The 144,179-nt window shown below is 41.8% G+C and overlaps 1 protein-coding gene across 1 annotated transcript; it reads left to right on the top strand.

The window, feature by feature from the left end:
• The first annotated feature begins 49,951 nt into the window (after positions 1–49,951).
• On the top strand, positions 49,952–130,432 carry SLC1A3 (solute carrier family 1 member 3). The gene is given in 10 exon segments (NM_174600.2): positions 49,952–50,001; positions 51,603–51,874; positions 74,805–74,942; positions 115,127–115,331; positions 118,483–118,525; positions 121,536–121,828; positions 124,385–124,618; positions 125,219–125,413; positions 126,318–126,452; positions 128,101–130,432. Coding segments are annotated over 9 exon segments (1,629 nt in total). The 5' UTR covers positions 49,952–50,001; positions 51,603–51,693; the 3' UTR covers positions 128,306–130,432.
• Positions 130,433–144,179: the final 13,747 nt, after the last annotated feature.

Raw genomic sequence — 144,179 nt, 5'->3', positions numbered from 1 at the left:
TGCAGCCCGTAATTTGCATACACTTAACCTGTAATTTCCTGTGTTATCTGCTGATGGACAATCTCATGGCTTTGCCAACCTCCCCGGTTAGGGCACATACCTGGGCACAGCTGGCTGGTAGACCAAATGGCAAGCAGAGGCAGCCACTTGTCAAAGAGAAAAAGGAGTTAGCTCAAGTGTGGATGCTCTTCTTTTCAACATGCATGCTATTTTTGAAAAGGAGGGGTTAATTATATTGTGTATGGAAACAGTGGAAAAAACAGGTATGACTTATCATTAGTCCTCTTTCAGACTTGACCATATGTTCAAGTAAAAACTGCTCACTGCATGTGCATGTTTCACGTGACTGGGTAGAAGCTCAAAGCACAAGGTAGAGGGCTACTGTTAGTTTTCTTTGCTGCTAAAAAGTTTTCCTCATTCATAAAATGGGAATAATAATAGATCTACTTAGGAAGTCACTGTAAGGAGTTAAAGAGTTAACATGTATAACTCAGTCAAAGGAACTGTTTTATCAGAATTAGGCATTATTATTATAACTATTACTGCTTTCTAGAAAAAACAACACTGTGATTCCTCATTGTTGAGATTTTTAGAAGCCAAAGTATTTCCAGACCCTTTGCTGTCATGTTCTATGACAAATAGTGTTTTATTCGCCAATTCCTTTATGGCTGTACCTCTGCAGATATTACTTCCATTGCTGCAACTGCAGCAGTTAGCTTTCATGGGCAGGCTTGTTACAATTTCTTGGCTCATGTGATAAATTAAACTTTTTAAAAAAAGTAAACGTAAGCCTATTCCACATAAACTGTTAATAAGCCATAGTTTCTCCACTTCAGATTCAAATAGCTAGTGTTATGAACGTACATTCAGAAATTTCCATCTCTCCCCCATTTTATTTAATCATGTTAGTCTGAGTCCATAGCTTTATTTCCCTTGAGCTCTTTCTGATTATCTAAATTATTAGTTTTGAATCACCTGTCATTAGGAAAGAATTTGGGCTTCCCTGGTGGCTCAGTGGTAAAGAATCTGCTTGCCAGTGCAAGAGACAGGGGTTCAATCTCTGTTCAGGGAAGATCCCACGTGCCTCAAAGTAACTAAGCCCATGTACCACAACTATTGAGCATGTGCTCTAGAGCCCAAGAACCACAACTCCTGAAACCTGTGCACCCTTGAGCCCATGCTCAGCAACAAAAGAAGCCACAGCAATGAGAAGCCCATTCACCGCTACTGGAGAAAAGCCCGCACAGCAACAGGGACCCAGCACAGCCAACACAGAAATAAATAAATATTTTTTAAGGAAGAATGAATTTGGACTCAAATAGTCCTATGCTTTATTAACTGTGTGGACTTGGGCAATTTCAACCTAAGTCTCACTTTTAATCTGTCGAATGAATAATAAGAAATACTTTGCATCACAAAATATGGGATGGTGAAATGACATCAAAACTGGTATATCTCTCAATATCTTATTATAGTAATAAAATATAATTATAAATATATTTATTAAAACAACATATAGTACATATTTCATTAATTATGTATTATGATAATAAAAATTATTATAGAAAACTATTCACCAAGATGACATTAGACATTTATTATTATAATAATTAATAAAATATTATTATGAAAAACTGTTCCACCAGGATAAGAATGATCAGTATGATAGTCCAATAGAGACCTCCTTCCAGTAGTTTGACTCTTTAACAGCTACAAATTGACCTATTAACCAACTTTAAAACCCTAGCAGTAAGAACTGAGATTAATACTTTAAGACAGTCAACACAAATCTGGGTGTCTTCTTAAGCTCAGATCATTTTTTTCTGATACGTTGTTTTTCTGTACCTTCCTCTCATTGTATTCATCAGCTCTTTTCATGTGTCTAAATCAATCTGTCCACACATTGTGTGGAAGCTTGCAAGTTTTGGTCAGAAAACAAATTTTCAATACAGCATCAAAAATAAGCATCGAGTATAGCATCACGGATATGTGGGTAATTCAGGAAGTAGTTGATAGGATGATCTTTCTGACAGCAGTTAACATTTATAGATAGAATATCTTCTAAATGCAGATGTTTAATATTAATGAAAGCCAAAATAAGATAAAATAATGAAAGCCAGTACTGCAGAGCTCTTACCATGTAGCAGGCAGTCTTCTCAGTGCTTCACATGCATAAACCCCCCGTAATCCTAGAACAATCCTACAGTTGATACTACTATTACCCCATTTTACAGATGAAGAAATTGAGTCCCAGAAAGACTAAGTTCTCGTCCCAGTGGGAGAGTCAGGTTACAAAACCAGAGAGTATGGTACCTCAGTCCACATTTTTTTGTCTGTTTTTTACAGTTTTTTTTAAGTATAATTGCTTTACATTGCTGTGTTAGTTTCTGCTGTGCAATGAAGTGAATCAGCTATAGGTATAGGTATATCCCCTCCCTCTCGCACCTCCCACACACTCAGCCCCATCTCACACCTCCAGGTCATCACAGAGAAACACACTTGCAGCTCCCTGTGCTATACAGCTGTTTCCCACTAGCTATCTATTTTACACACGATAGTGTCAATCCTAATCTCCCAAATCATCCCACTCTGCCCTCCCCCCTCCCCTGTCCACATGTCCATTTTCTATTTCTGCCCTGCAAATAGGTTCATGTGTACCATTTTCCTATATTCCACATATAGGAGTTAATATAAATATTTGTTTTTCTCTTTCTGACTTCCTTCACTCTGTATGACAGACTGACGTCTCTACATCCATGTCTCTACAAACGACCCACACCTGTCAGGATGGGCACCACCAAAAAATCTACAAACAATAAATGCTGTAAAGGATGTGGAGAAAAGGGAATCCTCTTGTACTGTTGGTAGGAATGTAAATTGATGCAGCCACTATGGAGAACAATGTGGAGGTTCCTTTAAAAACTAAAAATAGAACAATCATATGACCCAGCAATCCCACTCTGGGGCATTTACCCTGAGAAGACCATATGTAAAGTCACACAAGCACCCCCATGTTCACAGCAACACTATTTACAATAGCCAGGACATGGAAACAATCTAAATGCCCATCAGCAGATGAGCGGATAGAGAAAATGTGGTACGTATATACAACGGAATACATATATACTACTCAGCCATAAAAAGAAACAAAATTGGGTCATTAGTACAGTTGGCATTTTGAACCTGTAGCTGTGCTGCCTCTCTGCCACTTTGCCAAGTGCCATCCACAGCAGGCACCCACATCACCCTTGGGGGAAGGGACTGGGATGGAAATCCGCTGTGGTAGAGAGCATGCACAGGAAATATACCCAGTGAGGACACATCCCAACATGTTGCAAATGCTGCACGCCTGTTGCTCTTCCTTTCAAAAAGGCCGCCCATTCCAGCTCTGCACACAGAACGGGCTTTCCGCTCACGGGGCCATAATACTCACTGTGATGCTCTGTTTGCCCAGTGACCCTCTGGTCCTGGAGCCCCGCGAAGGTACCCTAGAACATGATCCCACATTTTTCCTCTCTGCGCCCACTTTCTCCCTCTTCTGCGTTGTTGTCATGGCACCCTATAGCCCTATACACTTCTCTCTCCCTTTCTGGGTGGGCTTGAGGAGGTAGGGAGGATGCGTGGTGGGGCAGGTCTCACTAGATCCTGTGCATCTTGTTTGAACAGAGTGCCCAACACTCAGCGCACTTCTCACTCCTGCCCAGGCCAGATGCAACCCAGCTGTCCTTTCCCTAGAGCCCGGGCAACCCCTGCCTGGTTTGTGTTTCCCTTGCCCTACTTTTTTGAAAGGCCTTTCATCACAGCTTTTTGCTTTGGAACACAACAAGGGCTTCCCTTGTGGCTCAGCTGGTAAAGAATCTGCCTGCAATGCGGGAGACCTGGGTTCCATCCCTGGGTTAGGAAGATCCCCTGGAGAAGGGAAAGGCTACCCACTCCAGTATTCTGGCCTGGATATTTCCATGGACTATATTGGGGGTCACAAAGAGTCAGATATGACTGAGCAACTTTCATTTCACTCACAACAAGGAAGGGTGTAGGTGGGCAGTGATGGCTTCTTCTTGTCCCGTCTCCCTGCTGCTAGGCGGCCGGCCCTTCCTGAGCAGCCACCCATCCCCAGCCCAGCTCCCCGCAAGCGCCCCCTTCCCTGCTGCCTCTTGGACCAGTCGGAGTGCGATGTGATCAGCTGGCCTGACCCCGCCCTCCTCCCCTTTGCTCCCTTTCCCTTTCCTCCCAGTGCTTTCGCCATCACGACCACAGCATCGGGCCCGGTTCCAGCAACAAGCTGCTTCACGATGCCCTCTGCCAGAGAACCACAGCCGCCTGCGGAATGCCAGAACCTTCCAGAAAAAGCCTACCGGAGAACTCCGCTCTTAAAAATCCCAGCTCAGGTCCTCTTTCTTCCAGAACCGTGGTCATGCTCTGGCATGTGCCAAATGCCTCCACACTCAGTACTTCATCTATATTCCTTCAGGGAGAAATCCCTTCACACCTTTAGGGTAGGTTGAGACTCAGAAAGGTTAATAAATGGAGGAAGGGAGAAAGGGCCACACTCCAGCTCTATGAGCATTGTCTCCAGATGAGCATTCCTGGAGCTATTGACTGATGCTCAGGGCTACCAGGCAACTCATCCTAGACCCTGGAGCTGAAACAGCCCCCTCCAGCCCCCAATGCAGAATTCTTTTCTCTAGACCTCCCAGGAGTTAAATCCCTCGGTCCTCAGGTCTCCTACAGCACATGACAGACATCACTCCCATCTCCCACAGCCCCAGATACTTCATAGCTGCCCATCCCCATCAGTGTCTGCGAGGGTAAGGCCAATGTTTTGTTCATCCATTTTTTAAAAAAACAAAACAAAACATTTTGTTTGTTTTGGACTGTGCTGGGTCATTGTTCCTGCTCACAGGCTTTCTCTAGTTTCTATGAGTGGAGGCCAGTCTCTAGTTGTGGTTTGAAGACTTCTCATTACAGTGAATTCTCTTGTTGGGGAGCACAGGCTCTAGGCACCAGGGCTTCAGTATCTTTGGCACACAGGCTTAGTTACACCAAAGCACCTGGGATCTTCCCAAATTAGGGATCAAAACTGTGTTCCCTGCATTGGCAAGCTGATTCTTATCCACTGGACCACCAGGGAAGCCCCTTGTACATTTTTTTATCCTCAGCATCATCTCATTCATCTTGAAAATTCTCAACATTTGCTTTATGGAGATATTTTAAGACAGACAAGGGTCTCACAGATAGAGAGATTTTGTTAATGCCTGGTGGCCTGCCGTCTATGGGGTCACACAGAGTCGGACACAACTGAATTGACTTAGCAGCAGCAGCAGGATCAGGAAGTTGGGGAAGTTCAGTTCAGTCACTCAGTCACGTCCAACTCTTTGCCAAAAGATGGACTGCAGCATGCCAGGCTTCCCTATCCATCACTAACTTCCAGAGCTTACTCAAACTCATGTCCATTGAGTTGGTAATCCTCTGTCATCCCCTTCTCCTCCCACCTTCAATCTTTCCCAGCATCAGGGTCTTTTCCAATGAGGCAGTTCTTCACACCAGCTGGCCAAAGTACTGGAGCTTCAGCTTCAGCATCAGTCCTTCCAACGAACACTCAGGACTGATCTCCTTTAGGATGGACTGGTTGGATCTCCTTGCAGTCCAAGGGACTCAAGAGTTTTCTCCAACACCACAGTTCAAAAGTATCAATTCTTTGGCGCTCAACTTTCTTTATAGTCCAACTCTCACATTCATACATGACTACTGGAAAAACCATAGCTTTGACTAAATGGACATTTGTTGGTAAAGTAATGTCTCTGCTTTTTAATATGCTGTCTAGGTTGGTCATAGCTTTTCTTCCAAGGAGCAAGTGTCTTTTAATTTTATGGTTGCAGTTACCATCTGCAGTGATTTGGAGCCTGAGAAAATAAAGTTTATCACTGTTTCCATTGTTTCCCCTTCTATTTGCTATGAAGTGATGGGACCGGATGCCATGATCTTAGTTTTCTGAATGTTGAGTTTTAAGCCTGCTTTTCACTCTCCTCTTTCACTTTCATCAACAGGCTCCTCAGTTCCTCTTTGCTTTCTGCCATTCGGGTGGTGTCATCTGCATATCTGAAGTTATTGATATTTCTCCCGGCAATCTTGATTCCAGCTTGTGCTTCATCCAGCCCAGCATTTCACATGATGTATTCTGCACAGAAGTTAAATAAGCAGGATGACAATATACAGCCTTGACATACGGTCTGTACAAAATACAGCCTTTCCCAATTTGGATCCAGTCTGTTGTTCCATGTCCAGTTCTAACTGCTGCTTCTTGACCTGCACACAGATTTCTCAGAAGGCAGGTAAGGTGTTCTGGTACTCCAATTTCTTGAAGAATTTTCCACAGTTTCTTGTGATCCACACAGACAAAGGCTTTGACGTAGTCAGTAAAGCAGATGTTTTTCTGGAACTTTCTTGCTTATTTGATGATCCAGCAGATGTTGGCAATCTGATCTCTTGTTCCTCTGCCTTTTTTAAATGCAGTTTGAACATCTGGAAGTTCTCATTTCATGTACCACTGAAGCCTGGCTTGGAGAATTTTGAGCAATACTTTGCTAGCACAACTGTGGGGGTAGTTTGAACACTCTGGCATTGCCCTTCTTTGAGATTGGAATGAAAACTGACCTTTTCCAGTCCCATGGCCACTGCTGAGTTTTCCAAATTTGCTGGCATATTGAGTGCAGCACTTTCACAGCATCATCTCTCAAGATTTGAAATAGCTCAACTAGAATTCTATCACCTCCACTAACTTTGTTCATAGTTTTGCTTCCTAAGGCCCACTTGACTTCTCACTCCAGGATGTCTGGCTCTAGGTGAGTGATCACACCATCATGGTTATCTTGGTCGTGAAGATCTTTCTTGTATAGTTCTTCTGTGTATTCTTGCCACCTTTTCTTAATATCTTCTGCTCCTGTTAGGTCCATACCACTTCTGTCCTTTATTGTGTCCATCTTTGCATGAAATGTTCCCTTGGTATCTCTAATTTTCTTGAAGAGATCTCTATTCTTTCCCATTCTATTGTTTTCCTCTATTTCTTTGCATTGATCACTGAGGAAGGCTTTCTTATCTCTCCTTGCTTTTCTTTGGAACTCTGTATTCTGATTGGTTTATCTTTCCTTTTCTCCTTTCCTTTTGCTTCTCTTCTTTTCTCAGCTATTTGTAAGGCCTCCTCATACAATAGAAGAATGGATGTCTTTGAACAGTGGTGTTGGAGAAGACTCTTGAGAGTCCCTTGGACTGCAAGGAGATCAGACCAGTCAATCCTAAAGGAAATCAGTCCTGAATATTCATTGGAAGGACTGATGCTGAAACTGAAGTTCCAATACTCTGGCCACTTGATGCAAAGAACTGACTCAGTGGAAAAGACCTTGATGCTGGGAATGATTGAAGGCGGGAAGAGAAGGGGATGACAGAGGATGAGATGTTTGGATGGTATCACCGACTTGATGGACATGAGTTTGAGCAAGATCCAGGAACTGGTGATGGATAGGGAGACCTGGTGTGCTGCAGTCTATGGGGTGGCAGAGTCGGAAACACCTGAGTAACCAAACTGAACTGAACTGAACTGAAGGGGAAGCCCAAAGAAATTGAGCAACTTGCCCAGACTCATATACTCAGTCATCCAGCTGGAACTAGAACTTGGATCTTCCCAATTCAGTGAGTCCAAACCCTTTGAAAATTGGGGGGGGGGGGGGTGTGCGGGTAGGGGAAGGAAGGAAGAAAGGAAAGAAAGAAGAAAAGGATACAGAAATCTTCTAAAATGTCCTCCTTTCTCCTTCAGCCCACACTCCCCTGGAAGCCAGTGCAATACTGCTGTCTGCCGTCCTTTCTCATAGGCCTTGTAGAGGTGGTCATAGCAGGTTTGGAAGCCTCTAGGCAGAGCTGGATGAGGAAAATGCTCCTCCACGGGTGCTCTCTTCCTATCCCCAACCATTCCTTCCCCCAACCATTCCTTCCCCTTCCAGGAATTCACCTCTATGTGAAAGGTGGACAAATTTTTACCTTCAAGTACCTTTCATCACAAAGAGCAAAAATTTTACCCAACACAAATGTCCAAAATAGGGAAACAGTTAAGTAAATTATGATATACCTACATAATGGCAGCATATGCACTCACTTACAAACCATACTTTGATAATACAATGAATTCATGCATAACATGGAAAATACTCATATTAACTCACAGCTAATGAGTGTTTGGGGCGTCCCAGTTGGCTCAGTGGTAAAGAATTCACTTGCCAATGCATGGGACACAGGTTCAATCCCTGGGTCAGGAAGATCCCCTGGAGAAGGAAATAGCAACCCACTTCAAGAGAGAGGGGACATATATATACTTACGGCTGATTCACATTGTTGTATGGTAGAAACCAACACAATATTATAAAGCAATTATACTCCAATTAAAAATAAATTTGAAAAAACTTCTTTAAAAAATAAATACCATCTAAGGTAGCTGTCCATGGTCAGTGGCAGTATGCATAGCTTTCACTTCCTAAGTATGTTAAATATTTTTCAAGCATTCCACAGTGAAGAACTATTTCTCTTATTCTTTGGTTTATTTAAAGGCACAATAAAAGCTCTTGTAAAAAGTATTGCTCCCAAGGAAATGGCAGCTACATCACCAGAGTTTGCAAAGGAAGAAAAAAGAGGAGACTTCAGAAAAGGTTCATGGAAAAGTGAGAGAGACTGAGCCATCCTGCTGCCTACACCCCATTCCCATCTCTTCCAAGCCTCCTCCAAGCTCTAGTTCAGGTCCTGCTTTCACTCAGAACTGTCCCAACTCTGGACCTGGAGGAGGGAAACAGGAGCTACTTGCCTCATAGTAATAACTAACAAACTCCTACCTTGGCCATCGTCTAAAGAATTTCCCTCCAAAGGGAAGTCTCCTGAAGTCCCCTGCTCTGAGCTGTATCTCCCATTGGAAAGTAAAAACCCACCTCAGACTTCTTAACTCAGTGAAGTCACCCAGCCCCTGTGCTCAGCATTTCACATGATGAGGCTTCTCTGGTGGCTCAGATGGTAAAGAATCTGCCTGCAATACAGGAGACCCAGGTTTGATCCCTGGGTTGGGAAGATCCCCTGGAGAAAGAAATTTCAACCCACTCCAGTATGCTTGCCTGGAGAATCCCATGGACGGAGGAGCCTGGCGGGCTACAGTCCATGGGGTTGCAAAGAGTCAGACACAACTGAGCGACTAAGCGTGCATGCACAAGGAATATTACAAAGGAGGCCAAGGAGGCTAGAGGTGCACCCAAGAGTCCTATGCCCACTTCCTTCTCTGGGTCAGCCCCACCCAGTTTTCCCAGAATGCCCTGGACTTTGAGGAATGGCAACAAAGGGGACTATTTGAAATGTACGTCACTCAGCTTCCCCTAGTGTGACTTGGGCTGCCACACTGTTCTTTCCGGGGCACCAGGACTATGCTGCTTGCTTATTTTTAGAACACGCTCTTCTGATGTCCGCATCCTGCAGGAACATGCGTGTACACACACTCGCAGACACCAGCAAGTGCACCGGCAGAGTCACAACCACAAATGCCAGCGTGCATCCCCAGGGCAGGGAGCCCCAGAGATAATCATAAAAGCCTGTCCAAGGAGGGAAGCAGGCAGATAGGCAAGCATCCGAGAGTCTGCTTTCTTCTCCATCTCCTTTGATGTATCTTCTTCCTCAACCTGACCCCTGTTGACTAAAAAAAGATGCACGATGTGAAAGTTTCAATTAAGGTTTACTGGGGGCAAAATGAGGACTGCAGCCAGGGAGACAACTAGGTCTAATAAACAACCCCAAAGAGGTAGTGGGGAAGGACAGCATGCATGTGATTTTGATAAAGGAGGAGTACGTGCAATCCAGCATATTTATTTTTTAGAAAGTTTCTGCTGGTTTCATGAAGCTTCTGCAAGTCACAAGAAACAGTTGTCACAATGAAAGATTTTAGTGCTTTTGTAGACATGAGGAAATACAAGAATTGGGCTCATAATATCAGCTCCTGAGAATATCTAACAAACTGAAGACCTGTACTGCCAGTTTTCCAAGATCACAGAGCGCCTCATTTCTGCTCTTCACCTTGAACTCCTCCAGTGGGTGTTGAAGGTCAGCAGCTGCAGCAGCACATGATTTAATCCTTGTAGAGGTAGATGGCAAGCACTCACGGCAAGTGCCAATTTGTAGCTGACAACCATAAAGGCTGGAGTGTCCTGGGACTCAGTCCCTGAACTTGTCTCTTCTCCATATATTCATATCATGGAAGATCTCATCCAAACAAATCAATAAGCTGACAGTTCCAGCCAGGACTCTCTTGTTAACTCTTATAACAACAATGTTTACAGATCACCTAACCATGGGTAGCAAAACAATGACTAGAAGTAACACAGAGACTTTAAAATCTACTTTCAGGATATTTTTACTTTATCTTGGGAAGCAGGGTTCTCTCCATCAAGTCTTTAAACGAAAAAAAAGGAAGGGAAGGAAAAGAAATTCTGCCTTAGGGACTTTCCTGGTGGTCCAATAGCTAAGACTCAGCGCTCCCAATGCAGAGAGCCTGGGATTCAATCCCTGGTCAGGGAACTAGATCCCACATGCTGCAGCTAAAGACCCCACAAGTCTCAACAAAGACCCAGATTGGCCAAATAAATTTATTTTAAAAAAATTTTTTAAAAGAAAGTCTGCCTTAAAGTGTTTTACAAAGAAGTTTAAGAAAGTTCAAATGAGCAGAGTAGAAGATGAGTTTCATGTCATGGATGACCATACTAACAATAAAATTAAACAATTTATTTTTTGTAAACACTTTCAGATTTATTCTTTCATTTGATATTCATAACAACTCTATATGGCAAGCAGATGAAATAATTTCATCCATGTTTATCTTTGAAGAAACTGAAAGTGATGTTCAGAAGATCATAGTCAAAGCATGGCTTAGCCAGAAATGCAGCTTCAGTCTCTCAGATCCAAGCCTCGGACAGGTCAGTTGTACCTCCTTGCATGCCATCCCCCTCCTAGAGCCTGTCACTGCTTATCAGTCCCTGGGAATCATAGCAACAAACAGAAAGAAGAGGAGTAGACCTGGATTTTCTTTGTTCTTCACCTGATGTGCAGTGGCAGTCTTCTATACCTACTACTGAAACCCTAAGAAAGTTTGTTAATTTGGATTAGATTCCAGTCCTGGTGTCTGAGTGATTCCTTGGACTCAGCAAAGGGACCAAGTTTCCAGAGTCCTGAAGACCAGGGGTAACACCCCAAAATATGGATTCATTTTCCACTCTACCTTCATTGGTGGAGCAGCTGCCAAGAACAAAAGCTAAAATCTGGCAAACAAATGCCATAATGTCTCATGAACTGATTGCTTCTCTGAGGTATCCACCTGTGTGTTTGGGGAGAAACTTTGAGAACAAGTTGAGGAGCAACTGTCCTTCTGTGAGACTAGAGAGATTCCATGCAAGAATCTGGTTGTCATGAAGGATGCAACAGCTCAGGCAGAAGAATTGGCTGCTGAAATTACCAGGAAGCTGGAGAAACAGAAGAAAGGAAAGAAAAGAAAGCAGAGGAAGGAAAAGGAAAAGCTGTCTTTGATCCGGCATCTTCAGAAAACAGCAGTAGTACCCGGAGGAGTGTGAGGAAACAAGCAAAAGACCTAAAAAAGAGGAAAAGCAAAAGCCCCGGGATCCTCAGGAGAATAGAATGGAAGACCTATCTATCTCTTTCTCCAAATCCAAGAAATAGAAATCTTTTTCCAAGAGGAGCTGGTTAGTACTGATCTTGAAGAGACAGCTGGCTGTGAAAGTCTTCCCAAGAGGAAGAAATCTTTCCCCAAAGAGGAACCAGTTAGTGACCCCGAAGAGTCAGAAAATAAGCAGGTCCCCAAGAAAAAGAGGAAATTATCTTCCAAGATGGAGCCACTCAGCGGGGGGCCTGAAGAGGATGCTGCCAGCAAGAGCAGTGGCTCCAAGAAAAAGAAAAAGCTCCAAAAGCTATCCCAGGAAAATTAGAATGGACATTTCCCTAGTGGGGCATAACTTGCAGAGGTCTTTCCCAACCCATCCCTTATGGCCCAATAAAAATAAAAACAAATTCAAGAGAAAAAAAAAAGGAAGAATAGATTCAGTTACACATCTCGGGGGGTGGGGTAGTGGAGAATGGCTTAAAAGAATATAAGTTTTATTTTCTCTCACATCAAAGATGCTGAAAGTACGTGTTCCAGGGCTGTACAGAGTCATCAGAGACGCAGGATCTTACCCCTCTGCTCTGTCATCTTTGGCACTGGCTTCCATCCCCAGGTTCCCTCATAGTCCAAGCTGGCAACTGGCGCTCCAGTCATCAAGTGTACATTCCAGCCTAACATCAGAAGAAAGCAGGGAAAACTATAGTGTCATTCTCTTCTTCCTTTTAAAATGCTTATCAAAAAGTGCCATAGAAGCCTTCTTTTCAGATTTCTTCAAAGAAAATTTTATCACATAGCCAAATCAAGCCACAAGAGAGGCTGGAAACAAATCTATATTCTAAGTGGCTAATCCCTACCTAAACATTATGTTCCTATTAAAAAGAAGGGGAGAATAGATACTGAGAGGTAACCTGCATTGTCACCTAATTGCATTCAACTGAGGACTAAGAAAAAGTTGCCTCCTATTTTAAAAGGCCCTAATCCAACACTCAGGATTTCCCTGGTGGCTCAGTGGTAAAGAATCTGCCTGCCAAGGCAGGAGATGCAGGAGACATGGGTTCAATCCCAGGGTCAGGAAGATTCCCTGAAGAAAGAAATGGCAACCCACTCCAGTATTCTTGCCTGGGAAATCCCATGGACAGAGGAGCCTGGCGGGCTACAGTCCAGGTCACAAAAGAGTCAGACACGACTTGGCGACTAAACAACAGCAGCAACATATATATATATATATAAATTATTTAATATAATAATATATATTGATAATATAGCTCTAATGTAGTCATTCCACCACTGCCAAAGACAGATTAAGTAGTACCAGATCAGTGCTCAGGCCTCAAATAACCAAAGAAAGAAGACAATATATATGAAACAATTGTTTTTAGATGATGGACAACCAGCAAGAGAGAACTGTAACTCCAAAGAAAAGAGAAATAAATGAAATAACCCCTATGATGACCACAATTCTCCGAAGGTATTTGTTAGACTCCAGACACAGTAGGTACAACACAGTGGTTTCGATGAATACAAGAGACGTTGTTGTTGTTCAGTCACTAAGTCATGTCTGACTCTTTTGCAACCCCATGACCCGTAGCCCACCAGGTTCCTCTGTTCATGGAATTTCCCAGGCAAGAATACTAGAGTGGGTTGCCATTTCTTTCTCCAGGGCATCTTCCTGACCAATGGATTGAACCCTCGTCTCCTGCTTGGCAGGCAGATTCTTTACCACTGTGCTGCCTCAGAAGCCCACAAGAGACATTACTTGAAGTGAGCTGAAGTGGCTGAGATTTGCAAGGCAGAGAGAAGGACGCTATGCATGCAGACATGTAGCTTTAGGAATCTCCTTGAGTCTTTGACTGGATACAAGTCTGTGCCTATATAGGGTAATACAAAAGGAGACCAATCAAGGGAAAACAGAAACTTGACCAAATATTCTGGATAATTTTTTTCCTACCCCATAGCATTAAGGCCAAACTAAACCTAGAGTAAAAACTACTTCAGATTTACTTTAATAAAGCTTAAAAACAAGCCTCAAAATGATGAAGACACTCTGCCAGTAAATTAATTACATGACAGAACAAATCTATTCACTCTTCCATTAAAGGAAAATGAAAAGATACAACCAGGAAATGAACTACCATTTTTTTAAGTTTAAAGGGTTAAAAAAAAAAAGTCCACCTAGAATTCTATAATTAAAAAAAAAAACAACTTCAAAAATGAAGTTTAAATAAAGACGTTTTCAAACAAACAGAACCTGAGAAAACTCATTGCCGTTGTTAAAGTGCTTCAGGTTAAAGGATGATAACTTCAGATGGAAATTTAAACTTCTGGAGATAAATGTAGAAGACATTTATTTCTCATTTTTTAAGTCCTTAAATAATAGTTAACTTTTAAAACAAACCCCAAGAAAGTACTGTGAGGTTTGTACCATATGGAAAAGTAAAATCTATCATAATAATAGAACAAAGAAAGGGAGGAGGGAAAGGAAGTATAATGCTATAAAGTTTTAAAATTTATGGGAAATGGCATAAAATCAACTTTTTACCTAACTCTCTTACCCTTACATTTCCTATTCCATCAAATCCCAATGAACCCAGTCTTTTCCTCAACATGACTTTCAGTCCCTACTCTTCGAAGTATCCTCCCCTTGCCTTCCAACTCAGCAGGACCCTAGGGCCACAACATAGAATTGTAGATACTTTAGAGCTAAGAGTTGGACGTTATCCACTGCAAAGCCCTTACTTTATAGATAAAGAAAGAATCCAGACCTCCAGCTCCTTTCCCTTCAGATGTCCTTACCATGATCCTTCGCTTCCATGACCAATGCTCCACTTGCCTTGTTAATTCCTGTGCTGTGCATTTTTCCATTTAATTTCTCCAACTTCATCTTTTTATGTTCATTGCTACAGTTAATTTCTTAAGAAATTATTAATCATATCAAAAGCTTCTATTGCCATTTTCTGCATCTCAGCCAGGTTTTCAATATTGCTTCAACTCTTTTTTTCCATATCTTTTTAGTTCCTAGTAGAATTTATAATTTCAGTTTTAGAAACTTTTTTTTTTTTGGATGTGCCATTCATCCTGTGAGAGATTAGTTTCCTGACCGGAGATCAAACCCGGACCCTTGGCAGTGAATGATAGGAGTCCTAACACCTGGAACACCAGGGAATTCCCCTCAGATGCTTACCTTTTAGTTTTTCTATGTCTGTGTTTGTCTTCTTTCTTAACAGTGGACATCGTAAAATTTTGATTTTCCAACATTTAAACCACCCATACACCTTCCTATGGGGAATTTCCCATTGTGGGAGGCAGGTTTTTAAAAATAGCCTCCAAGATTCCTAGCCTTGGTGTACATGCACCTTCTCCCAGTTATTCAGACACTACTGCTGTGACCTCTCGTTACTCAAACACAAATTTCAGATATAATCAAGTTCCCAGATCAGTTGGTCTTAAAATAGGGAGATTAGCCAGACGAGTGTGACCTAATCACCCTTTAAAGCTGGGTCTGGTGATGGGGACAGAGAAAGTCAGAGAGATAGGAAGCACAAGAGAGGGATTCAATGAGGGTGAAATGCTCCATTCTTGCTTTGAGGCTGGAGGGGGCCACTCGACAAGGAAGGTAGGCAGTCTCTCACCTCTGAGAGTGGCCCCTGGGCAGCCAGCAAGGAAACCACATCACCCAGCCAGCATCATAACCACAAGGAACAGGACTTTCTACAACCACATGAGTTTGGAAGAGGACCCCAAGCTCTAGCTGAGAGTGCAGTCTGACCGACCCCTTGATGTGAGTTTTGTAAGACATGGAGCAGAGATCTAAAGACTTCTGACCTACAGAACAATAAGCTAATATGTGAGTGTTGTTTTAAGCCCTTGATGCTGCTGCTGCCACTAAGTTGCTTCAGTTGTGTCCGACTCTATCCGACCCCAAAGACGGCAGCCCACCAGGCTCCTCTGTCCCTGGGATTCTCCAGGCAAAAATACTGGAGTGGGTTGCCATTTCCTTCTCCTTTAAGCCCCCAAGTCTGGTAATTTGTTATGCAGCAGAAAGAAACTACTACACCCATATTTTACCTTTGGGTAAAAGCTGAAACCAGTCCGTTGCAGGATGAAGGCATATGGTTTAGGTTTTCCTCTGTTAAGAACAAGACAGCAAGGAAATCCCTAGCCGTCCATTGGTTAAAATTCAGTGCTTTCACTCCCGAGGGCCTGGATTTGATCCCTGATTGAAGAACTAAGGTCCCACAAGCCACGCTGTGTAGTAAAGAAAAAAAAAAACTCAAAAAAATAATTTCCTTCCAGAAACAAACAAACCAACAGGCCTAAAATGAAGTCACTTACGCTAAGCCTCATGTCACCGAAAATGAAAGTGAAGTCGCTCAGTCGTGTCCGACTTTTTGCGACCCCATGGACAGTAGCCTGCACCAGGCTCCTCCATACATGGGATTTTCTAGGCAAGAGTACTGGAGTGGGTTGGCATTTCCTTCTCCAGGGAATCTTCCCGACCTAGGGATCGAACCCAGGTCTCCCGCATTGTAAGCAGATGCTTTACCATCTGAGCCACCACCGAACTAAGACTTAATTATAGTCTTGACTTTCTCAGAAATGAAATCTTTCCCAGAAATGATCAATCAAAATCACCTAATCGGGACTTCCCTGGTGGTCCAGTGGGTAAGACTCTGTGCTCCCCATGCAGCGGACCCAGGTTCGATCCCTGGTCCCTCATGCCTCAGCTAAGACCTGGTGCAACTGAAAGAAAAGAAGAATCACCTGATCAGCTCTAGTTAGGCAATCTGCCTTATAGAGCCCTGACATTTCCTAAAGGACTTCCCTGGTGGCTCAGTGGTAAAGAATCCTTCTGCAATACAGGAGACACAGGAAACACAGATTCAATCCCTGGGTCGGGAAGATCCCCTGAAGGAGGGCATGGCAACTCATTCCAGTATTCTTGCCTGGAGAATTCCATGGACAGCAGAGCCTTGCAAGTTACAATCCATAGGGTTGTAAAGAGTCAGAAATGACTGAATGCACTGACACATGGCATTTCCTAAAGGAAACCAACCTGCTGTTTCGCTTCATACAGCTTCCTTCTTCCTGCTCCCTTCTGCCTATAAAGACAGATCCCTGAAGCTCCTTTCTATCTGCTAGATTGCAGGATGTCTGTTTCAAATCAATTTTTGCTCAAATAAACTCTTAAAATTTTTAACTTGCCTTAGTTTGTCTTTTAACAGTTTTGGTATCAGAAGAGAGAATCAAAGAAGACTCCCCCCACCCACCCATCAGGAGAAGCCCCTCAGGAGCAAAGAGTAACCAGACAGGTATGCTTGGAGCCGCTTGACCTGCCAACTTTCTTAGAGCCCTTGGAGGTGGTGGGTAAGTCCCTCTAGCATTCTAGTTCCTCTGTTTTTGAATTATGAGTTTTCAGATTTTATGTAAGCATTTCTTTTTCCTGGCTGAACCCAAAAAGTGACAAGCATTCAATTTAGAATCCAGTCTGGGTTGGACTAGGTCTTTCTTAGTAATTGGACTGGGTTTAGGTTCATACTGGGAGAAGGCAATGGCACCCCACTCCAGTACTCTTGCCTGGAAAATCCCATGGACGGAGGAGCCTGGTAGGCTGCAGTCCATGGGGTCACTAGGAGTCGGACACGACTGAGTGACTTCACTTTCACTTTTCACTTTCATGCATTGGAGGAAGAAATGGCAACCCACTCCAGTGTTCTTGCCTGGAGAATCCCAGGGACGGGGGAGCCTCGTGGGCTTCGGTCTATGGGGTCGCACAGAGTCGAACACGACTGAAGCGACTTAGCAGCAGTAGCAGCTTCATACTGAGGTGCCACCTAGAAACTGGACAGATGAGGCCGTTTGGGTGAATAAAATTTTGTTTTAAGGCTGAACAAGTAGGTTACGCTTACCAAAGATAACTTGAATTATAATGGCCGAAGTAGAGAACTTTTTTTTCCCCCAAACGTATTTATTTTTAATTGAAGGAAGATTGTTTCACAATATTGTGTTGGCATCTGCCATACACCAACAAGAGTCAGCCACAGGTATACATGTGTCCCCTTCTTCTTTAACCTCCTTCCAACCTCCCACCCCCTTCTACCCCTCTAGGTTGTTACAGAGCCCCAGTTTGAGTTTCCTGAGTCATACAAGGAACAGTGGAGACTCAGACATAAAGAACAGACTTATGAAGATGCAGGGGGGTGGGGTGCGGAGAGGGTGGGAAGAATGGAGAGAGTAACAAGGAAGCATATATACTACCATGTGCAAAATAGGTAACCAATGGGAATTTGCTATATGAAGTAGATAAATTTTAATCTAGATAAGCTTATCCATTCATGAGGTGTCCTTAGAGAGAAAGGGGTCTCAGCCAAGCATTGACCACAAAAGGTAGAAGGAAAATTATTTTTCCTCCTCTACAGTTTCTGGTGACCAGGACTACACCCCTAGGACAGCCTACTTGCTCCAGAACCTGCAGACGGGATCCTGGGGAAATTGGCAGAAGCCTGCAAAGGAGGAGAATTCTTACCCAAGTCAACTTGCCTAAATCTCTATCTGTCATGCCAGGTGAAGAGAGAAGGTAAAATTTCATGTTGTCCTTTCTTTTTAGATTGGCAGACAAAAAAAAACACATGTAAGAATTAGATCTTTAAATTGTGATCTGTGAATTTGCTTTCAGGTACCTGTTGGTTGTCCATCCTTAGCCAGCAATATCTGTTGACTTCTTATTTGTCTCATTTTGTGTCCCAAGTGCTTGACTTGAAAATTGTAGGTTAGGAGCCTCAAAAATATGGCTGGATAGAAATATGGGTTTCAATTCACTTGCAGCTGAGATTCTGTGAACTCAGTCAATCCTAAAGGAAATCAACCCTGGATATTCATTGGAAGGACTGATGCTGAGGCTGAAAGTCCAACACTTTGGCCACCTGATGCAAAGAGCCACCCAGACCACGATGCTGGGAAAGACTGAGGGCAAGAGGAGAAGAGGACAACAAAGGATGAGACGGTTGGATGACATCACCGACTCTATGGACATGAGTTTGAGCAAGCTCCGGGAGATGGTGAAGGACAGGTACGCCTGGCATGCTGCAGTCCATGGGGCTGCATGAATCTAGATCCAGCTCTAAATCTGTAACACGGAAATCTAAATCCAGAAAACAGACATCTTTTGTTTTTCGTCATTGTTGAAGATCTTCTACCAAATAAAAAGAAGCAAATTGAAGATCACTAGCTCCTGGGCAGGGCTTCCCTTGTAGCTCAACTGGTAAAGAATCTGCCTGCAATGAGGGAGACCCCAGTTTGATTCCTGGGTCGGGAAGATCCTCTGGAGAAAGGATAGGCTACCCACTCTAGTATTCTTGGGCTTCCCCAGTGGCTCAGCCGGTAAAGAATCCACCTGCAATGTGGGAGACCTGGGTTTGATCCCTGGGTTGGGAAGATCCCCTTGAGGAGGTCATAGCAAACCACTCCAGTATTCTTGCCTGGAGAATCCCCATGGACAGAGGAGCCTGGAGAGCTGCAGTCCATGGGGTTGCAAAGAATCAGACATGCCTGAGCAACTAAGCATAGCACAACAGAGCTACCAGGCAACCTCCGTGTCAGCCAGGTTTCAACCCAGTTCTTTAAGGAATTAAAATCAACAGCACTTATCTTACAAACTGCAGTCTTATACAAGAACAGAAGTGTGACTCTATGAACAATTCAAAGCCCATCTATCTATTTTTATCAGTTTCCTAACCTCCTCTGTTCACCTCAAAAGACTTGCAGATACTGTAAAAAGTCTGGACTTAGGAAACAGAAGTCCTTCCTGGTGGAAATTCTTTCTCTGTGCCTTTTGATAAGTATTCCACTGGTTTTCTCCAGGAACCAGGGAAATTCTTTTCAGTAAAAAAGGAAAGGCTATTTTGCAAAGTAGACCAATAAAAAACTAAAAATTTCTTTCATAAAAATTAGTAAAAAGCTTTAACCACCTGAACAGGTAATCTTAACTTATTCCATCTGCAAAAAACACAATTTGGATCTACCTGTTCTTTTTTAAACTAGTGATTTTTGTACTATCATGCCCATCTTATGATTAAAATTTCAAAACAAAAGCTATAAGATCTCTGTTTGGGTCTGTATATTTATGTATGTCTATGTGTTTATTTATAGATGTCTGATATTTTTCTACCATGGTAAGGTATTACCAAAATTAATTTGTATAAAGCTCTATTTTATAGGCTTAAAGACAAATAAGCATTTATGTTAATCAAATATACTCTTAAAAATGTAGAAACTAATTAAAATGTTTTTCAAGTTCATGTGATCTAGGATAATCTTCAGTAACTAAAAGCTAGTTTAAGTTTGTTGGTTTAATTAAAACAGGCATGTCAGACTTCCCTGGTGGTCCAGTGGTTAAGACTCTGCCTGCCAATGCAGGGGACATGGGTTTGACTTCTGGTCCCGGAAGATTCCAAGTGCCATGGAGCAACTAAGCCCATGTGCCACAACTACTGAGCCCACTTGGCTAGAGTCCATGCTTCTCAACAAAAGAAGCCACCATAATGAGAAGCCCACACACTGCGACAAAGAGTAGCCCCCGCTCACCATAACTAGAGAAACTCTGCATGCGGCAGCGAAGATCCAGGGCAGCCGAAAATAAATACACAAAACCAGCATGTCTTTAGAGTTATGAGCATTAAATACAATACCTTTATTCTACTTTGGAGAAGGCAACGGCACCCCACTCCAGTGGGAATCCCATGGACAGGGGAGCCTGGAGGGCTGCAGTCCATGGGGTCCCTAAGAGTCGGACACGACTGAGCAACTTCACTTTCACTTTTTACTTTCATGCATTGGAGAAGGAAATGGCAACCCACTCCAGTGTTCTTGCCTGGAGAATCCCAGGGACGGGGGAGCCTGGTGGGTTGCCGTCTATGGGGTCGCACAGAGTCGGACACGACTGAAGCGACTTAGCAGCAGCAGCAGCATTCTACTTAATCAAATGCAAATTCATGCGCCCCATGCACAGGACTTCCCTGGTGGCTCTGATGGGAAAGCATCTGCCTACAATGCGGGAAACCCGGGTTTAATCCCTGGGTTGGGAAGATCTCCTGGAGAAGGCAATGGCACCCCACTCCAGTACTCTTGCCTGGGAAATCCCATGGAAGAAGGAGCCTGGCAGGCTACAGTCTATGGGATCCCAAAGAGTCGGACACGACTGAGCGACTTCACTTTCACTTTTCACATGCACAGTAAGGCCAAACAAACCAGAATGTCAGAGTTTGGAGCAGAAAAAGGTATATTTCAGGGCTAAGCAAGAGGAGTGGGTGGCTAATGTTCAAAAACCCTGAACTCCTCCATGATTTGGATGAGGAGTTTTTAAACATGAAAAATTTGCAGTGAGGACTGCAGGGTGACTTTCTTCTGATCAGTTGATGGTGCTCAGGAATCTTATGCTCATCCTGAATTTACCATCCTCCACCTGGTGGAAGACCTTAGTTCCTGAGGAAGAACTCACAGATACGGTTATATATATCCCTTGAGAAAGAGCCAGGACCTTGCCCTACCACTGTAGTAATTTTTTTTTTTTTTTTTTTGGCCATGCCACTCAGTTTATGGGATCTTAGTTCCCCAACCAGGGATTGAACCCAGGTCCTGAGCAGTGAAAGCAGAGTCTTAACCACTGAACCCCCAAGGAATTTCCTGCAGTATTATTTCTTGACTGGTCCTCCTTGGTTCCTGCATTTCCTTATTCCCCTGATTAACTACTGTTGAATCTCTCCTTTAATATTCAGGAAAGTCTAGGAGGCTGAAGCCTTTTTGCTACAAATGAGAACTGGGGACCTAAAAAATATTTATACCTGGGAGAGCCCCACGGGTTCCTGCTCCCTTTCATAACTCTACTTGGAAAATAGTTTCCAAAATCTTCTGGTAACTTGAAACCTTAGAGTGAGATAAAGTAAATGATGGACGTTCATTGACTATCTAGATCATTTCCAAATAAAATACTGAAGCATTAGCTACCCAGGTGGTGCTCGTGAACCCACCTGCCAATGCAGGAGACAAAAGAGACAAGGGTTCCATCCCTGAGTCTGGATGATCCCCTGGAAGAGGGCATGGCAATCCACTCCAGTATTCTTGCCTGGAGAATCCCATGGACAGAGGAACCTGGTGGGCTACTGTCCATAGGGTCACAGTCAGACACGATTGACACAACTTAGCATACACACACACACACACACACAAACACACATGTCACCAAACTGAGATAATTATAGTCTAAGCTCTTCCAAAAATGGAATATCAAACCAGTCAACCAGAAATCACCCGATCCACCACCAGTTGGGGAATTTGGCTCAGAGACTCCTATAATCCTCTAAAGGAAAGTAACTTTGCAATAACCAACCTATTTTTTGCTTCATAGATTAATAACTTCTTCCAATTCCCTTTTGTCTGTAGAATTCTTTTGTACAGCTAATTGGCACTCCTTTCTATCTGTTAGATTGGGTGTTGACTGATTGAACCAACTTTTGCTCAAATAAATTCATAAATTTTAAAATACGATTCATTTTATTTTTAACATATCTCAGATCCATTTTGCCATATTCAGGAGCCAGTGGCCCAAAAAATAGTAATTGTGATGTTCTTATGCTTCCAGTGGTATTAGTGGCAGCTGCTAAAAATCAAGTTTCTCATGTAGAAGTGATGGCTACATAGGTGGATAGCTAGTACTAAACAATTGTTGTTCAGTTGCTAAATCATGTCCAACTCTTTGTGACCCCATGAACTGCAGCACACTAGGCTTCCCTGTCCTCCAGTAGCTCCCAGAGTTTGCTCAAATTCGTGTCCATTGACTCGGTGATGCTATCTAACCATGTCATCCTCTGCCACCCTCTTCTCCTTTTGCCTTCAGTCTTCCCCAGCAACAGGGTCTTTTCCAATGAATCAGCTCTTCACATCAGGTAGCCAAACTATTGGAGCTTCAGCTTCAGCATCAATCCTTCTAATGAATATTCAGGGTTGATTTCCTTTAAGATTGACTGGTTTGATCTCCTTGCTGTCCAAGGAACTCTCAGGAATCTTCTCCAACACCACAGTTCAAAAGCATCAATTCTCTGGCACTCAGCCTTCTTTATGGTCCAACTCTCACATCTGTACATGATTACAGTAAGGGCCAATATTTCCAGTTCTTAACCTGGATCCTCTATGGCCCTGAAACATTGATTTTTCTCTTCATTCACTTGTTCAACAAACTTTCATTGACTACCCAATATGTGACTTTTCCCCTAAAATATCATGGTTCAAAAAAAGACAGATTGGGCCCCTGTCCTCACAGATATGATGACCTAAAACATGTCCACTAATTCAACAGTCCTCTCATCAAGCCCTTAGCACAGGCTGGCCTTACTGATTCACTTCTAATTGATTGAATGCAGTGGAAGTGTCACTGTGTGACTCTGCCCTTAGCAGAAATATTGCACAATTTCTCCTTGCTTTTCTCTAGGATGCGTGTTCTTGAAAACCAGTCACTATGCTGTGAAAAACTGAGGCCATGTGGAGAGGTCAAAGCCACATGGAGATGTTCTGGTCAACAGTCTCAGCCGAAGTCTCAGTTGACAGACGTGAGTTTTAGAGTGATTCCGACTCCAGACCTTGTCTGACTATAACTGAATGAGAGATCTTGAGTGATAATCACCTAGCTGAGCCCAGCCAACCTTTGGAACCATGAACAATGATACATAAGTTCTCACTTTATGCCACAATGTTCGAGATGGTTTATTATGCAGCTATACCTGAGTTTACAGTCACCTGCTCTAGTGTCTACAGCAGACATCAAACAATTACCCCCAAAAAACTAAATTCAGTTACAAAGATGGCACCAAGCTTTCTCCTTTCTTGGCTCACAAAACACTACCCCATCCTAGCTCTTTTTCTCCTCTTCCCTGCTTCCCTTTCCTTGCTAATAGCATTATCCTCCTGACAAAAACCAAGGCTGAAAAATTTGAGTCACTCTTGACCTATTTTCCTCATCAGATCAGATCAGATCAGTCGCTCAGTCATGTCCGACTCTTTGCGACCCCATGAACCGCAGCACTCCAGGCCTCCCTGTCCATCACCAACTCCCGGAGTTCACTCAGACTCATGTCCATCGAGTCAGTGATGCCATCCAGCCATCTCATCCTCTGTCGTCCCCTTCTCCTCCTGCCCCCAATCCCTCCCAGCATCACAGTCTTTTCCAATGAGTCAACTCTTCGCATGAGGTGGCCAAAGTACGGAGTTTCAGCTTTAGCATCAGTCCTTCCAAAGAACACCCAGGACTGATTTCCTTTAGGATGGACTGGTTGGATCTCCTTGCAGTCCAAGGGACTCTCAAGAGTCTTCTCCAACACCACAGTTCAAAAGCATCAGTTCTTCGGTGCTCAGCCTTCTTCACAGTCCAACTCTCACATCCATACATGACCACTGGAAAAACCATAGCCTTGACTAGATGAACCTTTGTTGGCAAAGTAATGTTTCTGCTTTTTAATATGCTATCTAGGTTGGTCATAACTTTCCTTCCAAGGAGTAAGCGTCTTTTAATTTCATGGCTGCAGTCACCATCTGTAGTGATTTTGGAGCCCAGAAAAATAAAGTCTGACACTGTTTCCACTGTTTCCCCATCTATTTCCCATGAAATGATGGGACTGGATGCCATGATCTTCATTTTCTGAATGTTGAGCTTTAAGCCAACTTTTTCACTCTCCACTTTCACCATCAAGAGGCTTTTGAGTTCCTCTTCACTTTCTGCCATAAGGGTGGTGTCATCTGCATATCTGAGGTTATTGATATTTCTCCTGGCAGTCTTGATTCCAGCTTGTGCTTCTTCCAGTCCAGCATTTCTCATGATGTACTCTGCATAGAAGTTAAATAAACAGGGTGACAATATACAGCCTTGACGAACTTCTTTTCCTATTTGGAACCAGTCTGTTGTTCCATGTCCAGTTCTAACTGTTGCTTCCTGACCTGCATACAAATTTCTCAAGAGGCAGATCAGGTGGTCTGGTATTCCCATCTCTTTCAGAATTTTGCACAGTTTATTGTGATTCACAGAGTCAAAGGCTTTGGCATAGTCAATAAAGCAGAAATAGATGTTTTTCTGGAACTCTCTTGCTTTTTTGATGATCCAGTAGATGTTGGCAATTTGATCTCTGGTTCCTCTGCCTTTTCTAAAACCAGCTTGAACATCAGGAAGTTCACGGTTCACATATTGCTGAAGCCTGGCATGGAGAATTTTAAGCATTACTTTACTAGCGTGTGAGATGAGTGCAATTGTGTGGTAGTTTGAGCATTCTTTGGCATTGCCTTTCTTTGGGATTGGAATGAAAACTGACCTTTTCCAGTCCTGTGGCCACTGCTGAGTTTTGCAAATTTGCTGGCATATTGAGTGCAGCACTTTCACAGCATCATCTTTCAGGATTTGGAATAGCTCAACTGGAATTCTATCACCTCCACTAGCTTTGTTCATAGTGATGCTTTCTAAGGCCCACTTGACTTCACATTCCAGGATGTCTGGCTCTAGGTCAGTGATCACACCATCGTGATTATCTGGGTCATGAAGATCTTTTTTGTACAGTTCTTCTGTGTATTCTTGCCATCTCTTCTTAATATCTTCTGCTTCTGTTAGGTCCATACCATTTCTGTCCTTTATCAAGCCCCTCTTTGCATGAAATGTTCCTTTGGTATCTCTGATTTTCTTAAAGAGATCTCTAGTCTTTCCCATTCTGTTGTTTTCCTCTATCTCTTTGCATATACTCAAATCAGTTATCATATAGTTTTGATTCTATTCCAGAAGGTGCCTCCCCAACCTGACTCCATCTGACAAATCCCGCTGTTACCTTGGCCCAGTTCAGGCCCTCAGAATCTCATCACTGATTTATTGAAATGATTACCCAATGGACCATTCATATCCTTGCCTATTCAACACTGTCAGGTATGTGTTCTCAAACCACATCCTCTATTTTCCCCCTCTCCCGCTAGAAACAAACAAAAAAAAAAACCTGTACTATCTCTTCATTCACTGTCTGAAATGTACCAGCCAATTGTCTCAGACCCTTCATGGTCTTCTGCTAACATTTGGTCTGGCTTTTCTTCCCACATAGTGCTACTATTACATGCTATGCTCCCAATAATCTGAACTTCTCAGTATGCTGATCATGCCCCCTCATTGATGCCCTCAAGCTCTCCCTCCCTCCACTGAAAATGTTTTTTCTTACCCCATCTATCCTGTAATCTCCTGAGGCTCACACAACACAATTGTCATTGATCCTATGGCTAGGTAAGAGTGATAGCTATGGCAGAGATGGTTCACGGCCAACCATTTCATACAGCGGAAGCCATGAGTTTTTGCTGAGCACATGGGCAGCCAGACACTACAATTAACCACTCTTTTAATGCAGCTTGACGCAATCATATGACTAAGTTCTGGCACATGGCATTAATCGAAACAGAATGTGCCACTTCCAGTTTATTCCCTTAAAAAGAAATAAGCATGCCTTCCCCTAGCCTTTTCCCTTTCTTGCTGGCAAGGATGGGACAAGGGCTGGAGCCACCATCTTGGCCTTAGACATGAAACTATATTTTGAAAATGGCAGAGATATTTTTATAATCCTAGACCTCTCAGCTTCAAATAGAGAAAATCCATTTCTATTATTCTGTACTACTGAATTTCGGAGTCTCCTTGTCATTGTAACTTAGTCCATATCCTACCTACTATGATAGCTAATCTTTATATTGAGAGTTTATCAAGTAGCAGACACTGTGCATCGCATCATTTAACCCTCACAATGATATCGTGGGAAAATAATGTTAGAGATGAGGAAACTGAAGCTCAGAAGGGGTTTGCAACATGCCTGGAGCCACACAGCTAGTAAATAATGGAGTTAGAACTCAAACCTAGGACAGTTGCTTTCAGAAACTATACCTTTAATCACTGCTTATCCCTTTGCTCTGATCCACAGCCTTAAAGGCATAGACAGACCTCCCTGAGGTTTGCCAAGAGTCCCCATAAACACTTAGAAATATGTTTCTCATGTCATAGGTACTCAATAAATGTTTGTTGAATAAATATCAATTGGTTTTAGGAAAGCAGGCTTTTTGGAAGTTCCTAACTGCAATCAGATGCAGCCCTGCATCCCTGTTTTATATAGAAAACTCTCCCAGTTGCTTAATACCAGACAATTTTCTCTCTGAAGAATAACATAGAGTACTGCACTTTGGATCCATGCATGTCCTTATGCATCTTACCTGCAATCAGCAGAGAGCCTATATAAGTGGAGCAGGCAGTTGGGGAAAGCACACAGCCAGTTGTACTCATCTGTATTTATTTACACAGCTGTTCTTCCCCTTGTTCAAGCAGAAGACTCCAACCCAGAAATCAGAAACAAAAATAAAATTAGGGGGCTTTTTGAAGACTGCTGGGCAGTATCCTGCATCCTGGGGTCTCAGCAGGGATGTGGGGTCCAAGGACGTTCAAAGTCTCCTTTGTGTGGTGTCAAGGGTACTAGTACAAAGCGAACAGTGCTGAGAGTTTAGGGCTGTGAGAGAGGTTGTTATAAAGTACTGACATCCTGCTGTGAGGGCTGAGTGTGTTCCCTTCTTCAGGGCTCTTATCTGAGCTCTGCGATAGAAAAGGAATAGAAGAGAACGCCTGAACTGTTCTGGCGTTGCCTTCAGCCCTCCCCTGGGAAAACTTTTAGCAATAAACACAAATCAAGAGGAAACTGAAAACGATTTTTTCAAATGGGTCTTCAAACAGCCAGTCTTTATTTGTTCAAGTGGGGGGACTAAAAGAAGAAATTAAAGCCAACTTTCTTTCTAATTAAGTTTCATGGACCTCCCAAAATACAACACAGATGCTGTGATGAACATTAACAAGCTCTCTGATGGAGTGTACTTGAACTCAGTAGGACTAAGACAGAGAATGATTTAGAAAAAGAAAAAAAAAACTCCACTTCACACGCTGAGAGAAATACCCTAAAAACTTGTAATGATGACTTTTATTAGTTCTTTAGGAGGTTACACAATAAAGCTGAATCCTTTTTTCATCAGTACATTCAAAAGTAAATTCATTCTTCTCTTTTGATTCCAGTAATGATATACATTTAAGATTATTCTTTCTTTTCTTATGGGAACCTACCATGTTAACATATCTAATTAAAATTAAGCATTATTTTGTTTCAGAACATATGTTTAGATATAATGTCCCTGCCCTGGAATTCCACAGAGTCAGTGTCTCAGGGCTTGGGTGCAGGGGTTGGAGGGCTAAGATTGATCCATCACCTAGAGGAGTATGTGCATTAGGAAGAGCTAAGTGATCACTGAAGAGGCATGTTTGATCCGCCATGTGTAATCAGTTTTAGTGCAACCAGATCCCAGGGAGTGGGATGAGTGTAAGGCAGGTGATTTTAGCTTCAACTTCAGAAAGTCAAAGATGATTTCGGTGGTATTTCTGCTTCAGTTTTAGCTATACCTGCTATATAGTTGCTCAATCGTATCCAACTCTTTGCTACCCCATAGACTGTAGCCTGCTAGGCTCCACTGTCCATGGAATTCTCCAGGCAAGAATACTTGTTTTAGGGTCCACAGCAATAATCCCACAGATACCATCAAGGATAGGAAAAAACGCATGACATAGAGGGAACCGTGCATGGAAGTTGGCATCACTTCAGAGTTAATTAATTTGAGATAAGAATCAGACAGAAACAAGCTATGTGATAGTGCCAAGAAAGATAGATGATGCTCTCCTGAAACGGAAAAAAAAAATTGAGCTCAATGTTGAAATTTCAAACGGAGGCAGTGCAAGGTTGGATTGAGGATTATTTGCCTGTGAGACTGTATTATCTATAAACCATGTCAATGAGGAAAAATAAAAACCAATAAGGAAATTCATTTTTATGATTTCTGTTAAGTATACATGGGGGTGAGGGAAAATACCAACATAATTAACATAGAAGAGGGACTTCCCTAGTGATCCAGTGGTTAAGAATCTGCCTTCTAATGCAGGGGACCCAGATTCAATCACTGGTTCAGGAACTAAGATCACACACGCCAGGGGAGCAACAAAGAGCCCTCGCTGCAACTACAGAGACCATGTGCTCTGGAGCCTGTGAGCCACAACTAGAGTTTTGCACCACAAGGAAAGATCCCGTGTGATGCCATGAAGATCCTGCATGCCTCAGCTAAGACCTGACACAGCCAAATAAATAAATACATAAACTTTCAAGAACTAATGTAGGGAATTAAATGAGGGGATCTGTTTCAGGCCACCAAGGCTTTGCATATGGAGTGAACTGAAGTGGAAGATGGAAGTTTCTGTGTCTCTTCACATCTCTGTGTACTCTCTACCTCACCTTAAAAAGTGGAATAATAATTTACTCCATCCAACATCAAATTGCTAGAAGGGAAAGACTCAGTTTTCTTTCTTGTGGAGGATTCATTTTCAAGGCCTCTTTTTACTTCTTACTCACTCTTCCTTCTTCTTCTCTGGCAAATTAGGGAAGAATAAAGTAGAACTTTTTGGCTCCATTCTTACCTTTTTGGTGGGCCACAAGGATTGTGGAATCAAGGTGCTGAGAGCCTTACATGGACAACTCCCACCTCGGGAGATGGTCCCCAAACCAAGGTTGCCTGAGGCTCAGGAGCACATCCGCCTAATCCTGGAATCAGTTCATAGGGCCATTTGGAGGTACATTTATAGGTACACTATCAACTCAGTTGTAGTCTCTAATGAAGGGTGTCTTTTTATTTCCCATATGCCTGCCTCTTTACCATTTTTCTCACTGTGTTCATAACCTGGACAGAGAAAAGATATACTATATATTGGGCTCCCTGGGAAATCTCAGCAAAAATAAGGAAATATTGGAATGCATAAGCTGGTTTTAAAGTCCACGTAGAAAAATAAGCAAGCAAGAATAGCTAGGACAATTGTGAAAAACAAAAATAGTGAAAGAATGTCTTGATAGTCCAATGATACAATAATTAAAACTGTGGTATTGACACACTGAAGTTGCAGACAGATCAATGGATCAGAGTAGAAAGGTAAGCATTAATCACTCAGTGTGTCTGACTGCTTGCAATCCCATGGACTATAGCCCGCCAGGCTCCTCTGTCTATGGAAATCTCCAGGCAAGAATACTAGAGTGGGTAGCCACTCCTCTTCTCCAGGGGATCTTCCCAACCCAGGGATTGAAACTGCCTCTCCTGCATCTCCTGCATTGCAGACAGATTGTTTACCAACTGAGCCACCAGGGAAGACATAGGCATAAATATATGTGGAAATATAGTTGCAAAGATGGCATTTAATATCAATAGAGAAAAGAAAGAGTACTTAATAAATTGTTTTGGAGCAGTATCTGGGGAAACAAAATGAGCCCTTACTTTATGGCAAGATAATTCCAAGTATATTAAATATTTAAAGTCAACAAATTAAATAACAAAAATTCAGGAAGAAATCACTGGAGTCCTTTCATAATCTTAAGTACCATAAAACTTCTCAGAAATCACAAAAAGAAAGACTGATCATTTCAATTGCCTAAAATTCAAAATTTATGTACAGCAAAGCCCATCAGTAATCAAAAGATAAATGACAAACTGGTCAAAATATTAGAAACTTAAATCACAGAAAAAAAGACCAACATTTCCTAATAATATATTTATTCTATGTAAGCAGGAAAAGATAGATATCAATAGATAAACAGGCAAAGGATATGAAATAGAAATAGCTCTTAAGCATGAAAAAAAACCCAGTATCATTCATTAGAAGAAATATGTAAATAACTCTACAATGATTTATCATTTTTTGCCTATTAAATGGACAAAATTAAAAAAAAAACTTACATAGAACAATGTGTAGAGAAGCCAGCACTATCAAGACATTATCCTTGGAAGTATAAATTGATTAATCCTCTACCAAGAATAATTTGATCATATCAGTTCTAAATGTATATACCTTTTGACCCAGAAATTCCTCTTCTAGAATTCTATTCTATCAATATATTTATATATGTGTCAAATGATATATATAAAGTACTTATTAGAGCACTGTTTATAATAGCAAAAGATTGAAAACTAAACATTCATTATTAGGAATTTGGTTGAATAAACTATGATCAACCTCATTAGAAGATAAGGTCTATGAATGAAAGGATTTGTGTTTGCTTTGTTCACTGAAGAAAAAGAAATGCAAAAAGGCAAAATGGTTGTCTGAGGAGGACTTACAAATAGCTGAGAAATGAAGAAAATAGAAAGGCAAAGAAGAAAAGGAAAAATATACCCATCTGCATGCAGAGATCCAAAAAAAAAAAAAAGCAGGGAGAAATAAGAAAGCCTTCCTAAGCAATCAATGCAAAGAAAGAGAAGTATACAACAGAATGGCAAAGACTAGAGATCTCTTCAAGAAAATTAGAGATACCAAGGGAACATTTCATTCAAAGACAGGCACAATAAAGGACAGAAATGGTATGGGCCTAACAGAAGCAGATGATATTAAGAAAAGGTGGCAAGAATACAAAGAACTATACAAAAGAGATCTTCAGATAACCACAATGATGTGATCACTCACCTAGAGCCAGACATCCTGAAGTGGGAAGTCAAGTAGGCCTTAAGAAGCATCACTATGAACAAAGGTAGTGGAGGTGATAGAATTCCAGCTGAACTATTTCAAATCTTAAAAGATGATGCACTTAACATGCCAGTAAATTTGGAAAGCTCAGCAGTGGCCACAGGACTGGAAAAGGTCAGTTTTCATTCCAATCCCAAAGAAAAGCAATGCCAAAGAATGTTCAAACTCTGTACAGAGTACATCATGTGAAATGCTAGGCTAGATGAAGCATAAGCTGAAATTATGATTGATGGGAGAAATATCAATAATCTCAGATATGCAGATGACACTACCCTTATGGCAGAAAGTGAAGAACTAAAGAGCCTCTTGACAAAAGTGAAAGAGGAGAGTGAAAAAATTGGCTTAAAATTCAACATTCAAAAAAAGAAGATCATGTCATCTGATCCTATCACTTCATGGCAGTCAGATGGGGAAACAATTAAAATAGTGAGAGACTTTATTTTGGGGGCCTCCAAAATCACTGCAGCCATGAAATTAAAAGACACTTGCTTCTTGGAAGAAAAGCAATGACCAACCTAGACAGCATATTAAAAAGCAGAGACATTACTTTGCCAACAAAGATCCATCTAGTCAAAGCTTTGGTTTTTCCAGTAGTCATGTATGGATATGAGAGTTGGACTGTGAAGAAAGTTGAGTGCTGAAGAATTGATGCTTTTGAACTGTGGTGTTGGAGAAGACTCTTGAGAGTCCCTTGGACTGCAAGGAGATCCAACCAGTCCATCCTAAAGGAGATCAGTCCTGAATGTTCATTGGAAGGACTGATGTAGATGCTGAAGCTCCACCTGAGGTGAAGAACTGCCTCCTTGGAAAAGACCCTGATGTTGCGAAAGATTGACGGCAGGAGGAGAAGGGGACGACAGAGGATGGGATGGTTGGATGGCATCACTGACCTGATGGACATGAGTTTGAGCAAGCTCCGGGAGTTGGTGATGGACAGGGAAGCCTGGTGTGCTGCAGTCTGTGGGGTTGCAAGTAATTGGACACAACTGAGCAACTCAACTGACTGAGATGAGAAACAAAGCAAAAACCCTGTTAAAACATTGGAAGAAAATCTTGGAGAGTACAGTATTTTTTACCTTTAGAAAGGGTAAAGTCTTTGAAAGAAATATCTAAAACCAGAGGCCATGAAAACAAAAGTAACAATAGCAAACTTACTGCTTAAAATTTCAAACCTCAGATGAGAAAAGACACCATAAATAATGATAATGTTGTTGACCAAAGCCTCAAGATGTCCCATAGAATATCATTACTCTACCTTTAGGAGTAGTATTGTGCCAAGAAGTGGGAAGTATATCATAAGAGTTCAGGACACAAATTCAGAGACAGCAGAAGTTCTCCACCTTCCTGCACCATTGTTCTTTGGCAATCTTATGAAGTCCCTTCTCAGGATTAAATAAAAAATGCATAATGCAAAAGATTACAAAGGGAACCAATTATTTTGATATTCAGTTATATGTATATATACTTCTCTACTAACACAATAAAAAAAGATACAGTGTCCAATCTAATAATTACTGCAATTTTGAAGTACCGTTGAGCTATCTGAAACAACTGTAAGGTGATATAATGCTATCTATGTCAGTGACAAAGTCCAGGTACTGCTAATATTAATATGGCTTGTTGCCTACATTCTTAAGTGAAAGAATTACTGAATTTCAATTAAAAGTTAATGAAAGTAGGACTTCCCTGGTGTTCCAGTGGTTAAGAATTCACATTCCAATACAGGGGGCCCAGGTTCAATCTTGGCCAGGGAACTAAGATCCCACAATGCCACGGGGCAACAAAGACCCAGTGTAGTACCCCCAAAAAAGTTAATGAAAAGATTGAAAGGAAAACTGTAATATTTTTCACATCCAAGTTCATGGACACCTAGGTTTTGTCAATAGAAGACCCTTTGGACAGCTCCTCCAACCCCAGGTTCAGAATTCCATGAGAAGATCTTGACACAACCTCAAAATATAAAGAAATGCAAAGTCTAATCAAGTGTTATGGATCCCCTGTGGTTGCTTAAATAGTCCAACCTCATCCCACTTTTTACCCTTCAAAGTCATGACGGAGACTTAAACAGCATCTCACAGCATGGCAGTCAAGAGTTGAGAAACCAAGCTCTGCTGTCTGCTGCTTCCCATATCACACCTAGCCAAAATCTCTGGTCAACGTGCCACACTGATTAGCCAGGAATGTATAGCTGGAAACATAATTCCAAAATATCCCTTTGGGAAAGCAACTCTCAAATCCTTTGGATGACATATTTATTTTCTAAGCAAGCAAGTATATATAATCCTGGGGAGATTTAGAATTAAATACAGAGGCCATGTAAATAAGACCAGGTGGTTCAGTGGTAAAGAATCTGCCTGGAATGCAGGAGACTCTGATTCAATCTCTGGGTCAGGAAGATCCCCTGGAGAAGGGCGTGGCAACCTACTCCAGTATTTTCGCATGGGAAATCCATGAACAGAGGAGTCTGGCAAGCTACAGTCCATGGGGTCGCAAAAGAGCTGGACATGACTTCTTGACCAAACAACAAATTCTACACTTGCATTAAATTTCAAAAGAATCTGTGACTAACTGGTATTTTAAGTACTTGTTTACAATAATTTGGCATATTAGACCATACTTCTGCTTTTTCCTCCCTTACCATGAGGGCTCTCTTCCCATTCCTCCCTATCTTTTCCATCTTTGGGTATTGGAGAGCCCCCAGCCCATTCCTTGATTATCAATTCTTGATTACCTATCTCTAGCTACACTCACACCCTGTGGAAACAAAATCCAAGTTGTTAGTATCAAACTGTGCCCTAGCTTTAAACACTATCTAGAATTTGATAACAGCAGATCTAATCTCCAACCAGACCTCGCCCCTGAATTCCTTCTCTTATATCTAACAGCCTATTCGATATCCCTGCTTGATTACCTTTTGATTTCCTGTCCTGCCCACACCGCACACGTCTGTTCCCACTCTTCCCCAAATTGATAAATTACAACCACAGTCTTCCAGTTTCTCAGGCCAAAAACCTTGGTGTCATCCTTTTTGAGCCAACACATGCTTATGAAAAATTTGGCTAACAGTATGAAGCAGAATAATAGAGATTCCATTAGATATAACTTCAGCCTTTGTAATAGTGTTCGGTGTACTAACATGTATAATGTTAAGCAAAATAAACTGAACTATTTAATTTTTAGTTATTCCATTTGTTATGAATCTTTCTGCTCTGTCTCCATGCACACCCATGCACACCCTTGGCAAGCTCATGCAGAGCTGGAGCTCTTAAATCTGTGTGTGTGACAAATATGGAATGCCGGCTTTCCATCTCTCTTGAATGCCATTGCCACCCGGCATCTACATTTGGCGATCTGAGAGAATCCAAAACAGCTCTTCCATTCCCTACACCTAACCGAAACCTTCAGCTTTCCACCCATTTCAGTTAAACTATCTACGCATTTACTCAAGCCTAAAACTTTAGTTCCATCCTTTACTACTCTCTTACCTTCATACCCTTCATTCAAACATCATTAAAGACTGACAGTTCTTTCAAAAGACATCAACTGCTCATCATCTCTCTGGTTAGTCACCTTAATCCAAGCTACCATCATCTTTCCTTGAGGCTTTTCTAGTAGTCTCTCACCGTATTAACCATTCTCCATCCAGCAGCCAGAGTTTGATTTTTTTTGTCTGTACCAGGATCTTAGTTCCCTATCCAAGGATGGAACACAGGTCTCCTACAGTGGAAGTACAGAGTCCTAACCACGGGACCACTAAGAAAGTCCTAGAGTTGGTTTTTAAAAAGACTATTTCACCCCTCTGTGCTAAGCTAAGCCCTACAGTGGCTTCCTATCTCTCTCAGTGAGATCCACAGCCCCCTCCTGAAGCCATGCACATTTCTTTGTTGAGGCTCTATCTCGCACTAGAATGCAAACTCCGGGAGCATCCAGACCTCCTTTCCTTTCTTCAGCATCTATCCACAGCACCTAAACAGTGCCACACATGGAGCAGGGACTCAACAGAAATTTGATGCATAAAGAGTAAATAAACTTGAAGTTTGGGGTTAGCAGATGCAAACTAATACATAAAGAAAGGATAAACAGCAAGGTCCCACAGTATAGCACAGGGAATTCATTCAATATCCTGTGGTAAGTCATAATGCAAAAAAAAAATTTTAAGAATATGTACATATATTTAACTAAATCACCTTGCTGTACAGAAAAAATGGCACAACATGTAAATCAACTATGCTTCTATTTTTTTAAAAAGTAAATAAAATGTTGGATGTGGATGAAGCAAAATTTGGGGGTGCAAAGGAGTATATAAGGGCAACACTTACATTTTCCTTTATAATTTTTACTCTTTTGTAAAGAAAAAGCATTTTGAAGACTTAATCCTCAAAAATTTTAGAGGGGAAAAATTTATGTAAACATGTTAGCAAGTTTAACCTTTCCATAGGATTGAAGGGGCGCCAGAATAAGACAGAGAAATCTACAGTGGTGGAGATCTACCAGAAATCTACTGGTGGAGCTGAGGAAGCTGAACAAGTCACATCAACCTTTTAGGAAAAATGTTAGAGAGGAGTCTTCCTCTGGTTCACAATGACTTCCTAATGAGAATCAAAACCCCAGCTTCCACCATAGCCAGTTTCTACCCTTTTGAAGATTATCTGTGCCCTCGTCCACTCTCTTGTCTTGTTTGTTCTTTTCCTTTTTCTCACCCTAATCACATCTATTTTTTTTTTTAGTTAATTCCACACATGTATTTAAATCCGATGGTGAAAGTGAAATTCCTCAGTTGTGTCCAACTCTCTGCAACCCCATGGACTATAGCCCACTAGGCTGCTCTGTCCATGGGCTTTTCCAGGCAAGAGTACTGGAGTGGGTAATCTGATGGTATGAAGGTATAATTGGTTATAAAAAAGAGAACTTATTGTGAGGTGAAGAGCACAGCAAGCATGATGAATGATACAGTTCTTGAGAGTAAGAGGAGGTTTCCTCAGCAAAATAAAATTTCTTAACACCAAGTTACAATCTGTTGGAAAAGACCGTGATGTTGGGAAAGATTGAGGGCAAGAAGAGAAGGGGACAACAGAGAATAAGATGGTTGGATGGCATCACTGAAGCAACAGACATGAGTTTGAGCAAACCCTGGGAGATAGGGAAGGACAGGGAAGCCGGGTGTGCTGCAGCCCACTGGGTCGCAAACAGCTGAACACCACTGAGCGACTGAACAACAATCTTATCCAGAAGATCCAAGAAAACAGTTCTAAAAAGCAAGCAAAGAAGAAATAAATTCTTTGTGATAAGAAGTTGAGAAAGCCAGATATTCCAAGTGGGTTAAAAGAATGCCAGAGGCATAGCTTCAGGATTGACATATAAACATTGGCCATATTCTAGGAGTAGGATTTGCTTGGTCCTGGTGATGGTACTATTATTTGTAGTGAAAGACTGGTGCAAAAGGTGGTTTGTTGTTGTTCTTCAGTCACTCAGTCATGTTGACTCTTTGAGACCCCATGAACTGCAGCACGTCAGGCTTCCCTGTCCTTTGTCTCCCAGAGTTTGCTCAAACTCATGTCCATTGAGTTGGTGATGCCATACAATCATCTCATCCTCTGTCGTCCCCTTCTCCTCCTGCCCTCAATCTTTCCCAGCATCAGGGTCTTTTCTAATGAGTCAGCTCTTCACATAAGGCGGCCAAAGTATTGGAGCTTCAGCATCAGTCCTTCCAATAAATACTCAGGATTGATTTCCTTTAGGATTGACAGGTTTGAGCTTCTTGCTGTCCAAGGGACTCTGAATCAGAGTCTTCTCCAGCAACACAGTTCAAAAGCATCAATTCTTTGCCTCTCAGCCTTCTTTATGGTCCAACGCTCACATCCATACTTGACTACTAGAAAAATCACAACTTTGACTATATGAACCTTTGTCAACAAAGTAATGTCTCTGCTTTTTAATACACTATGTAGGTTTGTCATAACTTTTCTTCCAAGCAGTAAGTGTCTTTTAATTTCATGACTGCAGTCACCGTCCACTGTGATTTTGGAGCCCAAGAAAATAAAGTCTGTCACTCTTTCCATTTTAACCCGAGATAAATTAACCCTTCAGCAACACTCCTTTCCCTAAATTCACCACCACACATTTTAACCTAGAGACAAACCCTGGGCTGAAATTAGATTGGGACTACATTTTAATCACTTAACTGTTCCATAACAAAAGACCTCACCTGGTGGCTCCAATTTCCTGCAAGAATTTGAAAGTTGGACAGGCAGTTCTGAGTCACATTGGATTTGGTGAAAAAAAAGATTTAAGCAGTGGAAGGGGAAACTCCATCTTCCCTGTCAAGGAAGTGGGCAGTGAGTTCTGCCTTAAAGATTACATTTGAAAACTTAACAGACATCTAAGAGGGATTCCAACAGATTATCTAATAAAATTATTCACTGTCTTCTACATGCTGGTAAAAGCTACTTTTTCTAGTCTTCTCTGTCTGCCCCTTTAATGTTAGCAATTAGTATCCTCCTGTGGATCTATGCTATGTTATGCTAAGTCACTTCAGTCGTGACCAACTCTGTGCAACCCCATAGATGGCAGCCCACCAGGCTCCCCCGTCCCTGGGATTCTCCAGGCAAGAACACTGGAGTGGGTTGCCATTTCCTTCTCCAATGCATGAAAGTGAAAAGTGAAAGTGAAGTCACTTAGTCGTGTCCGATTCTTAGCGACCCCATGGACTGTAGCCCACCAGGCTCCTCCGTCTATGGGATTTTCCAGGCAAGAGTACTAGAGTGGGGTGCCATTGCCTTCTGTGGATCTATTGGCCCCCCAACAGTCCTTCCTGTAATGGAGTCGAAGGGAACCAGGATTTTGACCTGAGTATGGGTTGGGGTGGAGCTGAGGCAGGGGCATAGTTGAGAAGGCATTTTGTTTCTGCTGATAAAGATCCTGGACTATGAAAGAATGTAGGCCACCAGGAGATCACTTCCCTGGCATCTTTGTTACATTTGGATACACTGTTCCTTTTGATTCTTGAAGATGGGTGGTTCTCTGAAGGTCTTAGGGTCTGATCTTGTGGCAGTTGGTGCTATTGTCTGTTTGGCCTGGTTATAGAAAAAGACTTGAGAGTTTTACAAATTGCATTAATACAAAGCTATCTTTGATTTTGAAAAGACTTTTTTCCAACCCAAGAAATCCTTGTCAAAAAAGGAAAGGTGGGCAAGAGATAAATGAGAAGTTTGGGATTAACAGATATACACTACCATATATAAAATTAATAAAATACAAGGATTTATTTGTTCTGTACAGCACCAGGGCTTCCCTGCTAGCTCAGATGGTAAAGAATCTGCCTGCAACACAGGAGACCTGGATTTGATCCCTGCATCAGGAAGATCCCCTAGAGAAGAAAATGGAAACCCACTCCAGTATTCTTGCCTGGATAATTCCATGGACAGAGGAGCCTGGCAGGCTACAGTCCATGGGGTCACAAAGAGGCAGACACGACTGAGTGACTAACATTTATGTTTACATCGCACAGGGAGCTATAGTCAACATTGTCACAGTCTGTGTGAGAGCTGGAAAAGAATTTTGAGACATGAGGCAGAATGAGAGGAGAATAAAGTTTACTAGAGTGAGAGAGGAGAAGGCAATGGCACCCCACTCCAGTACTGTTGCCCGGAAAATCCCATGAATGGAGGAGCCTGGTAGGCTGCAGTCCGTGGGGTCGCTAAGAGTCAGACAGGACTGAGTGACTTCACTTTCACTTTCCACTTTCATGCATTGGAGAAGGAAATGGCAACCCACTCCAGTGTTCTTGCCTGGAGAATCCCATGGACGGAGAAGCCTGGTAGGCTGCAGTCCATGGGGTCGCATAGAGTCAGACACAACTGAAGCGACTTGGCAACAGCAGGCAGCAGAGTGAGAGATGCTGTTAGAATAGCAGGGTGGCTCAAGGGTGAGCTGAACGCTTTCCCAGGCTTGCAGCCAATTTTTATAGCCTCGAAACAGAAAATTCCTACTGGAATGGTGGCATTAGGTGATTGGCTAGGATGCTATAGGGTGGATAGTAGGGTAGGTATTTTACATAATATGGGGTCACGGAACTGGCTGGTTTAGATCCGGAAGCTCATGGCAACAATTGCTATGGGGCTTGGTTAGTTCCAGAGATTTTTATCCTGTGGTACAGTGTTCCACACCTGCGACCTTGGTATAGGGCTCCACAGATATCTTATAGTAACCTATAACAATAACAACAAAAATTTAATGAATATACATGTATATAGACATGTACATATATATATAACCAAATCACTTTGCTATACACCTGAAACTAACACAATATTGTAAATCAATTATACTTCAATTAAAAAAAAAAAAGAATAAAGCAAAGTATCCAAGGTCTTTCTACCTTCTTACTCTCTACTTGTCTAAACGCAGTATGCTTGAGACCTCCCTCGTGGTCCAGTGGCTAAGAATTTGCTCTAGTAATGCAGGGGATCGAGGTTCTATCCCTGGCCAGAGAACTAAATCCTGCATGCCACAACTAAGACCCGGCACAGTCAAAAATATATTGAAAATAAAACACGGTATACTCAACCTCTTTTGTCTTGTCTTTCACTTGTGCCATATTTTAATAGCTTCTCTGGAGTCCATGCAGCGTCTTTGCTCTTTGGTTTTGCCACCTGAAAGATTCTCCCGAGCTATTCCCGTGTGTGTGTGTGTGTGTGTGTGTGTGTGTGTTAGGCCCTCAGTCCTGTTCCACTGTTTGCGACCCCTTTGATCATAGCCCACCAGGCTCCTCTGTCCATGGAATTTTCCAGGCAAGAATACTGGAGTGGGTTGCCATTCCCTTCTCCAGGAGATCTTCCTTACTGTATTAAAAAAACTTCATCTGTAGAGTTCCTTCTGAACTATTGCCTCTTCCATGCAACCCGCCATTTCCCCCCGAAACTGGAATTAATCTCTCTCCTGTGTGTCTAGGGAGTTTAATTTTTCAGTCTCGTCAGGCCTTATATAGTCATCTATCTCACTGCATATGTTCTCCGTACAATATTGTACGATCCCTGAGGACTGCAACCATTTTGTCCTTCTCTGTGTATTCGGACTTCCTTTCAGTGTCTTCAGACCTGTGGGAATTTGTAGAATTCAGAAGGCAGTATTTTCATCAAGAGTGTTCTTTCTCAAAGCAAAATTGTGTGGCACTCAAAGGCCTGAACTTTGAAAGCAAGTGGCTGCGGTAGAATCTGAGTCCAACCACTTAACCAGCTTGTGATCTTGGCTGGGTGCTCATTCTCTCAGAACCTCAATTCCTTCATTGGGAAAGTGGGAATAATAAAATTTAGTAACAATAGGGTTGTTGTGACAAGTAAATGAGGCAAATGTAAAGCACTTGGCACAAGGCCTGGCACACAGAAAAGATTTAATAAATGGTAGCTGTTTTATTATTATTACTATTACCATAGCATTAAACCTCTGTGCACAGACCAAAATAGTCTCAACACATGCTAATCTATTTAAATAAATTGAGAGGGAATGGACTGGAGAGCTTGCTAGTGCTGCCAAGTCTAAGAACACCTCTATAAAGAGTAATCACTTTATAACAGTGCTGTCCAATAGAAAGACAATGCAAGTCACGTATGTAATTTTAAGTTTTCTATTAGCTACATGAAAATAAGCTACAAGGAACGGGTGAAATTCTTAAACATATTTTTAATATATTTTCTTTAACTTGATGACAGTGAAAGAGGAGAGTGAAAAAGTTGACTTAAAACTCAACAACCAAAAAACAAAGACCACAGCATCCAGTTCCATCACTTCATGGAAAATAAATAAGGGGAAAAAATGGAAGCAGAGGCAGATTTTATTTTTCTGGGCTCCAAAATCACTGCAGATAACTACAGCCATGAAATTAAAAGACACTTGCTCCTTGGAAGAAAAGCTATGATAAACCTAGACAGCATAGTAAAAAGCAGAGATGTCACTTTGCCAACAAAGGTCTGTATAGTCAAGGTTATGGTTTTTCCAGTAGTCATGTACAGATATGAGAGTTGGACCACAAAGAAGGCTGAGTGCCAAAGAATTGATGTTTTCGAATTGTGGTACTGGAGGAAACTCTTGAGAGTCCCTTGGACTGCAAGGAGATCAAACCAGTCAATCCTAAAGGAAATCAACCCTGAATTTTCATTGGAAGGACTGATGCTGAAGCTGAAGCTCCAATACTTGGGCCACCTGATGTAAAGAGTTGACTCCCTGGAAAAGACACTAATTCTGGGAAAGAATGAGGGTAGGAGGAGAAGGGGATGGCAGAGAATGAGACGGTTCAATGGTATCACCAACTCATTGGATATGGGTTTGAGCAAACTGGAAAATAGTGAAGAACAGGGAAGCCTGGTGTGCTGCAGTCCATGGGGTCACAAAGAGTCAGACACGACTTAGTGACTAAACAACAACTTAACCCAATATCTAAAATATTATAATTACAAACATGTAATTAATATTAATAACTATTAATGGTATATTTAACATTTTTTGGATTAAAATTTCAAAATTAATATATACTTCACACTTACCCAGTGGTTCAGATGGTAAAGAGTCTGCCCACAATGTGGGAGACCCAGCTTTGATCCCAGGGTCGGGAAGATCCCCTGGAGAAAGAAATGGCAGCACACTCCAGTATTCTTGCCTGGAAAATCCCATGGATGGAGGAGCCTGGCAGGCTACAGTCCATGGGGCTGCGAAGAGTCAGACATGATTAGTGACTAACCCTTTTCACTTTCACACTTACAGCTCATCTCAATTTGTACTAGCCACTTTAAAGCACTCCATAGCAACTTGTGGCTGGTGGCAACCACATTGGACAATATAGCTTTCTAACATGGGATCTGAAAATATCTCCCTTATAAGTGAGTCAAACCATATTAGGCTTTCACTGTATGTTTCTCTGAAAATGATTGGTGGGAGTGTGAACACCAGGTTCAGGTGTTGACTTTGATGTTCACTTCGTTGACTTTGGGCAAACCATTAATTTGGCATTTCCTGCATCTATCCTGGTGCTTAGCAAGGCCACATGGCCATAAAAATTATGACCCATTGCTCAGTCCAGTCTGTCTCATCACCACCCACCATCCCCTCCCATCCCCCTGACCACAGGCCTGGGCCTGAGATCTGCAAAACATACTCCCAGACATCTTACCTATGGCTGAATTTACTACAACAAGCCATGCCTCTGTAAGATTTACTAATTGAGGCATCACTAAAATTGTGGGGTCCTTAGAGTTTAAGGCTTTTGTCTTTTGCTATGAAGTTATTCTATCCTATTAGAGTGCTTTTCTTAGAAATTGAGTACTTTGAGTTACCCTGGAGATCCCCTGGAGAAGGACATGGCAACCCACTTGAGTAATCTTGCCTGGGAGAATCCCATGGACAAAGGAGCCTGGCAGGCTATGGTCCATAGGTTAGCAAAGAGCTGGACACCATTGCAGTGACTTAGCACACAAGCTAGCTAAAGCTGAGTTGGAGATTTGGAGTTGGAGTGTTAGGTTTCCTTGACAGTGTGGGCTGACTTGGGTTTTAATGTGTGATGTGGGCTCATATATGAATTAACTTCATCAGGTTAAAAAAAGTCTGAAACCTAGTTTTTGTCTTACCTTTAGTTTAGTCCCAGGATTTGCCCAAGCTTCCACAACCTGACCCCAGCCTCAGTGTATGTTTCTCCAAGACTAAATTATCTCCCCAAGTTTTATCTGTTGATATTAAGAGATTTTTTTTTAAAGATTTATTTCTTTAGGCTGTCCTGGGTCTTAGTTGTGGCATGCAGGATCTTCTCAGTTGCAGCATGCAAGATATTTATTTGCAACACGCCAACTCTTAGTTATAGCATGTGGGACCTAATTCCCCGACCAGGGATTGAACCTGGGCCCCCTGCACTGGGAGTAGGAAGCCTTAGCCACTGGACCACCAGGGAAGTCCCAGTATCAAGAGATTTTTGAAGAACCTACTGGAACTCATGCAACAGTGATAGAAATACCATTTTACAACTGAGGTCTATCGACAGGAGTGAACAGGTCATCCTGTGAGAATGTCATTGCATTTTGGCAGGTGTGGTCCTATGTGGGAAAAGAGCAGGATGAGGGGGGAGGCTTGGTTTTGCCACTTCTGTGACCCAAGGTGAACTGCCTCACAAGGCCACAGCAATCCCCCTGCCCAGCCCAGGAAAATGGGGTTGGTAGCATTCTAAAGTTTTCTTCTTTGGTCTTTCAATTTAGAATCAGCCTATAGATGTGACATTAGCAGAAGATTGACTTCAACTACTGAGCACAGCACAATGTACATTTTAAAGCATGAAATAACTTTATTCTGACCTTACCCCAAATTACTCTCACAGCATCCGATGACCAAAAATTATTTCAGCCGCTGAGATTGATTTGTGTGCAAGACCCAGACAGTTTCCACCATTCACCCTGTTTTCTCAACTCAAAGCTGCATTTTCTCTTGCTTAAAAAATTTGCATATTTTCTCAGTGCCTGTTTCTGACTCACAATAAACAATGCCCAGAGCTCCTGCCAAAAAAATGTCCAAATGCGAAATAGTTGCTATAATAGTCGTTTTTGTGATGGCAACTTTGAGCTGTGTGCTTTTAAATTATAATTACTTTTTTTCCTTACAAAAAATGTGTATCTGTCTTGATTGCTGTAATTATGATTCTATACTTACAAACACTTATAAAAGATTCATGTCATTGCTGTGCTTCATAAAACCCATGCCCTTCAATAAGCTTCCTTTGGTGACTGTTTATATGTTTGTGTTTAATTTGTGGCAGAGAAATCTAATGAGAAGCCATTAATCACTGCGTGCATATAAAAATTTGTGTCCTTAACTAAATAGACCGAAGTGAATGGGGCAAGCCTATTACTGGCATGACAAATTTAGAATCATAGAACATTGAAAGGGAAAGCGACTTGAGCAAAGTAACGTAGTCTAACCTCATTTTGGGCTTCCCTGGTGACTCAGTCTGTAAAGAATCTGCCTGCAATGCTGGAGATGAGGGTTCGATCCCTGGGTTGGGAAGATCCCCTAGAGAAGGGAATTCAACCTCCTCCAGTACTCTTGCCTGGGAAATCCCATGGGCAGAGAAGCCTGGCAGGCTACAGTCCATGGGGTCGTAAGAGTTGGACATGACTTAGTGAGTAAACTACCACCAATCTCATTTTACAGATGACATGCAAATTTGGAAGGGGAGGAATTTGTGGTTTAGTGATTAAAAATATGATGGGAGCAGGAATGGGGCGTCTAAATTCTAAACCTGGACCTGGCACTAAGGAGTCCTGGCACACGCTGACTTGACTTCCTCATTCATCCTTCTTCTCAAAGATGCTGCCTAGAATCCGTGGATTGATGAGGGCCTCCCCTGAGGGAGAGAGGAGGGGGACACTGAAATAGGTTCTAACATCCATCTCCTATCCATTCCATTAGAGTAGCTCCACTTGGATTTATTTTTTACTTTTTTGCCCATGTCACCCGACCCCTGTGGTGGAGGGTAGAGTTCTAACCACTGGACTGCCAGGGAATTCCTTCTCCTCCTTTTAAAGTTTGATGTTTTCTGAGATCCTTCCTTCAAGTTTTAGCACTGGAGATGGATTGATATAATTTTTCCTATTTGTGGCTGTGATGTGTCCATTTATTCATGTAATAATTCCTACTTAACCAGGCAACCTTCTGTATTAGTAACTGGGTATGCAGTACCTATAAAGACAGACTGCTCTCGAAGAGCCCGCAGTCTAGAAAGAGAGAATTACAGAACAGTGTGGCAATTACTCTGGAAATTTAAACCCCAGGAATCTTGGGAGCACATAGAAGGGGCAGTCAACCCTATCAAGATTTGAGGAGGAAGAGAAGGAAGAGGAGAAGTTTAGGGTTGACTTTCCATAAGAAATAACAGATGGTGGGCATTCCTTTTAATGTTCTTTACTTTCTTTTCTCTTTGTCTTAATAAAAGCTACTGAGGACTTCTTTTGGAAAAAGATGAGAAACCAAACTTCCGAGAACTGTTAAGAGCTCTTGTCACTCACTGACTGTAATCCTGGGCAAATTGCTTAATCCCTATGAAACTCCATGTCAACATCTGGATATACAGGGCCAATAATGATAGAATGTTCCACAAAGTACTATCACAAAGATCGAATTAGATAATGTGTGTAAAAGTGTTTATAAAACTATAAAGCTCTGTAAAAATGTGGACTATCATTATTGCTAACACTCTGTGGAAAGCTTTAATTCCCACTGACCTACCCGATCTTTCCCAATTACACCAAGATTCTGGTCCTGTGGAGGTCTGGCTCACTTTGAATAACTGGGAAGGGAGCCATTTCACAATATGAGTCATAATTAATAGCAATAAGGCTTGTGAAATCTTCGTTAAAAAGTAGACCCTCTTTAGTTTTAGGATGAAGAGAATGTGTTACATTTCTGTAAACCATCATTGTGTCCAACTCTTAGCTAACTTGGGATAAAATGGTTGGTATAATTTCTTACCACCTGCAGATTTATTGAGGGGGAGTCCTGTTGTTCTTTTTCTCTATTATAGTGGGATTCCCTAGGCGTCTGCCCTTGCTCAGACTGCTTCTTAAACCTCTTCAGGGGTCAAAACATTAGAATGTTCTAGAGAAACCCACTGGTAACTAAAAAGAGTAAAGTGGGTGGGCCCAGAGATCTGGAAAGAAATTACCTCTAGGGGAGGTGGTCTCAGTTTAATTCCAGCCTGTCTGTTGAACCTCCATACCTTGAGGTTGTCTGTACTGTTCAGTGTAATCTTTTTTTATCTTTAAATGTGAGTGTGAATCATTCTGGTTTGTAAAGGCTCCTCCGTCCCCTTGGCTTCCTGACTCAAGTCTTGTTCCCTTAAAAGGTTTGCATCAATCTAAACCTAAAATCACTCCAATGATTAAATCCTGTGGCTCCCTCTTGCTTAGGAGTAGAGTCAAGGTTTTTTAATTTAGCGTTCTGGCTCCTCTGTAAGTTACCCTGAAGAAGGGCAAGGCAACCCACTCCAGTATTCTTGCCTGGAGAATCCCATGGACAGAGGAGACTGTCGGGCTACGGTCCATAGGATCGCAAAGAGTCGGACACCACTGAACTGACTTAACACAGCACACACGGAGTAAGGATAATGTTGAGCTAGGCATAGCTTCTCCAAGAGTCTCTGAGTCTCAGAGGAAAACCTGGTAAATAGGCTGCAGGACAGGGTTCCCATAACTTTCTGTGGGCCGCTCCCACTGCCCACTGAATAATTACAGATGTGTTTGTGGCCTCCTAGAGAAAAGGGGCTGGTTTTTGCAGCACAGCACTTGTTCAAGGTTTGTTGAATGAGTGACTATGATAAAGGGTACTTTTAGCTGTTCAACTCTTTGTAGCCCTATGGACACTTTCCCGCCAGGCCCCTCTGTCCGTGGAATTCTCCCGGCAAGAATACTGGAGTGCATAATCTTTCCTTTCTCCAGGGGATCTTCCTGACCCAGGGATCAAACTCGGGTCTCCTGTATTGCAGGCAGATTCTTCACCTTCTGAGCCACCAGGGAAGCCTAGCTGCCCACTAAAATTGGGATTTTCAGGCTTCACATAGGTTCAAGATAAACCCAATCTGTTAAAAACCTAACCAGAATTTGCCACCAACTTTTTGTTGTTTTGCTTTTTACATTCGGGCTCAAAAGGAAAAAAAATTCAGGCAAAATGAGAGACCAGCTACTATAAGTACTGTTTCTATGCCTGCTACCTCCAGTACTTTCACTGGAGTTAAATAAGTCCCCTTCATGGTCCTAATATTCTACAATTTCCAAATTGCAGAAGGAAAATTGACATTCCTTACGGTAATCCTAAAATGTAAACTATTTGAACAAGAATGGACAAAATCTCCCATGAAATTACAAATCAAAGTGAAAAATATTCAACAAAAGTTAAAAGGGTTTCTAATCACATTCTTCCTCAAATTCCAGAATTCCCTTATCTTGAATGCTGAAATTTGATGGTTCTGACCTATGTTACAAAACTTACTAATACGTCAAACTTCAAACTAATGGAAATTCAAGGATAGGTTGGATTTGGTTGTTTCTTGTTGTGACATTTCCCCTCACCTCCCACCACCCCAATGAATTCACCTACAACATATTTTATAATAGCATGTTCAAAGAAAATTCTTGAAAGTTTTCAAAAGAAATAGCATTTGCCACATCTTTTTTTTTTTAACTCTGGAATAGAAAAATTAATATGATTTCCTAGTCCTGTGTCTCCTACCCACAGTAGCCTTAAATAAAATACATATAGAGACTTGTTCATAATTTCTTGCTGTTTGGCTTATTTAGTATTTCTACGAAGGAAAAAATGTTTGAAGGCTCAAGGGTCTTATTTATAAAATAGAGGAAAAGGAAGAAATACGTTGAGTAAACCCAAGTTGTCCCGAGGGCATTATTGCTATAGCTTTCCAAAAGAGAAAGTGGTACTTAAAAGTAGTAATTCCTAATATTTCCCCCAGACTACACCCTTGTAATTCAGATGAACTCTGAACTGAGACTCTTTACATCTCATTTTCTCATTAGGTTTTTATTATAGCCAACAAAACTTTCAGTGGTGAATTACTTCTCTTCTCTGGGGTTCACCAGACTCCTATAATGTCTGTGCTAATTAAAATAATGAAATGGTTTTTAACTAAGATTTGGGGATTAGAAAAAAAGGGATAAAGAGAGGGTACTAGAGCCTTCTCATCTCTCTACTAACCAAAGTATGGTTTTCTAATCCCTTTTCTTGTCCCCCTACTCCAAAACAACCAGAAATAAAAATGGAAATGCCACTTGGCTTGAAATTCCATTTAAAATTATATAAAGATTTCTCTTTTAAGTTCTCTTGAAATACAAGACATTTCCTCAAGAAATGTGGACAAGTTAGTCTTAAATCCATGGCTCAGAGAGGACTTAGTGTAGTAAATAAATGCTTTAAAATGTAGTCAAGGCATTGAGAAATGGCGCCTAGGCCAGAAGTGCCAACACAAAAAGCGATTTTGTTTGTTGCCAAGTGTTATTATGTCAGTTATTCATAGGAGTTAAATTTAATATTTACTGTGTATCAGGTATAAAACCCATTCTTGCTCTCAAAGAACTTACAGTTTAGTTGAGAAGCCAGAAATTTTACAAGGATTTTTTAAAAGAAAAGAGTGGTAGGAGACTTGTAATTAAATGTTAAACTATGTAATACAGATGCTAAGTGATCTAGGAGATAAAAGAAAAAGAAAGACTGCTGAGGGTTGGGACTGCCAAGAGCATATATTTTCAATAAACCCTTAGAATGATGCAATTTTAAAAGTTGTTGTAATTGCTGCTAGTTTATACTTTTAGCATGTACATGATTCACCATTGCTTTCCAACCAGGAGATGTTCAAAAAAGTATAAACATGCAACAGTTGAGACTTGGCAGGAGACATATCTTCAGAATCTCCCTGGATTTGCTAATGAGAGAAAAAGACATACTTTCTTGCTGGAAAACAGACGTAAGAATTAAGCGGATTTTGTATGGGGAATATGAGATTTAATAAACAGGAATACAGAACTCTGGCTGTAATTTTTGGTATGAGTTTTGTTTCTACTAAACATTTTTTCTTCTTGCTAAACACATTCTAAGTTTTGGAGTTGAGTCAGGCTCAAAAAAATTTTTTTTTAATTTTTAAAAACCTATTTTCACAATCTATTTTCTTTAAGAAAGGTGGACTAGAAGTACGAGTTACAGTCTCAAGGAAATGAGAATTTTCTAATTCCTAAAAAGCGATGGGGTAGGTGGGGGTGTAGAGGACATTGAGCATCCTTTAAAATTGAGGTGTCTGTCTGCACAGCAAACTTACCTTTTGAAACTACGAAACTTCAAGTGTGCATTTATACTCTTGGTCTTAAAATGCTTTTTACTTTAGTAGTCTAGCAAAGATCTTGGTCTCTTTGTGTTTCTTACCTTTTTTAATCTTTGCCACCAGACAATTTGAGCTAAATTAGATGTGTTATAATAGAGTTTTAACTGCTAAAGCAGAGGCATGTCTCATCTTGTGTTTTGAGTAAGTTTAGTCAAGTTTAGAGCATTATAGCATTTCTTTTCTCCATACTTGATTGCCTTCTGGGTCTTCCCAAGAAATGTCAGTTATTTCCCCAATTCTAAAAAGAGGGACTCTTTCATAATAGTGTACAACCAGGCAAAAGAGCACACTCGTGTTTCCTTAAGGGGAGGAAACCAGTAACAATGTGAGATAATTAAATTTAGCTCCAGAAATCTCTTCTTTGAAACGTTCTAATCAAGACTTCAAGCTTTCTGAGTGTGTGTGCGCTTTATTCTTCAATTCTTCCTGGTCCCGGTTTTGCATTTCTAATGAAAGTGAACTGACAAAGCGGCAAAGTGGTCTAAGGAGCAAAACAAAGCCAACAAGCAGGCTTCTGGTGCGCCAAGATTAATCAATATTCCAGAAACCTCGGGTTTCTCCCCTCCTTCCCTGTGGTGTTTTCATTTTTCCCCACTCCCCCTTTCCCGGGCACAGACTCCGCCCCTTTTCTTAAGTTGCCCTGATAGTAATTTGCAGTTTCAGAGCACATGCACGCCTCGCTCGCTGCGTTCTGTTGCTCTGCCGTACCTGCTGAGAATTCACCTTGTCATTGCCTGGGGTATCTTCCACCCGTTACAAAATCCGGAAAAGGTAAGTCTGACGTCCTGTATTCTTGCTGGGCTTAATTTCTCATTCCATTTCTCTGCCCCTGTATTTTGTTTCCCAGGCAGAGGAGTAGCGAGAGTAAAAGCTAGCCATTTTGGTAGATAAAGTCCATGTTAGTGATTTAATGCAAGGAGCGTGTGGTGTCTATTTACGCCGCGTCCTCTCTTAATTTGGAGTTGAGTCATTCAGGGTGGATTGGGGGCAGATTGTGGTTCCGGCGCTAGAAAAGAATCAAGGCTGAGCTGGTCTGTTTAAAAGTGACTGGTAAAGGGAATGAGAGATCAGTAGGGGGGAAAAAATCTGGTCTCTCTCGTCTCCTCTGCTTTACTTCTCCCTAAACGTTTAATCTGCTATGAAGTCTTGAACGACCTGTATGTCTTATTACCACTGACCCCAACCTGCAGTTTTATTTAAAAGTCAAAGCTGTTAGGGTTGTTTTCCCCACCCGCCCCGCACTTGAATTTGCCAAAAGCTTCCGAGGAGTCCCTCGCTTTCTAGTTACTTCCCCCACGGACGCACACGCTGGCTGTTCGCCAGATACACACGTCCACAGGCACCACTGCTTTTTACTTGGATTTACCGTGGGAAAGGTTATGGATTAGAAATCTTGTAAAACAGCAGGAGGAATTTCTTGATCTTTCAAAAGAGCTGATTTCTACCAAGGGGAGATTTACTTAGATATATTTGAATAACCTAGGAGCACTTTAAAGAAACTGGAAACCACACTAACTGTAATGTTTGGAATGAAAATTGGACTCATCTCTTCATCTGTTGTAGAAATCCTAAATTTTAAAATACAGAGAAGTGGGTGATAGTTTCCTTAGAAGACTTCAGCATGTTTGCCACAAAGATAAATGCTACTTTGTACTTCTACTTGTGACAGAAATGTAAATGAATTATGATTTCAGATCATTTATAAATGTGCCCAGCCCACTTTGCTCATTTCATGAAAAAAACTAAAAAGTTGCCATGTGAAAGAGTCATTCTTTCTCAGGGCCTGTGGGTACTTGTGTTCTGTTCATAAGCATATTTACTATTGGATGTTATCATGACATTTTTCTTAATGAAGAAAATAGTTACTTTATTATATATAACAGAAACCTCTGACTGAAATCTCAACATCTTAATTCATTTTATTGAGCTGGTTATGCCTTTCCCATGTATACAACATAAGCCATTAAGTATAGTTATTGAGCATTTCCTGTGCATTTAATTCAGTTGGACATTTATTGAGGGTGAACCCTGTGTAAGGCACCCAGCTAGGTTCCAGGGGATCAGGTTGGGGTAGGGGTTGTTCCGTCACACCCAGCTCTGATGAGCCCTTTTATAGCTTCACTGGAGAGGGAAGGACAAATTTTTAAAAACGTAACACAAGTTCCTGCTCATATATTCTGGATTTATGCACATGTCTCACACGTGGTTCAGTAAGATATCCACATTCGAGCCCTGCGGTCTGGCATTGCCGCTCTCCAGTCCTTGATTCCTAGTGAGATCATGCAGTTTGCCAACAGCTTCCCCTGGTGTGAGGCAGCCCTGATTGTTCACCCCTGGGGGCTGTAACTCTCGTCTCTTTCTCTCCTGTCTAGTTGTGTTCTTTAACACCAAAGAGAACTGGCTTTCTGGGGCTGATTCCGTGACGTTGAAGTTCAAAGCAGAGACACTCTAGAGAAGTAAAATATGACGAAAAGCAATGGAGAAGAGGCCAGGTTGGGAGGCAGGATGGAGAGATTCCAGCAAGGGGTCCGTAAACGCACACTGTTGGCCAAGAAGAAAGTGCAGAACATCACAAAGGAGGACGTTAAAAGTTACCTATTTCGGAATGCATTTGTGCTGCTCACGGTCACTGCAGTCATTGTGGGTAAGTCATTTGATAACAAAACCCCCTTCCAAAAAAAAAAAAAAAAAACAACTGGATCTTGTTTCTTTGGGGCATCTGACTGCCTGGGAAAATTATCAGATGAACTGATTGTAGGTATTCAAAAGGACCGCCCAGGCTTTCCTCTGAATTGAAAGATTCTTCTTTTTCCCCTTTACATGACAGTCTGTTGGCACGTTTGGAACTTTGATAAACATGTAGGAATCTGAAGAAGCATCCTTAGGCATTATGCAAATCAATTGATTGTGTGGAGAAGGGAAATAAATCAAATGTTTTTCCATCTTATGTAAGAATAAAAGAGGATAATTTAATCATTAGGCCTGAGCGGTCAAATAACAATAAAAACAAGCAAGCACAGTAGATCTGGCCAAAATGTGATCCTTATACAATGTAACTTTCACTTAAAACTAATTTACACAATTAGCATACCCAAAATGAGACACAGGTCCCTGATAGTAATTATATTCTAACTGATGCTGTCTTGAAGCTGAGTAACAACTCTTAGACTTAGAGGCGGAATCTTTTTTGTTTGCACTCTCTGTCATCCAGTGACTGGGAAAGGTAAATTTCGGAAAATGTTAACACAGATCTCTCATTCATTCATTGCCTCTAAGTGCCTGACATAAATGGCTATAACTCTTTTGAAACATTTTAGCCTCTTACTAATTTAGCATTGTTGATGGCAATCTGTACAAATAAAACATTATTGTTTGGTTTGATTTATTGTTATCTGAAATTACAGTTCATTACTTGTGGGTAGCATTATTCTTCCTTTAAAATGTAGTTGGGATTTTTGACTGAACCAATATAAAAGTCCTTAGGCTAGTAAACAGATAAGCCAATGCCATGCTGTTAAAAACAAATAAACAAAGCTTAAATCTGCCACCAGAAAAAGTTTTAATCTCTAACTTGAAGTTTGCTAAAATCTCCATCAAATATAAGAGGTAATGACAAAAGAACTCAGAAAATTCTGTAGCATGTAAATATAATTGTAACTTTATCCCCCAAAAAGGGATTCTTAGATCACAGACAAATATGAATATAGCAGAAGAGTAGTTTGTCACAAGACTTTAGATACATTCCATGTCAGTATCATTGGCTCCTTTTCGTAACTGTTGTTGATTAATGAGTGTTCAATTAATTCTAGAGACGTTCCAAGGGAAAGTGTCTTGACTGACTAGGAAAAATAATGGCTTTCTTTAGGTTGCCAGGTTTGAATACCTTCCTGGAAGAAGTATTTCAGTGCTGTGTCACTGTCTTGGAAGTTGATGTAAAATACATTATTTTCAATGAATTACAATCACTGTCAAGCCAACTAATAGCTGCATAATACTAACAGTGAACATTTATACAGCACTATGCCAGCTACTTTCTAGGTGTTTTGCTTATATTAGCTCACTTAATCTTTAAACAAACCTATGAAGACTGTGGATAGGTATGATTACTCTGATCTTCATTTTATAGTTGAGGAGACTGAGCATGGAGAGATAAGCCACTTGGCCAACATCACACAACCAATAAATGTTAGAGCTGGAAGTGAAACTCAGGCTGTCTAGAGCCAGAGGTGATTTCTCTTAACTAGTCTGCCATCTTGCCTCTCTGCTCTCCTGACTAGTTTATATCTTATGAGAGTTGCCAGGAAGAAAAATACTGCCATGTCTTGGTAGAAGCCAATTACCAAGCAATGCTCGATGCATTCACATAGCCTTGTAATTTTGCTAAATGATTTACTCAGTTAAATTCAGCAGAAAACGTATAATTCTCCTACAAATGATTAAGCTGCATCCCTATCATTAATTTAACAAATACCTGTTTATTTTGTAACCCTATCCATATAATAATAGAGCTTAGTGATACTGGTGTATGTTTGGAAAAGATATAGAAACCCTGATTCAAAATGGTGTTCTAAACACAAGAGTTCAATTGCTACGACAGAAGTGTTTCATTTCAAGAACAGAGAAATAAAAAATGGTAAAAACCTGAGCATGGAAAGCAGATTGATGGAGCAGGAAGTTCTTAAGTGACTAAAAAGAAATAACATCTCTAATAGAAGGAAGATAATCCCAGATTTAAAAGTCCATTTTCTCTTTGAGTTCTGGGATCATTTCCTAGCCCAATGAGTCGTTCCTACAATTTGTGAGATTTGTGATGAGTTGGCTGAGCTGGGGTAGATAGCTTGGCAGGTTGCCCTCGGTGTTGGCTTTACTAATGGAAACTGAGGAGGTAGAAGTAAGGAGAAGAAGCCACTAACAAAGAAACAAATAAAAAGAGCTCATTGACAGTCAGAGAGACCACTGAGTCTGCATAAAGGACTTGGAATCTCAATTTAGTAGCAAACAGGTTTAGGAAAGAAGGAAGACGCTTTGGTTATCTCTTGGTGCCTCTTCCATAGAGTGAAAACACGAATTTAGCTTGTCACTGGTACATGTCTACATCAACCTTAAAGAAATATTAGGGAAAGGACATGTCTGTGTATGTCTGCTCAAATTTATTTGCTGCAGCATAAGAAAAGACTGGGAAGTTGCTAGGAAGAAAGAAGAAAATAGTTTATTTCCCCAAAGATGAAATGAGACAAAAGAACTATAGCTATTACTTAGTTTTTGAATTCTTAGGTTTTGATTGCTTTTACTAAGAAAGAGTGGAAAAACCTACATATTGGGGTGAATTTTTTATTCCACTCTATTTTCTTTATCTTTTTGAAATAAAGTAAATGTTCATTTAGTGTGTGGAAATAGAAACTAGAAAAAGAGAGGAAGAGTAGAGACTTGTAATTCCATATGCTCAAAAAAGTAGAGAATTGTAAATATTAATATTTCCATAGCAATTCCTCTACAAACACAGGCATAGCCCTACATGAACAATTTGATGTCATTCCTATGCAATAATATTTCTACTGTCATTTCTAAGTGATATCAAAAGTCTGAAAATGCCTGGTTGCAAAGCCCATGTAACAGGAGCAGGTTAGCAACCTGAGAGAAGGCAGCGCCACGTGCTAGATGTCTTTAGGACAGTTCATCATGAAAGCATTAGATGAAGTGTCTTCCCAGGCTATTGCAGACAGCTGTCTGACAAAAGCCATACTGAGAAAAGTGGTTACTGTCCTTTCTCCAGGAGGCATTTTCTCATTTTCCACTGCGGTCAGTTGTGTTAGAGTGACCTCAGACATCTCCCTGAAACAAAGGAAAATCCTTTGTCATGGTCAAGTCACAGAACGTTACTCATTTCATGTGCAGGGAATGAAGAGAAAATAAAAGTGAAATCTCAGGCCAAAGAATTACGAAGAAACGGGTCTTAAGATCAGCTTCAAGGGGAGGGAATCTTTAAATAGAGTTGCAGAGAATTAGATGGTGGTTTTACCTGAGGAAGTTCACAAATACAGCACCCAGCACCTTTTTCTGCTGTTGGTCTTAAGACAGACAGACAGACACACACACACACACATACACACACACACAACATTAACGTTTAGACTATCTTTATGTGACTTTGAGAGAAATTGGTGACTTTTTAAGAAAGAAAACCTGCTGACTGAATGTGTATATTACATTTCCCACCATTCCCTGACACTCTTTGGCAATAAATTTCAATTGCACTAAAATTGAGTGCAATTCAATAATATATCTGAAAGGATGTGCAAGAAATGAGCCACCATGACTGCCTCTTGGGGTAGAATTTGGATAGGTGGGGAGTAGGATGGAAGGAATGTTACTTTATCCTAAATAAGTTTTTGTATAGTTTAAATGTTTTAAGGGCTGATTAGCTCAGTTGGCTATGGCGTGATGTTAATAAATGCTTTATACCACATTCACACATTACCCACTGTGATCTATTATTTGCTGAATACATAAGTTAATTTTTTTAAAGATTCAGTGTTATTCAGTGATTTAACAAATATTGGATATTGTATATCTGGCCCTGTGCTTTGAGATGAGGAGTCTCTGCCCTCCGGTCATTTAGTAGAAGAGATGGATGAAAAATGAGATGACAAAGTGATATACAGGGTTCAGATATCGTAATAGAGGAGTTTGTAGCATTCTTTAAAATGAGATCATATTTGTATATACAGTGCTGTATCATATATGAGGTCTTCCTGTGTTGGTACTTTAGAGATTCTACTGTGTTATTAACAACCACACTTGGAGCCCTAGATGTGCCACGTGGAATAATCTTTTTTTAAACTGTGGCTTTCGATGAAGGATAGATCTGGGTTCCTATGCCAGCTGTACTTAATCACTGTGTGAACCTAAATAAGGCGTTTAGCTATTCTGAAGTTTCAGTTTCCTCATCTATCATTATATGTATAATATATATTGTGAACACTTACATGGTGCCAAGCAGTGCTAGAGTAAGCCAGGGAGGAAGGTATTTTTATTCTCATTTTATAGATGAGGAAAGTGAAGGTCAGCCACAGTTGATGCACAGTTGATGCATTTTGACCACAGTTGATGCATTTTGACCATGTTTCAAACCCACCCTTCTGTCTCCAAGTTCATATTCTTACCCACCACAGTGTTCTGGGTGTTCATCTCTGCTCTCAGGAAATGTTCATTCTTGTTTTATTACAACAGTTAACTAAGGATGTGCACTGACACATCAGCACAAGGCGTGGAAAGGAGAGATTGAATCGACAGTTCAGAACAAGGGTCACTCCTGAATCCTGGTGGTTGATTACATGTGAGTTGACAGAGAAAGTGGACTGCAGGTGAATCGTCCGATTTCTGGTTTGGTGCCTGAGTGGTAATGGTGCCACCAGTCATGGTGGAATACAGGAAGAAGATGGGGAAAATAATAAGCTGAGTTTTGGACATTCTGAGTTTGAGATGCAGGCTGCCACTGCAGTGGAGGTATCGTGCAAGAGGCGCGCAGAGATTTGCATGGTAGCCTTACCATCTCCAGGCCCAGTGAAGACAGGCTCTGTCTCTGAAGGTAAATGAATAATGATCAGTGAATCAGGTTATTCTACTACATAAGCTACTCTGTAGGTGAGTCTATTCTGAGAGCAGTCTAACTCTAGGGCCCTTCTTTATGACTAGAAGCAGTAATCTCCCAGAAAGGCTGTAGTGGTATTCTGAGCCTCGGACATGTAACACAATATCCAGCTGAGTCAGTTTAGCTCGACAGGTTCATCGATGCGGTGAACTATCAGCTGCTGCACTGAAGTGACAGGTCTTGGGACCAAAGTAGCCAACTATTTGAGTTAGTGGCCCCCCTGCTGACACCTTCCACCTTACTAAGAGAAGGGCATCTCCTCTCGGGTTGAACAACAGGAATCCAAAGAATGGTGGATGGATTTCTGTTTCCTTCAACACTTCCTGGAAAAGAGAAGAGAGAGAGCTTCCGGAAGCTTCGGGGAGGGTGGCTCCTGAGGCAAGCCCTCCCCTGGTGTTACCAAAGCCCAGCTATTTGTGGTCACACAACGGAGGCTCCCCGGGCAGAGGGCTGGACTGGAAGGGTTAGGCTTTCAGAGCTGAGAACCACAATGCCCTGCTTTAGAGAAATGACACAGGGATTGAGTATTAGGGATTAGAGTCTGAGTTTTTTTTTCTTTTTTATCTGCTTTATCTTCTCCCCCAGGGAGCAGAACTATAGAAAAATTGTCAAGGACAGCAATAGCAAATAAGTGACTTGCATTAGCTGACTTGATCCTAGCCCTCCCTATACCCCACCTTCTCCGCAAGCGTTCCAGGGAGCTGCCTCCTGTTGTGGGGACAGAGTCCAGGACTGGAGAGGGGAGTGGATCAGGGCTATGGATTCTGGAGTCAGACAGTTAGGGCTATGTCCCACTTCTGGAACTGAGCCTCTCTTTCCTTGCGTGTAAAATGGAATAATTTTAACACCTCTCTGCCAAGATTTATATCCCAGTTCTGCCATTTACAACCGTGTAACCTTAAATCACTTCCTTAAATGCTTGGCAGACAGAGTGTCTGTAGGAACTGTCCACACTTTGCCTTTGCTTCCCATCTTTGCTATGGCAATAAGTGGAAATATGCACAGGTTTGATGATGCTATTTGCTCAGAGGACGGAGACCCAGGAATGAGGGAGGCCTGGGAGCTGGAAGCAGAGAAGTCAGTTACCTGGTTTAGGTCTGGAAGTGGCTTGTTTCCTTGGCTAGAGAAAAGAGCTAAGAGAGTTGTAGGAAGAGATCTAATAGCTGTTAAGGTCTCTGAGAGCAGAGATGAAAGCCTCAGAGTAAGTGACACCATCCTTATCTGTCCCTTATCTACCTGGCCTCTTGAGTCAAAGCAGAAAGCAATCTCCAGGCAACTGTTATCACAACACAGCTTGCTCAATGCAGGGAGTACCTGATAGCTGAGGCCCCTCTCAGGAAAATGGGAAGTTGCTGGAAAAGTGGTTTCAATAAACATAACATACTCAATAGCTCATTTTTGTTCCTAGCACTTGGGGACCCATCAGAGAGTCCATCGCCTCCCTGATTTCTCCTTTTCTCCAGCATTTTGGTGTCTTCCTTGTTGTTTAGTCACTAAGTCATGTCCGACTCTTTTGCAACCCCATGGATTGTAGCCCGTCCAGCTTCTCAGTCCATGGGATCTCCCAGGCAAAAATACTGGAGTGGGTTGCCATCTCCTTCTCCAAGGGATTTTCTTGACCCAAGGATCAAACCATGTCTTCTTCATTGGCTGGCATATTCTTTACCACTGAGCCACCAAGGAAGCCCATTTTTGGTGTCGACTATTCATTAACTGTCACCCCTGCATTGGAGTGGGGGCAGGAAAGATGAGGGGTTCTGGAAACTTGGAGAAAATGTTGCTGGTTTCTAACAGAGCTGGGAGAGGTTGTTTTGAAGTAGGAGTAAGGCTTAATGTTGTTCTAAGATTATCTCTAGGTTCTATTTTCTTTCTGTTAAATCAGATAATGAGAAAACTGAGCAGGCAATTTCAAATCTATTTATCTTAAAAGTAGGCCATCAAGTAAGTAGATATGTTCAGAACAATTACCTACAATAATAATAATACCTTCCATTTTTCTGTGTCACTTTATAGAGCACTTTCTGTTTGCCCTTTATAGCAATGTAAGTCCATGGCGAGTTCATCCCCTCTTCTGATTAGTGTCTGGGAATGTCTGGAACACAGCTAGGAAAGTGCTAAGAATCTAAAGGTCCTGCTAGGAATCTAAAGGACCCTGCTCTGCCATCAGCTCCCCTTATGATTTTTAAAAATTTTTCATTTATTCTATTTTCAGCTGTGCTTGGTCTTCATTGCTTCATGTGGCTACTCTCTAGGGCGGTATGCAGGCATCTCATTGCAATGGCTCCTCCTGTTGGGGAGTGTCAACTTTAGACCTTGTGGGCTCAGTAGTTGGGGCCCACAGGTTTGGTTGCTCTGTGGCATGTGGACTCCTCCCAGACCAGGGATTGAACCCATGTCCCCTACATTGGCAGGAGGATTCTCAACCACTGGACCATCAGGGAAGTCCTCCCTTTATGATTTAAAACAAGTCTCATCGTGCATACATGCTAAGTTACTTCAGTCGTGTCCAACTCTTTGCAGCCCTACGAACTGTAGCCTGCCAGGCTCCTCTATCCATAGAGATTCTCCAGGCAAGAATACTGGAGTGGGTTGCCGTGCCCTACTGGAATGGGTTACCGTGCCCTCCTCCAGTGGATCTTCCCCACCCAGGGATCGAACCTGCATTTCTTACATCTCCTGCATTGGCAGGTAGGTTCTTTACCCCTAGCACCACCATCAGCAAAATACATTTGGACTAATGTCTGCTGCCAGCTCCAAAATTCTATCATTTAAAGTCTAATTTGCCTTCCTCTAAAGCTGTATATGAAATAAGATACAAGAGTGTTTGCAGCCCATGACGCTGTACCATCGCAGGACCTTTTTCCTGAGCTCATGATCTCCCAACCCATTTGAGCCAGTCTCTCTAAACTCACAAGCAGCTGCCTTCTCTAGCTTTGCATTCTTGGCTGTCAAGTTCCTGACTCTGGGTAATGGCCAGTGTTTCCTAAGCAATGTTCGAGGACACACGTGAGGCATACCTCTTCAGGAGTCACTTCCAACCTTCCGTCTTCTGCTAACCTATCATAGGTCCGAGGATGAAAATTTCGGGTGTCTGTTTTTGCCGTAGAGTAAACAAGGTTGTGAAGAGCCTACGCTATTTGGAAGAGGCAACTGGAATTTAAGCCCCGTCTTTCCCAAGCTGTACATTCCAGGTGTTAGAGTTCTTGATATTTATGGAACACTGGGGTGCCATCATTCATCAGGTATTTGGTCTGGCAGGGAGGTGAGCTGTATCATTGCTGTGAGATGTGGAAACACAGAGAACACTCCAGCACACAAAGTATTGCCATTGTACTGACTGAGGATAAAAATTATGAGTTTTATGTCAAGCTTCAGTGCAATCAGAGCAACCCAGAGCAGATTCCCTAGACCAAGAATATTCCCATCACTAGGCCCAATCAAAAATGTGCTCAAGTTGTTTTGAAAGCAAAAAGAAAAGAATAAAACCCCCAAAAGTAGATAAAGAAAGTTATACCCTGGCTGAATTAAGGCAAGGTTTCCTCTGTGTAGCTTATCAAAGAGTTGAAGGTAAATTTAGGAGCAGCGAGTTGAAAGGCACACTTGAATTTTGAATTTCAAGACTGAGTCCCTGTCTCCTGAGAGGACAGCTTCATTCTTCTTGGCCCCAAAGAGACTTCTCCAGTTCTCCAGCAATGATTTCAGGCCACACACTGCTGTCTCTTCTCAGAGAGAAAACAGCGGGCTATTAATGACAGACTTTCTATTCAGAATCTTGTAAGACGAAGCTCATTTGTCCCTAATGAGAGTAGAGATGGACAATTACTGCCCTTCTCACCCTGAAATGATGGCCTCTGCATTTAGATCCATTGCACCATTGGAAATTCCACCTTTAAAGCAAGAAAGGCAAACCCCCAGAAATCCATGTGTGTCTTGCTGTCTTCATCATGTCGATGAACGTGAAGACAAAGACATCAAGAAAGAAAGTATGTCTTTGAAGAGATGCCTATGACCCTAGTTGGTTTTGTTTTTTTTTTCTCTTATTTTTTTACTTTTGTCTTAGATTTGCTTTTTTAAGGCAAATGAAGTAGTCCTGTGCTAAAGTTGAGATTCAGTAAACTGGCCAGGGCTTTGTAATTTCTGGTATTGGGATGCTTTACACAACATGGGGGATGAGGAAAGAGCATACACCTTTGCCAAGTTGTTGAGTCTCTGAGTCTTCAGTTCTGGGGTACTTGTAACTCCAGCTAATTGGGTGAACCGGCACATGAGCCTCAGATGACTGAGTTCAAAGTTTTTTCAGAGTCACTTCCTTGTCTCCAGAAAAAGAGCCTTTTGGTCAGAAAGTGATCCACTCAACTATAAGTCTGAGCACAACTAGTGTCTCCTCTCTCCATGACCCAAGTTAAGTAAATTCATTATTAAAATAGATTGAGGACAAGCCGACCCAGACCCAGAATGACCTTTTAGAAAGATCCAGGCATCTAGCAGAAAATATGTAAAATAGAATTCCATCAGCTTGCTTTTTGTAGCTGTGGACTATTTTTGTGTGTGTATTTTGTTATTTAACTTATGAAATAAATCACACTGCCCCAAATCAAAAAGAACAGACATGAAATGAAAGAGTCACGGCCACCAAACCCCCCCCACCCCCCACCCCCCCCGGGGATCTAATTTGCTTTGTTATCAGTTTCCTCAGTGTATTTAGAGTGATTTTATGAGCACAAAAATAAATTCATATTGATTTTTTTTGGTCTTTTCCAAATAGTAGCATAGTATGTATAGCCCACTTCATACTTCGCTTTTTTTCACTTTGCAACATTCTTTGGATGTCATTCCTTACTGGCACATAAAAAGGCTCCATTCTCTCAGGGCTGCATTGTATGGGCAAATTATAATTTATTTAAACAATCCCCAATGTAAAGGTTGTTTCCAGCTCTTCGAAATCATTTTTCAAATGGTATAATGAATTATCTTGGATGAAAGTTATTTCACCTTAGTAAAGTATGTCTATAGAATACACCCTTTACAGTGAAGTTGCTGAGACTAAGGATATACGCATTTGTGATTTTGATAAATATGGCTAACTTACACCTCATAGAGGTTGTTGTCATTTACTCTTTCAAATTGTGAGATTTGAACGTTTTCCCAATGGGACTGCTGCCACAGGTAAAGATGAGTGGACTTTGTAGTTTATGTGGACTGGCAAGCATGTGACTCATAGCAAAGGCATAGGAGGAACTTGGAAAATTTTAAATATATTTTATTTTCAGTTTCTGCTCACAACTGTATATGTACCTGTGCTGTGCTTAGTCGCTCAGTCATGTCCAACTCTTTGCGACCCTTTGGCCTGTAACCTGCCAGGCTCTTCTGTCCATGGGGATTCTCCAGGCAAGAATACTGAAGTGGGTTGTCATGCCCTCCTCCAGGGGATCTTCCCAACCCAGGGATTGAACCCAAGTCTCACAATTGCAGGCAGATTCTTTACCATCCGAGCCACCAGGGAGGCATATAGTTACGTAACTATATAACTATATAGTTACGTATAGTTACGTATAACTGTATAGTTATGTATATAGTAAATATAACATATAGTTACGTAACTATATAACTATATAGTTACCTATAGTTACGTATATAGTAACTACATATATAGTTATATAGTTACGTAACTATATAGTTGCTGCTGCTGCTGCTAAGTTGCTTCAGTCGTGTCCAACTCTGTGTGACCCCATAGACGGCAGCTCACAAGGCTCCCCTGTCTCTGGGATTCTCCAGGCAAGAACGCTGGAGTGGGTTGCCATTTCCTTCTTACGTAACTATAAAATATAATATATATAGTTATATAATATATATTTAAACCAGAAATAAAGGCAACAGATTCTGGTGATTATAGTTCGTATTTCTAAAATAAAAGACTTTTTTAAAAGGACAATGGATTGGACATTTAAGAGATCTGTAGAATTATTTATAAATTACATTACCATTTTGCGTAGCCTGTGTTACTGCAATTTGAAGAAGAAAGTCGCACCGCATTGAAAGCCACTCTGCTGTCCCTGGGACATTCTGTGCTTACTATGCCATTTTGTTAATATTTATTGAGCCCTACTATGTGTCAGGATCGTCTAGTGATAAACACATATTGGTCTCTGTCTTAAAAAAGAAGGAGAAAACACCAGGTTTTTCAGAACTGCAGGGTTCTTGCAATTCGCTTGGGTCCCAGGGCTGCGTGCCATGTGGATTTGAGTCTAAGTCTGTACCCTGCCTGGTGTCCGTCACGGCTGGTTATCTGGGCATCATTGGTGGAACAAGGCTGGAACAGGTATTTCCCACCTCCAGCAACAGGAAATACCAAAGGATAAAACAATGAGCCAAGTCAGGCCCCAAATCTCTGAAGGATGTGGGAACTGAGGAGTGGGGGAGGGTCAAAAGGTTGACTCAACACAGGGCAGCTTCTCGCCAGGAAATGCCTGCAAGTTTGGGCTAAAACAAAAGGCCAGGGAGCTTCAGACCCTCAATCCCCCCACCCCCAGCAGGTAAACTCTCCATTATTGCCTTGGAGTTTTTATAAAAATGAGTTAATGATGCTTTATGTCCAGCAGCTTCCTCAAGCTGACATGAGACCGGCCTTTAACATCTCCAAATGGATTGGCCACAGTCTAACAAATTTCCAAAACAGAAACTTTTATTCAGTCTCTCAACCTGTTGCGTACCTGCCATAATAGCCATAATGGCCAAATTGATAAAGCATTTTATGACTTACTACTAGTTTCGTGTGCATTTTCAAGGACTTTAGAATTCATTAGAAGAAACAAGATGAATTCATAAAGAAGCTAAGCTAATGCTCAGGACATTTAGCTGAGAATATTGAAGTTCAAGAAGATCTTAGATACTGGCTTTCTGATCTAGTTCTCCCATTTTTCAGATTAACGAAGAGGGCAAGGAGAACAAAGAGATTATGTGACTTGAAGGTAGGAGCTGTGGAAATAGGAAGATCCAAGTCTATAACCCCATTTTGCCAACATCTCTTACTGGCCGTGTAATCCTGGGCAGACAGCTTATTCTTTCTAGGGTTCGGTCTCCTCATCTATACAATGGTGATTCTAAGTCTGTCTAAGTATGTCTGCTGTGATGATTCAGTCATTTACGTGAAGTGTCTACTTGCATTATTTACTAACAGCATCTGACTTTCAGTCCATGATCTTGCTATTGCATCACATCTGCTGTTCTTCACACTCAAAAAATAAATAAAAACAACCTGCCTTGTCAGAGCATTAGGGATTGAGAGCTATCATGCCTAGTTTGTGAGTCTAGAAGCCTAAGCGTATGAGAAATCGTAGCTCAATCAAGAACCAGTTTCCCAAATCATGAGAGAAACCACGGTTTGGCAGACAGGAGATGTCTCGAAGGGCAGGCTCCTATGTTCACACAGCACAGTAAGGAATCAGATTCACTGTGGAGCTAAGTTATTCCTCTGTTCAGGAAATTGTTCAACAGCAGCTGGAGGCCAGGCCTAGAGACTTTACAGGTCAGACAAACCATTAATCACCCTGTGAAGCTTGCTTGTTGGTGTGGGGAAACTGTTCTTGCTTTTAGGCAATAGAATATGGCAAAGGTGATGGATGCCACTCCTGTGGTTTTATTACATCACACGTTGTTGTTTAGTTGCTAAGGTATGCCTGACTCTTTTTTGACCTCATGGACTGTAGCCTGCCAGTGTCCTCTGTCCATGGGATTTCCCAGGCAAGAATACTGGAGTAGGTTGCCTTTTCCTTCTTGAGGGGGTCTTCCCAACCCAGGGATCAAACCTGCATCTCCTGGGTCTCCTGCTTTGGCAAGTGGATTCTTAACCTCTGAGCCACTCTGGAAGCCCACATCATACTTTAGATTGTTGTAAACTTGAGGCAAAGTCATGCTAGTCTTTTGTTTGTTTGTGTGTTTGGGTTTTGTTTTGTTTTGTTTTGTTTGCTACAAAAATGAAAAGACTGTAGCTGGGAAATAGTAGCATTTTGTACATAAAACTGCTACATCCTTGAATCATCTTACAGACAGCATGGTCTTTCTGGCTAAAGACCTACAGGCCAAGCCTTTTCTTGGTAGGAGTTTGAATGCGCTTTGACTGGTTTGCAGTGTAAATGCTTAAAGAGCTAGTTGGCTCATCTTGGGTGGGCTTTTGGTAGTTTTCTTACAGCTGGCCTCAGAATGTGAGGTCCTCTTCTCAAGATCAATGCCACTGTCACCTTTAAATTCTCTTGACATCTGAGCCTTTAGGGGGCATCATCTCTTTCTGAGAATTTTGCACTGTAAGTAATAATTCTAGAAAGCTTTCTACCAACTCTCCAGAGTTTGGAGATAGGGCAGGAATCTTAGTAAAACTTTTGTTTCTAACTCCAGCATCCACGAAAACTTAAATTGGGTGACTTGATCTAGTTTACTTCTGACTGTGCCTCGTTCTTTTACTTTTAAATAAATATGTTCTGACTTCTTGATGTTTTCAGTAATTTTTTCAGATTAGATATGGACCAAATTCTTAAAACAAGTCTTCAGCTTTTACTTGTGTGTGTTTGGCCTTCAAAAGTGAGCTGAGAATATGTTCTTTCTGAGGTACCAGGGTGCATTTTGTGTCTTAGTTTAGAAAGTGAAGTGATATTTAATCTTCCAAAGAAGTATTTGTTATATAGACTCCCTAGGGAGAACAGTGAGCCCCTGAAGGACTCTCTTCTTGTGCTTTACACATTAAGAGAAAGAATTGAATATTTTTGAAAATGCATCTTTGCTCATAGCAATTAACTAACTACAGTTAGTTTTCATCCCTGTAAACATTTTTGTTACTGTATTTCCTAGATTCTAGAAATCTTGTTAAAATACCAAAACAGGAGTGCTATAAGCCTACTGGCTGAGAATGAGTGATCTTGATATTGCTCATGACATCTATGTATTACATAATGTCACCAAGATGCCAACTTTGCAAACTTTGCTTTGGCTCTGACCAGTCCTGTTAGGAAGTTCTTCTGGTTTTTATTGTTATTTCTTCAGAATAATCAATAATAAAGGGTCTGTTCTTTTGCACTGAAGATCTGGTGGCCATAAAGGTCTTTATTAACTCTGGGAATATAGATCAATGTACTTAAGTGCCCACTAATGGAACCCAGCTCTGCAGAGGCATTGAGTTGCTTTACCAAAGGGAAGCAGCCTCCCCCATCCCTCTCCCGCTAACAGGTCAGAAGGACAGAGTGGAGAGGGTGCTGAGACATCTGTGCATCAGGCTGTGAGAACGTGTTTCAGAAAAGGCTTCATTTCTGTAATCAGAAACCTGAATTGCTAACCCCTCAAAAGCCATCTTTGCGTGCAGACCATTTCCTCTTGATTTTGATGTTGATCGCTGACTGACCTCACCACTCTGGCTTTACCTCTAACTACCTGTCCCAGCAGAAGGCTGAAGAAAAAAAATGTCTTTTGTTTCTTCATGTAACAAATGAGTTGAAAACAGCTAGATGTTAACTTCATTAGTTCAATGAAATCTGTCCTCAAGTTAAGCTCCATATTTAACCTAATTAGTTAACCTAATTCAAAATAGAATGAAAAGGTAGATAAAATATTGCTCTTAAAAGTAGTGTCATGACTATTTTTTTAACACCAAAAACATTTTGTATCAGGGTATCACCAATTAGCAGGGTTGTGATACCTTCAGGTGAACAGCGAAAGGACTCAGCCATACAGACACATGTATCCATTCTCCCCCTAACCCGCCAGTGACATGACTATTGAGAGGCCCCAAGTACAGCGTAGTGGGTGATGATCTGGGCCCTGGAGTTGGGTGTGAAGTCCAGCTCAGCCACTCAGCTGACCTTGAAGAACTTGACCACTCATAAGGTGGTCTGTCTACACAGGTTTGTGGTTTTGGCAGTTTACCAACCTTGTTGATGACCGGTTCTTCATCTGAGATATAGGTAGTGCTAGTCTTGGCCTCCATGGTATCTGTGCTTGTGAGAACGTGGCATCTTGCACGTGCTCAAGACTGATATCATTAAGTGAGAGAATATGAAGCATGTTTTCTTTTCATGTCTTTCCTACCTTTGTGTACTGATGGTATCCAAGGATTAAAATGTCTGCCCTGGAAAGAAAAGGCAGGCTACTTTAATGAATAAATTCTATTTAAGTTTAGTTAAATCATTCCATAAAAAAGGACTTGGTGTAACCATTTTAAAAAGTGACTTGATGCTTAATAACCATACTGTAGGACCCTCAGCAAGTCAGAGGACCTGTGGAAGGTTCCAAGATGTGCTGGGTACCTCTGCAGCATCTTCAGCAGATCAAAGCTTTAGTACTCAGTTGCTTCTACGATTTAGAGATGCTTGAAGACCCAGAGGCCAGGTGCATTTGAGAACTGTCTTTGCTGCTGCTGCTACTGCTAAGTCGCTTCAGTCGTGTCCGACTCTGTGTGACCCCATAGATGGCAGCCCACCAGGCTCCCCCATCCCTGGGATTCTCCAGGCAAGAACACTGGAGTGGGTTGCCATTTCCTTCTCCAATGCATGAAAGTGAAGAGTGAAAGTGAAGTCGCTTAGTCGTGTCCGACTCTTAGTGACCCCATGGACTGCAGCCCACCAGGCTCCCCCATCCATGGGATTTTCCAGGCAAGAGTACTGGAGTGGGGTGCCATTGAGAACTGTCTTTAGGCAGGCTAAATGGAAGAGAAGGTACATGGATCACTCAGAAAGAAAGAGGTGAATACAGCTGAACTGGTTGTTGAGAGCACAGTAGAATCAGTGTTGGCAACGGTTGGACTCTGGGGAGTGGGATCAAATGTACCTAATATTTAGAAAGAATAATCCCTTCTTTCATCTACACTAGCTTGTCTCTTGCTCTCAGAACCTATATCATAAGTAGAGAAGCTATCTTGCTAGTTTTTTTCTAAATTGTAATTTAGATTTTCTGAACTAGGCAGGATCCTACCTACCCTTGGAAATACTGTTGTATCAATACATGAGTAAATACGTGAATTTAGCAATGAACTTGTAAAGCCAAGCTTATTCTTAAATTGTTGCTTGAAGGATATCTAAAATTCCTACTAGCTTGGTATGGTCAAATTCCAGAAGACCAAAGTGAGTTTCTCGTGTTTACTGTGCATATTTTTTGTTACAATCGAATGACCAGTGTTTAAATGCATTTAAACAAAAGTCACAAAACATAATCAATACCAGTGTAAATTTGATTTGGAAGTAAGGTAAAAATTTTAATATTTATTTATTTACATACTTATAAGATAAAGCATTTAAACTAGTAACAACCTTTATATGAATAAGTAGGAAAAAAACAGATATAACCAGAGCTTTTTATAATATCTATCTGCTGTTAATACTGCTGTATCAAATAATGCACAATGAAAATTGAAGTCAAATCCTTTATCCCAAACCAAGTTCCAGGAAGATTAAAGGTTCAATATTTTAAAACCAAGTGAACTATCTAAAAAGGAAAAATATATTAAAGATTTCTCAAACTTGGGAGGGAAATTAAGTTTATAACAAAAGATCATCTAATAAAAAAGATGTGTAGACATTGTTTTATAAAGTAGAATACCTGTATATTTTAAGTAATAATATATGGCAAGTAAATTAGGAAAGTAGTTATAGCAAATACCATTTTAAATATAGGTAGAAAGTAACTATCTCTATTACATAAAGAATATATACCAAATATACACACACATACATAAACTCTTAAACTATCAAAATGTAATAAATGCTTGATGAAAATACAATTGAGGGAATGGTCAAGATCACTAAATATTAAGTAAATTCAAAAGAAAACAAATGTGCATACTATTTTCTCCTCTCATTCAAAAATTCTGCTTCTTTTAAACATTTTTTATAATGCTGTGTTCCTAGAGGTATAGGAAATAAGCCATCTTGTTCACTAATGAATTAAACTGCTGAGCTAACCCATTGAGAAAGCAGATTGATAGCATGAATTGAGGTAGTCATACACTTTATTTTCTTGCAGTTTTATTGAGATATAATTGACATACAGCACCATGTAAGTTTAAGGTATACAGTGTGGGAATTCCCTGGCGACCCAATGGTTAGGACTCTGAGCTTTCACTGCTGAGAGACAGGATTCAATCTCTGGTCAGGAAACAAAGATTTCACAAGCCACACAGCTCGGCCCCATAACCCCCACAAAGATGTACAAGATAATAATTTGACTTATTGTTGTTCAGTCACTCAGTCGTGTCTGACTCTTTGCAACCCCATGGACTGCAGCACACCAGGCTTCCCTGTCCTTCATAATCTCGCAAAGTTTGCTCCAGCTCATATCCATTGAGTCGGTGATGCCATCCAACCGTCTCATCCTCTTTTGTCCCCCTCTCCTCCTGCCCTCAGTCTTTCCCAGCATCAGGGTCTTTTCTAGTGAGTTGGCTCTTCACATCAGGTGGCCCAAGTATTGGAGCTTCAGCTTCAACATCAGTCCTTAGATGAATATTCAGGACTGATTTCCTTTAGGATTGACTGGTTTGATCTCCTTCCATCATGAAATGATTATCACAATAAGTTTGGTGAACATCCATTATCTTATAGATACAAAAATTGAAACAGAAATTTTTTTTTTCCTTGTGGTAACTCAAGATTTACCCTTTTACCAGTTTTCACATGTAAGTACAGCAGTGTTAATTTATCATGTTGTCCATTACATCCCTAGTATTTCTTTGTCTCATGACTGGAAGTTTGTAGCTTTGACCACCTTTCTCTAATGCTCCTTCCACCCACACCGTGCCTCATGTAACCACAATTCTGATCTCATTTTCCATGAGTTTGTTTTTGAAGTGAGATTGACCTACACCACTACATTAGTTCCTGGTGTACAACATAGTGATTTAGTATTTCCATACATTTAAAATGGTCCTCATGGTAAGCCTAGTTACTATTTGTCATTCTACCAAAGATATTATATAATTATTGACTATATTACCCCACACTGTACATTTCATACCCATGACTCATTTATTTTGTAACTGCAAGTTTATACATCTTAATCTCTCTTACCTTAATCTCTCCTCTTCCCACCTGGTAGCCAGATTCTTTAACGCACAGGTTCCCTTTCCCTGAACCACGCTAAGCAAAATATTCCTAGGAAAAAACCAGCCTTCATATATTCATAATGGAGTTTTTCATAAAGTAAAAAATGTGAAACAATAAAGTGACAACAACAAAAAAAATTAGGTACATTTTGATACAATCATTAGATCTGTTATCATGAGGCTTAAAAGTATTATTTATAGTAACAGTATATGGAAAAGTATTGTCTTCATGATTTCAATATATTTCACTCTGTATGGGAACATCCTGGGAGGAAACTCACAGAAGCACTAACAGTGGTTGTCTGCCCTACTGAAGAGGCAGGAGAATGAAATGTAGTCAGGAACAGGAGATCTGAGTCCTAACTGCCTGGGTTTAACTCCCAGCTCTGCCACTTCGGTGACTGTTTAACTTTGATATGGAAGAGCTATTGAAATTGGGCATGTTTTAAGTTCACTGTGATTAAATTTCTCTGTGAGTAAATTGGTGGTAAATTAGTACATAATTCCTGGGATTTTTTTTTTGAGGATTAAATATACTAATACAGGCCAGGAAAGGAAGGAGAAGGAAATGGCAACCCACTCCAGTATTCTTGCCTGGAAAACCTCATGGACAGAGGAACTGGCAAGCTACAGTCTATGGGGTCTCAAAAGAGTTGGATACTACTTAGTGACTAAATACAGGTAAAGCACTTAACAGAAATGTTTAGCAAATAGTAAGACCTCAATAAGCATCAGCTGCTGCTGCTAAGTCACTTCAGTCGTGTCCGACTCTGTGTGACCCCACAGACAGCAGCCCACCAGGCTCCCCCATCTCTGGGACTCTCCAGGCAGGAACACTGGAGTGGGTTGCCATTTCCTTCTCCAAGCATTAGCTATTTGCTGTTTAAATAGCAAAGCAAATAAAGCCAGGGTTTTGCCTGGACTTTTCTACCTTTTCCCAATCAACTTTTTATATCAAACATGTTACTGTTATACTGAGGGAAAGCAATAAATATTTTTCTGAAGGTCTTGAAAACTGGGTCAGCTGGATTTTCTAGTAAACATAGATTCAGCTCATAATTAGAATATCATAGATTCAGCTCATGATTGGGGTATCACAGTATGTAATCAAATGGATACTTCATTACTGCTAGAATCCAAGAATTGAAATTGGAAGTTATAGTAACAACTGAAATGAACTTTGTGTCTCATTTCATAAGAAGTTAGGATGGCTCAGTTTCCTTAAAGGAAAGATTGCTTCCTTTGGAAAAACTTGTGTCTACACAGTATTCACTTCCTCAACCTTTAGCCTCTAGACTACTCAGTACTTCTCTATAACTCACATGTTTTAGTAATAACAGTGCAAAATTTTTGAAAATATTCATAATAATGGAATAAGCACATTTGGGGTCAAGGGTTAGCAAATACCCTCTTCCAACAACAGAAGACTCTACACATGAGCATCACCAGACAGCCAACACCAAAATCAGATTGATTATATTCTTTGCAGCCAAAGATGGAGAAGCTGTATACAGTCAGCAAAAATAAGACCAGGAGCTGACTGTGGCTCAGATCATGAGCTCCTTATTGCCAAACTCAGACTTAAATTGAAGAAAGTAGGGAAAATCACTAGACCATTCAGGTATGACCTAAATCAAAACCCTTACGATTGTGCAGTGGAAGTGAGAAATAGATTTATGGGACTAGATCTGATAGACAGAGTGCCTGATGAACTATGGATGGAGGTTTGGGACATTGTACAGGAGACAGGGATCAAGACCATCCCCAAGAAAAGGAATTGCAAAAAAGCAAAATGGCTGTCTGAGGAGGCCTTACAAATAGCTGTGAAAAGAAGAGAAGCGAGAAGCAAAGGAGAAAAGGAAAGATACACCCATTTGAATGTAGAGTTCCAAAGAATAGCAAGGAGAGATAAGAAAGCCTTCCTCAGTGATCTGTGCAAAGAAATAGAGGAAAACTAGAAAGACTAGAGACCTCTTCAAGAAAATTAGAGATACCAAGGGAACATTTCATGCAAAGATGGGCTCAATAAAGGACAGAAATGGCATGGACCTAATAGAAGCAGAAGATATTAAGAAGAGGGGGCAAGAATACACAGAAGAACTGTACGTAAAAGATCTTCACGACCCAGATAATCACGATGGTGTGATCACTGACCTAGAGCCAGACATCCTGGAATGCAAAGTCAAGTGGGCGTTAGGAAGTATCACTATAAACAAAGGTAGTGGAGGTGATGGAATCCCAGCTGAGCTATTTCAAATCCTGAAAGATGATGCTGTGAAAGTGCTGCACTCAATATGCCAGCAAATTTGGAAAACTCAGCAGTGGCCACAGGACTGGAAAAGGTCAGTTTTCATTCCAATCCCAAAGAAAGGCAATGCCAAAGAATGTTCAAACTACCACACAATTGCACTCATCTCACATGCTAGTAAAGTCAAGCTCAAAATTCTCCAAGCCAGGCTTCAGCAATATATGAACTGTGAACGTCCAGATGTTCAAGCTGGTTTTAGAAAAGGCAGAGGAACCAGAGATCAAATTGCCAACATCATCAAAAAAGCAAGAGAGTTCCAGGAAAACATCTATTACTGCTTTATTGACTATGCCAAAGCCTTTGACTGTGTGGATCACAACAAACTGTAGAAAATTCTGAAAGAGATGGGAATACCAGACCACCTGACCTGCCTCTTGAGAAATCTGTATGCAAGTCAGGAAGCAACAGTTAGAACTGAACGTGGAACAACAGACTGGTTCCAAATAGGAAAAGGAGTACATCAAGGCTGTATATTGTCACTCTGCTTATTTAACTTCTATGCAGAGTACATCATGAGAAACGCTGGACTGGAAGAAGCACAAGCTGGAATCAAGATTGCCGGGAGAAATATCAATAACCTCAGATATGCAGATGACACCACCCTTATGGCAGAAAGTGAAGAGGAACTAAAGAGCCTGTTGATCAAAGTGAAAGAGGAGAGTGAAAAAGTTGGCTTAAAGCTCAACATTCAGAAAACTAAGATCATGGCATCCAGTCCCATCACTTCATGGCAAATAGACGGGGAAACAATGAAAACAGTGGCTGACTTTATTTTGGGGGGCTCCAAAATCACTGCAGATGGTGACTACAGCCATGAAATTGAAAGACGCTTGCTCCTTAGAAGAAAAGCTATGATCAACCTAGACAGCATATTAAAAAGCACAGACTACTTTGCCAACAAAGATCTGTCTAGTCAAGGCTATGGTTTTTCCAGTAGTCACGTATGGATGTGAGAGTTGGACTATAAAGAAAGCTGAGTGCCGACGAATTGATGCCTTTGAACTGTGGTGTTGGAGAAGACTCTTGAGAGTCTCTTGGACTGCAAGGAGATCCAACCAGTCCATCCTAGAGGAGATCAGTCCTAAGTGTTCTTTGGAAGGACTGACGGTGAAGCTGAAACTCCAATACTTTAGCCACCTGATGTGAAGAGCTGACTCATTTAAAAAGACCCTGATGCTGGGAAAGATTGAAGGCGGGAGGAGAAGGGGATGACAGAGGATGATATGATTGGATGGCGTCACTGACTCAATGGACATGGGTTTGGGTAAACTCTGGGAGTTGGTGATGAACAGGGAGGCCTGGTATGCTGTGGTCTGTGGGGTCGGGAAGTCAGACACAACTGAGTGCCTGAACTGAACTGAACTGAGGTGGAGTCAGGAAAGTTAATTAGGGAAAGGGGAGAGGGGATAAATTTATTCAGTACATTTGTTAATTTTTAAACATTTCCAATGGTATCATGCATAATTTGATTTGCATATAAAGTTAATAAATATTTAAAGATTCTATTTATTTATTTTTGGCTCCACCGGGTCTTCATTGCTTCGCTTGACTTTCTCTAGTTGTGGCAAGCGGGGGTTACACTCTAGTTGCAGTGTGCATGCTTCTCATTGCAGTGGCTTCTCACTGCAGAGCACAGGCTCTTGGGTGTGCGGGCTTCAGTAGTTGCAGCTCATGGACCTTAAAGCATGGGCTCGGTAGGTGTGGTATACAGCTTAGTTGCCCCTCAGCCTGTGGAATCTTCCTGGACCAGGGCTTGAACCCATGTTCCCTGCATTGGCAGACAGATTCTTAACCACCAGAGCACCACAGAGTACTTCATTTTGATATTTTTTAAAGTTCCAGGAGCAGAATCAAATTAAGGGAAAAATTGCTTTCTCTGTCCCCTATTATCCCCTAAGTTTTTCAGGGAAGATTTTTGGGAAAAGTGAAATCCTCTCCCGCCAGCAACTAGCAAGTCTGTACAGGATAGTTGCCAAGGCAATATCAGGACCACGTAGACAGAAAGTGTGGGGTGTAGATAGGGGGATGATGAAACTGGATTCACAGTGTGAGCGAGAGGAGTTTTTTTTTTTAATTGTAAAAAATAAAATTACACTACCCTTTATAAGTAGTTATGCCAGCAGTTCTAACATCTGTTGTTACAAAGGAACTTGAATATAATAAGCCTTTTCCCCCATATTGCCTTGTATATGGGGACACGCTTTGTTTCCTAGATATGCCCCAGTCTTTATAACTTTGTCCTGGGCCATGTCAAAATTGGTTGCAAGTTAGACAAAGAAATTTTTCATTGGCTAAGACCAGGAACATTTTTTTCTCTAACTTCTCTGTGAAGCCCTGAATTCTGCCAGACCCTTTGAGATTATGGTTGAAAAGACAGGCAACACCCCTTGCAGCAAAGCAGCACAAATATTTGCTGCTTAAATAAATTGATTCTTGTTAGACAGGCATGATCACCAGCCAAATTCTTGCATATTTTTCTAAGCTTGTTACAGTTTCAAGAAAGGCTCAACTTTTCTTCCTTGTTTTTCTTTTTCCTTCAGGTACAATCCTTGGATTTACCCTCCGACCATACAGAATGAGCTACCGGGAAGTCAAGTACTTCTCTTTTCCTGGGGAGCTCCTGATGAGGATGCTACAGATGCTGGTGTTACCACTCATCATCTCCAGTCTCGTCACAGGTACCCTATGCAGTTTTGTTTTTTCATGTGTGCTTATTGCCAAAGATCGCTTAGAAAAACCAACGCTTTAGGTTTCTGCTGGATGCATGCTCTGTTCTAGAAAATAAAAGTCCCTTCAAAATGATGGAAAGGAGGCTTCAGTAATGCATGAATGATTATAACTCTCGTATTTTACCAATCACAAGAGGAAACGGATTTGAACCGCCACGTAATCTGGTCTGCCTCACTATGCAAGAGGCACCCTGCTAGACACTACACCACCAGCCTTCTCTGCCCACAGCGATGTAGTTGACAACAGCGTACAACAGGTCTGTTTTCTCACCCTCTTATCCCACCCAGATAACATCTGGTTGGACAGCCTATTAGCTATTGATGCAAGAATGCTTGTTCTCAGAGCCACCACGACTTGAGCGGGAGCCTTCTTGGAAGCCTCATCAAGAGGTAATGCCCACGACACACTCACCAACTCTCCTGCCACCAACACTGTATCTTTTCCTGGTGAACCCGCATGACTTCTCCATTGTCCCCCACCCCCGTTGCCTTTTACGCTGGTGGGAGAATGGGGAGGGGGTGGGAGATTTCCCCATCCAGACACTTTGTCAGTTGACACTTGGATTGTCGAGGCATGGAAGCTTGGCAGGATAGGATTCTTATTCTCTATGAACGTGAAATAACGATTTACGCTTGCGTGGGAAATGGTTTAAGAGTACATGTGATTGGTGAATACGAACAGAGCTAAAAATTTCAGAAAAATGTTGCTGTACGTTCCTCCCTGCCCACTGTTCTCTTTCCCCACAGCACATCTCTGACTTGGAGAAGGAATATCCGTAGACACTACCCCCAGCAGGATGGTTTCTGGGTTTGTAGCTCAAGCCCAGACCTCAGGTATTACTAGCCCTGTTTTCTTTTCCGTCCTTGGCTTACTGTCCACCCTTAGGCAGATCATTCTGTGAGCTGGCTCTCAGCATCTTTTCACCTCCCAGGGAGTTCGCAAGGATGTTTATAATCTCCTTTCAAGATCTCTGTGTAAAAAGAACTCCATAGAACAACTCGAAAGTCTTGAGGCAAGATTCTGACTGCTTCATGCCTTGGAGGGCTGGCCATTACTTGGAACAGAAACTACGTCAGTTTCTTTTTTTTTCCCAATGCCTTGCAGATCTCTGCTGGCTTCTACTTGCCCAGGTCTTCAAACAAGTGATTGCATGTACATAAAGCTCCCAATGGAGGATGAGTTGCCCATAAAACAGTCAAGTAGACAGGATGATTTGGGGCACATGTTTTTGAAACTGGTCTGGCCCATTGCTGACCAGAGGTAATCATAGCCGGCCACGATTCTTAGCAGAAAAGCTACATTCATACTGAGGTGAGGGCACGTCCTCATTATGCATTTGCTGCCATTTTTCTGGGAAGCAAGTTCTTGCAGCAAGCACTCAGAGGACAGAACTCATATCCGCCATTTTGTTTAGTGGAACAGGGAGTCCCTTCCCACCACCCTGTGGCTGGAGTCGGAATTGAGTCCCTGCAGTTTTCCTGGATGCAAACTGAGGGTCTTGTGCTCCTTTATGCTCTCTCTTCAGTGGTGAGGCCAGTGTTTAGAGGTTTCTGCTTTCTGATAATTGTGCTTTAAAAAAAAAACCCACTGTGTTACCCTTTGTAAGAGGAGAGCCCTTGTTCAGTACAACTAGAGAAAATATTCGTTCCCTTTAGCAATCCTTTGAAGTAGAACTCCCTAGTGTTTTCTCATACTTAATACATCAACTTTGTTGCAGGAATAAGACCTTTGGTTGAGTAATTTTTCAGGGAAAAAACAACAACAACACTAAGAGGCAGTCCCTCTGCTTGGTTAAAAAGAAACTGTGTGTAAACCTTGGAGAAATTATCAACATTTATGATACTGGTGTTAAAGAGAAAGGAATTTTAAACCTTGAACAACCAGTATAAAATGAACCTTAAAAGGTAACCTAATTGCAAGTTGGGAATGCCACCACTTGGAACCATTACAAGAGTCTCAGTTCTTTTCTAGGACTGTTAAGGCAAGGGACATAATTACGTTTGCTAAAGATCTTTTCAAGGTGTTAGTCTCAAAGGAATGATTTCTAAGCTACATGATAATTTAGATACTTATGATCAATTGGAATGAATGATAGATTCAATAAGAATTTCTTTCATGATTTGAAGTGCTGTGATTCTAAACCAAAGCAGGGTGTGATCCAGTGTAAATAAGGAGGTCCCCTTTGGGGACTTTTGCAAATTACACATACACAAGAGGATCTCTGTGTGTGTTGGGAAGCATTACTGGAGAATGTATCTGGAGAGGACAAAGTAAGGGCCCAATATTTTAGAACGGAAAAGCAAGCTCAAATGCCTCCAGTGGCCAAGCAGGTGAGGGATCTTTATATATGAAGTTGCCCTTTCAGGCTCCTTTTTGTTTTCCGACTTGATAGAGTCATGGATACAGGGAAATATTTCTCTTCAGTGGGAGAGGTAGCAGGGATGAGTATGATGATAAATGGAAAGTGACCCACTGCAGAACAGTGTAGACAAAGGGAGGAAAGGAGGTGATTATGACCTGAAAGCTATCAGCTCCATCCAGTTGTTGCCATGTGTCAACAAGGGCCAAATCTTCCAATTTTTCCAAAGAATCCAGAAATCCAAAAATTGATAAGAACCTAGATTTTTTTCTAATTTATTTATTTTTGGCTGTGCTGGGTCTTTTTTGCTGTGCACAGGCTTTCTTTAGTTGAAGTGAGCAGGCTTCTCATTGCAATGGCTTCTCTTGTTGCGAAGCACAGGCTCTAGAGCATGGGCTAAGTAGCTGTGGCACACAGGCTTAGTTGCTCCACAGCATGTGGGATCTTCCTGGACCACGGATTGAATTCATGTCTCTTGCATGGACAGGCAGATTCTTAACCACTGGACCACTAGGGAAGTCCAGAACCTAGCTTTTTTTAAACACTGACATAGGTAACAGAACAAAACAGTGAAAGCCAAACAAAGCACATCTGCAGGCTCAGTCCAACACTTGAGCCACCAATACTGGAACTCAGGTTTCAGTGTCGGTGCTATTAATTATAAGAATGCACTGATAGACTTGTGCATGCATCAGCCTATTCCCGGGTTTCATATGTTACCTTATTCCACGGTTGGTAGTTCCTTGTCAAAGCTTAGCTTAACATGGAATCAGCTACTGAACGCCACTAAACAAGCAACTGTTGGAAAATCTCTCCATCTTCTGTGTTATAAATGTGTTGTGTCCTGGCCGTGCTGGCCTTTTCGGCCCCCATCAGGAATATGAGAACTCAGCACTCTTTAAGTTCAAAAGTCCCAGGGTCTGTGCAGACAGAACTTGGAATGCATGAAACCCTTACTGCGTTGCCTGCATTTGGCATTTTGTTTCAGAAGGTTCTGTGTGTTGTTTTTCCTTCAATTAATTAATTAATATATTTTAGGCTGTGCTGGGTCGTCGTTGCTGCACTGACTTTTCTCTGGTTGTGGAGAAACCTTGGGTGCAGCGTGCAGGTTTCTCACTGTTGTGGCTTCTCTTGTGGAGCACGGGCTCTAGGGTGCATGAGCTTCAGTGTTGTGGCAGCTGGGCTCAGGGTCGCGGCAGGTGGGCTCAGTAGCTGCAGTTCCTGGGCCCTAGAGCACAGGCTCAGTGGCTGTGGCTCACTGGCTCTAGAGTGCGTGGGCTTGTGTACGCGGGCTCTAGGCACTGGGTTGGTAGTTGTGGCACACGGGCTTAGTTGCTCCACGGCATGTGGGATCTTCCCGGAGCAGGGATCCAACCTGCAACTCTTGCACCTGCAGGCAGATTCTTGACCAATGAGCCACCAGAGAAGCCTGGTTCTGAATGTTTTTAATCACATTTAAACTCTGAGAAATTTAAGTTAGATTTTCACCCTTGGAACATCTTTCTTGGTGAATTGTGGCACTAGAGACCCTGGAAGCCATGGTCTCCTTTTCTCAAATTTGACATTTCAGTCCTTCCTAACATCCTTGGTATGTATTAGCATTCCAGAAGCTGCCAGAGAGAAGCCGGGAGAAAGCCTAACGGCTACATTTGTACTCAAGTACCTATTTTTTTGGACAAAAGGAATACAACTGTGCCAACATACCACACAATAAAATGGGGAGTTGGCACCAATTTCTATTGATTTGGTCAAGATAGGCAGCCAGACTAGATATTTCATGCCAGAAACATGAGTTGGTTTGACTGACTTAACCCTGATTAAATTCACTAGATAATAGTTAAACTCCATTTCAGGTTGCTCTGTATAGACATAGCTACCACCTCACTTCCTCCTTACTTCGGAATCTTTTCAGAAAACTCGTGCTTTCTTTTCTCATTCTGAATGTGCATTCCTTCTCAATCTCTTACCCTGCAAGAAATCTCCTGTGTCTCCAGTTTTCTGGAAGGTGAAAGCATCCCTTTTGACAAACGATCTTCCAAATCTGTAGACCCGTGAATTCAGTGAAATATAGGACTTCAGTATAGGTGAAGCCAACAAGCTCCACTCAGCAAAGGGCTCCCTTACTTGAGAAAACAGAAGTAGAGACAGTAAATGGTAAACCTCAAAATATGGCCCCTTATTGTCAAAGAAAAGACAGCTACAATAAGAATGATCTCAAATTTTGTCATTTCATTTAACATGAGAGGGCAAGCAATGAGCTAGACGATTCTTGGTTCTTGGACATATGAAGGTTTTGTGAAGGTCTTGCAAAAATGAAAGCCAAAACACATAAGACAAATTTACTATTTTAAATGATACACTGTCGTAGCTGAGGGGTATCACTGAGGCTTGATGAAATACTCCAGGTGCTTATGTACAAGAAAAGGGAGAGCAGATTTCTTTCCTTTTCCCCCCTACACATACATTTCATTGAAGAAGGAAATATATCTATCTCTGGTGGGGAGGAGTGTCTTTGAGCCTCCTTTTCATTCTCTGTAAAATGAATTCATTCATGGTATCTGTGTCATGGATCTGTTCTGAGGATTTGTGCTTGGCACACAGTTCAGTTCAGTTTAGCTCAGTTGTTTCCCACTCCTTGTGACCCCATGGACTGCAGCACGCCAGGCCTCCCTGTTCATCACCAGCTCCTGGTGTTCACCCAAACCCATGTCCATTGAGTCAGTGATGCCATCCAACCATCCCATCCTCTGTCATCCCCTTCTCCTCCCGCCTTCAATCTTTCCCAGCATCAGGGTCTTTTCAAATGAGTCAGCTCTTTGCATCAGGTGGCCAAAGGACTGGAGTTTCAGCTTTAATGTCAGTCCTTCCAATGAATATTCAGGACTGAATTCCTTTAGGATGGACTGGTTGGATCTCCTTGCAGTCCAAGGGACTCTCAAGAGTCTTCTCCAATACCATGGTTCAAAAGCATCAATTCTTTGGTGCTCAGCTTTCTTTATAGTCCAACTCTCACATCCATACATGACTACTGGAAAAACCATAGCCTCGACTAGACGGACCTTTGTTGGCAAAGTAATGTCTCTGCTTTTTAATATGCTGTCTAGGTTGTACGTGCTCAGTTACTGGTAGCTACTGGTGGTAAGGATAGCAGCAGTAAGAGCTGTCCTGGTCCACACAGTATGAGTGAAAATTCTAGAACAAGAAGAGAGAGCTTCAGCTTAGGGGCATGTAACTAAGCCTCCAGATTCCTTACATTTTATTTGTCTGTGGTCTTCACAGTGATCATTTTCCTATTAAAGGTTGATTAAAGAAACCATGAAGTTAATCAAGTAGCAACTGGGGGCCAGGGAGAATTCCTTCCTGTCCACTGGAAAGGATTGGTTTCTTCCCTGCAATGTGGAATGGGATGACCTTATTACTGCTGCATCATTCTAAATATTATCATTGGTTATACAACTGCCCAGTCGTTACTGAGCAACGAGGCCCCAGTGTGCAGCACCCTGGAATCCACAGGGCAGCAAAATCTACTTGCTGCTTATAGGCCACAAGCGGAGCCTTCCTGGCTAATCAAAAGTTGGACAAGTGGAGTCTGTCTCGACACAATGCTTGGCAACCTAGAAACAAGCCACCCAGAAAGAAACTTTGGCCCAGTTCATTTGAAGCCAACAGGTTGGCCCCGCTTCATTTTCTCTCTACATCTGTTGACAAACATGGGGAGGGAGGCTGAATTACATCCACAGAGACAGAGAGATTGTAAGATATAATAGGAAGACCCACCTGAGGGCTGAAGAGATCACCTGGCTTTTTTTTTGGCATCCTGCAGAAAGGAAATCTTGGAAACTAAATGCTCTTTATTTATTTTTAGTAAATTTGGGTTTTGTTAAAAGGTAGACCAAATTATTTAAGTCTAGCTGTCCCAGAAAATATCTACCTTTCCATCACAAATAATTTCATTCAATAAGCACTTGAATTTTTTTTTCTTTTTTTTAATGTACCAGCCACTTTTCTAGGACATGAGGATGACACAGAACTTCCCTGGCAGTCCAGTGGTTAAGCCTCTCGCTTCCACTGCAGGGGGTACAGGTTCGATCCCTGGTCGCCAAAGTAGGATCCCGAATGCTTCAAGGCACAGGCCAAAAAAAAAAAAATTTTTTTTTTTTTTAATGAGAAAGACAAAATCCCTGACTTCAGGAGTTCAGAGTCCGGTGGGCAATAGACTTGCAGTGGCAGTGTCATGGACGGGGACAGTGACGCAGGGAGGAAGAGCCCAGGGAGGGACAAAGTTGAGACTGAGTAGCCCCAGGCCAGCTGTACTCCCCAGTTTTCAGGCTCCCTTGTCAGGAAGCGACTCTACTAGCAGAGAAGAAGTTGTTTAGGTTGTTGTTCTCCTTACACTTGGCTCACCATTAAATGCTGCAAGAGCCGGAGGTTGGGCCCTGGGCAGCTCCCAGCAAAAGTAACCCTGGGATGTGCGGCCACACAGAGGGAAGAGGACCCTGACGGGATTTCAGCCACAGAAACTCCCTTTGGGAGCAGAGCCTCTCTCTCGGCTCTCAGTGGAGCATGCAGGAGATTGGGTCCCTCTGAGCTGGATGGCAGGGAGAGGACATGCTGTGCATTCCAGCGCCCAGAGTGGCAGCCCCCTCCCCTGCACCCCGGAAGGCGGCCCGCAGCCGCTGCCTGAAAGTTTTGTGTGTCCATGGTCCAAACTTAAGTTGAACTTGTCTCCTGTGAGGTCCAGGGAGAAATAGAGGATGACAGTTCGGACGGTGTCAGGAAAGCACTTGAGCACAGCCTCGAATTTTTCTGCCAGTTTTTCTCAGATGCCCAGTCCTCCTAGGCCCTTCGCCAACCTGGTTGCCTTCCACATCCCCTTGTGTTCCCAGAGTTGAACCCAGTGTTCAGGTGTCACATGACCAGGTCGGGGCAGTCACCGGACCCAGTCCTCTGCTCATACCGACTGGGGTGGGTCAGCTGTCATAAGGTGCAACAGACCCCTGGCTCAGAGGGGTTCAGCCTGTGGTCACCTAACTCCTCAGAAATGAAGTTTGTGGAGAAGTACGACTGAGCGACTGAACTGAACTGAGCTGAAACCCATTGTAAATCAAGGAAGATCTATATTAACAATGCCAAGGGGGAACTTGTTGCCTGTCCTAAAGAAGCTAATAGTTTATTGGATTGTACATTTTGGTGATCAAATGCCATGCATGAAAAGAAACGGTAGAAAAAAGAAAGATAAGAAAGAAGGTAGAGCTGAATTTGGAAGTCCTGCCTCTGTTTTCACTAACTTTGTAAACTTTAGTAATCGCTTAAACTTTCTAAGCTTTAGTTTTACTAACTTGAGAAGTTAACCAAATATTCTGCCTGCAACATATGGTTCATAAGAGATTTATATGAGAAAAATAAATATGTTATAAAAAAAAAATCAAACAGTTCTTGAAAAATCAGAAGCCCCAGGCTCAAGGCTTTCCTAGAAAGCTTAGGCTTCTATGACTTGGGAATTCTTATCTGTGAAATTTCAGCAGCTTCAAGGTAGGTAGCCTACAGTTTTGATCAGTTCCTGCTTGTAAGACATTTTTTAACGTTTCTTTAATTAAAAAAAAAAAAAAGATTTAAAGCTTCTTTTAAAGTTAAATTATTCTCTAAGAAAAATAAGATCCCCGGCCCCACCCCCACCCCTACCCCCCCCCACCCCCCAACCCCAGCTTATATTAATTTGGTATTAATCTGGTAATTTCTTTCAAACCACTCTGAAACTGCAGGTCTGTGGACAGTGCTGAAAACAGATGCTTTTATTCTGCTGATATGATAATGGTTTTCAGTAGAGCGAGGATGAATCCTGACTGGAGATTTGTGCTTAAGGACACACACAGACACCCAGTTTATTAACTCTGATTTGAATGGATTTCTGCTAGGAAAACTGCTTACCTTGAAAGTGACTGGGAAAACTGCCTTCCGTTATAAATTATGCATGTCTCATAAAGCCGAGTAAAACGGTGCTGGAGTATCTGCCAGCAGAAAGAGACGGAGATAGAGACAGAAAGAGACAAGATTCTATAGCTGGATAAGGCTTTCTGTGACAATGTCATGGATTGTGTGTCTTCAGGGGATAGTACCCCTTCTTCTGTTTGTTCAGTGTTTAGTGGATATTTCATGATAAGCAGAAAGAAGGCTTTTGGGGGTGATGATATTTTCTGCTGAAGGATGGATCTGCTGGAATGATCCAGCCAATTTTGAGCCTGTGTAGAATCTAGCTTCCCGAGTCTTGTATTTGTGCAAATTCGTTTCTCTAGGCAAGATAAACTTCTTTTTAGCTTCTTCACAGAAGATCTTTACAAAAATCCCAGATGGAAGCCAGTTTACTACCCATGATTGCAACTGTTTTGCTAGCCCAGCAACATCTACATTTTCAGTTAAGACTGCTTTCAGATGTGCATTTCCTGGACTCCCATGTATGGGGAAATAGGTTTTGCCGTCTTTGTTTAATTTGTTAAACAATTACTTGAGTTTTCATCTGAGTTTTTCTCGGAGGGAAGAAACTTCCCCTAAATTACCAAGGGGGTTTCCTCTCAGAGCACTGGATGAAGGGAGGCCAGTGTCTGAGCTCTGTGATGCTGGGGGCAAGTAAACAAGTCAGAAGAAGCTCTTGGCTAGCCATTTAGAAAGAGTTTTAGAAGGAAGAACAAGGTGGCAAGGTGATTGCAGACTTTCTAGATTCAGCCTGTTGAAATGACGTTTATATTACCAGGACTTGTCAGTGTGGTTGAGGGAGAATATAAATATATAATCTTGTCTGCAGTACCCTTAGATCCCCTCCCCCACCTATACTCCTTCCCACCATTGGATTATTTTGAAGCAAATACCAGAACACGTAAGACAGGAATGATACTTTAAGATAATTTTAACTTGTTTCATGTTTCCATAATGTCCTACCCCGCCACCCCCGCACACACACACACACCAAGAGCTGTCCTTCACTTTAAAAAAGTATTGCCAACCCAGTTCTTCCCTTTTGTGGTGCAAACTTCCCTGCCACTGCTTACAGTAATTACCAAAATCTGCTTCCAGAGAGCATGATACATCTCTGGTATAAGATGATGCAATAAAATGTTGATGCTATGGAATTTGGGGACACAATTTTTCACTGAAGCACAATACAAGTATGTCTGTGCATACATAACTGTGTGTGTTTTGTCCAAAGTTCTTCCAACTCTGAAAAGTACTCTGGTCTGACTGTTGCCTCTACTCTTTGTAATTTACAGCTTTTCCAGAATTTCTTTCTGTACTTTATGGTATCTTACATAGATTATTTCTAGTTAAGCTATAATTTGAACACATTGTTCTCAGAGGAATTTGTGCTAAGAGCTGAAGTTTCAATTATTTTAGAACTAACTTTCCTAAAGAATATCGCAAAATTTTCCTGAGTTGGTGCATACCATAAAATCCTTAATATCAGCATACCTTACCTACACACTAAGTATTTTGGAGTTTGGGAAAGAATGAATACTTATATATGTATGGCTGAGTTGCTTTGCTGTGTACCTGAAATTATCACAACATTATGAATTGTCTATACTCCAATATAAAATAAAAAGGTTTTTTTTTTTTTTTAAAAAAGATGGAAACATTAATAGCTTCTATACTAGAATCTTATAACTTTCATACTAGAATCTTGCCTTCTTTTTTATTTTAGAATAGAATTTGGTAGTCTTATCTTGGGACCTATGCTTAATGACATATCTGAAAGCATTCCTTTGGCATACTTAGGCTTAAAGCCAGGCATTAATGTAGTAGTTCTTAAACATATTTAAGAATAACAAACTGGAAACTCATAACACTCTCATGGGTATATTCAAAATGTTTACATATTGAATGATGTAGGAATACATTTACTGTAAGAAAATATGACTCTTATGCAGTATAGGAACAAAACTATAAAGCATATTTCCACAAATAGTATAAGCTATTAAACGAAAGCATGATTGACAGTTGCAAAGTTTGTAATATCATTTAGGTATTCATAATTTTTAAGTCATTTTTCTGCTAGCATTCACATAAGTAGAGGCAAGAAATACTGAAGAAAAATTTATAGTGAAAAATCAAAAGAATTCGGTCTACTGACTTTATTCATTTTTTTCCCTCTGAATTGGGCATGTGGCATCATTATCTGATCTTAGCAGAAAACAGATGTTTTATGGGAAAGTGACTGACGTCACTCTATAATTTCCCATTAAATAAACATCTGAACACTAACTTAACAGCTAGCAAGTGAGGTCAAGTGCCTGAAAAGTGCTGTATACACCACAGAAGCACATTTTGCATCTGTGAAAGATGGATGTGTAGCAGTGTGTATCAGACTTTCAACTGCTAGGAACATCCTGGTTGCCAAACTTTGCCTCTGTCACTACTTGTTCTTTGGAATGATAGAAGCCTATTTTACAATAGAAAGAGAGAGGTTTTTATTTATATGATGTTCCTAAAATTATTTCTTGGTATTGGTAGACTTAGGTTTATCTTATTTCAAGGTGCTTTTAATTTTTTTAACAGTTCTGCTGAAATGTAACTCATACACATACGATTTACCCCTATTGTGTATAATTCAATGGTTTTTAGTGTATTCGTGACGTTGTGCATCCATCATCACATTAAAATTTTAGAACATTATTATTACCCCCTGAAAAAAAACCCACACTCCATAGCCATCACCCCCGCCAATTACCCCATTCCTCCAGCCCTACGCAAACACCAAACTATTGCCTTTCTCTCTGCGCCTGTCTATCCTGGAGATTCCATATAAATGGAATGCATGGTCCTTTGTTACTAGTTCTTTCAGAGTTCATCCTTGTTGCTGTGCATGTTCGTGTCTCAGTCCCTTTTGTGGCCAAATGATATTTTGTTTTCTGAACATCCCATACTTTATTTATCATTCATTACTTGGTAGACTTCAGGGATTTTGTCTGTTACAGGCAGGGTGCTCTTATGAATAATGCTGCTGTAAACTTTCGTGGGCCGATGTTTTCATTTCTCTTGGGTATATACCTCAGACTGGAACTCCTGGGACATGATAATTCTCCTTAAAACTCTGGAAGAACTGCCAGACTGTCTTGTACTACTTGTACCATCTTATCCCCACCAGCCGCATGCTGGGGTTCCAGTTTGTCTACATTCTTGCCAACACTAACCATGTCTTTCTTGGTTTGTTGGGTTTTTTTGTTGTTGTTTAACTTTTACCTATAAAAGATGTATGTTTTAGCTAAAACTTTTGAAGTCGTAAGATATGTAATTTCTGTATTATAACTAAATTTTACATTTCAAAAAAGATAAAGTTCAAATATTACATCTTTGGTTGTACTAAAATAATTGCTGAAATCCTTTAAAATGTATGTGGACTCATCAATTACAACTTTTTGTTTGTATTAATTTCTTTATAGTGAATACAAATCAACTTAACTAAAAAAATAAGACAGGTGACACAGCAATGTGACTATACTTAACACCACTCAACTGTACATCTGAAAATAGTTAAGGTGGTACATTTTATGTTACATGATCTTAAACACAAACATTTTTTAAAATAAGGTAGATGTAATTTTTTTCTGGTTTTTTATTTTTAATTGGAGGATAATTGCTTTACAATATTGTATTGGTTTCTGCTATACATAAACATGAATCAGCCATAGGTGTATATATGCCCCCTCCCTCTTGAACCTCCCTCTCACCTTCCACTCCAAAAATATGATTTTTTAAGTCAATCGTTTGAAGCATAGTTGCTTTATAATGTTGTGTTAGTTTCTATTGTATAGCAAAAATTAATCAGTCATACAAGATGTGCTATTTTAATATTAGTTCTTTTGAAAGAGACGTTTCTAAATATTTGTCTAAATATTCTAAATATTTGTTTTCTTATTAATCTAATCTACCACCGCTAGAGTTTTTATACACAGCTTTCAAAGGACATCTGCTTTAGTCAGATAGCTTTCTCTCTGCGCCTGGATTTACATTTGGAAATAGCAGTATAGATGCTTGGGTTATCCAGAATGTTAAAATCTCTCCAGACTGAGACATTCTTCCACGGCCCCTGTGGTTTCCCTGAGGTGGTTGGGGGTGAGTGTGGGGGTGGGGGAAGAGACAGACTAAAGCCAGAGATCCTCTGGATTCCTCCAAGGAATGTAGATGTTAAGACTGGAGTGCTGACACAAATCTCACTGGTATGAAGTGATTTTTATGAGCTGCTTCAGTGGCCTGGTACATCTTAATTTACAGAATGCCCCCCATTGCTGAAAGTTCTGTTCCGATCTTTTACAATACTATTGGATTATGTATTCATTCTAATTCTTTGCATGGTGAGCTATAATTCCAAGTCAGTTATTTTCAACTCAGAAGGAAAGTGTTTGCTTCCTTAGGTATTCGCACTTGGGGAATTTAAGAAGAACCCCCTTAGTTCCATTCTTTTAGGAATCTTTCCCTTTAAAGCATGTGTAAGACCTCCAATCCAAATTTTGAGCTGTGTCTTTGCAGAATGGCTTCTGTTGCCTTTAGACCATCAGAAAGCCAAAGTGAAGCCTGCCAACTGATCATTCTCAATAATTTGGGGGTTGTTTCATTCAGCTTCCATCTCATTTATTGAATTGCCAGGAGCGAGCTTTACCTCTGTTTGATGAGCTAGTTTTGGTACTGGTTATTGCTCACTTTTATGCCTGAATAGAATTATATACCCCAAGCTATTTCTTGCATTGATGGTGATACACTCTTACAGATGTATAAGTAATGTACAGGATAATTACAAATTATTCCTTTGCGTTTTATTAAAGAAAACCTTAAAGACTGGTGTAAGCGAAATATAAGCCACTGACCACCCGTTAAAGAAACAAAGCTATATTGTTAAGGGAAAACTAAAGTCTGTTGGGTCTTTTGAAGTTGATGTCTCAGAGGGCAACATTGGTGCTGCTGCCAGAGACAGGATGGATTATTGGTCTGACCAAGGGAAGTCTGGAATTTTAAAGAACACTGATAGAGTATTACATGGACTATCCTTGATAACAAGGGCTGGCTTTTGTTTCACTAACAGTTGGTTTCCTCTGTTTATTTTGCTGTTTCAGATTATCCTTTCTGTGTTGAAATCCACACAAGGGCCATGAGATTAAAACCCTCAAAAAATAAACAAAATATCCCAAGCTCTTTGGAAATCTAAATGTTAGACATTGTTTAGTCATGTCTGCCCCCTCTTGTGGTTAGACAAACCGCACTCTGGTATGTGTCGGCTTCATTCTGCAGCCCTGTGATTTGCTTTTGGTGGCTCTGGGCCAGTGTCCTCTCCAAGTGCAAGCTGCATGAAGGCAGACAGTGCGTCTCCCTTCTGATTAAGCTTTGCAGTCAAGCTCCCCCACAGGTGCCACACTGGCCCAGCATTGTGCATCTGTGTGTACACACTGACAGTGACAATTTAACCTCCCTGCTGGGAAATGGGTTTGGATATTAGAAGGAAAACAATTTGTGGTGTCATATTTGTGGTCTCTTAAAGGAGAATATTCCAAGTGGTTCTTAAGTCTTTGAAAACTTTCTATTTCAGGATGTCTATTTCAAGCGTCCTCACAAATAATGCCCAAAGGGGTATTTGGGGGGAAGAGAAAAAGATTTCTTGACACTTTACAGGTACAAAAGTTCTTGCCTCGGTGGAGTACAAATTTTGCTACGTGAAGGAAACAAAGGCATGGGCAGGAATTTAAATTTAAATTTTATATTACATCCATCCATGTTTATTGGGCTATTGGAGTGTAAGGGTCAGAGGTAGAATTGTTCCCTTGGCATACTTTTTGTTGAAATCATTTCTGTCCACAACCCTGGGGTCACTAGCCAAAATATATCTATTCTAGTAAAATATAGATTCCTTATGACACCATATCATTATAAACTACACATTTGTGAGTGTTGCAATGGAATTAGACTCTGCTTACTTACTTCATACACACAGAAAGTGCAGAGAAAAGTTCATGATTCTGCATAACTAAGTTTTAGGTTTTCATTTGTTTTCTTTAATTATCCCACTGGAAATACATGGTTCTTCTTTTGTAGCACCAAGAATCTAATTTGACCATTTTCCTCTTAAAATACTTTGTAAGTCCTGTGAGTACTCAACTAACACTCACTGTTAACCAACTTCTATTCTCAGTCACATGCCGGTCATAATGCAATTTATTAAAAGGACTTGAATGAAATAATTTAATTATTTTCAATATACAAAAGGCAAAATTAGCTGCCATGAATTTCTCTGGAGCAAAGCATACTTGATCCTTCCAAATAAGTATTCATTCTTGACATCCAATCAAGATACACTCAAATTCAAATATATCTTTTGTTAAGTGGAATATTACCTTTGGCATTCAAAATGATTCCAAAGTTTGCTCAGGAAAGAGAAAGAGAAATCAAATGTATTAAAGGAATTTAATCAGTTCTACTTGGGCACATTATTCCTGCCAATCTACTCATTGGTTTACTTACACCAAAGATAAGATAGAATCTGTGATTCTTTCATGGAAAGAGATTTTTGTCAATACTAGAAAAAGTCAGATTTTGGTCAGATTTTTACTGAAAGGCTATTTCCTTAAATATCCAGCCTGCAATCATCCATTTTATTTTTACAACTGCAAACAGCTTTTGAGAAAAGGTAGCAGCAGTTCCAGCAATTATTATATTTTAAAAGCGCTCAGTTTCTTTTATGGCTATTTATCACAGTAACTTCCTGGGTTTTGTTCCTTATTTTTAATTTATCCCAACCTTCATGTGGAGGAGGCTAACATGGGCTTTGGGTGCTGAGAGTTTATAAGAAGCATTCTCTATGTTTCTATGTGATCACTTAGAATTTTCTTTTAATTAAGGCATTAATCAGCCTTAAATTTACCATTTGGCTTTTTTTTTTTTTTTTTTTTTGAGGACCAAGCACATAAACATGCAAGAAACTATATTTTATTCTGCTAAATACCTTTCTATTATTAAATTTTTAAAAATGTTTGCACTGTCTCAATGTTGAAAGAAAATTTTTCAAGGTTTACATGTTTGATTATTTTATCTGTAGTCAGGACTGTGCCACTCGAAACAACAAACTCAGTTTTCAAAATTTTAACTTGGGGACTTTTCAAGGAAGTTTGAGATTTGTGTCAAGAAACCATTTTTTTGTTTTATAACTGATGACTAATGTAAGTTGGAACACTGTTCTTAAATCAGATCTACTGTTTTTGCCCCATAGTTCATCAGATCTTTGGACAATTTCCAAAGGCATTCTGTACCATACTTCATACTGTCTCCTCTGTGTCGTTTGAGAGTTTGGCTCTTACAACCTTCAGTTGCCCTTGGGAGGTATTTATGGCTTTGATGGGCTATGTTCACAGTCACAGGGTTCTTGTAGATAAACCTCTTGGCCTTCTTGTGACACCAAGCTACTGATCCCAGCTTCCCAAGTGCACGGTCAAAGTCCACTTCCAAACAGTGCGGCCTCATCACAAGAGGGGCTTGGAAAGGACTTTTAGGCACAAGCAGACCCCCTGTGTGACCGATCTTTAGACACAGTGAATCTCTCTGGTTTTCTTTCTCTCCACAGACATTGTGAAAAGATTCAATAGAGAGAAGTGCAGGACTTGATCTCTCTGGACTCTAACTGCATTAATGACCTGTGGTTCAAGAGTTATTAAGATTTCAGTAGAAGAAAAAATATGAAAACAAAAGCCTTTTTAGAAAACACTACAGATAATGGTTTTGGTTTTTTTTTTGGCTACATATAATGAACAGTCCTAATTGTACAGTTATTATATTCCTTATTATGTTGAATTATGAAAACTGAATAATTCACAGTCCATCTTAGCTGAATACATTTATCTGATTGGCTCATGGCTAAAAGATTCTCTGAGGTTTTCATTTTCTCTATTGTGAAAAATGGACAGTTGGTTTAAATTCCTATGCTTCTCAAAGAAAAAACACAGTCCTACCTTCTGTTAGTTGACAAAATCGAGATAGAAAAGCATCATAAAGAGCAAGGCTCTGGCCTTTCTGCAGCTTATTTATTTTTCTGTTAAGACAAAAGGCATTCCTATCTCTTGCAGGAACTTCATCCCAACAAATTGGTTCTAGAACAATTCTTGAGTGTGTTGAATGATCAAGGTAGACTTCACTTTGAAAAAATACCCAAAAAGGAAGTCCAGATCAATGGTTCTCTAAATTTTTCCAGTCCCAACTTCCTTAAGAGAGAAAAATCACTCTTCTTGGTAATTAATAGTAGCTAATATAATCTCTTAGTTTTTTGTGTTGTTTTTTTTTTTGGTATGGGGAGAACAGAAGGAGCCTTGTATACTTGTATTGTTTAAAAAGATTCTAAAAGATATATGCCAGCAAATTTGGAAAACTCAGCAGTGGCCACAGGACTGGAAAAGGTCAGTTTTCATTCCAATCCCAAAGAAAGACAATGCCAAAGAATGCTCAAACTACCACACAGTTGCACTCATCTCACACGCTAGTAAAGTCATGCTCAAAATTCTCCAAGCCAGGCTTCAGCAATACGTGAACCATGAACTTCCAGATGTTCAAGCTGGTTTTAGAAAAGGCAGAGGAACCAGAGATCAAATTGCCAACATCCGCTGGATCATCGAAAAAGCAAGAGAGTTCCAGAAAAACATCTATTTCTGCTTTATTGACTATGCCAAAGCCTTTGACTGTGTGGATCACAATAAACTGTGGAAAATTCTGAAAGAGATTGGAATACCAGACCACCTGACCTGCCTCTTGAGAAACCTATATGCAAGTCAGGAAGCAACAGTTAGAACTGGACATGGAACAACAGACTGGTTCCAAATCGGAAAAGGAGTACGTCAAGGCTGTAAATTGTCACCCTGCTTATTTAACTTATATGCAGAGAAGGCAGTGGCACCCCACTCTGGTACTCTTGCCTGGAAAATCCCATGGATGGAGGAGCCTAGAGTCCATGGGGTCGCTAAGAGTCAGACACGACTGAGTGACTTCACTTTCACTTTTCACTTTCATGCGTTGGAGAAGGAAATGGCAACCCACTCCAGTGTTCTTGTCTGGAGAATCTCAGGGACAGGGGAGCCTGGTGGGCTGCCATCTATGGGGTTGCACAGAGTCGGACACGACTGAAGTGACTTAGCAGCAGCAGCAGTCAAGAGACAGGTGGGGAAAATAGATTCACTATTGGAGAAACTCTTCCACTGTTTCTACCCTAACCTCTAGCTCTGGAATGACAATGAAAATCATCTTTCCTGGATACAGGCTAAGGACTTTCTATAGTCTGAGGGAAAGTCTGGCTTCTGTTGGAGTCATGTATGCCTAAAAAGAGGAAAATCAGTTTCCCTAAAATATAACCATTCCCTAAACAAATGAAATTAGAAATGCCAGGCTGGATGAAGCACAAGCTGGAATCAAGATTGCAGGAAGAAATATCAATAACCTCAGATATGCAGATGACACCACCCTTATGACAGAAAGTGAAGAAGAACTAAAGAGCCTCATGATGAAAGTGAAAGAGGAGACTGAAAAGCTGGCTTAAAACTCAACATTCAAAAAACTAAGATCATGGTATCTGGTCCCATTACTTCATGGCAAATAGATGGGGAAACAATGGAAACAGTGAGAGATTTTATTTTCTTGGGCTCCAAAATCACTGCAGATGGTGACTGCAACCATGAAGTTAAAAGACATTTGCTCCTTGGAAGAAAAGCTATGATCAACCTAGACAGCATATTAAAAAGCAGAGACATTACTTTGCTGACAAAGGTCCATCTAGTCAAAGCTACTTGCCTGGAGAACCCCATGGACAGAGGAGTCTGGTAGGCTGCTGTCCATGGGGTCACACAGAGTGGACACAACTGAAGTGACTTAGCATGCATGCATGCATTGGAGAAGGAAATGGCAGCCCACTCCAGTATTCTTGCCTGGAGAATCCCAGGGATGGAGGAGCCTGGTGGGCTGTGGTCTATGGGATCGCCCAGAGTCAAACACAACTGAAGTGACCTGCTGCTAAGTCGCTTCAGTCATGTCCGACTCTGGATGACCCCATAGACCACAGCCCACCAGGCTCCCCATCCCTGGGATTCTCAAGGCAAGAACACTGGAGTAGCAGCAGCAGTCAAAGCTATGGTTTTTCCAGTAGTCATGTATGGATGTGAGAGTTAGACCATAAAAAAAAGCTGAGCGCCAAAGAACTGATGCTCTTGAACTGTGGTGTTGGAGAAGTCTCTTGAGAGTCCCTTGGACTGCAAGGAGATCCAACCAGTCCATCCTAAAGGAAATCAGTCCTAAATATTCACTGGAAGGACTGATGCTGAAGTTGAAGCTCCAAGACTTTGGCTACCTGATGCGAATAACTACCTCATTGGAAAAAACCCTGATGCTGGGAAGGATTGAAGGCAGGAGGAGAAGGGGATGACAGAGGATGAGATGGTTGGATGGCATCACCGACTCGATGGACATGAGTTTTAGCAAGCTCCAGGAGTTGGTGATGGACAGGGAAGCCTTGTGTACTGCAGTCCTTGGGGTCACAAAGAGTTGGACATTACTGAGCAACTGAACTGAACTGAAACATAACTATAATGCTCATTATCATTTGTTTAAAAATTAACAATAATCCCTTAATATCATCCAATCAGTTTCAAAAGAAAATCCCCATTTCTTTTCTCCCTCCCTTTTTACAGTGTGTTAGTTTGAATCAAGCCAGATCGTTTTGCGTATCTTTTAAACCTTTTAATCTACAGGTTCTTTCTCTTTCTCTGTCTCTCTTTCCCACTCTTTTCTTTCGTACTTTGTTTGTTGAAGAGACCAGATTGTTTGTCATGTAAAATTAGTTTTCCATATTCTGGATTTTGCTGATTACATCTCCCTGGTGTTGTTTAACATCTTCCTCTGACCATCAGACCATAGTTTTTTGGTCAAGAGTCACAGATAGATACAACCAGAAGTCTGTATTGGAAAGAGACCTTGAAGCACCTTAGTAACCACAGCTTTCAGGAACTGGTAAAACTCAGTTGGCTAAAGGCTCTTGAGTTAGGCCACTGTTGACATGTGATTGCTACTTCTTTTCTTTTTGTTTCCATGTTTATTTATCTGGTCACGCCGGGTCATAGTTGTCTTACACAGTATCTTCCATCTTCATTATGGTATGCAGGTTTTTTAGTTCCGGTATGTGGGATCTAGTTCCCTAACTATGGATCAAACCTAGGCCCCCTGAATTGGGAGTACAGAGTCTTATTGTTAGACCATCAGGGAAGTCCTGATTGTTACTTCTACAGACTCACAAAAATTCTTCTTTTATTTCCAGATGGAAGATAGCTATTGGATGTGTTCCCAGGTGTGTGCAAACTAGAATTATCTGCCAAATAAACTTACAGACACAGTAAAAATTTCATAATTCTGAGCCTGGTTCACTGCCTGAAAAGACCTGCTGGTCCCTTTTAAGTTACTAAGATTTTACAGAGCTGGTTCATTATTATGAAGATGGTGAGTGCAGGTCGAATAAATGTATTCCTGGTGAAAGAATGTAAACATGGAGGAGAAATCAGCTATTTTAGAGAAAGAGTACAAAACTATTGAAAGTTTGCTGTTGTTTTTAAATCAAAGGAAATGTAGACAGTAGGGGCTAAATCAGAAACTTCACCTCCTCTCCTGCTCCTCCCCCCATGCACAAACTTGTTGATTCCACCTCCTTAACTCTGACTTCTCACTGTGGACACCCGTCCACCAAGTCCAAGCAACACCAGCTCAATCCTGAACTACAGCTTCAACGCCATTGCCAGCCTCTCTGCCTTCCCTCACACTCCCCATGGAGACTTGCCCTTTGCTGACCTGATTGTTTACATGAAGGCAGTATGATCTTGCTGTTTTTGAATTCCCCACACTGCTTTTGAAATAAAGGTCAGAATGTAAGCATGTCTTCTGTGGTTCCTGCTTATCTCTTTCCATCTCATTTATCACTGACTTTCCCCCACCATGTCTGCCTGGAAGCTTTATCTGAAAGCTCTCCTTAACCTCTGATCTTACTTTGGATGTCATTTCCGCCAAGAAACCTTTCCTACCCTTCCTGTGTCATCAAGTGGCCCCGCTGTCATTTTTCCACCTCCTCCAGCCAGCTGTAAGTTTCTGGGAAGCATAGGATCATTTTGTTTGACACTACATCCCTGAGGGGGCTGGCAACAATTGTTTTTTGAGATCCCAGAGAGTCTTCAGTGGTTTTAGAAAAAGACATGAAAGTCTCCATTTTTCATGTAAAAAAGGCATTATACCCTGCATACCATTTCTCAGAGGTTAATACAGGAGGGAAGAAGGGTCAGCATTCCAAGGTGACCCAGCTCCTCCTGAAACTATTCCACTGTGTCCTTGAGTAGCATCAGACCAGAACAGCCAACATTTGGACTCCTGACTTAGAGAAAAATATTGCACTGTACTGCCAATTTATGCAGTTGGCTTTTTTTTTTTTTTTTAAACAGGCAAAGAGAGCTTTGACATGCTTTTCCTGGAAAGATTCACTGATTCACTCTTTCAGTTAATATTTGGTAGAGTGCCTTCTAAAGCCGTGGCATGCAATTCTGCCCTAGGACATGAAAGTGTGTGCCGTTTAAAACAGTGAGCATTACATGGAGTTTCTGATTGCCAGCTAGTTTGCTTCCCTGATAGGCATTTCCGGATGTGAGGAAAGATTTATTTTGGCCCCTCTAGCTCCAACTGGTATGTGTGCATGTCTACACACACACACACACACACACACCCACTTTCTCCCTCGGTGCTTAAAATCATCTGTTTTCAACCTTTGGAAATTGAATTGACACAACAGCAGAATAACTGGCTCTCAGTAACTTTCAAGAGGAGAAGGGCATCACTCTCTCCTCTGGAACTGAGTACAACAGCTTAAAAATAGAACAATGTGTATTGGGTGTTTTTCTTTTCATCCTTTGCATCAATAGCAGGTGTACAGTTACAGACACAAAGAGCTAGATTCACGTCTTCTGCACGCCTGCAGAGAATTCCCAGAGTTACCCAGGGAGCAAGAACTGGCCTAAAATGATCAGTAAAAAGATAGTAACCCAATACAGCTGTGTGTTACTAATACTGCCATATCACATGACTTTATTATTCTCCTTCCATAGTGACTCTCAGAGGTAAATGGCCAGTAGAAGAAAGTTTCACCAAGAGCAATTCTTAGGTACCAGTAGACAATATAAAGTTAAAACCTCAAAAAGTCCAATTAGAGTCACTGATTCAGCTACTGTGAATTGCAGGCTTTGAAATGGTTACGGTGAGGGTACTGAGAATTGAAATGCTTCCACTAGAGAGTATCACTACAGCTTCATAAACCAAATGTGAGGTGCTAGTTTGCTTTTTAATGGATTTTCTTTTTTCAAAAAAAATAATTATTTGTTTATCTGGCTATGTTGGGTCTTCGTGACTGCGCATAGGCTTTCTCTAGTTGCAGTGAGTGGAGAATGCATTTTCTAAGATGGGCTTCTTAAGTTGTTTGATGACCTTGGGGCACTGACCTTACATGTGCCCTGGGACTGAATTCCTCATCCGTTTTGCAGCATGTCTGTGGTCAGAACGCTGTTACTTAATGAATCAGTTCACACATGAATTTGCTGCATGGAAGTGGTACGCCTCGCTAGCACACTTCTCGGCAGCTGCTTGCAATTCTTTCACATTCCTCCCCAAGGAGATGGTTCATAATAGATTTGAACAGATGCTAGGTGTTTGGCAGCATGGTGAGGGGTACTAGTTTTCAAAATTTGGGGTTATTTCATGTCTTGTAATTAAAATTATGCCTTCAATGTGCTCACAGACATACCTAACCTCTGACTCCACACTTAACCCCTCATGAGCTCTCCTAACCTATTTATTGGTTCTGATGGCATCACTGCTAAATCCTTGGTGCTCAGAGTCCAATCTGGTAAACATGCACAGGCAGATCTGATTTGGCACGAAAATTGCTCCTTCTTTCTAAATGTACTTTTCCAGTTGTCCCGACAGCAAAGTCAAGCATTTCCAGAAGCCCAGCTTCCAGGTTATCACAGTCCCCATGCTCCCCTTCCCCAGCACTCCTCTCTTCTCACCAGAATGTGGCCCATCCATCACTGCTCTGCCTGCCACTACAAGCACTGAAACCAGCCCTGGGTTTTATTTCCCAAGCCTGGCATACAATAAGTGCTCAATAAATTTCTTTCAAATAAGCCAAGGATGGTTCACCAAGAAAAAAGGAAAATGTTTGTGTTTTCTTCTTAATCAGCTTTAATCTCAGAGTCTTCCTCAGAAGGGCTTCTAATGCTCCTCCAGGAGCCTAGGGAAAGCTGTTTGTATGAACAGAAAATCCGCAGTGTGTTGGATAAGCTCGTGGAAACCCTCTCATGCTTCCAAACACTCAGGGGTGGCTTAAGGGGCGTGTGTGCCTATCTTGCAAGCTGATTCCCAACAGATGGTTACTCTGTTCACCTTCTTTACACATTTATCTCCCTACTTGAAGTATTCTACATCTCTACTCACTTGGAAGTTATTCCACAAGCCGTCATGAGGCATTTTCTTGTGTTGTGGCCTCAGTAAGACTGTTGAGACACTTCTCAGGGAGTGCGGGCTGTTCCACTTCCTTTATTTTCCACGTCAAACCTCGTCTGGCTCCGCACTTTCACTGGATGCGCAGTAAATAGTCCCAACAGCATCTGCCATACGTTTTCACGCTTCGTTCCCTCCCGTGTCCTCATTGCTTTTGTGCCCTGAGTCATGCACAGTGGCTATTGTCTAGCTGAGCTTGTTAACTCATTCAGTATTGAGTTCCTCCAGTCAGCTGTGCTAGGTACTGAAGAAGCAAGTGACAGAGCTGTTAAACAGGGACTCTGGGCCTGGATTTCCTTCCTCTGTGGACAGACAAGGTGTTTAATCCTGAAAACTTGAAAAGGGGCTAGCTGAGCAGTGCAGAGTAGAGGATCAAAGAACAGGAGGCTCCCTCTGGCTGCATGTACCCACAGTAATCCCTGTTTGTTTCTTAAGAGCACAAACTTTGGAATTATCAGACTAGTTTTCATACTGACTAGCCAAGGGGAACATTGCTTTGGTATTCAAGGCTTATCGATGGAGTGGGAAATAATGGTAGTGATAGGAATATTTGTCCATGCTATGAGAGGGGACCCAGAGATGAGCCCAGCTGAGATTGTGGCTATGCGCATGCTCTGTGTGAATTGCAGGCAGTGAACTAATGTTAGTGATTACTGTCGCTCTCGGACTCTGCTTCAATGCTGTGAACATCAAATGCAAAGGTCCTTTGGCTTCCTTGCTGGAGAGGATCTGGTGAAAGGCCCTTCCTCATTTGTAGATCTTGCCTCTGCTCAGAGAGGATTCATTTCCAAAGTCTTGGCCCCAGGTCATCTGATAGTGCTCGAATCAGTGACCATGACTGTTGTTGTTATTCTTATTCAGTCACTAAGTAGTGTCCAACTCTTCAAGAGGGGTTTGCACAAGTTCATGTCCATTGAGTTGGGGATGCCATCCAACCATCTCATCCTCTGCCACCCTCTTCTCCTTTTACTTTCAATCTTTCCCAGCATCAGATCTTTTCCAGTGAGTCAGCTGTTCACATCAGGTGGCCAAAGTAGTGGAGCATCAGCTTCAGGACCACTCCTGGACTGTCACTAATTGGTAGCCAGTTTCGGAGATCAGATCATGTTGTATGCCACTTTACCTCCTTTCAGCCAATTTGTGGGTTCCCTGGTGGCTCAGCAGGTAAAGAATGAACCTACAATGCAGGAGACCTGGGTTCTATCCCTGGGTTGGGAAGATGGAGACCTGGATTGGGAAGATCCCCTGGAGAAGGGAATGGCTACCCACTCCAGTATTCTGGCCTAGAGAATTCTATGGACTGAACAGTCCATAGGGTTGCAAAGAGTCAGATACAACTGAGCGACTTTCACGTCACTTCAAGACATGCTCACTGCAGCTCATCAATGTTTCTCAAAAAGAACACTGCTGGGGATGACCCAGGGTAAACAATTCAAAGTGAAACTGAAGTCGATCAGTTGTGTCTGACTCTTTGCAACCCAATGGACTGTAGCCTACCAGGTTCCTCCGACCATGGGATTTTCCAGGCAGGAATACTGGAGTGGGTTGCCATTTCCTTCTCCAGGAGATCTTTCCGACCCAGGGATTGAACCCGGGTCTCCCGCATTGTAGACAGACGCTTCACCGTCAGAGCCACCAGGGAAGCTAACTTTTAATTTTTTTTTTAAACCATTAAAGTCACTTTATATTCTATGTTAGGAAAAAAAAAACCAAAAACTCATTTGCCAAAAAAGCTCATGACCTCCCAGGATTGGGAACATTTTCTTTGTCCTAAACTTAACCAGCTTCATGGGGCTTCCCCATGGCTCAGTGGGTAAAGAATCTGCTTGCAGTGCCAGAGACACAGGAGACACCGGTTTGATCCCTGGTACAGGAAGATCCCCTGGAGGAGGCAATGGCAATCCACTCCAGTATTCTTGCCTGAAAATTCCATCAGAATTTTCAACAGAGGAGCCTGGCGGGCTACAGTCCAGGGACTGTAGAGTCAGTCAGACAAAGAGTCAGACATGACTGAGCAATTAACATTTTAACTGGCTTCAAGTTGGTGTACTAATGCAAAGCTTTAAACTACTTTGCAAAGTTTCACGGTGAAGATTTCATTCCATCCCAGCCTCACCATTACCGAGCGGTGTCATTTCATACGTTATTGAGAGTCTCTTGGTTTCTGAGACTCATTTTCCTTAGCCATGACCTAGCCCCAGTCTTCAGCATTTAATTTTGGCTTTTTGGTAATGGATGTGGTTTCAAAGGGTGTTTGCAGACTCTGCCTTGGGATTATCAAGTTTCCATAGCATTAAGATGTGTGCAAGTTAGAGACAGTGCTACATGGTTTGCTTAGTCTGGGACAGAACCTGGCACATGGTATTTCCTCAAAAATTGGCTAAATAATGTGTGATTTACATCTGAAGCTGAAAATGTATGAGAACATTGGTATTGCCATTCAGATCATGTTTACTCTCTCCTACCTTAAAGAGGTGAAATGATAATCCTGGTTGCAGATTTATTCTTTGATTGGTCAGTGACTTTTGAAATTTGACCTGCATAATAATTGCTAGCAGTTATTGAGTGTAAGAGACATGCTGGGCCTTGAATGCATATACTTGTTATTCCTTCTGCAAGGTCGTTATTCGCATTTTCAGATGAGGAAACTTCCCAAGGTGTCCCTGGCAGCAAGTGACTGAACCTGTGTTCAAACTCAGATCTCTTTGTCACAAAAGCGATGCCATGCAGAGATACACTCTGCAGTGCTGTGCAACCTCTTATGGGCTCTGGCCACTAGATTTGTACAAGACTGACTGATAATGGTAAAGTGCATTTGTTGCCTTAATTTTACTGCCTGTAATAAAGTCTTTTCTCCACATGAGCAAAATTTTTCCACATTAAGGCAACAAATGCATTTTAGCAGTATACACTTAACTTTTTAAGTCACATGTGGTTGATCATTTATTTGTTGAGAACTTGTCAACTCAAAGAAAGAGCTCCTTGAGAATAGGAACTACTGTTTGGACATCTGCATTTCAGGCCTGGTTACAGTGATGAGTTTAGTAGATATTACATAAATAATATCTCATTGATTTGTGGATCGAGTACATTTGCTTAATTATTCTCACCTGCTAAATGTGCACTTTTTCACTCATCATTTGTGCAACAAAATAACTTTTGGGTCCCTACTGTGATAGCCACTGGATGTACAGCAGTAAATACAGACCATCATGTATACTTAGGATTGAAGGACTGTAACTTAGAAAACCACAAGCTACTATGTACTGGTAGAAGGACTAAAAGTAAAGATGAGTTAAAAGCATACACTTTTGAAAAATAATGGACATTTTAATGATCAGTGTCATTAACATAGGGTAACATCTGGGATTGTTTGCCAATGAATTACCCAGTGAACTTTTCTAAAGCCTAAAATAATTATTATGCTATTTCTTTCTCACATGAGTAACTATGTTTGTATTAATCCTTGTCCTGTTTAAATCTCTACCCCGTGATGTTACATTCCCATTTAGTAGAGAAAGATATTTATCAATGTATAATTTTTTGGATTAATACTATTGATTCTTTTAGGAAAAGAGAATTATTTCCTAAAGTTACAAAGTCAAGCTTAATGTATTCTCACAAAGTATCCTGTAAGAATTCCTTGTGCTACAAAGAATCTTTTTATGTTTTAAAAGCAATCCCTTTCTATAATAACAGTTGGCTATGGACTTCAATTTATTTGAATTCAATTGGATACAATTTATTTTGGTTATTCTGAAAATTTCAGTCTTCTGTAGTACCCTTGATAATAAAATAGCACCAAGTATATACCACTGTGTATACTTGAAACTGGCTGAATGTTTAGCTCCTAAGGAGTGTTTAAAGCTACATGGCAACCTGGAAAGATACCTGGTAACGTACTCTGATGGTGGTGATGGTGATTTAATCGCTAAGTTGTGTCCTACTCTTGCAACCCCATAGACTGTAGTTCACCAGGCTCCTCCGTCCACAGGATTTCCCAGACAAGAATACTAGGGTGGGTTGCCATTTCCTTCTCCAGAGGATCTTCCTGACCCAGGGATCAAACCCAGGTCTCCTGCATTGCAGGCAGATTCCTTACCAACTGAGCCACCAGGGAAGCCCGATGTACTCATAAAAAAGTATTCAAGCGTACTTATGAAAAAAACCCTGTCTTGTTCCATTATTTTAAATCAACAACTTAATGACCCAGAAGACACCTACACTGTGTTTTGAGATGATATAAGCCCCTGAAGAATAGCTTCTACCACATATGCCTCTAAGGATGATTCAAAATGACTTCAATAGGCTGCAATGCTGGATGGAAACCAACAAGATGAAGCTGAGCAGGGGATAAATGCACATTTCTGCTTTTAGATTCAAAAGGCAATTGCGCAATCGCAGGATAGGGAGCAACTGAGCTTGGCAGCTGTTCATGCAACTAAAAGCTTAATGGGAACCAACAGTAGGATGTGGTGGCTAAAAAAGAATGAATATAGTCGTGTTCTTCCTCAGTAGAATTATGAATAGTTCACTGTACTCTGCAGCGATCACACTGCCTCAGGAGTATTTGTTTAGAACCGAGCACATTCGGGAGCACCTTTGACAAAGCAGAGTATCTACTAAGAGGGTGTTGAATCCAATCCCAGACACATTTATTGGACTCCTGTTTTGAGCTGGAGATGTGCTAACTGGTATGAGAATAAAGATGTGAAGAAGACCTTGCCAGTCTGTAGCCTCAAGGAGTTGAAAATGTTAATGGACTGCCTGACAGGTACACACTGTAAAACCAAGCTTGACTCTGAAGCCAAGAAGCAATAAAGAGAGTGCTCTGAGAATTCAGGAGCTGGACCGGTGGAAGGATTTCCACAGGAAATGAGGACAAGGGCAGAGGAAGCTGTAAAAGCAAAGATGCAGAGACATGAAAACTCGAGGCACGTCTAGGGACTACTGAGCAGTGTAGGCTGTCCAGAAGAATAGGGTAGCCTCGTAGAAGATGAAGCTGAGAGATGAAGGTTTGGATCAGAGCATGAGAGTCCTGACTGGTAGACAGTTTTAGAAGGATTACAGGTTGGTGAACTTCTGAAAGGGCTTCCCAGGTGGTGCTAGTGGTAAAGAACCCATCTGTCAATGCAGGAGATGTAAGAGGATGCAGGTTTGATCCCTGGGTCAGGAAGATCCCCTGGAGGAGGGCAGGACAACCCACTCCAGTGTGCATGCCTGGAAGTCCCCACGGACAGAGGAGCCTGGAGGTCTACAGTCCGTAGAGTCACAAAGAGTTGGACACAACTGAAGCGACTTAGCACTCACGCACACATGAACCTCTGAAAACAATGCTATATGGAGATTGGTTGGAGAAATGATGTGTATTTAGTGTGCAGAAAAGAAGACCAAGATCTCTGATAAATGTGGACCAGATTTGTTCTGTGTTCCTCCAGAAGCTAAAATTTATCTCAGGGGGAAAAGAGTTATAAAGAACCAGATTTCAGTTCTGTCTATGCACCAGGTTTTTAAAAAATCAAAGCTGGGACTTCCCTGGTGGTCCAGTGGTTAAGAATATGCCTTCTAATGCAGGGGATGTAGGTTCGTTACCTGGTCGGGGAACTAAGATCCCACATAATGCTGGGCAACTAAGCCCTCGTGCCACAACTAGACTGGTGTTCCAAGGAGTCTTTCAAACCTAAAAGTATTTGTAAAAAACAAAAAATTTGCCATCATCATGGCTAGGATACGTGCCATATATTTGTTCTGAGGCATCACATGCTGAATTTATTTAATCCTCCAAAAAATCCCATGAATTAAATACTATTATCATCTCTCATTTACTGAGACCCTGAGAGGTTGACCAGTCACTGGCTAATCAGTGAGGGAACCAGGATTCAAACCAAGCCCACTCCCAAATTCTTCCAATATATACCAACAAATTTCCTGGTTTTCCTCCTAATTCCATTCCAAATCACTCTGCTGGATAATTCTATGCATTTTACTTGTTAACATTAATATGTTTTAAAGTCTTACTTGTTACTAAATACTAAATACATGAGGGTCTTAATGATCATGTCTTTGGCGGATCATTGAGAAGGCCCTTAATGAAAGGTGACTGAACACATGAATAAATGAGAAATTTTTAATTATAAAATCAATTAGTATAGCCACTTTCAAAAGAAGTAACTTGCCCTTAATAGAACTTCATTACCTTACTGCCTCTTTCCATTATTTGTGATGGGACAGTCCTAGTTATTTGAATTATTTAATAGTCATTTGAAATTGATGTTTTGTAGCTGCTTTTTTAAATCTTATTTATAAACCTTTTATGCCATATTCAGTTTTAACAACAATATCCCAAGTTCATATTCTCTCTTTTCTGTTTTGTGTTACCAGATTTCACTTAAATGTGCCCATCCAGTCCTAAAGTCTAAGTTAAAGAAGAATATTACCAATCATGCAATATCAGTCTCAAATCAACCAAACACCATTTCCACATCTTTTCTTTGACAACCTTCTAGATCCCTGAAGTCTGTTCAAGATAACTGAAGTCTGATGTCAGGGGCTGCCCATAATTTTCTTTGGAGAATTTTTGGGAATTCCTAAATTATCCCTTGAAAAAAAATCAAAATAGGAAATTGACGCTACAAAACTAAAGTAGAATTTGCAGAAACAACTCCCTTGTGTAGAAGGGAAAAAAGCTGTCAAGTGTTGCACCATTTCTAGTGGACTATTTCAGGAATAATTCAATTCCATTGTCGCCCTTGGCCCTGGGGGCAAAAATGCAGCTTTTCCGGTTCCAAGGAGGGACTGTTCTCTGACTTAACATGTGAGGCAGAGATGAGGCAAGCCAACCAGTTCTAGAGTTTACAGTCTTTTTCACTCTGCGAAGTGATACTGCCTTATTGTTTGGGTCAGGTACTTGGGAGCACAATCTCCCACCCCCTGGGTGCGACTGTTCCTTTATAGATTAGATAAGAACAATTGATGAACTTTTAAATGCTGAGAAAACTAATCAGAACTGGAAAGGGGGGTGGGTGTTGGCCACAGCCCAAGAAATATGCCGACTGAGATAAAAGCACCTTCTGAACTGTTTCTCCATCCCACACTTCTCGGCTTTTAAGTCTCCATTTCTTTTGTCTCTTGTCTTTCTTATCTGTCATTCCCTCAACTCTCTTATCTCCACTATCTTTCTCTTCTCCTCAACCCCAACTTGATCCCCAAAGACTTAACTTTGAAAACTCTCTTAACTGGGCAAAACATGGACTTACCTTTTCAAAAATGCATTCTTTTTTGTAGTACATAAGACTCTACATTCTGGATTTAATTCAGAAAATAGCTCAGGTGAGCATATGAATGAATGAAAGATGCTCAGTCGTGTCCAACTTTTTGTGACCCCATGGACTATAGCCCGCTTGGCTCCTCTGTCCATGGAATTTTTCAGGCAAGAATACTGGAGTGGGTTGCCATTCCCTTCTCCCGGGGATCTTCCTGACCCAGGGATCAAACCCGTGTTTCCTGCACTGCAAGCAGAAAACATGCTTCCAGGTGAACATATCTTACTCTCAATTCTTCCTTTTTTTTTTTAAAGAAATATTAAAAATATCTTAATTTTCATTTCGGGCAACAGACTCAACCTCAGTTCATTTCAGGTTGGGTTATGGTTCCAGATTCTTGATGGCAAGGAATTGGAGGGGGGAGGGTGGACCTTGGGTCACAGAGTCTGTATGAGTCCTTTGGCCCCAGCACTCTTTGCTGCTTCCCAGCCTCATTTCAAGGCCCGGAGTCATACTCCTGCTTCAAATGTTCTGGGAATCCAGGCCAGATAGATTTGAGTTTTAATGTCCATATGTTGCTTTCAGTTTCTCTGAGGCTTTCAATTCCTTTTTTTTTTTCCTGTGAGGGACAGGCCTTCCCTGGGAAGAAAGAGCACCCCTTGAGTCTGACATGTTCTGCAGTCATTTGTGACGCCCTTTGATTAACTTGGGACGAGTCTGGCCCCATGCTGGAACTCAGTCCCATTCAGCATCCTGCCAGCTAGAAAACGTACTGTCTCGATCAACACCTTCTTAAGAAAGTTGTACGATGCCCAGAACATAAAGGTCTTTTCCGTGGCAAGTTAGGCAACCCAAAGGAAAGAGAGCTGTTATGGAAACGGCCAACAACTCATCCGGTGGTTGGTTGTAAATCATTCTTTGGGGGAATAAAGGCAGAGTGGGCTGGAGCTCTGGCCCTCAAAGAACTTCCTCTCATTAAACCAGAGCAATTTGCTGCTCTCTGCGTGCTCTTTCTGCTGTGAGAGAAGTCACCTGCTTTCCTCATTCACATCAGTGCTCCTGGCAGGGTCTGGTTGAGGGTCCCCTGCCAGGGGTGCATCTTTCCACCTTATAGAGGTCTCTTCTCGAAGCCAGACTCCACAGGTGTAACTCAGAGTCGATCTGATCAGCTCCTTGCCCCCACTGCCCAACTCTCACTTTTTCTCTTAGCTGCTCTTTTCTGTGGTCCTGGGTTTCCCAGTCTTGGCGAGAAGACAGTCATTCCTTTGTGTTCGGCTGCTACAATGAGGTAACCAAAGAAAGGGTCTTGGTCTGAGGCTGTCAGCTGTTACTAATCACTACTCCCCGGCTCATCATGGGTCCCACTCGCCTCTCCCTCTTGCTCTGCTTAGCACACATAAAGAAGATGAATGACTCCCTGGTTCCTCTTCAAAAAAGCATATTGTGCGGCACATTCCAATACCGTGAGCGAAGGATGGGCTAGTGTGTGGGGTGAATGGGTATCTAAATCACCTCTCCGTGGGCCTCATGCCGGCAGCTGTGGCCTGTGAGACGTGAACCTCAGAGCTGGCCCTCTGAGAGTTTCCTGAGACCACGCTGAGAGAGAGAGGAAGTTGATGTGATGGGTTCCTGAGTTACTGGAACCATTCGTTGCAGGGCTGTGTTAGGCTGGGATATGCTGTGTTAGGCTGGGATGAGACTATAGGATGGTTAAGACTAGTGCAGAAAGGGGCTTCACTGGTGGCTCAGATGGTAAAGAATCTGCCTACAATGCGGGAGACCCAGGTTCGATCCCTGGGTCGGGAAGATCCCCTGGAGAAGGGCATGGCAACCCACTCCAGTATTCTTGCGTGGAGAATCCTCATGGACAGAGGAGCCTGGTGGGCTATAGTCCACGGGGTCACAAAGAGTCAGACACAACTGAGCGACTAAGCACAGCACAGTGCAGAGAAGACAAAGCTTGACCATTTGGAGGGCCTCACCAGTTGGTTACCCAAAAGGAGGGCGCTCAGACGTGTCTGACTCTTCGAGACCCCATGAGTTGTAGTCTGCCAGGCTCCTCTGTCCATGGGATTCTCCAGGCAAGAAGACTGCAGTGGGGTGTCATTTCTTCCTCCAGGGGATCTTCCCAACCCAGGGACTGAAGCCACTTCTACATCTCCTGCATTGGCAGGTAGATTCTTTACTGCTAGTGCCACCTAGAAAGCCCCACCCAAAAGAAGGATTCTCCCCACCCCAAGGTTAACGAAAAGGACCCAGAAACTCTTGGACATGAGAGGTAGCAGAAGTTGAAGCTGGGCCTCCGTGTCCCCTCTGCTCCCTTCTGTGAAAGCTCATTTTCAAGGCTGCCTGTAGCCAGAGAAAAGGGATTGTCTGCTCAGTCCTACCACACTGAGAATAAAAGGTGACTTATGATATAACTTTTCCTGCTACTGACAATCATGTCTGTTCCACTACGTTTCCTATTTAACAATCTTGAAAAAGAATGTTTCCTTTCCATGGCATTCTACTAGTGAACACCAGAGCTCAGGAAAAGACTTTTGTTGACAAGCCTTAAGAATTGAATTAAAAAGTCAACTTGGCTGACAAAGTGATATGCCAGTGATACATTTGTTAGGAAGCGTCTTTGTCCTCCTCAGGCAAAATAACCTCATAAAACTAAGTGGTGTCATAGGTGAATGAAACGCCAAGTTTTGGGATGCTGTGAACAGCCATAACAGGAAGGAAATTTTGGCCAGGGGGGAAACCCTTGTGAGAATGTTTGTGATTTAATTGACTGTGAATTCCACAAAATCATTCTCAGTTCTTTGTGGAAGATGGTTTAACTCTCTTCACCAAGAATCACTGATTAAAGTAAAAGCCTTCTTGGCTCAAAATTCCATGAAGCATACCTTTTCTAAAAGTTCTCCCTTCATTACAGTGTCTGCAGAATTTCTGTTCAGATGAGTTGACCAGATTCCAGTGATCAGCACCGTCATTTCCTTGGTCTCCATTAGAGATGGGGTGCAGTCTTGGGTGGAGTGGGTGGGCAGCCCCAGGGGAACGGAAGCAAGGTGAGAGGGTGGGAAGACCGTAGCTCAGAGCTCCTTTTTCAAGCCTCTACTCCCAACTGAATGTGGGTATATACCAGCGTTTGCAAACTCTTTATTTTTTTTAACTAGAACCTGCAGATACCGTATAAACGTATTTTACGCTGTGACCTGGCCGCACACAGACATACAAACGTGCAGCTGGAAAAACTGCACGTTTTTCCCTCTTACTCCACGTAATGCACTCTATCGTTTTCGATTCTATCCTGTTTCATTAATAGGATAAAAGATACTAGCTCATGACCTACTAAATTGATTTCATGACTGGCATCTTAAGCACTTATTCAACCTCACTTCCTCTTCCATTCCCGTCTCTGTGTTGGGTTTTTCATTTATTTGCTCATTGTTCTGTTACTGTGTGACAGATAGGACTATAGCAATTACATAAGCTCATCTGCTAGAGTGAATCCTGTTAAAGATGGCAAAGAATAAAGGAGTCGGGGGAGGGAGAGGCTGGGTGAGAGGGAGGGGTACTCCTGTGGTGAGGGGTAGCCGTGTGCCAGCCTCCTGCCCATCCTGCCCTTCTCGGATTACCCACCACCCCCATCTGGAGATAAAGCTCCAGGTTATGCTGGGTCCCTCCCCACAAGGTCTGTCTCTCCTTCAAGGTAGAAGGAACCTCACTACTTCAGATTAAATTTGGGGAAGAGGGCTTCCCCAGTGGTTCAATGGTAAAGAACTGGCCTGTAATGCAGGAGACTTGCAAGAGAGGCAGGTTTGATCTCTGGGTGAGGAAGATACCCTGGAAAAGGAAATAGCAACCCACTCCAGCCTGGGAAATCCCGTGGACAGAGGAGCCTGGTGGGCTACGTTCCATGGGGTCGACAGCTGAGCAACCAAACAACAACGACACTGTGATAAACGTGGGGACGAGCAATCAAAATTGGCGAGTCTGAATTTCAGGGTATTTTAAACACAACAATTTTAGTGCTGGTCATTCGAACACTAGCCTAAGTGAAATGTTTTTAAAAAGTTTGTGACCTCCTCCCAGCATAACAACAACAACAGTGATAAGAATGACTATTCAACATTCTATTGGGCATCTTCCTGTGCAGGCACTGTTTGGGGCAAGGAGGCTACATCAATGAATAAAACAGATTGTTCTGCTCTCCTGGCACTAAAATTCTAACAGGGGGCATCATATAATAATCATAGCATTTACCAAGGGCTTACTTTGTATAGATTCTTCATGTAAGTTTTCCATAAGCTTGCAGTGTAGGTATTATCTTCTTGTCTAGGTGAAATGGAGACTTAGAGAGGTCAAATATTATTATTTGATTAATTAATAATAGCAGCTAACATTGCTTGAATGCTCAGTATGTGACAAGCACAATGCTAAGTGCATCTTGTACAGAAGTCCCTTTAGAGCCATGAAAACCCTGTGAGGGAGCTTTCTTCATTCCCGTGATACAGATAAGGAAACTAAGGCTTCCAGAAGTCACAGGGCATCCCAGAGCTAGAAGTAGAATCCAGGTGTTCTAACCTCAGAGCCTGAACTCTTAATCACTGAGCCACAATTTTTTAAAAACAATGTGCTTCTGAAAATGCCTGAGGCTGGCCTTAAGTAGTTTTAAAATATTGACTCTTCGATTAAATTCTGAGGCTTTAACCAGCTTATTCATTGTGATGCAAAATTATGATACAATTTCTAACCTAACTAAGATTTGCCTTCTGTTCTAGAACCCCTAGAATCATCGAACTTATTTTTTTTTTCCAATCTAGTTTATAAAGAAACTGGAAGAAAATATTCCAGTAGGAAAAAAACTTCACATAGTTTTAGAAGGATATTTACAGCAATTTGTTCCATGCTCACTCCCACCCCCTCACACCTTTCCTCAGAGCTTTTTCTCCTGCTGTATGTGCTGAGGGTCCAGGGTGCCCTTGCTCCAGCAATGGGCAGATGCTCTAGGACACAAGAGCTCCTTTTTCGGCCTGTAAATATGAAGTACGTTGTATTTTTTAGAGTTTAGTTTTTCTTATTGAAAAAACATCACATGAATACGGTATATACTACCACTCATCCTTGATTTCCTTGTTATAAGTTTGCCCGTCTTAAAATTCTAGGAGGCTTGAGAACAGGCGGCTTTCATTAGATAAATGTCTGAGAAACCCATGGTAGAGAAGGAGTATATCTAAAATAAAAAACTAAAACAGAGCAATATTCTTGAGGCAGCAGTTGCCACCCCCTCCCTTTTCCATTCTTTCTGGGCCTGATCCAGTGGCCCTGAAAGAACAATGAAACACCATGAGGGTGAGTAGAAAGAGCATTCATAGCAGAAGGCTTCTTCTTTAGATTTCACATTTCAGAGCCAGAAATAGGAATCGTTGGAAGAATATACTGAGACCCATTAACGTATAAGACAGACTTTTAGCAGATGGGAGAATAAAATCCATGCAAAGAGTAGAGCCTTAGGAACTTGACATTATTTATATGTTACCCTTTAATAACTTGACTGAATACATATTTCATTTATCCAATAAGTCATACCAAATATTATACCAGAAGAAATCTAATTTACAATAAACTTACAAGAGTTCCATATACATATTTATTGAACACTCTCTCCCCATCCCCATCTTGCCCCAAAACGTGAATTTCATGCATTTTCTGTTGTGCTAAACTGATTACTTAAACATTATCTTCATAAATAAAGAGGTAAATGCTTACTAACCCATTTGCATTAAGAAACTCTCTTCCTCTCTCTTCAGAGTGACTGCTGCCTAAAATATTCAGGTGTTTGAAGCAAAGTCTAAATCTTTTGCATTCTAGAGAATGTCTTGTTCAGTCTTTTTTAGATGCATAACTCATTGGTAAACATATATTAGGTTTGCAGACATGAATGATTAATTACTTTTTAAAAATTAATTTCTATTGGAGTATAGTTGACTTGATTACTTTGTTGACAACTGGTATTTGATGGGTTTGTTTTTAGAAAAGAAGACAAGATCCGTGTGCCCACAGTCAGCAAATATCCATGATCCTCAGTGCTCCATTAGAACACATTCTGGGCTCTTTTTCTAGGAATGATGAGGAATTTGAACGGATTGATCTGCTCTCTAGCTAGTCCTTCTGGTGACCACTGTGGTCCACTTCCCCCCAAGGTGGGGAAATGTCAGAGTTTTTCCACAGTTACCTCCCTGTATGCAAATTTCTTCTAGCCAGATGGCTCATTTCAACATTGAACTCAAATGCAATAAAGTTAGAGAAAGCTAGTATGGATAAAAGTGCATGAAACGTGGGTGACTCCTAGCTTGTCCTTAAGGATTGAGATATAGTAGAAAGGGTACTCCCTTTGAGTGTGGGTTCAAATCCTGCCATTACTGTTTACTAGCTGTGCAACACTGGGCAAGTGACTTAACTTCTCTGGTCTCTTGTCTCTTTACCTTTAAAATGGTATCAACAATATCTGCAACATACAGTTGTCATGAAATTAGATGTGCCACTGGTGAGAGGAAGAATTTGGTGAGTGATTTAGTGGATCAGCACAAAAGTTAACTCAAAATATACAAAACATATAAACTTACAAACATGTCACTGTAATTGGAAGAACTATGGCAGAACTGTAATTAATAGGCAATATAGTATTTCTTGGGGTTCAAGAGGATCTCAATTCTGATGACAGATTGTTTTCATAATAAAGATGTCAGGATGTCTTGAATAGGGTTGGTTCAGCTAAGCCCAGATCAGATGAGGAAAAAGGGACCAGTTAAGATCATTCTCTTTACTACTTGCCCTGGAATGTGTTTCTCACGTACGTATTTAGATGAACACAGAGTCGTCATAACATACTCCCACGAGTACCTGCATACCCAAGTGACCTCGTTCGCCCTCACCCCAGTGCCCTTTTCCTCCATATATTTTAAAATGACGAGGCTCCATGCAGACTTCCCCCTTCTCAAACATTTAGAGCACTTCCTGCCAGAGTTCCCTTTTCTATAAAGTGATTTAGTGCTTTACTCTTGTGCCCAGACACTCTGACATTTGTGTGCAGCGCTTTGTCTGGAATTTCAGGAGGCTTGAGAAAGGAGATGGCCCCAGAGTTGGGGTGAGAGACAGGAAGAATGACAGCCTGCCCGTGTGGAGTTTTGCCTTCCAGAGCTTTTCCTCCATTTCCTTTGCTCCTCCAGCATTGAGGCTGTTCTCTTGCAGACCCGGTGTTGTGACAGATTGTCCACATCCATCCTACCTTTGCCCTGATGACAGTGTGTGGCTTTGCTTCTAGCGTTCCCTTTAGTTTGACAGACCCTACTCAGAGAAAAGGGGAGAGGTTAGAGTTGGAAGGAGGAGGGGAGGGGCACTGGGGTACCCAGAGCAGAAGTCAGCAAGCAGCCCCTCATGGGACACCAGACCCCTTTAGAAGAAGGACCTCCATGGAGATTTGGTTAATAAAGATACCCGCACACACCCCTGCCTTTTCTAAAACGTTAGCAGTTGCTGCTTTATTCTCTTTCACAGGATCAGGGTCAATATGCAGAGGTTGGTGAGGCCTCTCATTTGACCATCGATTCTCTCTCTGGGCTCATTGCTAAAGAAAATGCTTCAGTGTTTGTCTTCATCTATTTCACAATTGGAAAGTATGGAGTAAAAAGTCACTGGTTTTCTTTTTTTATTAACTTTATTTAAAAAAAGAAAAACAAAAAATCTATAAACTTTGTTTCCTAGAGCTGATGGCCCTGTAGCTGTGAATTCCGGAATAACAGTGCCCAGCCCTCCCCCATGGTGGGAGGGAGGGAGATTTAAGCCTCCTCCTTTGTCTGCCACGTTGGTTTCCAGTGCTGTGCCTTGACCACTTAGCGCTCTCTCTGAATAGCTATAGGTCGGGAGTAGTGGGCAGGAGCGGCAGAGAAGAGTTGGCGTGAGAACGGAACAGCACCACAGAATAGAAGGCGAGAGGGAAAGAAAGCATCTCGGAGGAAGAGAATACTGCCGCCTGGTACCCCTAGCAGAGATATCCGGCCTTTTGTGCCCACACCACTCGCCCGCCGAAGAATTGCAGGCTTCAGTGGTGACGAGCTCAGGCAATGATGGGAAAGAGAGTGGGCCCCTTCTGGGAGAAATGATTTCAAGCACAGGAAAGCCAAGATATTTTGAGACACCATAGGAGACCTGCGGATGAACCTGGGGGGATGGGACCACGTGGACTGAGGACAGATTAGCCCATTTCTAATGATGGTAAAGTGTTGAAGTGGCGCCAACCTCACAAGTGGGTGTTAACCTTAGGTTTCAAGAAGCCTAGGGCAAGGATAAAAGAAGCTAACTTCACTGCCTTAAAACCAAAATTGGCCTTCTCGTTTGTGGGAGCTGTAGGTGGTTTTCTCAGGGGCAGAAAGTACACTAAATTCAGTTACATAAGATCTGGGCTCAAGTTCCCACTTCATTTTACTTGGTATTAACTAAGAACTGAGAAATTTACTTAATTGCTTTTTAATCTGCCTTATAGATTGTTGTTAAAAATAAGAATATAGCAAGTACTACGTGCTTATTATGAAAATTATGAATGATTTGATTCAAATACACATGAAATTATAAATTGGAGATCATGGCTTCAATTCCCATATAAGCTCATTACCATTATCAAGATTTGGGGGCAAACCCAGCCAGTTATCTGGCATTCATGGACATTATCCAATATACTTTACCTTACTCTAAATACATTGATATAAACAGGGTCACTACCTACATATTGAACCACTGTTAGAGTCTGATACTGATCACTGAGCTACAGTGTAAACTTTTAATATATTTATAAATTTATGATTTTGCATAATAAAGAAAATAGTTTGATTAATTACGATTGGATGATGCTATAATTGAATCTTAGTGTTTTAGGGAGTTTGGGGGGGAGAAAGAAAAAAGACAAATGAAGAAATGGTTAATGAAACAGAAGAGCCCATATTATGATTATGAAAACTTAATCTTTTGAGAGTTTTGGGTTATTTCCAATTTTTTTCCATCCCGAGAGGCATGGAGATGTGTTCCATTTGCTAGAACAGTTAGGGAAACATTCACCATCATGCCTCCTCTTTCACAGAGGATCATGCCTTGTCTGAGGTAGACTTTGAAGATGTCCTGAAAAAGAGGGGAAGAATGTTTCACATGAGATAAGGTATGCCAGGCCTGTGGGACAAGGTGGAGGAAGGCAGAGAGCAAAAATGAGAGGAACCCCACCAAAATTACTGTTTTTAAAAACTGTTGATGAGATGAGATAAAATGAAACAACAAGAGAAGCTGTTTGAGAACTTTGGCCTACTATCAATGTAAATTGAGGATAACTCAGTAAGTGAATAGAATAATAGCTTAAATTTTACATTAAAAATAAAAAAAACTTACAAGTACATACATAAAATAATAATTCTTATAAAAGAATTTAATGGTAGTTACTCTGTGTGAGTCTGCAGAGTGCTCAAAACTTGAAATATGCTTAGATTATCCTGCCAGAAACCTTTTTTAAGGTATCTCTTCATATACACACACACACACAATACTCACTAATTCACACTCACAGCTTCCCCAACTAGTAGCAACCTAGGAAAGAATTTGATTGCCCCTTCAAACCATCAGAGAGTCATGTGAAATCAACTCTTGGGGCAGAAAATGGGTGATCATGTGTTAGCTGACACAGCTGATGCCTAGCCATTCTATGGCTTTTCCCCTTCACCTTTTGTGATGCCCTGACTCAATTTGGTGCCAAGTTCTCATAACATGTATAAAATCCCATTGTCGGGTGGGAGAGGGTTGGGGAGTGAAAAAGGAAATGTTCTTCCCATTACCTTCCACTGGACAATTCCCTGAACTGATTTCCTGAAAATCTCCTTCTGTTTGCCTTCCCTAGGAATGGCGGCCCTAGATAGTAAGGCATCAGGAAAGATGGGGATGCGAGCTGTAGTCTATTACATGACTACGACCATCATTGCCGTGGTGATTGGCATAATCATTGTTATCATCATCCATCCTGGGAAGGGCACAAAGGAAAACATGCACAGAGAAGGCAAAATTGTACAAGTGACAGCTGCAGACGCCTTCCTGGACTTGATCAGGTACGTCCTTGCAAGCCCATCCTCTTGAGTATATTTTGACAACCTCTCCTCTTTCGGGGGGAGCTGATCAAACCCTAGAAGAGGTATCCAACTGAACCAGTCCTGCTGGGCTTGAAATGAAGATCACATGTAACAGAAATGGAAGTAAGGATCCGTTTTCTGATCTCATGTGAAAGAGATAAAAAGAGCAAGGAAAAGATAAAGATTTAGGAGCCCTGCTTTTAGGATTCAGAATCTGAGCACTCAGTCCTCTTAACTGTGCAGCTCATCTTGGAATATTAATATCAATAGTTCTTTTGTGTGTATGATTTTTTATTGAAGTATAGGGTTGTGCAATTACATAAGTTACAGGTGTACAACATAGAAATTCAAAATTTTTTACAGGTTATACTTTGCTTATAAAATACCAGCTTTATTCCCTGTGTTGTACAGTATATCCTTGTAGCTTATTTTATACTTATCAGTTTGTACTGCTTACTCTTCAACCCCTGTATTGCCCTTTCCCCCTTCCCTCTCCCCACTGATAACCACTAGTTCTGTGTCTGTGAGTTTGCTTTTTGTGTTATACTCACTAGTTTGCTGTACTTTTTAGATTCCACATGTATAAGTGATAATCATATAGTATTTGTCTCTTTCTGACTTATATCACTTAGCATAATGCCTTTCAATAATTCTTGACCTACCTTTCTCAAGTCTTACTGTTTAAGGCTATTTTTTTCCCTCAAGTATAGCCTGTTCATTGGACTCTTCTAATTTGGAACTTGTGATCTGTATCACCATCCATTATACACAACAATTCATTTCCAGAAGGGACCTTAGAGATCATCTGATCTCACCTGTCCTAAGGTTTTCCTTTTGTACTATTTATGAAGAAAGGATTTGGCAAATCAATAATAAAAGATTAAAGGATGACTTCTTTAGCATTGTTTTTATATACAAACTGTATACTGATTACAAATTAGTTTTATCTAGTACTTGAAACAGATTCAAATGATATAGTCTGATTTACACAGAACTGAGAAGTAAGCCTAAATTTGATCCTGGCACTTCCCTGCCTGCTGTCTATCCACATTTGCTTTTGCATGGGTCAGGTCCTGGAGGGAAGCATTGCAGGCTCAAAAGGATCACTGAACAGGGCGTGCAAAGGTGTGGGCTGGGTTAAGGGAGCCTACAAGTGATGGTGAGACACTCGGGGACTATCAGCAATAGGAAATTGTTTTGTTACCACCTGTTGCTTTGAGGTCAGGAAGGGAGCTATTCCTAGAACTCAGGATGAGCTGTAGCCTTGGAAAAGGCCACGAAGGACAGGGGCTGGAGCTCTAATTTGGAGGAAGGGAGCTATTGCCCAACCTGCCAAGAGAGAGAGCTGGAAGAACCTATACATCCACTTCTCTCTCCCACTTCTGTCTGTGATCTGTCAGCACCTCCCACTGGACAAACCCAACAGGAAGCCAGAAGGCAACGGGGCAGCCTCGCAGGCACAGAGCAGGATGGCGGGTAGATGGAGAAGAGCAAATGGAAGATACCCTAGCACAGACCTCGAGATGTCCCACCTGCTCAACAGTCCAGCCAGCAGCCCATCCAGGCTGTCTTCCCAAACCTAGCTCTTTCCTCCTTATTTTCCAATGGACCTACTTGCAGAGTGACTGGCTTGCCAGTCCTAGATGTCTACTCTAGGATTCCCCACTGACCATTTGAAAGCGCTCCTCCTAGCAACTCAGTCTCCCATGCCATCTCAAGGAATGGGTCCGTGGCTGGTAGGTTCAGGAGTGAGTTGGGCAGCAAAGGACCTTTCAGCAGCACCTCTCAATACCTACCACAAGTGACTTTGTAGCATCTGTGTGTAAGCACTATACAGCCCCCTCTTGAAAGCCTTTTCCAGGGAGTTAATGGCAGTTATCTGAAGGTAATAAGCCATTCTGTTTTAGTTCATATCAAGTTGGCACCTGATGACAATGATTTTATTTAGTTCCTACAGTTAATTAAAGCTTTTCACCATTTTTTTCAGGGACTTTACCTTCAGGTAGTTTGGATTGGGGGTATTTTATTATATTCTCTTTCTGTATAATTTCTACTCCTTGTTTAAAGAGTTGGGAACTTGTCATTCTCTGATGCTTTTCTGCCCCTCCTTGCCCCAGTGACAAGTATAAGACTAGCCTGTCCTCCCCCACACACCAGGTTTGAGCATTTATCTTGGAACCTCCTAAACATTTATCTCAGGGTTCATAGAAACAGACCCATAGAGCATAGATGGGAAGAACAAAGAAACAGGATGGTCCAGGCAGTAAGAAGAGACAAGAATTTATAATCTTAACATATGATCGATGACTTAACAATTGCTGGAATCTCGGGCTCTGACCAGCTGCCCAGGTCATGTCTCCTCCACAGGCTTCCATCCTGGAGCCCTGGTGATAGTTAAACCCATCTCATCTTTAACAGATGAGCAAACTGAGACCTGCATGGACGCCACGAGTCACCCAAGGTCACACAGCTGGTTAGAAATTCCCCAATGAGAGTGCTGACTCTCATTCCTTCCCCACCATGAGCACAGACACTGGTCTAAGGAAATGACAAATTCTGCCACCTGGACCCCAGCTTCAAGTTCTGTGGACCATCTCCCTGTTGGTTACCAAAGGGCTAGAAGCTCTAACCATTCAGAGTCATTATCTCATCCCCCAGCATTCTTTGGGAGGACTTTGTGGAGAATAAAATTCCACAGTCTGACCATGACATTTGATTCAGAACATTTGGTCCCTAAACACCCAGCGTGATACTAAAATGACCCCTATTGAATGACCCCTAATGACCTCCCCCTGCCCCCAGTCAACCAGAATGCTTATGCTAAAAGGTATTTCCATTTTCACTTGGGTTCTTCCTGGGCGCAGGGTTTGATGTCTGAATTTTAAAAATTCATTTGTCTGACAAAAGGACAGATGAGTTGGATTTGGGACTTAAACTGAAAAATATGAACTACATGGACCACACTTGGGGATGACCTGTGTCCCATTTCAAAACTGTCTACCAAAATCTGTCTCTTTTTCCATCTGCCGCTTAGTTGGATGCAATCTTTACCTTACACACAATGAAAAGGTATTTAAGGAACTAATTTATTATTTGGAAAAGTTTCAAGTGATCATTATTTTCTTTGCAGGAATATGTTCCCTCCAAATCTGGTGGAAGCTTGCTTTAAACAGGTAAATACTCTACAGCCATGAATTCCCCTTTGAAATTCCTCTTTGGCAAACAGAGTGTGGCTGTCTTTTTAATTGAATTTACTTTTTTTTTCCTGTTTCCCTGCAATAAGAAACTTCCTTTGCCAACTAGATGGAAAGCACTAGAGTTTTCTGGGGAATTGGGAGGGGAGGGAGGGGTCTTCCCTTGTATTGAAGGCTTATTAGTTGCCAGACACTATATGTCTTGCATACAAATGGTTCATTAAGTCTCTGTTAATTGTTAAGAAGGCTAATCAGGAGACTTTCTCCCTTCCTCCATATCGCATACACAAAAGCTCACCAAGCACACAAACTCCAGTATAAGATATATTTACAACTTGCTTCAAAGATTAGGGAGATTATTCAAGTGTCTGGGTTTGATTTTAAAAGTCAGTGGGTTGTGTTTTTTAAAAGTCTGTTGAGGGCCTTTAAAGGACTCTAAAGGAGGAACCATGTCAGAAAGGATTGCCCCATCACGTATTGGATGTCTGCTCTGTGCCAAGCACTAATGTTGTATTTACTCCTCACATAAATATGATGGGTATCATTGTCTTCATTTCATCAATGAGGCAACTCATCTGTGATCATTCAGAGGGGTCAAGTAACAGGCATACGATTTCACAAGTAGTAAATGCCAGACCCAGAATTCAAACCTGTTGTGCTGATTCCCAATTCTGTCATCTTTCTGCTTCTACATTCTGTTCCCCTTCCTGGAAAGCAGTATCCAGGCTGATGCGACACTTCCCAGGAGGCCGTAGTGAGCGTCAGTTCTTCTTAGCACCAAATCCAAGCAACCCTTGGCTCTCTGTGTTGAACACACAAATACATTTTTACTATTAGGGGATAAAATGAGTAAAGCTCATTCTAACCTCAATTGAATTAAAAAAAAGCTTTGTTGCCCAAAATATTAAGAGGGAAACAATTAAATATTATAGTTGTTAAATAGTAGTTCCCAAACATTTCCCCAGATGGTGTCACTTTCCCTAACCCCTGTGCTTGGGATGTGGAAAATAAACAAAACCAAACCCTGACCCCATGGAAGGCCAAGTTTTCCACTCTTCACTTTTCTTCCCTTTTTAAAATCTGTATTGACCGTTTTTAATAGTCAATTTTGCACATACTGCAAAATTCAAACAGAATTCTTTCTTAAAAAAAAAAAAGGCTGACAAGGCAAAATCTAACTCTTTTTATTCAAAACAACTGTAACCATAAATAATAATCCCCTTTCAATCCAGCCAGCCAACCCCAGCACCATGGGGCTGATTCTTCCAGTTAGTCAGCTGGCACTGGACGAATTCAAAAACATTGATTTCTAGCAGCACTGGGAAAAGTGCTGACTCACACGGATTTATTGTATTCAATATTTGGTTTTGGATAGCACTTACACGATTTTGAAGGAGAAGCAAATGTATCGTTCCAGATCTATTTGTCTTAGATCAGAATGCAAGTGAGGTTGCAATTTCTGTGTAGGCTGCAAACTGTGTCTTAGGGGAAAGAGTTGGAGGTGTAGGAAAGGCTAGTTGGGATTGAAAATTCACCCTAGACAGTCTAAAATTGGGGTGCACTAAAATGCATAAGCACCCCAATTGAACACAGATTTGACTGGAATAGGAGACAGAACGGGGCCAGTTTCTTTGTTAAAATTACCAGCAATGCCACTGATTGTTTAGGGCTACGTCTACAGTATTGACAGCTGGCCATGTCCTTGTTTGGAAATGATAGTTTCCCACTGCACAAAAAAAGTCTCCCATACTTTACCAGTACTCTTGGTAAAGTGATGGCCAAGCATTCCATGTACAGCTGTGCTTTCTTCCCCTAGACTCTAGATCGAGGCAGCATCCATAGATTATTACTTTCTCTGGTGCTTTAGTACCATCAATGTGAAGGCCAGAAATTCTGTTCTTATTAAAATCGTAGAGAGATGGGCTTGTTTCAAATGGCCACAGGAAGACACTCAGCATCTTCTCTCTGGGGCATCTATGCAGACATTTTGGTAGAAAGACCATCTCCCTTTTTTCTTTTAAGATTTATTTATTTGTTTATGGTTGCCCTGGATCTTCATTGCTGCTCACAAGCTTTCTCTAGTTGCAGCGAGCAGGAGCTACTTTCTGGTTGCAGCCCGCAGGCTCAGTAGTTGCGGCACACTGGCTTAGTTGCCCCACAGCATGTGAGATCCTCCTGGACCAGAGATTGAACCCATGTTCCCTGCATTGGCAGGTGGATTCCTAATCACTGGACAACCAGGGAAGCCTCAAGACCACTTCCTGAGTAAGAGGAGAAACTCCTCTGTAGACTTGAGAAGTGGGTTGTCATCCTCACCAATCAAACACTTCTGCTTAAGAAATGATACAATCAGGAATACCTGGAGGAATGTTGTTTGGGGATATTAAAATTTTTAATAGTCACCAAAATCGCCAACTAAGTCTAGTTCCAGAAGAGCTTTATTTGTGAGTATCATTAGCCAACATTAAAATCTGTGCTTTAAAATTTATCAGATGATCTCATATATTGTTTAATTTGATCATTACAACAACCCTGTGAGGTAGAGTCAGCCCAGTGACCCCTGTTTTGCAGCTATGGGATATGAGCAAAGGAGGTTAGGTGATTTGCCAGTGATCACATAACATGAACCCATAGAGGATACAGGAATTGTTGTGAATATCTTTTAATTTTTAAAAAGCCTATTATAGTCATTTTATTAGGGTTTCAGAAACATGCATATGTTTACTCCAACATCTTCAACCTCTTTCCTGTTATGATTTGCTGTATATTTAAGTGTGTGTGTGTGTGTGTGTGTGTGTGTCTGTACTGAGGAAGTAGTAGAGGTTTGTCACAGATTAGTTAGATGATAGATATAGATAGACAGATACTTTCTATAACACAGTTCTCTGACTTGAGGGTAATGTATATCATTACAGAAAATGCGAGCAGAAAAGTACAAAGAAGAAAAGAAAAATCATCTTTCATCACTGTTGTGTCTTTTCTTTTTAAGTTTAAAACCAACTATGAGAAGAGGAGCTTTAAAGTGCCCATCCAGCCCAACGAAACACTCGTGGGCGCCGTGATAAACAATGTGTCAGAGGCCATGGAGACTCTGACGAGGATCACAGAAGAGTTAGTCCCAGTCCCAGGGTCTGTGAATGGGGTCAATGCCCTAGGACTAGTTGTCTTCTCCATGTGCTTCGGATTTGTGATTGGAAACATGAAGGAGCAGGGCCAGGCCCTGCGAGAGTTCTTTGATTCTCTCAACGAAGCCATCATGAGATTGGTAGCAGTGATCATGTGGTATGTATTTCCATTTGCTCTGTATGCTCTATAGAAGATGCTTATTGCCATCAACTTGTGTTCTGTTCTGAGGAAGATGCCACCAGGCAGGATGGCCAATTGCAGAGATTTCATCTGGGTAAGCATAAGAAAATCAGTGACTTTCTGGGCTGGTAGTAGCCTTGAACGTATCTGTGAACCTCTTTTCATAGTTTGCTTCCTTGGTTTTGAAAGATGTCAACTCCTTTATTCCAGTGCTGATGGCATCCCATTGCTCATTCCTCTTTTACAACTAATTAACTATTCATTCAATACATATTTTTTTGTTATCTCCTGTATACCAAGCATTTAATGCCAGGCACTATGGATATAGCACTGAGGAAAACAGACAAGGATGTCCTAGATCTTACATTTTTTTTAATTCTTTTCCATTATAGTTTATTATAAGATATTACATATAGTTTCCTGAGCTATATAGTACGACTTTGTTCGGATCTTATATTCTTAAACAAATCAACCATATGCTTGGAGTCACAAGTGCTATGGAGAAAAAAATAAAAATATTTTATTTTATTTTTATATAATTTTATTTTATATAATATCATGTGGTGTGATTAAAAAAAAAATAACTGAGGAGGAGGCTTAAAATTTGCATTGGTTGGGACAGAAAGGCCTCTGAAGAGATGGATGACATTTTTTGCTGAGCTCTGCATGACCAGGAGAAGCTAGCTATACAAAGTGGTGAGAATCACATTCCCAGGAGAGGGAAAAGCAAAGGCCGAGGCCCCTGAACCATCAGAAAAACAGAGCTCTCCTCTCCTCCACTTCAGTCCTAAGAAGGAAGTGTAAATGGCCCTTCTGCAGCTAGTGTGAGGGACTCATGGGAAGTGTTATAGAAAGCCAAGCCACAATTTATAACAAAACTTCCTTCAAAGAAAGTTGAGAGCAGGAGACAAAGGAAAAGACTAAATCCACAGAGGAACATTGACCTTGGAAAAGTAAACTCTCCCCAGCAGGGAAGAACCCAGTGATTGGGTTAAACCTCCTGTGAGGGTTGCTTTCCTTTTATCCTTTATTTAAAATCCAGACTCCCTCTTGGCACCTGAGGCAGGAAGGCATCCATTTCTAAGAAAAGCACTCACCAACGTGATTAAAAATATCCTTGGTTTTTATTGCCACTGAAGCCCAGAGAATCCATTTTTCAGGAGTTTGTACAAGATGGATATGAAGTCGGAAACACAAAGATGATCAGAGTGCGGTCTCCACAGGCATCCCCATTGCAATGCTGGGGCCCTCCTTGGAAACCTTGGCGGGGCTGAAAGTGGACATTTATCTTCATATTATTAAAATGCTCTACCTTTCACCTCTTTTATGAAAGAAGTCTATTCAAAGGCTGCTGAATGAACCTCACATGTAGCTTTTTCTAGCTGTACATTTCGCCTGCACATTCAACATTGAGTTATTACATTTCTGAAAACAGGTACTCTTATACTTTTCTGGCCTGTGTTTTTAAAGGGCTTTTAAAAGAACCATTGTATTTTTCAATATGAAAGAAGTCCTCCACAGTTCCCAACAGACCCTTCTCCTGAAGGGTGATCGACTTCTGTGTTTATGGTAATGGGAGTTGGGTTGTAGTTTACAGCATGCATCGGACAAAGAGAGTTGAAAGCCTGGCAGCACAGCCTTGATTCAATGTATACAATCCATTTCATGTCTCCGATGTTAATTCTTGCTCAGATGTAGAGCAAGATCTAGAAGAAGGATTGCAAATAGCGGTAGCAGCCTGTGGATAATAATTGCTTAACTAGAGCACTTATAACCTGATTGTGGAGGTACATACATGCATGTTATTAACTTTGATAGCTGTGAGTTTATTTTACGATTGCCTTCTACTCATCGCAAATGGTGTTAGTTTTTCATTTGCACTGTAACATGTAATTTCCTCTTATAATACATTTATTTAAGTTAAAAAAAATACCACGCATGTAATATTATAACAAGGTTGTAATATAGGAAAAACCAATAAAAGTGGTCCTTGATAAAGAGAGTTGACTGCAAATCTAGAACACTGAAATGGCATGGTATACATCTTGCTTTAGCTTGGGAATCAGTCTCTGATGTGGGAAATGCTGCCCCCTCTCCCCTGCCCAGAAGTCTGGAAATTGGTTCAGTAGATTCTGACTGTTCAGGGTATTTAGCAGGGGAACAGGAAGTGGTGGGGAGGGCTTGGAGAGTGGATGGCATCTGAGGACTCCCAAAGCGACTGAGGTATTTAGGGAAAAAAAGAGGTAAGTAACAAAACCTCTGAACCAACCATTTTTCTTGGCTTTGGAGAAAAAAAACTGTGACCTAAAGAAATTCTGAGTTAGTGGAAAGTCTAAAGTACTATTTATATTTAAATTTATATTTTAAAAAAGGAAAGAAGGAAGTTCATAATTTCTGCAAGCCCTCATAGTATCCTGGGCAGAAAAGTTTGGAAATCAACTCTCATTGACTTTTTCTTATCACTTGGTAATTTCTGTGGAATAGTTTGTTGGAAATCAGGCTTCCAACTGTGCGTGTGTTGCTTCTACATAGGTACGCCCCTCTGGGCATACTCTTCCTGATTGCAGGGAAAATTGTTGAGATGGAAGACATGGGAGTGATCGGGGGACAGCTGGCCATGTACACAGTGACAGTCATCGTGGGCTTGCTCATCCATGCTGTCATTGTCCTACCCCTCCTCTACTTCCTGGTAACGCGGAAAAACCCCTGGGTTTTCATCGGAGGTTTGCTGCAAGCGCTCATCACAGCTCTGGGAACTTCCTCCAGGTATAGATATATCCATGGCTTATTCCTATCAGAAAATATATTTCAAAACTTACTTTGAACCAGAACCTTCAGATTGGAGTGGCAGGGTGCATTTTTTCCAGGTTTTAAATGTCTAGATGCATGAATTGGCTTTTTGACTCTGATGCTAATCAGACTGATTTGGGATTTAGGGAATGGCTGGATATACACACTTTTAGGAGAAAAATAGAAATCAACTATCCTTTCCTGCCCACTCTCATCTCCCTTGTCCAGTTGCCCTTTATCTGAGATGGCAGAGCATCGGCACAGGCTCTTCTTGCGGGAGTTGGAGAGTAATCACAAGCGATGCCTCATGGAGGAACCTAGAAGCAGAAGAGCTGTCAAATGATGCAGTGAAGAGACCCACTGTTCTAATCCTGCTCCCCTATTTATAATAGTGCTGACTTAGTTCCCTTTAATTTAGAATATGGGAGAGGAAGGAACTCTCTGTCCAAAGTACTAAAACAGACAGGCACAACAGTAGGACCAGCTCCCTAAGGGTTGTTGCAAGAAGCAAATGAGGTACGCCCTGCTTCACATGTCAGGATGGTCAACTGACATGTCCTGTTTCACTGTGCTCAGCTCCGCCACCCTACCCATCACCTTCAAGTGCCTGGAAGAGAACAATGGCGTGGACAAACGCGTTACCAGATTCGTGCTCCCGGTGGGGGCCACCATCAACATGGATGGGACCGCCCTCTATGAGGCTTTGGCTGCCATTTTCATTGCTCAAGTTAACAACTTCGAACTGAACTTTGGACAGATTATTACAATCAGGTACCAGGAATATTCTACATGACATTTTCTTAAGAATGCCTTTAAATGATGAGCTAGTGATCAGGGCCACCCAGATGAGGGTAACACCCAGTTTGACACAATCACAAGCTCTGGTCCCTTACTCTATAGAACACTTGGTACTATACAAGGGGGACAGAGTAAGGGAACCGTGAACAGTCTCTTCCACAGACTTATTACTTTATGAATACCACTTTATATCTACTCATAAAACATTTTCACATTGTCACATAAGCCTATCAAATAGATATTTAACAAACTGAGTTCCAGACGGGTTATATGCCTTACAAATGAAATTCACATCGCCTCTGTAAAAAATATTGATAGTGCTACAGAACTTTGTTCATAAATCATTTTGCTTTTGAATTCATAAATTTGATTTGTTTTTCTGACCACGGTAGCCATACAAGTTCAGTATCCCTTACAATCCTCTGCTTGGATAGAGGAATTATTAGAAATAAATTGTTATTATAACTATACAGTATTTTAGACCTTACGAAATACTTTCAGGTACATGAGGAAGTATTCTATAACATCATAGGGGAAAGGCCAAAAGAACTTTTTGGCCAACCCAATATCTAGGTACAAAGTTCTTTATTTAGAAAAGGTTGTAATAGTAGGACCAATTCTTGAAGGGTTGTTGCAAGAAGCAAATGAGGTAAGCCATGCTTCACATATCAGGAGGCACATAGTAGGCATTTGATAAGTATTAGTTAATATGCTTATTAACTCAATGGGTTTTTTTTAACAATCTCATTTACGTTTTTCTAAAATGTGTCCTTAATTTGGCAAGTCATACAGCACCACTGTGCATGTTTTATAGGATCTGCTCTCTATTTGGGGAGATTTAAACAAAGGTTTTCTGTTTGGGGACTTCCTCTAACAGCATCACAGCCACGGCTGCCAGTATTGGGGCAGCTGGGATTCCTCAGGCAGGCCTGGTCACCATGGTCATCGTGCTGACATCTGTGGGCCTGCCCACCGACGACATCACACTCATCATCGCGGTGGACTGGTTCCTGTGAGTACACTCGGGCTGCATCATCCGACTTGCCATCGTGGGGGCCCCTCTGTCGTCTTAGGACACCAGGCAGCCTGGCACCCCTGCCAAAGGGCTCCAGGAAGAGGGGCAGCTTGGCCTGTAATTATCGTGCTCCCTGCCTGATCCCGACGGCTATCTGGAGCCTGAGTCCCAGACTCTATGCACACTCACCCCCTTATCAGCCCACAGGGCACATCTGGCTGTTACCCTTCTCACTCCATAAAGCCATTTGGGGATTGGGAAACCCACTGTCTGCAAAGTCAACATAAATCGGCGAAGTCAGTTCTGAATTGCACAACACGTCCCCATGGTGGCCGGGACAGAAATGTGGGCCTCCCAGGCTGGCTCAGACTTTCTCCTTGTGCTTCCCATTCCAATGGCGTAATACAGGGCAGATGTTCCCATCTGATCCCCGCAGGGAGTGGGGCGTCCCCAAAGACAGTGAAAAGAGAGCTGGCGTCATTAAGTAGAATTGATTTTTGGCTCTGGGGAAAATTCCAAGAACAATACCCTAGACCCTAACCTCTAGGGCTCATCCCTCTGCCCTTTTCCCCTCACCCTTTCGACTGACACGTTCCACTCCTCTTCTTTCCCTTCCACTTACAGAATTTCTCCCCAGGATGCCCAGGTTGAAAGCCTAGAAGGACGCAGTAGGTGATAGAGTCTACATAGACGCTGTGAGCTAGATCCAATGACCGCAGAAGCTCAGTGTGCTCAAGGCATTATCAGGTGGGGGAGGGGGGTAATTAACTGAAGCGAGAGATCCACAGTCACTCGGATCTGGGCTTGTGTCCTGCCCCATGTGATACTGGGAGGGTACCCGGCCACCCTAGTTTCCTCCTCTGTAAAACGAAGACAGGAATGTCTTCAGTGGTGCTACGAGGACTAAATGCAGTGGTACGTAGGAAGCATTTGGCCCACTATCTGCCCCACAGTCCTACTCGATTCATGTGAAGACTTTTATAGCGTAAATTGGTGGTTCTCAAAGGTTTTAGTCTCATAACCCCTTTACATTTAAAAAACTGAGGACTCCCCAAACTTTTTTATCTGTATGGGTCATATCTATCAATGTTCATCATGTTAGAAAAGCTTGGGCATTTTTAAAATGTTAAATACATTTAAAGATTACAATACTAAATTCATTACATGTTAACATATATAACGTTTTTCTGAAAAAAAAATACCATCTTCCAAACCAAAAATTTAGGGAAAAGAATGACACCATTTTACATCTTTGAAAATCTCCTTAAAATCTAGTTTAATACAAGACTAACTGCTTCTGCCTTCAATCTCTTTTGTTATCTTTTGTGTTATTTTGTAATATTCTAGAAACTCCACTAGAAAGACATTCATGAGAAAGTGAGATGGAAAGGGGCAAATAATATCTTGGCATTATTATGAAAATTGTTTTTACCTTAGGGACCCCCAGGGGTCTCTAGAGTCCAATTTGAGACCTTCTGGTAAAAGGAAGGAAAGAGAACCAAAGATTAATTTTAAATAGAAGGAAACAGGGAAGCAGAACTTAAGAGATGCCCCCAATGACTTAGCTGGCTAGTTCAGAACATGAGCTGAAAGCTCCTGATGTTTACTGGGGCCTCGCTTTTCACTCCTCCGCGCTCTTCCCCAGGGACCGCCTTCGCACCACCACCAACGTGTTGGGAGACTCTCTAGGAGCCGGCATTGTTGAACACTTGTCACGACATGAACTGAAGAACCGGGATGTCGAAATGGGTAACTCAGTGATTGAAGAGAATGAAATGAAGAAACCATATCAGCTGATTTCCCAGGAAAGCGAAATTGAAAAATCCATGGACAGTGAGACCAAGATGTAGACTAACACAAAGAAATGCTTCCTTGAGCTCCAGGTGTTTGAAAACCAGTATACAATATTTCCATCTCATTACAACTCATTCTCACCAGTAAGCCCCTTACCTCCCTTCTCCTCCCTGCCCTGACAGGATTGGGAAGTATTCATCCAAAATCAAGGGAGGATTTTGCAGTGGCCAAAATGTATAGTTTTCATCCCAGCCTTGAAATTTTTAAGTCATTTCGTGTTAGTCTTATCTAATAAGGTACTGAGATCAAAAATAGTCCTGATCAGATCTTACAAGTTTCTGTGGCACACAATCCTGTAAATGTGATAGATCTTATAATTTAAAGACTCAAAACAAATACTCAGCTAAAATCAATCATGGTGTTAAATCAACTTTCAGAATGGAAAAATCCTTCAGAATACAATTCAGTTTTAGGATCAAAACAAAACAAATTGATCAGCAATGGGTTATTAGTTGGATATTAAGAGGGTCCCCCCCCCTTTCTCCTATGATTTGTGTCCTTATTTTATTAGTAGCAGGACAATATTAATACACAGCACAGCTGTAAGGAGGCATGTGAAGAGAAATTTCCGTGTGCCATGGGGAAGTTATGAAGTCTTATCTCTAGGCCTCAGTGTTCCCATCTATAAAATGAGCAAGTTCCTTAGATGCCTTTATGATTAATTCCAGTCCAAACATCAGGTGGCACCATGAAAGAACATCAGATTCCTCAAATTCCCCTCAGAGTGTTCTGTAGCAAGGATCATTCCATGGAGCATGGGACTTTCAAAGCAGATATTCATTGCAAAGGAACGTTTCTAAATACTGGGGGGGATGGCTGTGTGGTTTACGAGGTCCTGAGTCCAAAATGTCAGTTACACGTCACCAGACTGGAGGCATTCCAGGAGTGGAGTTGTTCATGAAACTCTGCTTAGTTCTTCCCAAGAGGGGATGTATTCCTTTCTTTCTTCCCTTAAGGAAGGGATTCTTAAGGGATTCTTCTGGGAAGGATGTCTCCCACCACTCCTCAACTGACCATAGACTTTTAGAAAATAAAAGGTAAGACTATCAGTTGGCAAGGGTGCTTACCCATCTTACTTTGGAACACTAAAGAGCCAGCCAGGAAAGAATGGAGCATGGTTGATATTATAAACAGAGGATTTTAAAACACCAAGATTATAAGTCATCTTTAAGGAAAAGGTGTTTTGTTTTTTTTTAAACCTGAAACACGTTTTCTCTTCAGTTCAAAAATCATTCCCTAAGGAAGTCTGCAGATTAAAATATAAGGTCACTTCTTATATTATTTTAAACAAGTCAAATGAATGAGCTCTGTCTCTACTAGAGGTCCCAGAGTCAGGTGGGTGGTCTCTTATTTGAAAAGGTTTTTGATTCTCATCAAAAGTTCTCAGAATGAGTAAAACAAGATATTTCTTTGTGTTGGAACACCACTCACAAACTCATTCAAAATCTTAAGCTGGAGTAGTGTTTGATTTGATTGTGTTTTTGTCCATGAGAGAAATAGTAGAAGATGAATCGGTATGAAGCCATATCAGCGTGGTTCCAAGAAGAAAAAAAAAAAAGACATTGGGGCATTAGTTTCAGGCAAGGCAGCTACCAGGTTTAGAGGAGATTAATTTTTTTTTTTTTACCCTGTAAGGAATATGCAGTTAAAGATGTGAAGTGGGAGCTGTCAGACAATACCAACTGTGTTTGAGTTTCTGACTGAAAATGGTGAAGAATGGACTTAATTATGCTAACAGATTGAAAATATAGACATACATCCTCTGATACACAATTAGAGATATTTTTATATAGATCGCAAGCATTACGTGTGTACAAAAGTTAACGTTAGGCTGTGGTGGAATAACCATTTAATGTCAAGGCTGTATTTGGGAAATACACTACAAAACTTAATGTATTATCCATGGCTGTCATGACACCAGTAGAGCAAAAATTAACCATGTCAAATTAACTCGGTTACACAGTGTGATCTTTTTTAATACTAACCATCTCTTAGGGAAAGCAGATCCTCTGAGATGACCCTCTCGCCAGCCCATCATAGGCTCTGCATATCACTTGTACCCAGTGTGGACTGAGAAGCGTTACTTTGTAGATGTATTTTCAATAAAGAAAAAAATTAGTTTTACATGATATCTTTGCATGTGGTTATTATTCTTCTCCCTGAAGGAAAATAAACTTTTCATTCAAGGAAGTATTTCAGTGAGGTCAGGATAATGCTGGGAAGGATGCCTTGCAGATTTTTGGTTTGTTTGGTTTTTTTCTTTTTTTAGATTTTACTAGGTAAAATCTTGGAAGGCCCAGCTAGGGAACCCAAACACAAGAAAATCAGAAAGGACATACTCTCCCTGCCCAACTCCTAAAACTGAAGCTGGAAACAGGAGGAAGTGAGGGAAGCATTTTGCTTTAACAGCCTGCATTTACTTGTTCATTTCAGATTCAGATTTCTGCAATAGAGTGAATCATTTCCATGTTGGGATTAATTAGAAGAGTGTAATGCCACCAGTGGTTCTTCCAAAAAAAAAGTAATTTCCTGTCTGACCTTCAAATTAGGTAGATTTATCTATGTGATGACTGCTGCCATTTGTGAAAAGAGCTGAATAAGATCTCAAGGGATATTTCAGAAACAGCCAATGTGCCAGTGAACCATTCTATTCATAAAGTATGAATTATGAGTAACTGCTTTTTTTTTTTTTTTCTGTCATGCTTTTTAATAAAGAAGTGAAAGGCAGTACCATGGAATGCCCGGATTAAAGTTGTGTCTGGAGACCTTTTAATCTAACCCTCTACCAGCAGGTGGCAGCCACCTAGAGGAGGGTCTCTTAAGTATGGTCCACAAAACCCCTAGATCAGGGGTCCACAACCTCTGGGCCACAGTAATGGTATCTCCTGTCAGATCAGCAGTGGCATTAGATTAGAAATAAAGTGCACAGTAAGTGTAATGCACTTAAATCATCCCAAACCATCCCCACCACCACCACCCTATCCGTGGAAAAGTTGTCTTCCGTGAACCCTATCCCTGGTGCCTGAGAGGTTAGGGACCACTGTTCTAGATCATCCATGTGAAGACTTCAGTGAGCTCATACAGCCCTTGAAATTGTAGGGAAAGTTCTGGGCATTTGCCTTTCTGCATGGGAGCAATCTTTAATTTCCATCAGTTTCTCTAAAGGATCTTTTGACCAAAACATTTACAAATCACTGTTTGACCAGTCTTTTTACAAGGCATCTATGATATTTGAATGGTTGGCTGGGGAAATGCCCACAACCTGAGGGAATCAAACCAGCTCTGGCCACCCTAAGGGAATCTGCATCTATGGGACTCTCTGGATACAGAAGCAATCAGGAAAGTGCCACAAAAAATCCCCCCCTAGGAAGTGCTTCTTCCTGCAGTCACCAGTTTCCTTCCCGTCCCAGTTGAAGCTGGATTTTGCCTCCGCCCCAACCTCCACAGCCACGCCTGAAGCTGGTCCTCAGCCTGTGGAAGATCTGGAGATGCCATTAGGGTTGAGGGACATGGCAGCCCTGTCGGTGTGTGACTAAGGTGGTGATGGGGAAGCCGGCATAGATCCCTCTGTGTGGTGGTCATAGATCCGTTCACAAACGGAACTTTGGAAATTTTTCAGATTCACAACTTTTTTTTTTTTTAATGTTTCTGATGAGTAAACACACTCCTAACAATTTTTCTTACAATCCAGCACTGTGAGAAGTTGAGAGTCTATTCGTGCTTCCCATATTTATCCCTTCAGCACCACTGCCCCTCTCCAAGCAGGATTTTTCTCTCCCAGGCTGAAAAATCTCTTTCCCAGTAAAATCCCTTCTCTTTCTTTCTTTTTTTTTGGTAAGTCTTTATTCATATACAGAGTGTTGAAAATAAAGATTTTACTGCTGTTAATTGTGTGGGTCTGAAGGAAGGGCTCATTTCGCGCTGGAAGGGGCAAAGGGGGACGTGGAGGGGGCACCCGCGCTCCTTCCGGGTGGCCCGCGGGGCACTTGACCTGAGGCTGCTGTCAGTCATCCGGCCTCCGCGGCGGCGCGCTGCCCCTTCTCCCACCCGGGTGGTCCCAGAACTGGGGCAACAATGACCAGCTCTGTGTGGCCTGTACTGGGGGCCAGAGCCGTTGGTAGGCGTCATGCCGAAAGCAGACTCCGAATGAATAAACGGTCAGAAAAAGCCGAGAAGCAAGAGCCGAGAAAGCTAAGTTCGAGGAAGGCCGAGTTCTAAGAGAGAAAGCGGGAAATTGGAAAACTCGGGGATAAATGAAGCAGGGCCTGGGGGAGCGATACCCATAATAGCCACCGGGGGGAGCCCGGAGCTCTTCGCAGGAAGGAACTGCACTTCCTCTTGGAGAACTCGCTTGAATTAGCTCAATATGAAATTCCAAGGTCTGCAATGCAGAGGGAAGATCAATATGTGAAAGCCATCAAGGGGTTTAAAACTCTACCCCGCCCCATTTCCCTTCTCCCTCTGGTCATCCTACTTCTCCAGTCCTCTCTCCCAGGAGCCTCCTCCTTTCTGGATATTCTGTTTAGTCTCCCCCGGTGGACCTGCCTCTCTCTCCTCCCACTTCCTTTTTTATACCACCTTGTTCTAGATTATTATCTTCACATCCTATCACTTATGTTTTCTAAGCACAAAACAGGTACACAGAAAGTGGCATGGGAACATTCTTTTTCAGCTCATCTTTATGCCTGCAAAACTTCCCTCTTTATTCCTGCAAAACCAGTGTCTCAACCTTCAATTTGGAAACAGTCTCATTTTATTGAACATACACATTCAAGTAGGATTGTCAGATAAAATACAAGACAGCAGATAAATCTGAATACTAACAAATAATGTTTTAGTTTGAGTATTAAATAGCAAATAATGTTTTAGTGTAAGTGTGTCCCAAAATATCATAAGGGCAACCTGTATTTTTTGGTTAACTTGGCTATCCTACATACAAGTGAAATGAAGAATTCAAGACTATGCTTGCTTCAGTGAAATGAATATTATAGGTGACAGAGTTCGTGTGATTGTTAAAATAATTATCCTAATTTTTAATTTCTCTTTGTAGACAAAAACATGTGTAAAAGGCAGCCCAAATCTGGGACATTTCTTCCTATTTATTTACTTTGGGGACTTCATCACTTATTATGTGCTTGTAAATCACTGCATGGTCTTAAATAAATTAAATAGTGTTTCAGTTATCCATGCTTGAAATATTTTAGGCTCACATCTGTTTTTCTTCTCTTTTCATTTTCCCCCCTTTCCTTCTCTTACCCCTTCCTCCTGTCCTCCCCTGCCCCTACCCAACTCCAAACATAAGATATTTTCTGTAATCTGTTACAGAGCTGAGCAATTTGGCACTCACATATTGTTTTCCAACGTGAACATATTTTTTTCATTTGGGGTACTCTTTTTTAAAAACGCACCCATATTCTTTTCATATTGCACTATCCAAAGACCATCATTTTCCAGCTATTGTAAAGTTGGAAAGGAGGCATTTTTCAAAGTCTTCTGAGGAAACTGTAGCCTCTGTGGTTGGGCGTCATTCCCACAAAAGCCCCTTCTTTCAGCCGAAGCTGAAGGATATTAAAAAGCAGGGCCCAACTGGTGCTGCAGAAGGAGCACAAAATATGCCCCTTAAAAATTGTAAAGTCTTTCCCAATAATCACACACACAGCCAGCTGACAGTGGGTCTTGCAAAAGATGGTGTCAGATGACAACTTTTGGGTTTCCCTTCCGAATCTGTAGGTTCAGGAGATCAAGAAAAAAAGGCTGAAGGCAGCCAGCCAGGAGCTTGCAGACATAGCAGGAAAAAATAAAGAAGACCATCCAAGAGTCATCTCATTCCCCAAAGGAACTAACGATCCATCTGGGGAGAACTTAGCACTCAAAGTTCTGTCAACAACACAAGTCTGAAAACTGTCACCAAATTCCATGGCCTTGGCACTACAGGGCTTCAATAAAGAATTATTCCATGTAAGCTGATGATGAGCCATTAGCTGAAGAAGTAGAACATCTACATATGTGTTAGGAAACTAACACAGCTAGGCTAAAAGTATCAATACCTTCATGCTTTCTCAAACTTAAAGGCCTTTGGCTGGCTTCAGAGTGATGGTTGAATCCAAACCTGTATATGACCTTGCTGGCTGAATCCACACTATTAACCCTAAGTTCTAGGGCAGTTTCTTCAAGATCGCTGAACTATCTTGCTTAACCCTGGAACTTAATCTATTGGCTTCATGGTGATAGTAGTTACCTGGACAAGGAAATGTGAGTTCAAGTCCCTGGCTTGCTTTTTTTTTTTTTTGGCTGTGCTGGGTCTTAGTTGAGGTATGCAGGATCTTTAGTTGTGGTACGCAAATTCTTATTTGTGGCATATGGAATCTTGTTCCCTGACCAGGGATCAAACCTGGGCCACTCTTGCATTGGGAACTTGGAGCCTTAGCCATTGGACCATCAGGAAAATCCCTGACCTGTTTTTAGCCAACTGTGGTACCCTGACCTAAACCTTCAGGCTCCCCTGTAAGTTCTTATCTGTACACGTCGAGGTTAAATGAAACCCAGATTCTCCACACCAATTTTCCTCTCAGGTTTCTGTATACCAGAGGAGGTTTAATGGGGCTCTCTGGTCAGCCACACTTGGCTTCAGCTCTCCTTATCAACAGGTATACTAAGACCTCCGCAACATGTAGTGGGACTTCCCAGGTGGCTCAGATGGTAAAGTGTCTGCCTACAATGCGGGAGACCTGGGTTCAACCCCTGCGTTGGGAAGATCTCCTGGAGAAGGAGATGGCAACCCACTTCAGTATTCTTGCCTGGAAAATCCCATGGACGGAGGAGCCTAGTAGGCTACAGTCCATGGGGTTGCAAAGAGTCGGACACGACTGAGCGACTTCACTTTCAACATGTAATGAGAATTAAATAAATGAAAATTATAAAATTCTCAGCACAGCTCAAGGCACTTAGGAAGATTCTTAAGGTGTCTAGAATAAAACCGGCTTAGTGGAAAAAGAAGAGGCGCACGGATGGTGCTGGAGGAGGGGAAGGTGGCTCCTGACTCCATCTGGGCCCACAGAGCAGGAAGGAACTCCCGGAGGATGCCACAGACCAACCTCCTCTGGGAGGGAGGTTTTCGGAGGCCCATCACCCCTAGAAACAAGCATCCTGAGAAACTGCCAGGCCGGAGGGGCCCAGGCCTCTGCGTGCACCCAGGGTACAGGCAACCCCTGCCAGTCTCCTCCGAGGCCTTTGTCAGGCCCGGCTCTCCCAGCAGCCCCGCGCTGCATGGCGGTTTTGTCAAGGGCACAATTCGACACTCTGAGGGGACCACCCAGCTTCCTCCCGGGTCTCCCAGAGAACAAAACCGCCTCTCTGTGTGCCAGCGACCTCCCCCTCTGCCAGGCCCCTTCCAGCTGCCCTGCTCCCTGCCAAGGGGAAACGGAGAGGCAGTCAGGCCCACACTCTGTGGGAACCCAAGGGCGGGTGCGCTAATGAGCTGTCCCCAGCTCCAGGCCAGACTCTCGGTACCTGGCATACTGCTGCCACCCTGTGGCAGAGGTCTTTCTCTAGGCTCTCCGGGGGGGCCCTCCAGACCAGACGAGGCAGAAACACCGGGCACTTGCTGTAAACTCATGACTGAGACTGGAGCAAAGGCTAGAGAGACAGAAAATAGTTCAGGAGTCTGAAAGAAAAGGGAACCCGAAGTAGTGTATGTCTATGACAGGGATTCTCAAACTGTGGTCCCTGGACCAGCACTACCAGAATCGCCTGGGAACTAACTAGAAATGCAGATTCTCAGATTCCACCCTGGATCTACAGAATCAGAAAAGCCCAGCAGGCTGTTTTTACAAGTCCTCCAGGTGATTCTGAAGCACGTCGGAGTTTGAGAACTACTGGTCTAGAATCTTAAAGAGAAATGGACTTTGGAATTGACAGACCAGGGTCCTAATCCCGGCCTTGCCTGTTAACTGTGTGACTCTGGGCCAGTTAATTCACTTCCCCATACCTCAATTGGCTCATCCCTATCAGGGTCATAATCATTCCTATTTTCTAGGATCTTGTTGAAGGTTCTATCGGAAACACAGGTAAAAGACCAGCACATGCACCTGCCTGATCAGTGGGGCATGTTTGAGGTGTTATCATAATGGAGTCATAAACTTGTTTACAGTCTCACAAGGATAAACAGAGAAGATTCTGCCCTTCATCTGTTTACAGATATTGATAGAGTGCCTGCCATGTGCAGGCACAGTCATGGCAATTTAGGAATAGCAATGCACAGACAATTCTAAGAAATGTGGAAATGCATTCGAATAAACGTGGACTTATAAGGATGCCTTGGACTGAATACTAGTCCCTCCAATAGGTAAAGCCCTAACCTCCAATGTGATTGCATTTGGAGATGGGGCTTTTAGAAGGTAATAGGGTAAATGAAGCCACAAGTATAGGGGTCTAATTTGACAGGATTTGTGATCTTCTCTCTCTCTCTCTCTCTACACACACATACACACACACATACATACACATATGCCAAGGAAAGGTCATGTGAGCACACAGCAAGAAGGCTGCTATCTTCAATCTTGAAGGAGAGGCCTCGCCAGAACCTGACCATGCTGACACTCTAAGCTTGGATTCCCAGCCTCCAGGCTATGAAAAAATGAAATCTCTGTTGTTTAAGCCACTCAGTCTGTGATATTTTGTTAAGACATAGGCTCAAACTGTAATCATTCTGAGGGATAATAAAGCTGTGTAAGAGCCTGGAGAGGGATTAGAGAACTATTTAAATAGGGTGGGAACTTCCCTGATGGTCCGGTGGCTAAGACTCCACGCTCCCAATGCAAGGGGCCTGGGCTCAATCCCTGGTCAGGAAACTAGCTCCCACATGCTGCAGCTTCTTAGCTGGGATCTTTCCCACAAGTGAAGTCAAAGTCACTCAGTCGTGTCCGACTCTTTGCGACCCCATGGACTATACAGTCCATGGAATTCTCCAAGCCAGAATATTGAGTGGGTCGCCATGCCCTTCTCCAGGGGATCTTCCCAACCTAGGGATCAAACCCAGGTCTCCTGCACTGCAGGTGGATTCTTAACCATCTGAACCACCACGGATCCTCTATTTTATCTCTCACTTCTCTGTTGGTCCTTCAGGTTGACAAACCCAGTCCTTGCCCAGCTAAATAGTCTTCTGTGGTAATTTGGCATCTTTCAGTGCCATTCCCTAGACTTTCTGCTCCCTCTTCTCTTCTCCACCTTCTTCCTCCAACCCTGGGACTCACTCCCACACACACAAGCTTACTGTTCAGACCTGCTGGCTGTCGGCCTGATATCCACACTGCACAGGAAATGAGAGAGGTCTGAGTGAGCAAACCATACCATAATACCCTCTGCTGGCACAGGGCAGTGCAGCACAGAGGTCTCTGCCCATGGAGTTCTCCTCAGCTTGGGTAACACCAGCTTCTTAAAGAAGGTACTTCTCTCCTGGCTGCATCTCTTTTAATAGCTGGGAGGGATGGGGTTTTAATAACTGGAAGGGATGGGGTTCTGCCACCCACGGTACTCCCTCCATCAATCTCCTAATGAAACCCCGACTGTCTAGTTCACCAGGCCTGGGTTTTGATAAGCTAAGGAAGGATGTGAGGAAATTGAGAAAATCTCTCTTCACAATGTCTGCTCTCAGGTCTGTTGCCTCAAAATGAGATCTTATTTTGAGAATCAGAACGTGAATACCATTGATTTCTTTCTGCTGTAATTATCCTAATTTCTTGAGGCAGATAAGTGTCCTTGGCCAGGCTTGGCAGAAAATATATTCCGAAAAGCAAAAGAGGAAATCTTGTCAACTTTTTTCCTGCCAAAATATTATGTAATTATTATAATACCAATTATTATTATAGAAAAATGAGGCTGTAGTGATTAGGGAAATTTCACTGGGGTTCTTTTTCCTACAAGGGGTTTTTCCAGTGTCTTTTCAAAGACGCTTTTCACTTCTATCTAAAAAGTCTTTGGACTTCCCTGGTGGCTCAAACAGTAAAGCAACTGTCTACAATACAGGAGACCCGGGTTCAATCCCTGGGTCAGGAAGATCTCCTAGAGAAGGAAATGGCAACCCACTCCAGAACTCTTGCCTAGAAAATCCCATGGACAGAGGAGCCTGGTGTCCATAGGGTCGCAAAGAGTTGGACATGACTGAGCGGCTTCACTTTCACTAAGAAGTCCCTTTAAGATGTATTCATTTATGAAATTCAAGCTACGTCAGGCTTTTATGTCTGGCATAGGTTTCTCCCCCCTCAGTGTCCTCCAATTGTCCCCCCCATGAGGTTGTAACTTGCCCTGGGTCAGGTTGCCAGTCACTTGGGTCCTTTGCTGCACATGGAAGGAAAGACTATGGATACGTGTTGGGGAAACCTGGCGAGTTACAGACCACGGGGTTACAGAGAGGCAGACAGGACTTAGCAACCAAACAGCAACAAACAACGTTGCTGGGGAAAAAGCTGAAGAGTCTTAGAGCTCAGACCCTGTCAAGGACCCCAGCCCCCTGCAGGGTCATGCTTGAACCAAACCCAGCCATTTTTCTTGATTAAGAGCCCTCTTGAAGTGGAGAGGAGGCTTGAAGTAAAAATAATGGACATGTTTTTCAAATCCACTCCCCAAAAGGACAGGAAAGGTTTAACATAGGAAAGAGGTCACCATTTTCTATTCATTTCCTGCCTTAAGGGAAATAAGAAACTAGAGTGACACTCTCGGGGGCCATTATTGGACGAAATCAAGAAGTCTCTCTAAGAATGGAAAGGACACTCCCTCACCTACATGTCTCAAACTCAAACTCCAAACAGATGCTCCCTTGTTCCCACCTTGGCCCAGCTTTGCCCTTCTGAGACGCAAGTCACCCCAGAGTAGTTAAGCAGTCAGGGCCTTACAGTCAGAAGCCTCAAGTTCAAATCAGACTCTTCCAGTTACTCACTATGTGTCCTGGGACACTAATGTCACTTCTCTGAACTTAATGTTTTCTCATTTGGTGGTTTTCTGGGGATTTAATTAGGCAATGCTTACTCAGCAGGTAAAGAAACTGCCTGCAATGCAGGAGATGTGGGTTCAATCCCTGGGTTGGGAAGATCCCCTGGAGAAGGTAATGGCAACCCACTGCAGTATTCTTGCCTGAAGCATCCCAAGGACAGAGGAGCCTGGAGAGCTACATTCCAAAGGGTCACAAAGAGTCGGACATGACTGAGCACACACAGCATACATATATCTCATGGCCAGCACACACGTGCTAGAGCTGAATACAGCTGAAAATCCGTGTCCAGTCTAGCCACACCAGGGATTTGCTGCTGTGTCACTTCTGATTGGTCAGCATCCATGCATCAGTGATTGTAAAGTATGTTCACTATCACCTCCAAGTATTTTATCATTAACGTTATTATTCCTCTTGTTTTCACACTGTGTATCCCTGGTGACTTTATCTAGAGAGAGAGAGAGAGATCTTACCACAGGATGGCAGCAAATAATCTTCAAAGTCCTTCCCAACTCTAAAATTTCATGAGTCTCCAAAAATGATCTATAGCTAGAACTGAGTAAGGCCAAAGAGAACTCATGTCAAAGCTCTGGGAGGTGGTGAAGGACTAGGAAGCCTGGCGTGCTGCAGTCCATGGAGTCTCAAAGAGTCAGACAGGACTGAGCGGCTGAAAAACAACAGAAAGAGGTCTGAACTGTAACAATTGTAACTCCAGCAAGTTGCTAGAGCCATGAGGAGCATCCTTCTCTGCTCCTTCCCATCCAGGCAAAAATCTTCAGGGGCTGCTTAGAGAGTCTATGGGTGTTCTTAGAGCTCAGAGCATTTCTCCACCTCCCTGCCTTCCTTCTCTTTATCCTTCGCTCTCCCTTGATTGTGTATAATCTCTCTCTCTCATTCTCTCTGGCCCTCAGACTGAGGATTCAGACAGCTTACGAGTTTTTCATTTCCATTCCCCCTAAGGCATTATCTCTTTCATAGTGATTCCTCTGGCTCCGTGTTCTGAAGCTTGCCCCCACTGACATGGTCCAGGATCCGTATGTGTGTATATATATACACATACATGGTATACATATATACCACATCTTCTTTATCCATTCATCTATTGATAGACACTTATGTTGCTTCTATATCTTGGTTACTGTAAATAATGCTGCTATGAACATTGAGGTGCATGTACCTTTTCAAATTAGTGTTTTTGTTTCCTTTGAGTATATACCCAAGAGTGGACTTGCTGGCTCATTTGGTAGTTATATTTTAATTTTTGAGAAATCTTCACACTGTTTTTCACAGTGGATGAACCAATTTACATTCCTACCAAGAGTGTGCAAGGTCAACATGTATTTATCATGTACCCCAACTCTGGCTTTAGAGTATTTATCATGTACCCCAACTCTGGCTTTAGAGTATTTATCATGTACCCCAACTCTGGCTTTAGAGAGGTAAGTCTGAATCCTGACTCTGCTGTCTGCTAATTGTGTGACTTGGGGAAGGTTTACACCCTCTCTGAGCCTCAGTGCCTTCATCTATCAAATGGAGATATGACAACATCTGCCTTGCTACGGTAGCTGTGAGGATAGGTGATCATGCACACGTAGAGCAGGACACATCACAAAACAAGAGGCTTTACTGTCACAAAACAGATTCAGGGAATTTATAACCTAATGGGGAGCAGAGATACAATTACAACACAAGAAAACACTGCCAGGCTTTCCTGGTGGTCCAGTGGTTAAGAATCTGCCTTGCAATGCGAGGGACACAGTTCGATCCCTGGTCCACAGGGCAACTAAGCCTAGGAGCCATAGCTATTGACCTGTGCTCCAGAGGCTGAGAGCCACAACTACTGAAGCCCATGTAAGTAGAGACCATGCTCCAAAACAAGAGAAGCCACTGCAGTGAGAAGCTCACGCCCCGCAAATAGAGTGGCCCCTGCTATCCACAGCTAGACAGTGAGAAGCCCATGCCCTGCCAATAGAGTGGCCCCTGCTATCCACAGCTAGACAGTGAGAAGCCCATGCCCCGCAAATAGAGTGGCCCCTGCTATCCACAGCTAGAGAAAGCCCGCTTGCAGCAACGGAGACCCAGCATAGCCAAAAGTAAGTAAATAAAATATTTCTTAAAAAGAAAACTGCCAATGTTCACATGGATTCTTATGTCAGGGATTCAGAAGAGTTGAAGCGCTAGGAAATCAGTCTCTTCCTCGGGTGACATAATTCAGAGGCTCTTGCAGACTGAAAACACCCAGGTAGTTAATTATAAAACAAATCACATGACCCTGGTAATAAGTATTTATTACCCTGAAAATTAAAAAGCCAGTTTGCCCAGCTCTCCCTCAGCATGTCACAGGGCTCCTCAGCTAGAATTCTCCAAATGGGATGTCTGACCCACAGTCACATGCCCATTCATAGTTCTACCTTAATATCAACAACATTTTGAGCATCTACTGTTAACCAGCCAAGCTCAGATCCTAGAAGGGAAAAATCATTAAATGAGCAATAGCATTTGTGTAATTGGGCTTCCCTGGTAGCTCAGTTGGTAAAGAGTCCGCCTGTAATGCAGGAGACCCCAGTTCGATTCCTGGGTCAGGAAGATCCCCTGCAGAAGGGATAGGCTATCCACCCCAGTATTCTTAGGTTTCTTTGGTGGCTCTGATGGTAAAGAATCCACCTGCATTGCGGAGACCTAGGTTCAATCCCTGGGCTGGGAAGATGCCCTGGAGAAGGGAAAGGCTACCCACTCCAGTATTCTTGCCTGGAGAATCCCATGGACAGAGGAGCCTGGCGGGCTCCAGTCCACGGGTGTCAAAGAGTCAGACACGACTGAGCAACTTTCACTTTAGATCACTTCACATTTGTGTGATTAGTACTAGGAGAGAGTTAGACAGGGGAATTCCAGTGAAGCTGTTACTGTAAACTGGGTATGTCTTCCTCTCCCCAAACCTCTAAGAAGCATTATTCCAGCTCTCTGCCTCTGAGCGTGATTATGCCTGAACTACTCGCACAAGATTATTCTATTTTTAAGGATTTCCAGGCACTGGTTTTAGGATATAATCTCCCTTCCACATGAAATACTCTGGTTTAGTTAAATTGTAATTTCTCTAGCCACATATAATATAAAACCCATCAAATACAATATACATGGAATCTAGAAAGATGGTGTAGATGAACCTGTTTGCAGGGCAGCAGTGGAAACACCGACATAGAGAACAGACTTATGGACAAGGGCGGAGGGAGGAAGGAGAGGGTGAGATGAGTGGAGAGAGTAGCACGGAAGCATCTACACACTGCCAGATGTGAAACAGATACCCAATGGAAATGTGCTCTAAGACTCAGGGAACTCAAACCAGGGCTCTATAACAATCTAGAGGGGTGGGAAAGGATGGGAGGTGGGAGGGAGTTCAAGAGGGAGGGGACGTATGTACATCTATGGCTACTTCACGTTGATGTGTGGCAGAAATCAAACCAATGTTGTAAAGCAATCATCAATCAATTAAACATAATTTAAATTTTTTAAATAAGACAAAAAAGAAAACCCTCTTCGAGTAGAGAAAGGCAAGGCATATGTTGAAAGTCTTGTTACATACTAGGTGCTTCACAACAGTCCTGTGAGGAGGCATTGTTATATCCATTTTACATGCAAGAAAGTTGAGGTTCAGGGGATAAGTAACTTAAGGCAAATTTTCCATCTGAGTCCAAGTCTATACCTGAAGGATGGGTTTCCCCCTTAGACTACTCTAACCCTAGAACTTAACTCTGATCAAGCATTGAAAATCCAGGACCTCATCTAAAACGTACTATGGCATAATCTCATAGGTCAGTATTTTTCGAACTGTGGGTCATCATTTTGGTGGGTCCCAACCAGAATTTTTTAATGAAAGAATAGAATAGAAAAGAAAATACAAGAGAGCCCAACATGCACGTAAAATATTGTTTTAGGAAATTTTTATTTCAATTATATATGTATAGGTATAGGCTTGCATAGTGAGTAAATTACATTTCATGATTTAAAATTTTAAAGCTACAGTTCCAAGCCTTTGCTGATCAATAACCAATCAATAACTTTTTCACCTCTTAAATTTACCTTAAATTTCACCTCTTAAGGGTCTGAGTGTCTTTGGTTTTCACAATTGCCCACCCTCAAGGAAAGTTCATCTTCCAAATACAAATACTTCCTTAGGATGTGATGATTTGATCTATCTTTGTTGTTGCTTAGTCACTAAGCCCTGCAGATTATTTTGCTACTCCATGGACTGTAGCCTACCAGGCTTCTCTATCCATGGGATTTCTCACACAAGAATACTGAGTGGGTTGCCATTTCTTTCTCCAGGGGATCTTCTCTACCCAGGGATCAAACCCACATCTTCTGCAATGGCAGGTGAGTTCTTTACCACTGAGCCACCAATAAAGTCCAGTGCTGCTGCTGCTGCTGCGTCTCTTCAATCGTGTCCAACTCTGTGGGACCCCGTAGATGGCAGCCCACCAGGCTCCCTCGTCCCTGGGATTCTCCAGGCAAGAACACTGGAGTAGGTTGCCATTTCCTTCTCCAATGCATGAAAGTGAAAAGTGAAAGTGAAGTCGCTCAGTCGAGTCCGACTCTTAGTGACATGGACTGCAGCCCACCAGGCTCCTCCATCCATGGGATTTTCCAGGCAAGAGTACTAGAGTGGGGTGCCACTGCCTTCTCCTAAAAGTCCAGTGATTTAGACTTTTATCTTAAAGAGCTAACTGTTTTACCAACATATATTTTCCAAATTCGGTTCTAGGCTCTGCCAAAATATATATTTATAACCCAGCCTTCCAAAATCCCTCCACATTCCCATGAACTAGAAGATGAGCTCCATGACCAGGTTAAATTTCTCTTAGCTGTGTCTGCCAGCGGTGGTGGTAGCG

This window comes from Bos taurus, chromosome 20 (genome assembly GCF_002263795.3).
Source record: "Bos taurus isolate L1 Dominette 01449 registration number 42190680 breed Hereford chromosome 20, ARS-UCD2.0, whole genome shotgun sequence".
NCBI classification, from domain to species: domain Eukaryota; kingdom Metazoa; phylum Chordata; class Mammalia; order Artiodactyla; family Bovidae; genus Bos; species Bos taurus.
Note: the sequence above shows the minus strand (reverse complement) of the source record. Positions and strands in the feature narration are given on the sequence as shown.